Source organism: Schistosoma haematobium, chromosome 3 (assembly GCF_000699445.3).
Source record: "Schistosoma haematobium chromosome 3, whole genome shotgun sequence".
NCBI lineage: Eukaryota > Metazoa > Platyhelminthes > Trematoda > Strigeidida > Schistosomatidae > Schistosoma > Schistosoma haematobium.
Window position 1 is genome coordinate 28,446,483 of NC_067198.1, and position 144,179 is coordinate 28,590,661.

The 144,179-nt window shown below is 41.0% G+C and overlaps 2 protein-coding genes across 3 annotated transcripts; one reads left to right on the forward strand and one right to left on the reverse strand.

The window, feature by feature from the left end:
- The first annotated feature begins 11,672 nt into the window (after positions 1-11,672).
- Positions 11,673-23,593, forward strand: RIC8B_1 (Synembryn-B). 2 transcript variants are annotated; one of them, XM_051213505.1, is made up of 12 exons: positions 11,673-11,993; positions 12,033-12,080; positions 12,112-12,368; positions 12,401-12,526; positions 12,559-12,712; positions 12,745-12,836; positions 14,702-14,879; positions 19,319-19,444; positions 20,350-20,414; positions 21,312-21,394; positions 22,860-23,160; positions 23,291-23,593. In XM_051213505.1, exons 1-12 carry the CDS (start codon positions 11,952-11,954, stop codon positions 23,409-23,411), a joined length of 1,593 nt encoding a protein of 530 aa, XP_051069494.1. In that variant the 5' UTR covers positions 11,673-11,951; the 3' UTR covers positions 23,412-23,593. The 2 variants fall into 2 exon arrangements, with proteins under 2 accessions (XP_051069494.1, XP_051069495.1); XM_051213506.1 differs by having other exon boundaries at positions 11,838-11,993; positions 12,112-12,526; positions 12,559-12,836.
- A 121-nt stretch (positions 23,594-23,714) lies between these two features.
- Positions 23,715-68,056, reverse strand: NUP98 (Nuclear pore complex protein Nup98-Nup96; the record flags this gene model as incomplete). The annotated part of the gene is made up of 23 exons (XM_051219018.1): positions 23,715-23,967; positions 26,539-26,779; positions 27,224-27,569; positions 28,366-28,475; positions 29,040-29,373; positions 36,429-36,744; positions 37,510-38,024; positions 41,061-41,323; positions 42,103-42,319; positions 42,985-43,074; positions 44,947-45,175; positions 45,276-45,550; positions 47,191-47,625; positions 49,649-50,056; positions 51,621-52,013; positions 53,247-53,737; positions 59,018-59,249; positions 59,323-59,582; positions 63,912-64,022; positions 64,940-65,201; positions 67,640-67,923; positions 67,959-67,997; positions 68,038-68,056. The coding sequence occupies 23 exons, from the start codon at positions 68,054-68,056 to the stop codon at positions 23,715-23,717; spliced, it is 6,123 nt and encodes a 2,040-aa protein (XP_051069496.1).
- Positions 68,057-144,179: the final 76,123 nt, after the last annotated feature.

Consider the following 144,179-nt stretch of genomic DNA (forward strand, 5'->3'; position numbering starts at 1 on the left):
CTGCTGCTGCTGCTGCTGCTGCTGCTGCTGCTGCTGCTGCTGCTGCTGCTGCTGCTGCTGCTGCTGCTGCTGCTGCTGCTGCTGCTGCTGCTGCTGCTGCTGCTGCTGCTGCTGCTGCTGCTGCTGCTGCTGCTGCTGCTGCTGCTGCTGCTGCTGCTGCTGCTGCTGCTGCTGCTGCTGCTGCTGCTGCTGCTGCTGCTGCTGCTGCTGCTGCTGCTGCTGCTGCTGCTGCTGCTGCTGCTGCTGCTGCTGCTGCTGCTGCTGCTGCTGCTGCTGCTGCTGCTGCTGCTGCTGCTGCTGCTGCTGCTGCTGCTGCTGCTGCTGCTGCTGCTGCTGCTGCTGCTGCTGCTGCTGCTGCTGCTGCTGCTGCTGCTGCTGCTGCTGCTGCTGCTGCTGCTGCTGCTGCTGCTGCTGCTGCTGCTGCTGCTGCTGCTGCTGCTGCTGCTGCTGCTGCTGCTGCTGCTGCTGCTGCTGCTGCTGCTGCTGCTGCTGCTGCTGCTGCTGCTGCTGCTGCTGCTGCTGCTGCTGCTGCTGCTGCTGCTGCTGCTGCTGCTGCTGCTGCTGCTGCTGCTGCTGCTGCTGCTGCTGCTGCTGCTGCTGCTGCTGCTGCTGCTGCTGCTGCTGCTGCTGCTGCTGCTGCTGCTGCTGCTGCTGCTGCTGCTGCTGCTGCTGCTGCTGCTGCTGCTGCTGCTGCTGCTGCTGCTGCTGCTGCTGCTGCTGCTGCTGCTGCTGCTGCTGCTGCTGCTGCTGCTGCTGCTGCTGCTGCTGCTGCTGCTGCTGCTGCTGCTGCTGCTGCTGCTGCTGCTGCTGCTGCTGCTGCTGCTGCTGCTGCTGCTGCTGCTGCTGCTGCTGCTGCTGCTGCTGCTGCTGCTGCTGCTGCTGCTGCTGCTGCTGCTGCTGCTGCTGCTGCTGCTGCTGCTGCTGCTGCTGCTGCTGCTGCTGCTGCTGCTGCTGCTGCTGCTGCTGCTGCTGCTGCTGCTGCTGCTGCTGCTGCTGCTGCTGCTGCTGCTGCTGCTGCTGCTGCTGCTGCTGCTGCTGCTGCTGCTGCTGCTGCTGCTGCTGCTGCTGCTGCTGCTGCTGCTGCTGCTGCTGCTGCTGCTGCTGCTGCTGCTGCTGCTGCTGCTGCTGCTGCTGCTGCTGCTGCTGCTGCTGCTGCTGCTGCTGCTGCTGCTGCTGCTGCTGCTGCTGCTGCTGCTGCTGCTGCTGCTGCTGCTGCTGCTGCTGCTGCTGCTGCTGCTGCTGCTGCTGCTGCTGCTGCTGCTGCTGCTGCTGCTGCTGCTGCTGCTGCTGCTGCTGCTGCTGCTGCTGCTGCTGCTGCTGCTGCTGCTGCTGCTGCTGCTGCTGCTGCTCTCTCTCTCTCTCTCTCTCTCTCTCTCTCTTTATATCTGCTCTCTTTTCTCTCTCTCTCTAATAATAATACTATATAATAATAATAATAATAATAATAATAATAATAATAATAATAGTAATAATAGTAATAATAATAATAATAATAAGAATAATAATAATAATAATAAATGATAATAAGACTTTAACGTATCGTTGACCTTTGAGCGAAGCCACATTGACCTTGATGATGTCTACTTACTTACTGGGTAATAAATTAGTATGAGGAACCAGTATCCGGATTCACAGCTGTACGTTAGTATTAGGAGTTAGGTGCAGCGTTTTTAATCAAGAACTGATATCAGTTATAATGCCAAAATGCTACTTAGCCAAATGGATATATATATATATATACATATAGCGATACGATATACCATTTTTAACTTATTCCCAACTTATTAGTTACAGTATCCCATTCCCGCAACCACTTTTGGCATGATCTTTTATAACTGTTACTTTCTATTTCATGGTATGATGCGGTCTGATTTGCTTGTATATAAATTGTATATGTCTGATATATATGATTTATACGGTGGGAGTTGAGATTGTGTTGTAGACAGACAAGGCTAGGCACGAAGGACCGATAAGGATTCAAAGTTGACTCTGGGCTGCAGGTACTGGTTAACACGTTATTGGTTCAGCACACTGCTAAGGTCGTATAAGTCAGTGTGTCGACTGGCTATTTGATCACGTCATAATTAACAGCAAAATTCATAACAATATTCTAACTGTAATCCTGGCTGGCGAATCTGTATACCTGCCTTATGGATTTAAAAACAGATTTGTGTCAATTGTCTATTGGTTGCAAAATGTTCTGTATGCCATGCTTTTAGAAATGTGGAATGGAACTTTTAAATCCAAATATGAAGCTAGATTTAAGAGTCAATGGGTATACATGTATTTCCGGAACTAATTAGTGGCACAGATTGTTTAATGTACATTCATTGTTCAGTTTCAAAGTGAATCGATTTTTCCGAGCTCCACTTAAGTAGTAGTGTAAGATCCATTCTGAATCTTTTGTGTGTGAAAATCCCTCCATGTATACATTTGCAGTTTGTTCCTATTGATTCCTTTAGTTGTACATTGTTAGTCTTTTTATCCCATTTGAGTTGTTAATATTTGTATTTTATTATAGTTTTTATTTTTCTTACGCCTTCACTAAGTTTCCGTGTTTCTTCCTGAACTGCATTTATGTTGTTTTACTTGATACTTAGTCTTGGCGGCAGCCATATCGGTTTGTTCCTCCTTTTGATTGTGTTGCTTGTATTGACTGGAATTGTGCATTTTTTTTATTGTGAATTGTGGCACTCTTCCAGGATTGGAAATACTCTGTGTCATAAAGCAACCAAATATTATCTTTTGAACGAATCTGTGCGTGGTCTATCCAGACAGGATAGCACAACATTTATTTGTTGTGATTGGTAATTTTCTCGCATCCTTTATCATCTTCTTTATTTATTGTAGTTTAGATTTGATCAATTGAACAATTATTGGTTGGACAACTGGGTGGTCATATTTGTTTAGGTAACGATGTACATTTAAATTTATAATGAATATTAGAACCGTCATTTTACCCATTTACCTTATTTTGGTTTCAAACGGGCAGGGGCGCGTATCTAACCCACCTAGACAGCTATTCTTCAGTCCAAACTTTAGTTTGGATCTTACAAGTAGTTGATGCTAGAAGCTAGCACGATGAGGAAAATATCATTTTGACAGGTTTCTGCGTAATTATCACAATTGAATCCATTTTCACTTTAGTAGACTAGTAGCCGAACAAATTCTGAAGTGATTATATCAAGATCTTGATCGCTAGTTAATGTTTCGTTTGTTCTAATTGTTGATGGTGAGCACACAAACGATGGAGATCAGCGAGAAGGTACCATAATGACTGACCAATCCCAAGAAGTCACTTATATCGGAACAGACCGTTGTGCGTTCTGATCATTAGATCTTTGAGTTCATCAGATACAGGAATTTGTAAATATGAGTCTGATAAATCCAATTCCGCAAAATACCTACCACCGTTCACCGTGGTGAATAGATCTTCTGGTAGGGGTAAAGGATACTGGTGAGACTCTAGAGCTTCATTTGTTCCGGTAGAGTAACCTGCACATAGGCGAACGCTTCCATTTCACATACTGACCGCCACTATTGGTGCAACCCAATCTGAAACGTTCACAGGTTCAATAACACCCATTTTCTGAGGCCTTTCTAATTCCTGTTCAACTATTGGAATAGCAGTATAGGTATAGATCTTTTAGGTCGGAAGACGGTAGCAGCTCCGGGTTCAAGGGTTAATAATGCTTTGGTCTTCGTACATTCTCCCAATTCCTCTTCAAGCATGTCGTGGTGTGTTTTTAGCACGGCATTTTTCTGGCTCCATTATAAGGGGCTATCAGTTCTGATTCGTCTGCAGATGTTGTCAATAGGAAGGTCTGCTAGTTTAAGGGGAACAATAACATCTAACAACAATAAGTCAAGTGCTGGATTCTTTGTAAGGTAGAGTGTTGCTTTCGTTGTCACAGTACTTTTAGAAACAGTGCGAGGTACTTCTCCAAAAATATTTAATTTCCCACACGACGCACTGTGTGGTAGTTGTGTTGTTGGATGAACTGTGGGCCTCCCAATATCCCTCCACGTTTCTGGGCTGATTAGAGTAATCTCATATGCTGTATCAAGCTGAAGGCGAGTACGCTGTTTATCAATATCCAAGGTTACATACTTTCCGTGCTCGGTTTTGCGATATCAATATCTTCTTAGTTAATGCACCAGATCTGTATTTCTTGAAGAAGAACTTCGATGAATGTCGTTTATGGGTACTTTTTCTGCAGCTGGTTTCTGTATGGGCCTTACGATGACATTTATTGCAATAATGTTCTTTGTATGGGCAGGAACTTGTAATGCCAACATCTACATGACCAGCACGAATATGAGGGCTGGTTGTCCGTGAGCGATACTTTTCTTGAGTAAGAATCTTTCTTTCCGCCTACAATCGGAACGCATGGCAACCGGCTATTATTTTCAACCATGGAAGTATCGTTGTTGTGGATGCGGAGGAATAGACCAATAATTACCATGTTAAGTCCAATGGTGTCCTTGGACTTTAAATGGATATTTCCTATTGGTCGATATCTGTTCACTTGTTGAATATTGTACAAAATGTTGTTTTCTATTTTTACGGTACGATGTGGTATGCTTGATTGGTATATAAACAAAGTATGTTTGAAATATAATGATTCATATCTCAGAGGTTGTGACTTGTGTTCTGGACTCAACTGGCTGGGCTGGACAGGGAAGGAGGACCAATCAGAACTGTAGGCCGTTCGTTCGTGTTTACGTGTCACTGTAGTCGATCGATAAGTACGCTGCTCTCTAATTTTCCAGTCAAGGACACAACAATTAGCACAGGGTAAAAATCGACAGCAACCTAAAGTTATAACAATCGTATTTCAAGTTTACCAATCTCTGGCACTCCGTAGTTACTTCCTGTAGTGTATTCAGACATCTTTCAAGTTTATTCAAAATTATGGTTCTAATATCAGCACCTCCGGGAGATTGGAGGCTGCACACAAACACAAGACACTTAAACCGATCTTCTGTCATTACTGATGGTTTGAACCACTCACAGTCGCGGTTCACTAAACCCTCATGCTCCACCCAGTATCCATCACTTGCCTTTGTTATCTTGAGACAGTGATAACAAACATTAAACAAGGATGACTATTCAGCAAAGATTTGCGACAAAATATCAATCGTTGCATGAAAAGAAGAATCAATTGGATTCTTTGGAAGGATGAAGATACTGTAACATTCATGTTCAACCGTACCAAGCTTTCTTAAGTGTATTCTGACCTTGGCGGCGTCATCAAGGTTTCTGAGATCAGCCTTGAACAAACCTTCATATTTCTTGAACTAGGTTACAAAAGTAATGCCAGCCAAACCATCGAAACTAAATTCATGGAATCGGTATGAGAATTACATGAATCATCAGTATGTTTCTTGTGGCTAAGATTCATCTGTTGCGTTGGCTCCTCCAGTATCCGCACTTGAAACTGTCCATACCGTTTTCTTGACGTTTAAGCATGGATTCTATTTGTTCAAGGGTAATCAGCATTGTTATTGGCACACCCCGTCTCCAGTGTTATGTTCGCTACTTGATTGACGACTACAACACTCGAAAGTTGGAAATTCACCGTCTGAAATCAGAAGACAGGAGAAAAGCCGGAGAAGTGTTTATTTTGTAAGAATCGAAATGTACAGAAAATCACAGATATTTATAGATATTAGCATTTGTTAAATCAACATTATAATTCGGCCAATTCGCAACGAGACATATTATGCTACTGTCCAAGAGCAGCATGTCACGTTGATATTCTAGAAAGCTTCATCATACTCTGATTGGATGGAAACTCTTCAGCTCCCTTGGGGCCTCTGGAGGCTCCGTTGTAGCTCCCAAAATCCCACTCAACAGAGAGGTATATTTCATGAGCTGTGAAGTATAAAACCATGTGTGTACCATATCTTAGGGCAGGTTGAATGAAAATATCAGATGGTTGTGGTCGAGTGGAAACAGTTTTAGCTGAACTCATTGCGTTTGTAAGCCTGCTCGTGCAGGAGTTTTAATCCACATTCCTTGGAGAAGATGGAGGACCCACAAATTCCTGGATTTTCGCTCCATAAACGAGTTGAGCTGCTGTGTATCCAATGTCAGCCTTCACTGCAAGAGCGTCGGTCCACTTTGAGATGTTTGCAGCTGAAAGTGAAGCTTCAAGCTGCCGGAGAAAGAATCCTACAAACCTGTTTACTTGTGGGTGGTAGAGGGTCGTTCAGGATCGTGTGATTCCTAGTAGTGTACCAAGACGAAGAATAGTTCATAATCGGATCGGCATCCACGGCCTGTAGTGATAGATGAAGGGCAGTCGAAGTTTGCTACCTACCATTCGATGAAGGTGCTGGCCACCGCTTTAGCAGTAACGTCTTTGATAGGTGCTGTTTCTGATTATTGAGTGAAATGGTCTACATAAGTTAAGAGCTATGAGTATCCATTTGAATCTGGCGAAGATCCTACCAGATGAACATAGTCAAAACGAGCGTCGGAAGTTGTGAAAGAGCTTAAGGGACACTTGTTTTGTCTAATCCCCTTAGATTTTTGGCAGTTTAAAGAGGAGCTTGTTCACTTCCTTACATTTTTATTCATACCAGGCCAGCAAACTCGTTCCGCTATGAGCTTGACGGTTGCGCGAACACACGTATGAGAAGGTTTATGCAACGTATTGAAGACGTTGTGTCGATAATGTTTCGTCACGATTGAATGATCTCTATCTGTGAGTGTATCGCATAGTAAGGTTTCTTTACCTGTTCTCATAATTTCGGTCTGCACTTCCAGATTTGTCGAAGGTAACACCTACTAACAATGGGCATCTCCAGCACGTATTGTTGACGTGCACTTGGAAGCAGAAGAGATCTAAAACAACAATACGACAGTCAGGACTGGTGAATGCCTCAGGAGCAAGAACGTGAAATACTAGCACAACATATGTATTTTAGAAAATTAAAAGACGCAGTTCAAGTACGAATAGGGAAAACTTATTACAATATGATCCTACCCACCATTTTGCAGGTTCAGCTTACGTAGGGCTTGTTCCACTTCTTCAAGCGCGTTCGCTCTTTGCTGCCCTGCAATAAGAAAAACAGACTGTCGTTAGTAACGCCAAATGTAATGATTTTTAATACTGTTACGTATCTTCTTTTGAAGCTGTAAGATCCAAACTGCGTTTGGACTGCCGGACAGCTGTCTGGATGAGTTAGATACGCGCCCTCGCCCGTTTGAAACCAAAACAAAGTAATTGGGTAAGATAGCGGTTCTATAATTTATCATAAATTTAAGTGTACATTATTACCTAAACAAATATAACCACTCAGCTATCCAACCAATAATTGTTCAATTGATCAAATCTAAAATACAATAAATAAGAAAATTACCAATCACCACAAATACCACAAATAACTGTTGTTCTATCCTGTCTGGATAGATCACGTACAGATTCGTTCAAAAGGTAATAATTGATCGCTCTATAACACAGAGTGTTTTCAATTCTGGAAGAGTGCTTCAATTCACAACCAAAATGCACAATTCCAGTCAACACAGGTCAAGCAATCAAAAGCAGAAACAAACCAAAATGGCTGCCGCCCAGACTTAGTATAAAGTAAAACAACATAAGTGCAGTTCGGGAAGAAACATGGGGGATTAGTGAAGGTGTAGTAAAAACGAAAACTATAATAAAATACAAATATTAACAATTCAAATGTAGCCAAAAAGTTAACAATGTACAACTAAGAGGATCAATAGGAACAAAGTGCAAGTATATACATGGAGGGATTTTCACAAACACACAAAGCATTCAAAATGGATCTTACAGAAGCTATGCCAGTTTAAGGAGGACGACGCCTTGGAAACTGTTCAAGGAAGTTATACACGACGAAGTGTCTGCAACTGTACTGTTTGTCACAGAAAAAAGTTACATATCCGTGGAAAATTGACAAATTTAGTTGTAGTGTTTGTATGAAATAGTGATTCTTTTTTATTTGATTTCGAATACCAAATACAATTCGTTCGTTCGTGCTCACCTGCTTCTACCTGACCTAAACTGTGCTATTTCGGGAATTCCTAGTTTGTATAATATTTCAGATACTTGTATTCACCACAGTAGTCCGGTTGTCGAGACTCTCGGGAGGGGGAAACTTGTTTAAAATGAGCTAAGAGAGAAGACAGGGTGTACAAGATCGCTAGACAGAGCGAATTCTCGCGTTTCAACAGAGTGTTGAAACTGCCGTCCAGCACAATACGTGGCCTAGAGTTTTCTGACGAAAGTGCATTACCTCGACTCAATGTCTAGCAACCGTCTCGAGAAGAACGCCAAAGGTTGTCATGTGTGGTTAACCCATTGTTGTAAGACTCCTCAGTCGGCCGAGTGGTGTGCGTCTACTGTGATATTAATTGGTGCTTTGTTGTCCTGGTTTGCGAGCAATGTCACCTTGGCGATAAGATTCTTTACTGTGGAGAATGCTTCATTCGTGATATCGTCCAAATTGATGGATTTCGCATTTTCACGAAGTTGGTCTGTTAAAGGTCTCATAAGGAGCGAGCGATTTGGTATGAAATGTCTTCATAAACCTACTAGGCCGTTAAACGTGCGCAGTTACTTGATTGTGGTTGGTTCTGGGCAATCCAGAATAGCCGCCATTTTGCTTTTTAGAGGTCGCATGACTTGACCATCAGGTGTCCGAGAAATTCTATAGGGCCGGTGACGATTTGACATTTCTGAACGTCTTCAGTAATGCTATGTTTTCGTAGTCGTTCGGAGATAATGCTCAGATGCTGGAGATGAGATCCTTTACGGACTTGCAATCAAGCGGTCATCAACACTCATCGATGAAACTCTGGAAAGTTTGTGCAGCATTTCTTAAGCCAAAAGACATGCGTGAAAATTCGCAGGGACTGAAAGGCGCGATGCTAGAGGTTTTAGGAATATCGTCAGCAGCCATGGGAGTTTTGGTTATACTCCTCAACGAAGTCAATTTTTGAGGAAACATTTGTACATTTCAAGGTAGCTGTCAAACCATGAATGTGGGGCAACGATCAGGAATGGTTTTCTCACTTAGTTGGACGCCAGTCATTGCTGTCCTTTTTAGGGACCAAATGCAAGGGAGATGCACGTAGGCTGTTTGATGGCCGGATGATTCATGTGATCAACTTCCTTTTGGCCAACCTCAACTTTTCGAAGGCTGGTCAGAGAATACAGGTGGTCCAGTAGTCGTGAAGTGGCGCGGTAATTTTGGTTGTGTTTTGTATAGTTCGAGGTACTTGTCGAGTATCCGTTGAGTGTAGAGGTTGATTATGTGCTTGACAGCGACCGGGAACAATTTACAACCGGAAAGTGAAGTTACACAAACAGGTAAGTTAGTATTTCGGTCCACCAACTTCCGTTTACGCATGTCGTTGAGTAAATCATGATATTGTCGCATGTCTATACCAGTGATTGGCATAAAGGCATCTGCAACAATGAAAATCCAGTGGATGGATTTGTATATACCTACGTTAAGGTAACACACACGCACACCATGTGTGGCGATCGGTTTACTATTTGCCGCCTGTAAGGCGAAAACTGGTTTATGCTGTCGATAGTTGGGGTTTGTAGAAAGAAAGCTTAATTATGCATTAGTATTGATAAGATAGCGAACCTTCGTTATCACGTCAGTGACATCTGACAGATAGTTTGCTGGCTAGGGAAGCGATTAAAGTGTGCCAAATCGGGAGTTTCCTGAAAGACTTTTTGTGTCGGTCGGTTTGGAGTTCGGGAAATTGCGAGGTTTTCTGTGATTTCGAGATTTGCCGTAGTGATTATTACACTAGCATCAATGGAATTTATCTGTCTCTCATGGTATAGAAAAAGATCGTCGCCGTGAAGAGCTTAATTAGGGAGTTTAAAAGCGTCTATGATCACAATGATTATCCAGATAATAATTAAATGTGACAGAGGTCTGTGACTTTGTTTTGTGCTGTTTCAGGTTCTCCTCTGACAGAATAAACCTCGTTGTTCGGGGTTCTGGTTATATCCAGAATCTGATCAGTATATGCAGCTAGTTCGTCTACGGTGTTATTTTGAAATGGGACGAGGGCTGCCAGCACCTCTCGGGGAGCTTTGTCATGAAGAGCTGTTTAAACAAGCCCTCGTCAAAGGTCTGTCGACAAATGGACTTCTTGTGCCTGAGGGTAGCCCTTGTTATACTGATAGAAGAAACCAAACTAGTCGTGAATAGGTCTCTATTATGATCGTGCAACATTCACAGTGGAGCGGCAGGTTGCCTGTTCGAACACACAAAGCTTTCCAACATTCAATACCAGGTTATTAAAAATACAGTGTCTATACGAGGTAAGTAAGTGAATCAGTGCTTGAGCTCTATTGTTTTGACATATACTTAGTTATTGGTGGTCAATTCTTAATTAATCAACCTCAACTGTTACAAACTATTATTGGTAGCAGCATTTCTGTCTCTGGGCCATGTTGCAAATCAATGTTGTGGAAGAGCTTGTCTAATCTTCGTCCGTCGGTTAAGTGTCCATGTTTAAGTATAGCTCTTTTTAGAGTTTCATATGGTTTCACGAAATCACTAGTGATGTCACTAGTGGGAGTCAGCATCTGTGTAGTAGAACCAGGCTTCTATATTATTGGGGCGAAATGGCATTAGCTGGGGTGAGGGATGCGAATGAGGTTTAATCCTTAGTAACTTAGGTGTCCGTCCCATCAAGATGATGATATATTTGAAGGCTATCGACATTTTGGGGAGCGTTTAATCTAAGCTGGCTAACGGTTGTAAGAGGTGCGTAGCATTGCGTACTCACTCATGATCTGGTGCCGATGCTTAACCGAGTATGTCCAGTTAGATGTATCCATGAAAACTAACGAGGTCAGCATTAAATGTCAAAGACTTGCAGAGCTATTTACTTTGGGGATTTATTTACTAACACACTATTTTAGTAACATTCTTAACTTTTTGATAGCTAGTCAGTATGCGAGTGTTAATACATAACACTATACAGAAATCGAACTATCTGATAAGTCATTAACCTAATCGACCTGAGCGTTGCGGTGTGATTATCCTTTTCCTTTGACAGCGAAAAGACTAGGTAATGAAACGACAATACGTACAAGAGGCGGTCAGGTACACCATATAATAATGCTGAGCGTGATATATGAAGCAGTTCTATTCAGATTTGTGCAAAAAATACTTTAATGATCAGAAACAGACTGAGGCTCGAGTCAGAAAAGTTGAATACATATGGATGTATTATCTTGGATCTCTAATGGTGCACTCAATAATCCATAAAGTAATAACCATCTTCCAACACCAAATGGGACTATCACATTATTTTACATGGCACCAACTGGTCATTTTGCATTGGTCATCCTTGAGTCTAATGAAAGTTCCTTTATTTCATCGATACCATCAGCCGATTAACATTATACCATCACTGAAAACCTGGAAGCACTGGACGGTTGTTTCATTCTTGTATGGGACTCACTGGTTATGAGTACCCACGATTCCGCACACGGATTTCGAATGCGAAAACTTCGGTCTCACACAAACGCTAAACCCCTGGACGGTCGTCCAGGCTTTTAATATTGGTTTATATTGATCGGTTCATGATCCCAATGAAATTCAACAAATCCCACAACACCGAAATCAAAATTTTACTAGATAAATTATGCAAACCTTGGCATGTGTCGGCCAAGTGATAACAAAATAAGCTTTTTCACCATCCTGTCTACTGATTATTTCCGAATATTTTTGAAAAGTTACAGATCTAGAAATCTTGCTTTAAATAAATAATTACTGTGTCGAACGCACCAATAATTTGAGAGATGCTTGACCTTCAAGTGCAACCACCTCCATGAGGTCTTTTGGTAACAACAACAGCTGATTGCAGTAACATAGTTTTCAAGTCCCCATATACTCACAATCTTTTGTGTATAAAGTAGCATCTGAACAGCTCAGTCAAAATGAGCGATGATAATTCAGTTTTGGAAAAGTTTGTATCAGAGGTATGGTTTGCTATTGTTTCCTTAATGGTCATTACAAAGAACGATTGCAACTTTGATATCGACAATGTTGATTTTAAAACGAAGGAGGTAACTAGTGGATTTGTATTACTTTTTCTAGGAAATATTGCAAGAATGCCGTAAAAAGTTTGAGGCTCATACCGTTTCTGGATTGCATACTTGTCTTTGTTGTTTGCGAATATTGACGCGCGACAATATCCTGCGGAAGGAACTTACATCCGAGTTTTTTTTATCCCAACTCTTCAAATATGCCTTCGAATATAACTACAACCTTGAGTATTCTAAAACTAGTCTAGAAGCTCTAAAATCTCTTTCCAATATTGTATTTAAAGAGCCATGTGTCATAGGACCACTTAAGTCAGTTGTACCTCTGTATTTTAACTGTTTAGGACCATGGGTTTCATTAAAAATGTGCTAGAAAGTGTGGATATCCTCATTGAAACTGAAGATAATGAGAAGCTCCTGTTATGTCTTAAGCTTCTTTTTCTTGTTACCGCTCTGGATTCAGCTTCAAGGTATTGTAATATTTAAATCACATAGAATTTAGACAAGAACTAATGGAATCCAACGCTCTGCGAATGCTTGTGAGAGTCGTGAATATGAAAAGATCAAACATAACCGATTCGAATGTTTCAGCAGAAGCACTTAAAGTTGTATATAACGTACTCTACTCAACTAGAGACGAAGATATAACTAAAGAGGTTTCAAAATATTTTGCTAATTGATGTGCTAGTTAGGTGATGATATACAGAATCTGGTGGTAATGTTGAGGTGCATTTTACAAGATCCAGTATTGGATGAATTCACTAATTATGCTTTGGTCAGGTAAGTAGTTACGTATTTTACACATGTAGGCATTAAAAGTTAAAAGTGAGCAGTTACCATGTTTATTTTAACTGGGAGTTTTCGTCAGATAAGTTTGGAACTTCAAATCTTGAATAAGTTGGTAGTTAGGATACTTATTTTTGTAATGTTCTTGTGACCATTTCTAAACACTAGAGAACATACAAGCTCTCTTACGTCCTCGGTAATGCGAGTCAAATGTTGTCCATGTTAGACATATACAAATGCGCCCATCTGGATATCAGTATAGAAAATGATCTGGTGTGTAGTGTTTACCGTTCGTCTCACTTAAATCTGTCAAACAGGAAACTGCATACTTTTATGATACATATAGAAACCAATACCGATAAGCAACCTCAATTATAGTGAGTTTTTAAAATGTGTTTCTTACCTGCAAGGTGTCAAAGTTACTTTTTGACTTAAGTTACGTTGCTCTTGTTATTAATGCTAAGCATAGACGTGGGTAGTAGCTTTTCCTCAGATAGCTGTACGCGGTCTAATTGAAATGAAATAAAACTACTCAACTGAACGTTACAACCTATAAACTGTTATAGAAAACAAGTACAGCAGTTCACACATATTCTTCTGTTCACCTCGAGAATATTGTTGATAAATCTTTCGTTGAAGCTAATACAATATGATTATCGAGATTTCAACGCTAAAAAACCTTAAAATTTATTGTAGCTGCGCAGAACTATCAAAATTTTTTCTATATAACTGCAACTTCTTGTCTTTTGTTTCGGTGTTGTATTTTTAGCAATCGTATTCCTAAAAATATCTGATTTCTTATTTTGAACTTTGGTATATTTTTATGATCTGTAATCACATTGGTATCACTATCTTAAAAACACGAACTTTGATGATCTGAATACTTTCTACAGGCTTCCACATCGTGCACCGTTTGCAGACTCGGGAACTAGGTGGAAAGATCAGAGAGGAGTTCAGTTTATGACACAACTTCGTGACATACAAGATATCTAATGATATTTTTGGTTTATTACGACTCCCCCCACTTAGGATCGTAGACACTGGGTAATTCAGTGGCTGGAATTGTCATCAGAATAGAAGCCACTAGAGGCCCTGGCGTAGTTTCGTTACACTTAATTAAAATAAGCTTCTGTTACCAATGGAATCTTGGCTGACTCGTGCCTTGTATTAAATACTATCTGTTTATTGATTCTACCACTCCTCTTTGTCGCCACAATATTATCGCTTCATCTGTGTGGTGCATTTTCTGTTGACCAGTTGTACCATAATTTACGTGCTTATAATGAAAAAGAATTTACTCCTAGGATGGTAAGATTATTGTCTTACATAAAGTTTTCTTCTTGAAGACTGGTATTTCACACCGAACTAAAAAAGTGTGGTTTGTACGACATCTCTATAAGCATTATTAACCACATATATAAACCAAGTTATTTTATTTTGATATTCAGAGAGTGAAGTATCTTATCACTCAAGTAAAACATTTCAATTTTGTTTGTCTTCACATAACTGACCGGGATAAAACCATCTAGGTGTCGAGTTATGATTAATAAATGTTATTGGTTCTTATGGCTCCCAAAATGCCCTGGTATGGCCGGGAGTGGAGTGGGCCCGCCCTTCCTCTCGAAATGCGTATGAACCAATTTATGGTCACCGACTACCATGGGACTGAATCTCTTCGCGATGCCCCACTGCCTTGTGGGTCAGACCTTTAGGTCAAAGGCTCGGGGTGTGGCACCCTAAGAAAACCATTTGCTTTGGTTTGGGCACCCGGGCAGTATCACAGCCCTCTTGTACCAATATTTATGTGTTCAAATAAATAAAAAAATTGGTTCTTATTTTTGTTCTCGTCTTTCTTTCAGCCAGGTGGTCAACGTATTGAACATCATTCCGAAACATTTATACAAATACCTTTTAGATGAAAATTCTAGAGATCATGTCACTGATAGCTCAATCAAAGATTCGGCTTCAGAAAACAAAACAAATGGGATGTCTACAATTGAAATTTTGATAGCCTTTCTTCACTCACAGCTTAAGTTGGTACGTCTTCTCCCATACACTTTTTTACAACGTCCCCTCATAGTTATTCAGTTGGCTTCTTAAAGTGTTATATATCTACAAGTCTTGTTAATTTAAAATAACGTCCTTTAAGATTATGTCAGTCTCTTATATTCGTATATAAACGACAAGTGCTGAAAAGTAAAGTACTTTCAAAGGTAAAGGATAGAGGATTACTATGTTAATCGTTTCCCGACCGAAGCTGCTACCTTGACGCGGTGGTCGGGCTTGCATATCGTGATGACCCAACCGAGCTATATTGGTTGGAACATATGTTCCTGTAGGTTCTACCAGGCAGGTCGATTGGAGAACGGTAAGACTAAAAGCAGCAACTCAAGGTCTGAGGGCGAAGTCGTACTGCTGATTGTAGAGGGCTGTGACAGCAGTAAGGTGTTTCCCTCGGACAACCAGCATCTGCAGCGATGCTGTCTTCCCACAAGGAGGGGTGGGGTTAGAAAAGGTCGACCCTAAAAACGTCACACTTCACGGATTTCCGTCTCCGGCGGTAAGGCCCTTTGAAGAACGGAGCTAACACGTCAAAAACCTTCCACGAAAAGGCCGTGCGCGACCGGCCTCAAGCAGTTGTCCCTTGGGCTCTGCTGTCACGCTCCCACGTCGTCAAGACCAACACTGATCCAATTTCCTTTTCAGGTTCCTCAAGAAATACCCTTCCATGGTTTGGGCAGTCGAGAAGTGATATCAGCCCTCATACCCGTAACAGCACACGAGACCAAGTTGGTCACACTCAAATCCTTCCTACACCTTCTAATACCTCTCTTATCTCCATGACCAACCCTCCTCACGTCTCTTTATCACCTCGCACCGCTAGGGCAAACGATTCGAGTACGTGGAACGCTATTCCTGGTCTCCTGAAACCACGCTCTAAACTACACGTAGGAGCTTTTAACGTACGAACACTGCCAAATAGGACAGCAGGCTTCCTTAGCTAGGACTTTAGAATCTCGCGCCATCGATGTGTGCTGCGTCTCCGAAACGCGCATACAGGATCCGAGTGGCGTCATTCATTTGACCTCACCATGCCAAAATAAAGAACCGACTCGATTTACGCTTCGTGTATCTGGAAGCCCTGATTCTGCTTCCCGTGGCCTCGCCGGCGTAGGTATAGCATTGAGTCCTAGGGCAGAACTAGCTCTCTTAGAGTGGATCCCAGTAGACAGTCGTTTGTGCGCTGTCCGACTGAACGGAACAGTAAGGATCCGGAAAGATAGGGACACTCGTCGTTGCCTCTTCGTCGTCTCTGCCTATTCTCCCGCTGACTGCAGCTCAGATGATGTAAAAGATGAGTTTTACAGAAAGCTCTCCGACCTTCTCCGAAAAGCTAGGCGCTCGGATGTAGTAATAGTGGCCGGTGACTTTAATGCTCAAGTAGGTAAACTAAGCGATAGGGAAAGACACCTGGGTGGATCTTATAGCATTGTGGCTCAAAGAACAGATAATGGCGACCGTCTGTTGCAGCTATGCTCAGATAACCGCTTGTTCCTTGCAAACACTAACTTTAAGCATAAGGAAAAACATCTTTTAACATGGCGACCCCCTAATTCGTCCCAATGTTGGACCCAAATAGATCACATCGCTATCAACCACGGATGGAGGGGCTCGATAGAAGACTGTCGCTCATTCTGGAGCACATGCTTAGATTCAGATCATGCTCTAGTGCGAGCGCGTATTTGCTTGCGTCTTACGGGACGTAGGAAAGACGCTGCAAGGAAACCTCTTAGGGTCCTACTTAATGATAGTCAAGCTAAGAATATGTTATGTTTGGGGTTTCCCCGCGTGTGTTCGAATCCCATCCCCGTCGCCAAATTGTTGTGTTTGAAACTTCACGAGTTCACTTAAACTGCGAACGAGAACAATACTCAGTGACCAAAGACCAGTGATCTAACTATTGACGCTTCCCAGCCCCGCTATCTAGAAGAAGAAGTCCAGGCTTGGTATGGAAAATATATTCTGCAACAGCCAGAAGCGAGCAAGCAAGCCAAGTGTAACGCGAAACTACTGCCGGTCCCATGGTCACAGCCTGAGTATCCCTGGTCCAGGATACATGTCGATTTCGCAGGCCCAATTAATGGAATCACCTATCTAGTCGTTGTTGACGCCTTTTCGAAATGGCTAGAAATCGTCCCCAACAGAATATATATATATCGCACTGATAGATGCTCGGAAACTCATTCCACCTGACTCTGAACATAATGAAGAGCGGAGTCAGCTTAAGCGCAAGCTGACAAGAAGTCTACGCAATGATCGTGAACAGTGGTGGGTAGCGAAAGCAAGAGAGATGGAAAAGGCAGCGGCAATAGGTAATAGCAGACAATTGTTCAGACTCGTTAAGGAAACCGGAATTAGGAACCCGACTGTTAGCGAAACAATCTCAGAGAAAGATGGACATATTATACATTCTCAATCGAGGAGATTGGATCGATGGGCAGAACACTTTAGGGATCAGTTCAACTGGCCTTCAGCCACACTTCGGTTTCCCACGATCTCTAGTCAACCTGAATGGCAAGTTAATGTAGGTTCTCCGTCCGTTTACGAAGTTGAAAAAGCCATAGGAAATCTGAAGCGAGGGAGAGTAGCAGGCCCTGACAGGTTTACTCCTGAGATTTTTAAGGATGGTGGTTCAGTATTAGCAGTGAGATTAACTGAGGTCTTGGGTAGAATTTGGGAACTGGACGTAATCCCATCTGACTGGTCTCAATCACTGATTGTGCCGGTCTGTAAGAAAGGACAAAAGTCTTCTTGTGACAATCACAGAGGAATCAGTCTGACTAATATAGTGTCTAAAATATTAGCTTCAATAATACTTCGACGCCTAATCAAAGCTCGTGAAGAGCAGATTAGAGACAACCAGGCCGGTTTTCGACCTGGACGTGGTTGTATAGATCAGATATTCACACTACATTAGGTTCTAGAACACAGACACACGTTCAGACGCCCCACAATCGTAGTATTTCTCCACCTTAAAGCAGCATTCGACTCTGTTGATCGTGAGGTTATATGGCAGTGTTTGTCACTGAAAGGAGTACCAAAGAAGTACATTAACCTTATACAGGCTCTCTACTCGACAAACAACTGGTAGAGTGAGAGCTTATGGCGAACTGTCATCAGAATTGATTACCTCAAGTGGTGTTCATCAGGACTGTCTACTCAATTTTTGTTTAACTTTATCGTAGACGTGCCTTTAGAGATGACACTTTCCTCATTTAAATTCCCAGGGGTTGAACTTCTATCAGGAGGTTCACTTGTTGACTTAGAATATGCTGATGACATAGTTTTATTTGGTGAAGACGCTGACAAAATGCAGAGTCTTCTGACCACTCTAAGCAACAATGCAAGCATGTTCGGGATGCGATTCTCACCCTCGAAATGCAAAATGTTGCTTCAGGATTGGGTTACATTGACACCCGAACTAATGATAGAGAGTGAAGTAATTGAGCGTGTCGATCGCTTCACTTATCTTGGAAGTCCCATCAGCCCTTGTGATCTGGTGTGACGAAATCTCAGCACGGATACAGAAGCCTCGACTAGCTTTTGCCAACTTGCGTCATTTATGGCGTAGGCGAGATATCCGTCTATCAACCAAGGGACGTGTTTACTGCGCAGCAGTTCGTTCTGTCCTACTTTATGGCAGTGAAACATGGCCGGTAAGAGTAGAGGATATCCGTAGGTTACTAGTATTCGATCATAGGTGTCTTCGAAACATTGCTCGTATATCATGGGACCATCGAGTAAGTAACGCAGTTGTTAGGAAACGGGTACTAGGTGAGGATGGCAAATCAATTGATGAAGTAGTGAGACTTCATCAGTTGAGATGGCTGGGACACGTGTTACGTATGCCCAACGACCGACTTCCTCGACGTGCTATGTTCAGTGGTATAGGAGTAGGTTGGAAGAAAGGTAGGGGCGGCCAGACCAAAATATGGCACAAGTCCATGAAATCACTGACGAGTGGACTGAGTCATGTTGGTAGGTGTAGACTACCTGGTTGGGGACCGCGAGATGAAAGCAACCGATGGTTAGAGACCTTGAATGACATTGCTCAAAATCGTTTGCAATGGCGCAGGTGCATCCACTCTTTGTGTTCTCCCAAATTCTCATCTGATTTCTTCATGTCCCTTTCTTTTTTTCTCTTTCCAAATATATTTCACTGTATTATACTCTTTAAATAACATCTCCAAACACTAATTTTCCCGATTACTGCTTATACTCTTATTACCTCTACCATTACGGATTTGAATCGACCACTGCATCTGTGCTAATGTGGTGTGGCAACTCGAACTGATGTACGTACGTACGAAGTTCTACATTGGGACTGACTGATGTTAATCGTTTTGTATTACGTGAACTAAATAAATTATTCACACTTAGTATAACATTTCCAGTTCCTTGTAATTACATTTTAGGATGCTCGTAAGGAATCCGAAACTGCTAACGATATACGAACTGATGAAAGGATTTGTCCGATTTTGAACTGTCTTACGCGAGCAAGTAAATCAAATCGTCAGATCAGAAAATTTTGTCGCTTAAGGGTGAGTTGAAATTTGAGCCAAGTGATTAATGGATAACTGTTAATTATTTTTAACTTCCTTGATATGCGTTCTATAAATAAACAATCTGATCAATAAATATTTTTTTAAACAACTACCTTAAATACTATTATGTTTATGGAAATAGTTGTCTAAACCGAATTATAACAATTAATGGCAAAATGGGAGTTATAAACTACTGTTCACTAAGTTTTGTTCCTTCTATCAACCATAAATCATCTGTTTATTTGTGTACATAGATTTCACAACCCACTACCGTTGATAATTATTACATAAACCTCATATGTATGCGATCGAATACTTTGGATTATTTTTATCAGTTGGGTCGTACACTAATTGTGACTTTTTTCACTGTACATTGAAAATGATTTTAGTTCATATGAATATGATAAGCGCTTTAATAAATAAAGTGACTCAGTTGCCTTGTTCATTAGTGACCACCGGGGATGTTTAGATGATGAAACATCAGTTCGTTTATAATTCTCTAATATTGTATGGAATGACACTTAAAGTTGTTGTTGGGCAAATGAAATTGACGTTTTAAAAGGGATCATTTTGTTGATACATCAAATTACCATTCTACGAAACTTACACGTTGCTTTCATAAATTTGCGTTTGTCGCACTTAAAGTTAATATAAAATTCCTTAGTTAACATCTGTAAACAGCCTTCTATAAGCTTTTCGATAACTCAGAATCTCTGACAAATATACACGAATCATTGTCAGCATTTAGTTGAAACAAGAAAGCGAGTTGCAGTATTCGTATTTGGAAAATAAATGGCCCAAACGTTTGAAAAACGGACATTTCGGTTTTATGTAAAAATCGAAACTAAGTGCAATCAGTCTCACTAAATTTATAGCAATCCACCTTCATCTTTTTCATTTAGGTACTACCTTACCTGGGTAAGGATGTTAAACGCCTACCAGAAGATGGCGATAATATAAGAAATTAGTAAGTATCGAAATGCTTTATTTGTTCTGAACATGACGGCCATTATTATTTGCACTAGTATTTTAGAAATTTCGGCTTTCAAAGCTTTATGCATATAAAATGAAATATCCAGCGTGTATTTCGACCCGAACTCTTTTATTGGTTATTAATCTCCATACGTTTTTATCTGGACATTAACGTGTAGGTTTTTACAAAATAAGGTCTCCGAATAGTGGTATCGATTAGCATGTACACAAACAGAAATGAGTACCGCGTGATAATTCTGAAAAATATGCTAATGACAAACCCAATTATAAGTATAAAAACAAATTTTACCCAATAACGCTTTTTGTTGACCGCACATCATTTACCAAATGCGCAACATATTTAGCTGCTAATCTCACACTTTAGGTAGACAAAACCAGTTCATTACCTGCCTAGCTATACATCAACAAATTAAGTAATTAAATTCATTTCAAATTGTGTCAATACGTACGAGCTTATAACACAACACTATTAATTAAACAAGTAGGATCATGGAGATGTACTAGATTTTTGTAATACTCAGCATGAAAAATAAAAATGAAGTGATATGGTTTGCTGCTATATTAAAAAAATTTATTAACGAAGGTGGTTGCTACACCAAATAATACTGAGGTTTACTTCATTTCTTCTCCTAACGAAGAAGCGAACGTATTTTTAGTCCCGAATCCTTACTCATATGACAAACAACAGACTACTCTAAGTGACGTAATACTGAGGCCTGTCCTCAAGATATATGTAATAGAAATACATTCTGTATGAAAATACATTCGGAGTTGGTTACTTCATTCCGGTGCGCTAAAATACTGGTGACGATTTATTTTAATTTTAACGTATTCAACGAGAGCCAGTGAGACTAAGTTTTACTTTTTTTAGCCTTTGTAAATTGCTAACACATCCAGTTCAAATTGTCGGTGAATCAGCAGCCTTATTTATCTTTGTACTTTGCAAGGAAAACAGTAAGTAGAATTATTATGTTGTTAGCGATTTCACTTCAATAAATTATTATTCACTTTATATATCCTGTAACATTCCTTAACTAGCTATGTGATATGTGCATTCCGATGGTTTTGTTTTAACTTTCAGTGTAGATAACTTTAAAACAGATTTTTGACAAGGTTTAAGAAATGTTTAAAGGAACCATGAAAGCTGTTTCGCTACTATACCGCTGTGCTTTAAAAGACCAGAATACAAACAACAAGTATATTGCTAACGAAATCAGGATTTCACCTGAAGTTTAATTAAACATTGTCTTATTCTGTTATATATTCAGAAAATTTGCAAAATGGAATTAGTCATGTCGATTTTGGGATTTTTTGCATTATATACTTACGTCTGTTACTCCTCGAGGAGAAACAGACGTCGCAAACAGCATTCGCCATTCAACTCTGTCCTAGGCAGTATATTCCAGTTGCTATTCATCCTTTTGATGTCGGCATTCAATTCTCGGAACTAACTGTTTTGACGTTCACATTGAAGATTCTGACTTTGATATTGGTTGACAGTTGTTTTGAGTTCCATATGTTTTTCAACCGTAGGAATGCGACCCTTGCTTTGCCAATCCTCGCCTTTACGCCTGGATCAAACCCTCCTTGTTCATCGTTGATGCTGTTAAAGTTTTCACCTCTTCCAGAGTTTCTCCACCAAGTGTGATTGCATGGATGTTCTTCGTGTTGTATTCGAGGATCCTACATTTTCCTTGTGTATGTTGATGCCTACTGATGCAGAGACTGCTGCTACCTGCATTTGTTAGTGTGTATGGGATAGAAGATCTAGGTGGTCCGCGAAGTCCAAATCGTCTGGTTGGATCCAACCTGTCCATTTTATTCCGTGCTTCCTGTCAGATGTGGAGGTCTTCATAATCCAGTCAACCACCAGAAGAAAGAGAAAGGGAGAGAGTAAGCAGCCTTGTTTATCTCCAGTCCTCATCTGGAATGTGTCAGTTAGCTGTCCTCCGTGCATCTTTTTGCAGTGTAGTCTGTCGTATGAATGCCAGATGATAATATATTTTCAGTAAGAAGATATTCGATATTAATGAGCGGATAAATAAAATAACTAACCAGGGAAAATAAAGTAAACCAGCGGAGGAAATCCTAATCATGTATTTACTACTATCTGTAAAATAGTAGGCGGATAATTGTAGGGTTAGAAAGATTTTTTGAGTAGAACCTGAATAATCTTACTTCAGAAATCAAAGTACACTGGGAATTATTGAAAAAGAGAAATATTTCCAGGTCGAACAATTATGTAACTACAATATTTATTATGTACAGATTTCCATCGTGACTGTTTATCTCATCTGTTATATTGTTTTTCTTCGTTGCTGTGTTTAAAACGGATTTCTCAGCCAATCGATTGATATATTTAAATAATTTATAACAAGATATTCTGGGATTAATTATCATTATTATTTAACTTATTTAGTTGGACGAGCAGTGAAATACACGGGCTTTGGGAATTTCGCTGGATTTTTAGCACGTCATGCTTTACTTGGGAAAACATCAAAGGTTAATAGAGAATCTAATTGTAATGTCGAGTCAGATGGTGAATATTCTGCTACATCGACGGAATCAGAAACGGAAGAATATAAAAAGTTGAAGGAAGATGTGAACCCTGTAACAGGTCGATGGGAAATCCCACAACCGAACCCAATGGAAAACATGTCTGAAGAACAAAAGGAATATCTTGCTATGGACTTAGTACAGAAAATCGACAAACTTGAGAGGTGAGTTACTGTAAACGTGATGGGTCAAAGTAAGATAAACCTTATGAAATAACTTATAAACCCATAGTTCTAAAAACCAAAGACGCTTTTTGGATTGATTTATATCCTAAAATATTGGTCCCATTTTCAGATCTGGATTAATTCAACCAGGAACTATCGGTGAAGATGGTCGAGTGAGGCCTGTAAAACATGTACTTGAACTTATTCAGACAAAAGAAGATGATCAAAAGTCAGACGAATCTGTAAACTAGGGAAGGATAGGTTGAAGAGCTTTTGTGTGTGCAATAAGGTTAGTGTATCAAAAACCGAAGTCTGTTTTGGACATCCACAAAAAAAACAACTGAATAATACAGGCCGTTGTGCATTTGATTGTTTTTTGAACTGCTTTGATGACAACTGTTGAATACAAAAATCAAAATTTTAATTTTACAAATGTGCTTCATCTTGATTCTCTTTACATTATAAAAACAGTGGGAAGTTAGAATGTAAAGACGTAAAAAACGCATTGTTTTAAAAAACAGTTACAACCTGGAGATGGTCAGTTCACAACCTGCTTACACAACCCCTAAAGACAACTTAATTTCTGCAACTGCACGAAGTTCCTTCAATCGATAGTCCGCTGGCAAGCCTAATTTAGTCATACAAACAAGTTGATGCTCTAGATAATTTAACGTGCCTTGTTCCTGATTTTTAATCATTTCATTTGTCGACAAATTTTGCTCGTCGTTCATGTTTTCCAAACAGCTAGCTGCAAGAAAGGCAGAAGTTAAATGTATACAAACGGCAGCCATTTCTGTGCGTACAACTCTGAAATAATAAAAAAATGTAAATATTTAAAACCACAGGTCCCATCCACTAAACAAGAGGAACTGAACAGTCATATCATATTCCTTACCGAAAAGGAAAAGAATTTTAGCACTTAGTGCTTGTCAGATATGAAAGTCAATAGTCAATTAAGATTTCAATAATCACTTAATAAAAATGAACGTGGCTAAGCGTTTAAAATAAGTAGATAATGTTTATTAAATAAATGAACTATAGGAGGAAGATATTTACTCAACGCACGAGTCGCTTCAAGTGGTTAATAACATGTAGTAATAATGTATTGATTCGTTGTTGCGGGAAGAGTAACTTCTTATGGTATCACGTGTTTCATCAACCACAAGTTATTGTGAGTCGGAATATACTCGCAGTAATTGTTTACCTGCTTCCTTGATTTTCCTTGCAATAGTATAAAAGTATCGAATTGAGACATTAGTAGGCTTTTAATTCGCTACAATTGATCGATTGATAAATACGGGTAAAAAACAAATCAATTTTGTTCCTTATTGACTACACCAGATAATCAAAGCAAAACGGAATGACATCCAGTTAAGTACAGATAGGCATCTCTTCGACGTGACTTGATATGATTAACCCCCAGGTCAAGTGGGACTACATATAAAATCATGCTATTGACGCAGAACCATGAAACTATTCAGAGTTTTTCGAATTGGATAAAAAAAAATTAAAGTGCCAACATGAAAATGCGCAAATAATTGCAGAGAAGTGGTGATGTCTCTCCGCAGATCTAAACACTAATCACAACATACTTTACTACAGTGACAGATCATAGCCTTGCGCTTATATGACAGGAATACGAAAATTTTCAGATCTAGTCATCGCTTAAACAAGAAACTCTAAGTACTACGGCGTGCCTCAGAAGATAGTCAATATCATACGGAATTCCTATGATGGATTAAACTGCAAAATCGTGCATGGAGGACAATTGACAAACTCGTTCGAGAAAAAGACCGGTGTCAGGCAAGGTTGCTTACTCTCACCCTTCCTCTTTCTCCCGGTGATCGACTGGATCATGAAGACGTCAACATCTGAAGGGAAACGCGGGATACAATGGATACCTAGGATGCAGCTGGACGATCTAGATCTCGCAGATGATCTGGCCCTCCTATCACAATCGCAACAACAAATGCAGGAGAAAACGACCAGTGTAGCAGCAGCCTCAGCAGCAGTAGGTCTCAATATACACAAAGGGAAAAGCAAGATTCTCCGATACAACACACCATGCACCAATCCAGTCACAATTGACGGAGAAGATTTGGAAGATGTGAAAACTTCTACATATTTGGGCAGCATCATTGATGAATGCGGTGGATCTGATGCAGATGTGAAGGCGCGGATCGGTAAAGCAAGAGCAGCATATTTACAACCGAAGAACATCTGGAACTCAAAACAACTGTCAACCAACACCAAGGTCAGGATTTACAATACAAATGTCAAGACAGTTCTACTGTATGGGACGGAAACCTGGAGAACTACGAAAGCCATCATCCAGAAGATACAAGTAAATCTACCTGAAGACGTTTGTGGCAGTATCCCCCTATAACTAAGCACTTATTTGACATCTGTGCTGCTCAGGACAGACATTGAACTTTTTAAACTGACTAATTGAGTCATAACAAAAATAACAGTAACAAGCAATCTCAACAAAGTTACACTGTGTGAAACCATCATTATAATAATCAAATAACTAACCAGAATAGAAAAAATTAAACCAATAAAACTGCCTTCCGGGTTGAAGGCCCTTCTTTCAGAAGAACTATGACGCCTCATGATGAAAGCTAATATCCTTCGGAGGACACGGAGCTGATAGCCCTCCTAACAACCAGAGCAAGAATTAACATAGGTACATGGAATGTTCCAAGTATTAATCTCCTGATTTCTTGTCTCCTTTTTTCCTCTTTCCAAATTTATTTCACTAGATTATACTCCTTGAATAACATCTTCAAAACCTAATCTTTCCGATTACTGCTTATACCCTTACTACCTCTACGGGATTTGAATCGACAACTGCATTTCTGTGCTAATATGGTATGACAATTCGAACTGATGTACATACGTACGAAGTTCTACGTTGTTACTGACTGACTGAGATCACCACTTGGTTGTGGCCAAGATGAAACTGAAGCTAGCAAAGTAATGGACAACTGGAGAAACAGCATTACAAAGGTTCAATACAACATTCGTTCGATATACTGACAAACCCAACGAATTCAAGATTGCTCTCAACAACAGGTGGAAGCATTACAAGGTTTACTGAAAGAGGAAACTACTATGGAGGAAAATTAGAAAATGATAAAAGGAGCATTAACTTCGACATGACAGAAGGTTCTGAGACGCTAGAAGCATCGTCATAATGAAGGGTAACAGGTGTAAGTAAGTAAGCAACTTGCTACAGCTCCCGGTAGTATTTTTTCTTGCCGGAATTTTTAAAATTATTTGGTTACTCAAAATTGTACTGTAAAAACAAACGAACAATCAAATAACAGCTTAATAACATCCCTAGTTATTGTTTAATTTATTTAAATGACAACTCACTTTTCAATAAATGAATTGATCTTCATTAAATTAATCTCTTCTGTTACACTGGGGACTTTTGACTTTAATTTCGTTAGAATCGATGCTAAATTATCTAGTTTAGTTAAATCAGTATCTTCTTTCAATTTTTTCTTGCTAGGACTATACGATACACTATCTAGTAGTGATGATTCTTTGCAAAAATTTGTAAGTTCATCTACTAGGCAAAGTAATTCACCGAAAGATCGATAAACACCAACGCCTTCGAAAAAAGAGCATAAAATTGTCATGTATGCAATAATTAAGTATTTTTCATTGTAAAGATGGTTACAGGTAAAAAAACTACAGATATTTCTATTCAACGTGTTAATTTATCAAAACTGAACCAACTTTACAATCTGCGCTATTCTTTTTTACAAACAATATACATGAAGATGTAAAATGTTACTAAAAGTTATATCTAAAGACGCAGATAGTCATGTTTAGACATTATATATCTTGATGGTATGAACGTTTGGAAACAGATCGATTTTAATGAGAAATACTTTTTTAAAACTATTTCCCTTCTACTAACTTTGTCAGTATATCGTACAAACAGTTTCCTAATAAATTTAGTCAGAAAAACAAGTACGATAGTATGATTACGGCGCATAAAATAACTGAAGTTATTACATAACAATTAGCGAATAAATATTCAACTACTTACCTGAATGAAAATCACTTGGTAAACAATTTTCTGCTAAGGAATTATAGGGCTCAAGCAAGCGAGCAATACGATGACCTAGTGCAGAGTATACTGATTCGAATCTTAGCTGAAAAGCTGAGTAAGGTGAAATATTCGTATGTAAAATAAGCTCCGGTAGTATATACTTTGATAAAACTTCATCTGCAGCTTGAATACGTCCAGCAGCAAACCAATGACTTGCTTCAAGCATTGCAAATATACAAAACTGGCTACGATCTTCCGTAGAGTTTAAAGTACGTTGTTGTGAAACAGTATTGAAACCTGTTTTACGCAGGTAGGCTTTTAAGCGATGTCTTGCTAATATAGCCTGAAACGAAATATTTATGGTTGAAAATATATCTAATTTCTGATGAATAATACTACTATTAATAGGTTTCAATGTTGAAATGCATATACTCAGAATGTATTTAAAATTTACTTATGAAAGGTGGAAATCAAGCGTATATTTCATACAGAAAACAATCACCAATTAGAGATATTTGTTTCGGTTTCTACAAAAATATTTAATATTCCAGGTTTTTCATGGTGGTCTAGCTTCAATTGACTCATGATTTCAACCAGTGAAAAATATTCAAGTCAAGTTTGTAATAAAGCTGTGACCTGCTAATAAGATTTTTATTCGTTATTATACAACCACTGTAACATATGACTGTTGAAAATTGCTAACCTTAAAAGACTACAGGAGTTTATGTACACAGCCTAATACAACTGTATGTATATACATCCTGATAAAAGTGGATCTGAATGATAAAAAGATTTCTACTTGAATGTTGGATATGTTTACTATCTCTACACAACCTTTCTCAATTAAGGTATACATATCAATTACCATTAATTAAGTAATATAACCTCACTGTTTTGTGTCCTTAAAAAGTAATTTTTAGCTTATAGCTGTTAGCCTAATTTAACATAATTTCTTTATGGAAGTTTTGGGATTATGATGCAAGGAGCAAATTAAAACAACCGAGGCAGTTGTTTTCGTCGATTTTAACAATTCTTTAATTGGGATCAATTCGCATAGATGAATATCAATCGCATACAGCATGAATTTTATATATATATATATATATATATATATATAATATTTTAAACATCAAATCTACCTTTGCTTCGTGAATCCAATGAACGGGAACGCCCAAACGATTAACCACAAACGATTCAGGTTTAGTTAACGATGGTGTAGGTAGTAAAGAGATTTTATGTGACATGAAGTCTATATCCGACAAACAAGACGAAGAATTTTTATTGGAATTATTCAAAAGGCCTGAAGGCAAAACTAACGATACATGTCGACCGATGAGACATTTTACAGATGCTTCTCGAGTTTTCTCACAATCTATATGAAGCAGTACAAAAACTGACCATTCCCATAGACCTGCAGCTTCTAACTGTGTGGCGAATTCATTGCAAACACGAGTAGATATTTCAGAAAAGTCTTCATAGAAATCATCGTAAAAATGATGATATCCATAGGATACAAGAAAACGCCATAAATGCCACGACATAGCCCAATCCAGAAGATTGTCACGATCTAAAACACAAGATGATGAAGAACGTCGACTAAAGGAACAAGGATCCAATGTTTTTTGTAAAGAATGAAACTGTTTTCGACACAATTGTAGAAGATGATAAGCTGTGTCTCGAGGCCAATCTCGAAATTTGATTTCACGATTAGGACCTATGAATAATCCCACCAATAACAATAAGACATATTTAATAATTAGAAATAGAAGGACCAATTTACAATGCATCTGTGTGAAATTAGAGGTGAACATACCTTCCGTCTCTTCATTAATAGGATAGTCCTTGACTGACGAAACAGCAAGATTTGGATTGATAAGTTTGTCAACTGTTGGTGGACTTGGACGTGGTACTCCTTGTTTTGTATTAGGCTTTTGATCAGAATGCCAAGTGTCACTGTACACAGATAAAATCTCACCTAAATTTGCCTGGTAATCACATATATACCATATATGTGCACCGAATGCTTGAATCCAATCAAGTTCAGCAAGTACAGAAATATTTGAAGAATTTGAAGGATGTGGGAACTCTGTAATTCCAGCTAATAAACAATACACTCGAAGCATATTAATGGGGATATGCTGATCAAACTAAAAATAAATGAAATAAATAAATATATATATGGAAATTTGTGATGAATATTAACTAAATATTTCGAAGAATATTAGAAAAAACTACTTGTTAAGTTTTTATAAACATTTTCTATGAAAAAATATACCACTTTCAAACAGCAATCTGTACAAATCTCGATGATGAAAAAGTCTTCCTATACAAAGTAGAAGCTAATGGAAATTAAAAAGCTATCAGAATGTGAACAAAAGTCATTATAATCACGACCATACCCTTTTTTGGAAGAATAGTTAGAAAGACAATTTGATTAAAACGATAGGCAAATTACGTTTATTTATTTGAACACATAAATATTGGTACAATGTAGCACTGAATACATATGCGCCACACAAGTCACTTGATTTCTGTGGGTTATGATACTGCCCATGTGCCCAAACAGAAGCAGGCGGTCTTCTTAGGGGGCCACACCAGGAGCCTTCAACCTAAAGGTCTGATTCACAAAATAGTGGAGCAACGTAAGGAGATGCATTCCTATGGTAGTCAGTGACCAACAATTGGCTCATACCCCATTTGTTCCTTTAGGATTTTGAAACCCACGTGCACCATTGGTTTAGAATCACGGTTTTCCAACTCCTGTAGGTGAACCCTCTGTATCCACCAACCCGGTTAAAACGCCGGACATTCGTTATTCATCCTCTCAATTTAGTAAACAAGAGTAATGCCGCGAGAAGTTACTGAGTAGGACTTCCCTGGCAGTGGTTGTAGGCACGTGGCTATATGAGAGCTGACTCTCCTCACTTTCGACCGTACCAGGGCATTTGGCGGTCAAACAGGGATACATTCTAATAGTGATTGTTATGCCCTCGTACTTAGTGCTATGCCTACACCCACCTGTCCACGAAAATCAATCATCTGGTCGCCAGATAAACGGCGCTCCGTTCTGACAGATTGTGGTCACGAAAATAACCACACTAGGATCCTGTATGTGTGTTTCGGAAACATCAATGGTACGAGTTTCTAGGGTTTAGGCGAGGGATGCCTGTTGGGTGATTTGACATTGGGTGAGTATGTTGAAGGCTCCAATGTGTAGCTTGGAGCGAGGTTTCAGTAGACCTGGGACAATGTTTCGCGAACTTAAATCGCTCGCCGTGGTGACACTTGAGGAGGAAGTCAAAAGAGGAAATTAAGAGTTGAAAGCCGACCTAAGAGGAATAATAGGAGTCGAAGAGGGAGATTGATTGTGAATACTGTAATCTTGAGTGCTATTAGAGGTGGTCAGAGTGACCTCAGTGTCAAATAGAAAACTGCATGAAGCCAGTCACACATGATCTTTTTGTGAGTAGTTTCCGTGTTAGCTCCGTGGTTGTTGAGACCTTACTGCTGGAGACGGATATCCGTGGGATAAGGCGAAGTGTGCATTTTCAGGGTCGACCTTTTCTAACCCCACCCCTCTGTGTGGGAAGGTAGCATCGCTGTTATACCGGTTGTCTGAAAGAAAAACACCTTACTGCTGTCACACCTCTGTACAGTCAGCAGTACGACTTCGCCCTCAGACCATGGATTTGGTGCTTTTAGTCTTACCGCTCTTCAACCGACCTGTCTGCTCGACCAGCAACGGTCGGGGCTAGTCATTAGTGAGTACAAGATTATTATAATTATAGCGTTTAGTGAAATTCGATTGGTGAATTGAACTACGAATATTCTACAAAACACTATGCTGATTTTCCATTTATCTTGAAATTATTATTTCATGATTTTAAAGCATAAAATTAAGACTTTAAAGAATTTATAGTAATATAAACCACAATAAGTACGACAATGCCCCCCAAAAAATAAACCTTCTTTAAACAATGTAGAATTTTAGTAATAATCAAGATAAAAGACTTTGTAAGAGTAATGAAATTAATAAATGGATAATCACTTAACACAACAGTAAGTCAATTTTCGCCACTGCAAACCATTTTGAGATAAAAACGAAAAAAAGGGTTATGAGGAATTTAGAATCCCATAATTTGGGAAGGAAAAAACGGATGCAACTGCGCCATTGTAAACGATTTTGAGCCACTTCATTCAAAATCCCTAACCATTGGTTACGGTAATCACGTGGACTCCGACCAGTTAGTCTACACCGATTAACATGGTCAAGTTCATTCGTCAGTGGCTTCATCGACTGATGGCATATTTTGGTTTGGCCTGTCATAGTTTTATCCCAGTCTATTGTTACACCGTCCAGGTAGGCGGTGGTTGGGCATACGCAGCACATGTCCTAACTAACACAGTTGATGAAGATTTGCTACCTCATCTATCGACTTTCCATCCTTAACTAGTACTCTATTCCTAACCTAGACATTTCTTACCCAGTGCTCCCAAAACACACAAGCAATGTTTCGTAGACATCCATGATAGAATATCGGTAACCTACGAATATTCTCTACTCTTAACAACCAGGTTCCGCATCCATAAGCAGAACAGAACGAACTGTTGCACAGTAAACTCGTCCTTTGTTGGTAGACGGATATTTCACCAACACCACTAGTGACGCAAGTCGGCAAAAGCCAACCGAACCTTCTGAATTCCGGTGCAGATTTCGTCAGACACTGGACAGTCAGAAATGATGCGATTCCCAAAATAAGTAGCATGGTCAATTCATTCAACTACTTCACTCCGTATCATTAATTATTCAGGCGATGACGCCAACCAGTCATGAAATAGCATTCTACATTTGGAGGAAAAGAACTGCATCCCAAATATGTTTGCATTGCAACCGTGACGAATACCACTTGAAGTAACCAAGTCCGACAACATTTCGGCATAAGCTCTGACTCGACCAGTAGTGTTCGAGTAGAGAACCTGTACAAGGTTAATGTACTTCTTCGGCACGCCTTTCAGTGACGGACATTGCCAGAGGAATTTACGATCAACAAAGTCTAACGTTGCCTTAAGGTCAAGAAATACAACAGTAGTCAGCCGTCGAAAAGTATGTCAGTGTTCCAGAACCGGATGAAGAGTGAATATTTACTCCATACATCCACCTTCAGGTTTGAAACCAGCCTCTTTTTCTCGAGTGTGCTCTTCACGAGCTCCAGTCAGATGTCGAAGTATGATTGAGGCTAATATTTTAGACATTATATTAGTTAAACTGATTCCTCTGTGATTGATTGTCAAAAGAGGAGTTTTGTCCTTTCTTATAGATTGGGACGATCAGCGATCGAGATGAGTCAGATCAGATCACTTTTAGTGCCGGATTCTAGCTAAATTCTCAGTTGATCTGACTGCTCAAACTGGACCACCATCCTTAAAAATCTCAGGGGTTAGTCCGTCAAACCCTGTTGCCCTTCCTAGCCTTAGATTACTTATAACTTTTTCAACCTTACTAAAAGTTAGAGGATTCATATCAATTTGCTATTCAGGTTGCTTGGGTAACCGAAGGCCAGTTGAAATGTTCCCTAAAGTGTAATGTTTTCAAAATAAGTAACAGAGAAATATAACATCAATCTTATTGTTTTGAAGATGCAATCGATATCAAATATTTCCAGCCTGAACTATGGGTACAGAAGGAAAATATGATTGGCCTTTCACTACCACTTACTTACGCCTGTTACTCCCAATGGAGCATAGGCCGCTGACCAGCATTCTCCAACCCACTCTATCCTGGGCCTTCTTTTCTAGTTCCATCCAATTCTTGTTCATTTTTCTCATGTCTATCTCCATTTCCCGGCGTAATGTGTTCTTTGGTCTTCCTCTTTTCCTTTGACCTTCAGGATTCCATGTGAGAGCTTGTCTTGTGACACAGTTGGGTGCTTTCCTCAATGTGTGTCCTATCCACTTCCAGCGCTTCTTCTTGATTTCTTCCTCCACTGGGATCTGGTTTGTTCTCTCCCACAGTACGTTGTTGCTAATAGTGTCCGGCCAATGGATCTGAAGTATTTTGCGTAGACAATTGTTAATAAACACCTGTATTTTCTGGATGATGGCTTTTGTAGTTCTCCAGGTTTCTGCCCCATACAGTAGAACTGTCTTGACATTTGTATTGAAAATCCTGACCTTGGTGTTGGTTGACAGTTGCTTTGAGTTCCAGATGTTCCTCAGTTGTAAATATGCTGCTCTTGCTTTGCCGATCCGCGCCTTCACATCTGCATCATATCCACCCTGTTCATCAATGATGCTGCCCAAATACGTAAAGGTTTTTACATCTTCCAAATCTTCTCCGTCAATTTTGATTGGATTGGTGCATTCTGTGTTGTATCGGAGAATCCTGCTTTTCCCTTTGTGTATATTGAGACCTATTGCTGCTGAGACTGCTGCCACACTGTTCGTCTTCTCCTGCATCTGTTGTTGCGTTTGGGATAGAAGGGCCAGATCGTCTGCGAAGTCTAGATCATCCAACTGCATCTTAGATGTCCATTGTATCCCGCGCTTTCCTTCGGACGTTGACGTTTTCATGATCCAGTCGATCACCAGGAGAAAGAGAAAGGGTGAGAGTAAGCAACCTTGCCTAACACCGGTCTTCACTTTGAACGACTTTGTCAACTGTCCTCCATGCACGATTTTGCAGTGTAATCCATCATATGAGTTCTGTATGATATTGACTATCTTCTGAGGCACGCCGTAGTGTCGAAGAAGTTTCCATAGTGTTGTTCTGTCCACGCTATCAAATGCCTTTTCGTAGTCAATGAAGTTGATGTAGAGTGATGAATTCCATTCAATTGATTGTTCCACAATGATCCGTAGAGTTGCGATTTGGTCTGTACACGATCTATCCTTACGGAATCCTGCCTGTTGGTCCCGAAGTTGGGCGTCTACGCAGTCCTTCATCCTGTTTAACAATACCCTGTTGAAGACTTTTCCCGGTATTGAGAGAAGAGTGATGCCCCTGTAGTTATCACACTTGCTGAGATCGCCTTTCTTCGGTATTTTGATCAGTAGTCCTTCTTTCCAGTCTGTTGGTACTTGTTCCTCATCCCAAATCTTATTGAAGAGAATGTGGAGTATCCGTGCAGTTACCGCTACGTCTGCTTTTAGTGCCTCTGCTGGGATGTTGTCCGGTCCTGCTGCTTTGCCACTCTTGATTTGTCTGATGGCCATGCTGATTTCTTCAATTGTTGGTGGGACAACATTGATTGGGAGGTCCGTCGGTGCTGCTTCGATGTTGGGTGGGTTCAGTGGAGCTGGTCGATTCAAGAGTTCTTTGAAGTGTTCTACCCACCTGTTTTGTTGCTCTTCAATGTTGGTGATTACCTCACCTTCCTTGCTTTTCACTGGTCGTTCTGGTTTGTGGCGATTTCCAGAGAGTTTCTTTGTCGTGTCATACAGTTGTCTCATGTTTCCTTCTCTTGCAGCCTTTTCCGCCGTCGTTGCTAAATCTTCCACATATTTACGTTTGTCGGTTCTGATGCTCCTCTTCACTTGTTTGTTTATTTCCGTGTATTCAGCTTGTGCCTTGGCTTTTTCTGCTCTTGTTAGGCTGGTATTGATCGCTGCCTTCTTGTTCCTCCTTTCTTGAATCTTATCCAGTGTACCAACAGTGATCCATTCCTTGTGGTGGTGCTTCTTGTGACCCAGGACCTCATGACATGTTGAAGTGATTGCCTCTTTGATCCCCTTCCAGTTGCTCTCCACAGTAGTTCCTTCTCCATTGAGTAGATCATGAAAGGCCTGGAACTTATTGCTGAGGACTATCTTGAATTTGTTGAGTTTGTTAGTATCCTGGAGAAAGGCCGTATTGAACTTTTGTGATACTGTCTGCCCCGTTGTCCAGTGTTTCTTGAGTTTCACTTTCATCTTGGCGACCAGTAAGTGATGATCTGATGCTATATCAACTCCTCTCTTGGTTCTCACGTCCTCTATAGTCCTCCTGAACGTTTTGTTGATGCAAATATGGTCGATTTGGTTTTGTGTAGAGTGATCCGGTAAAGTCCATGTGGTTTTGTGTATGCGTTTATGTGGGAATATGGTGCCGCCTATGACCAGCTTATTGAAGGCACATAGGTTTGCAAATCTCTCACCATTTTCGTTTCTTTCTCCCAGTCCGTGTCGTCCCATGATGTCTTCATATCCAGTGTTGTCCGTTCCAACCTTGGCGTTGAAATCTCCCATCAGAATGGTCAGGTCCTTTGTTGGTCACTTCTCGACTATTGACTGCAGCCTATTGTAGAATTGATCTTTAGCGTCTTCATTGTAGTCGTTGGTAGGCGCATAGCATTGGATGATGTTCATTGAAATGCCCTCTTTCTTTTTTTTAAACGAGGCTTTGATGATCCTTGGTCCATGAGATTCCCATCCTATAAGTGCATTTTGCGCTTGTTTGGACAGCATCAATGCAACTCCTTGTGTATGTGGTGCATTTTCTTCTTCATGGCCGGAGTATAACAGGAGCTCTCCTGTAGTTAGTCGTTGTTGTCCAACTTGTGTCCAATGTGTTTCACTGATCCCAAGTACCTCTAGGTTGTATCTTCTCATTTCTGCAGCAATCTGGAAGGCTCTTCCGGTGTCCCACATTGTACGAACATTCCATGTACCTAAATAAATGGTCGCTCTGGTTGTCAGAAGGGGCATCGGCCTCGTAACTTCCGAAGGGATTCGGCTTTCATCATGAGGCGTCATAATTCTTCTAAATGAAGATCTTCTGACTCCCAGGGCAGAGTTTAAAAGGTTTGAATAATTTTTTTCTGGTTAGCGTTTTTTTAGCGAGTTAGTTTTCTACGGGATGCGGACGCTAACCCCATGCCCAACCCTCCTCCCTTATCCGGGCTTGGGACCGGCAGTAGCCCCCGGAGGGACTCCAGGCGGAGTTTTTTCACTACCACAGTGACTGTATATATATGAAATAACACTTTTTAGATTTTCCGTCTTTTGATATTTATCTCTCGAACGTCATCTTATGTTCAAATATTTATTTATGTTATTTCTTGTTATTTTGTGTGATTACCCGACCACTAATATATTTCATTACCTTTAAACTCTTTTGTCTTGATTAAGATTACTAGTAACTATAAGACCTACTCTGCATTACTACTACTTTCGAACATATAATTGTAGAATATATAGTTCGTTACTTTTAAAGTGAACAACTAACTTTTATCTCATGCCATTTATTCAACTGATGTTGTAAACCACGTCGAACGACTGGATCACCGGCAGTTAACTGTGCTAATAACGAAGCTAAAGCTGGCATGTTGGATACAATGGCCAGACGACACGCAGCACCCGATTCACCTGATACCAAACAAGCAAATATTCCTTGTGCTAAAATATCACTGTCATAATTGTTGGAATTGAGTTTAGATATGGAAAACGCTTCAAACGAATCAGATGCAGTTTCATTCAGACCACTTGCTTCTATTAAACGCAAAGATTCCAATTTGGATTTCAACCAGGGAAATGATTGTGTTCTAATTATTCGTAAAAAAAAGTATAAACAACAAAATAACAGGATAGAAATAAACATATGATGTAAACATTAAGGATGGAAAATAAAGATTAAGAAGTGGATATTATTACTATTTATCAAAACAACTATTGAAAAAAATAAGTAAAAGAAAATCCATATTTACTTATGATTACGATGTAACCGATGTAATAAAAATACGTCTACTTGTAACCTTTTCACACACAAATTATTTAACATCGATATATTCGTATATGTATTATTATTATTAGCTTTATTCAATATTATATTTTTGGTACAATATAGAATTCTCAGCGAAAAGTATTTTAACAAGTTTCCGTTTCTTTCTTCTTGGTCGGTCATGGCGATAAATATTGAGTGATCGCCAGTTAGATGTTAGCAGTTCAGTAAATGAACATCTGAATAATGTACATTCTTTTCGTTGTATATTGCCATCAACCACATTGTCTCTTATTGAGCTTTTTGTAACTTTGACAATGAAAGGTTGTACACTTTTCAGAAATGCACCAGGATAGCTTATGCGATTAATAGACATAATGATATATTAAAACAAACAAAAATAGATAACTTGTTAAAATGTCTAGATGGCAGGAAACAGGTAGCCCAGATGCTCAAGTAGGCCGCATAATATGAGAAGTTCAATAACCAAAAGATTTTAGTGAACACATGTTATTAATATTAATGAAAAGATTAAATTATGAAATAAACATTATCTGAAAAGTACGCGACAAAATAAGAACAAGCAAACCTAATCCATTCTGAAACAGCTTGCTTCCTGGCTAAAGAACGCATACCAGAAATTTCACGAAACATACTGATAGGATAATTCACCAAATTATAATTGCGATAAACTTCATTACTAATGCATTCACCATTATTCCAAAGTTGACTAGTGTCAGTTAAAATAGGAAAATCAGAATTGATTAATTTAGTATTGAAGATTTTATCAGTGGAGCTGTCAGTTTCAGCCATTGCTTCAGCGACAGCTTCTTGTGGATGACGTCCCCAAAGTGCTTGACAAAGACTGAATATTCGTTTAAAACCAGTTAGTCGAGCACTGAGTTTTTCATTTTCAACAGATTCATGAAAATTCACATTGATATTATTTAAAGGATCACAATTCAATATACGTGTATAAGACTCTAAAGCTGTTAAACCAATAATGGGACGCCATAAAGGACAATGATTACATGGTGGTTGTAATGAATTACTACCAGTTTGTATAACTCGCATAGATGTAGTCAAAGCTGAATTAAGCATATCCTAGAATAATTTTAAAAAAAAACATTATTGTTACGATTAACATATGAACGACACAACTGATTAACAAGATACCAGGATGGTTACTCCATAAACATTAATGATGAAAAAAATTGACCTCATTAAATTTTTTTAAAACAGTTGTATGAATAATTTTTATCATACCATTATAAATGTAACACAGAATGAAATTTATTCTTGTGATGTTTCAGACTCAAAATATGTAATGAATAATTAAAGTACAAACCAATTACATAACACTTGTCTGATTTTATGATTTAAATAAAAACTAAGACATTTGTAAAATCAAGTGTACAGTATATTTGATTATAATTTATATTTAGAAGATGATGGTTATTGAATAGAGATTGAATGGAGAGTGTATCACAACAACAAAAATTTAGCTAGAATTTATGGTAAGACGAATGAGAATAGTGACATGAAATGCAGACATTGGACGGCATCCGATAGCGTTAATGTCTAACTTCAACCAAAGCACGAAATTGCACCACTGTCCACCATTGTCTTCGGTGAGTTACTATTTCACAATAGACCAAGTTGAAATCTACAGGTAACTGCTTTTCACTAGAAATCCAGGAAATACTTCTTGAAGGCAGTCAAGAGGTTTAAATCGATCCCAAAACTAAATTCAGCAAAACAAATTTGATCACTATAGGTTATTTAGCTAAAGATTTAATGAACGGCACTCTGCATTAAACAATTGAAAACAACTATAAGAAATTACTTATTTGTAGTATTCAGAAAGCAGTATTTCGGACAGCTGCATATCTAAAGTTAAATATTGAACTTTTTCTAATTCATCTGTTTATCTTTATTTCATATATTCGAACACAGTAAAATTCGAACAAAGAGATATACTTACTTACACCTGTTACTCCTCGAGGAGAAACAGACGTCGCAAACAGCATTCGCCATTCAACTCTGTCCTAGGCAGTATATTCCAGTTGCTATTCATCCTTTTGATGTCTGCATTCAATTCTCGGAACAATGTATTCTTCGACATTCCTCTTTACCACTTTCCCTTCAGAATTTCAAGTTGGCGCTTGCCTCGTAACTCAATTTGATGACTTCCGCAATGTACGTCCTAACTGTTTTGACGTTCACATTGAAGATTCTGACTTTGATATTGGTTGACAGTTGTTTTGAGTTCCATATGTTTTTCAACCGTAGGAATGCGACCCTTGCTTTGCCAATCCTCGCCTTTACGCCTGGATCAAACCCTCCTTGTTCATCGTTGATGCTGTTAAAGTTTTCACCTCTTCCAGAGTTTCTCCACCAAGTGTGATTGCATGGATGTTCTTCGTGTTGTATTCGAGGATCCTACATTTTCCTTGTGTATGTTGATGCCTACTGATGCAGAGACTGCTGTCACCTGCATTTGTTAGTGTGTATGGGATAAAAGATCTAGGTGGTCCGCGAAGTCCAAATCGTCTGGTTGGATCCGACCTGTCCATTTTATTCCGTGCTTCCTGTCAGATGTGGAGGTCTTCATAATCCAGTCAACCACCAGAAGAAAGAGAAAGGGAGAGAGTAAGCAGCCTTGTTTATCTCCAGTCCTCATCTGGAATGTGTCAGTTAGCTGTCCTCCGTGCATCTTTTTGCAGTGTAGTCTGTCGTATGAATGCCAGATGTTGTTGGCGATCTTCTTAGGTATACCATAGTGTCGAGGAAGTTTCCACAAGCTTCTCCTATCCACATTGTTAAACGCCTTCTCATAGTCAAGGAAGTTTATGTATAGTGACGAGTTCCATTTGACTGATTGTTCAACGATGATCCATAGTGTCGCAATTCGGTCGATGCACTACAGATCCTTACGAGAACTGCCAATTTGCATCTCTCTATTTCCGTAACCATTCGATTGGTCCTCCCGGTCTCTCAAATAGTCCGGACATTCCATGTACCTATGTTAATTGTTGCTCTGGTTGTTAAGAGGGGTATCGGCCTCGTGACTTCCGAAGGATATCAGCTTTCACTATGAGGCATCATAGTTCTTCTGAAAGAAGGTCCTTCAACCCGGAGGGCAGAGTTTTAATGGTGTATTTTTCTTTATTCTGGTTAGTGCTTTTTGCAAGGTTGTTTTCTATGGATGGGGTTGTCGACCCCACGCCATACCCTCCTCCTTTACCCTTGCTTGGCGCCGGCAGTAGCTCTAGAAGAGCTACGGGCGAAGGCAGTGAAATATGAATACACCACGATGAAAATGAAATCGTGAAGTCACAGGTTTAATCTCCGCTTCCAATACTTCAGTTTAGGCAACTTTATAGTATTAGTAGAACTTATATTTAGAATGTGGCTCATCGATTATTATTTGGTAAATAAAGTGATGATGATTAAAAATTCGGCAACGTGTTCGGACTCATTGGTGACAATTCAGTGGGTGTTACTATCTTGAAACACCAACTTCGATGATTTGAACCAGGATTATGAATACAATCTCATATCGCGCATTAAATGACACTTGGTGGAAAAAACGGTGGTAGTCATATTATGATATGGCATAGGGTTATAAAAGAAATTTGTACAGAACTAACTTCTGTCGATTCATCGCGACTCCTTGGTTGGAGTCCCAAACTTTACGCAACTTTACACGATATGGCCTACAATAAAGGTGACCTTGTTTTTTACATTTTCTGCGTAAGGGATGAACTTTCTTAACTGGGACGAGTTCTTAGTTGTACTTATAACAGGACTCTCCTACTGTGTACTTTTCTTGCTCACTACTTTCTTTATCTCTTAGATTGCACTCTCTCGCTTTTATTTCTTCACACTGCTATCTCTCTATTTTATAGTGCATAAATTTTTAGTGCCCAGTTGTACCAGATTTTATGTCAATCTGCTACAATCGATTTAAACATGGTATCAATATGCACTGGCTCAATTTCATAAATTTTAAGTTTATTAAATAAATAAAGGTGACACATTCAAAATATTGTATTCACTAATTAAAAGGAAAATTACCAAAAACGGGATGAACAATACCAGTTAACGTGAAAAACCAAATGTTTCATTAATTCTAACCTCATCGAATAATTCGATCGGTGATGGTAATGTGAAGAATGTAATGGAATTGGTTAGATCAAAATTCACCTCATCATTGTACTGATTACCACGCGGTGATGGACAAACTAGTACCATAGAATGGAATTCAGGAAACCGTGAATAACTGAAAGATGGCCGCATACCATGACCATGCCAAAGACCAGCATCCATTATCCAATGTGAAACATGATTTAACAATGTCATATTATCATGATTTGTGCCAGGTTTCAGTGACACTGTATCTACAAATAATAATAATAATAATAATAATAATAATAATAATAATAATAATAATAATACAGTCGAAATTAATGGGAATAATTAGACCGAACTAATACTAGGACGAAACGGCCGTCTAGTCCTTCTGGGTTTTCTATAGTGGTCTAGGTTCGATTGACTCATGAATTCAACCATTAAATTACTATAATATCCACAAAACCCCTCTTTGGATTAAATGTGTCAATAATGAATGTTATCGATGAGACTGATCGGTAATAGGATATTAAAGAAATGTAGCAAATAAGAAATAAATAACGTGAGATTACTCTAATCTTTTAAAAACAGCATCTAGAAAACTAGATTTATTTTTCCTAACATAGGCATGTGATAGGGAGTGCCAATTAGAAGTAGTAAAAAGTCAAGCCATGACAACCAGAAGTGACCTAAAGGTCAAGTGCATTTCATTCGGTAGTCCAACACATTCACGCTCATACTTGTGTTCTCGTGCAAGTGGCCATTTGGAGGAGGAGGTTAGCGCGTAGTACACCGTACGCCACAACAGCAAGCAGACTATGTTCTCTGTAAAATTTTCCTTTTCTAATTATATATATAGCTTCGAGGTTTTTACGTACCGTTATCATATGGATTGCTGTGATGATCGAGACCTAAAACTCCACAATCAATAGAGATCAACGATGAAATGAGCTCACTCAACTAACACAAAAGGTTCAAGTTATAGAAAAAAATCTGAACTGTAAAACTGCATGCATTGTATGAGTAAACACTAAATGTATACACTTACCACATATTTTTGTTATATTTTCATACGGGTACAAATTCATTAAGAAGTTGTTACCATTAATCACATCCAAATTGTTTTTCATCTCCATAATTGACAACTGTAGACTTTGTGGTAGATCATTTCGTTGATCTAATTTATCATCCTCGTACAATGCAATACCATCGTAAATGGGACACGATGGTAAGGTGCGGAATATTTGGGGGATGTAAAAATCACTCTATGAAGTATCAAAAATAAAACAGAAACAAAATATTAGCGTGAAAGAATAACAACAAAAATAGGTTAGCTTATTACCAAGTACAGTTCTACGCACTTGACATTGAGCCACAACGTTTGTGTTGGAGAAAATTATACTCCACCCGGTTACCCAGACAAGAATGGGGATTTCAAATTTCCAATCTATATGTTGAAATCGAAGTACTCAAAATATTCATGTAACGCTCCCGTGTAAAAAGCAACTAAAACTTTTCCAGAACTACAGAATCGTTGTAAACAAATCAATTCACGAATCGACTAATTTTTGGGGAAAAAAATGGTTTGTTACAAATAGTGAATCGGAATACGAAATTACCGAAAACTATTAATTGTGTTGAGGAAACTAAAATTACTATCAATGAACTAAATTTATAGCTAAGGACTAAAATAAACTTTTTAATAAGTGATTTAATCAGACCATTATTCATTAAAAATAAAGTTTATCAATACAAATTAGAGTACTTGACAAATTTACAACTATGTAATACCCTCTTATGAGATTTAAGTTTTTGACTACAGTGAGAAAGGATACTGCGTTTACAATTGAACACAAAAAATTAATGAAACTAACAATTTTGCAGTCTAATTCAGCAGTATATAGTAATCATATAACTTCCAATAACTTACTTGCTGATCGAATTGAGGATCAATAACCTTCATACTCTTTAATTGGAAATCCTTGAGTGTTCCTTGGTCTGAATCAAAAGCTCCAATTTTCTAATAGCAATAAATGAAGAAGAGTAGAAGACCCTTCGATTTATAAGAATCACACATATAACTTAAGATTGAGTTATTTTATTTTTTTAATCTTGCATTTCTTATTTTTCTTTAATCTTGGTCGCAGTCTGATATGCTTTTTTATTGGTTTTTTATTCTACTAATATGCGATGCTGGTCATCATACGAATAGATTAGAAAAATGGTATTGACGATCAAACCATGAGGTTACTTATCACTAGTTGGAGTGACATCGAAGACTAAAGGCAATGTAATTCGGATACAAAAATTACCATAAGCCGTGATTAGACATATTTGAGTTCCAACATTATTTCGCTTTTTATTGTAAGGAAATATTTGGAATTGGTCAACAGGAAACTATGGGACAAAGTCCCGTGCTATTTGGCATTCATCAACAAGGTACATCTGTAGTTTTGAGGGAACTGATTATTTATTATTTATTTGAACACATAAATATTTGTACAAAGGAACACCAAATACATATGCGCCACACAAGTCACTTGATTTGTGTGTAGGCTATCATACTGCCCGGATGCCCAAACAAAAGTAGGGAGGGAACTGATACTCCCTGGAGTCACAATTAGAGACGCTACTAGCGAGATATTCGAGGCGCCACTGACCTTCTGTAGGACTGGGGTCGAGCTTGATCAGTAAGATCCAACCAACACTAAGAAGAACTTGATATATATAACAATGGTCACTACTCAGTGATTAATCAATTGTAAATAATTTCAATTCTTTCTTTTAAGCTACATGCAGTGACTCCTTTGCTTTTTACCAAGTTAATTTTGTTTCACTTTGCTGATGTGAAGTTTGGTAAGTGGATTTGATACAACAGTGTGCCTTGTGTGTGTGTGAATGGCCTCGGTTAAGAGGAACCAACATTATGTTACAAGCTGTGGTAAGGTGAAACAGTCAGCAATGTAAACAGAACACGAATGTGACTATCCAGATATATGATATCATGTCTAAATATTAATTTTATTACCTCACATGCACAAACTATGCATTATAATTTTTAAGTAAATCCCCAACACAGGAAGTTTATTCAGTACTGTTAATTTATTAAGTGTGACTTTGAAAGCCTTGATTTACTATGACATGTAGTTACTTAATAACTAAACAATGCGTACTAATAAATTTTATCACTATAGATACTCTCACCCTAAAGTAAATCAGACAAGCAAAACAATTTAAAATATAACAATGCATTCTCACTAAACCCTAGATTTATTAAGCCATGAAAACTAATGGATGGGAATGGAACCACTGTATTTCGTTCCTGGATTTAGTGCGTATGTTAATGTATAGCGAATCCGTTAACACTCAGTGAAATCGACACTAACACCGAACTGGTTACATTGCGATAGGTAGTTGACAAAAGTTCGTGTATTCACTGTTTATTCCGAATGTTTGTTGGTTCTATTTGTGACAAATTACATTAACAGATAGACAGAAAATCGACGAAATGAACGGACTTAAAACCTGGTCAGTCAGCTACAACGCAGGACCAGGCACATATATGCATCGGTCCAAGCTGCCATACCTCATTAGCACAACAAGATGAACACCAACTTCATAGTATTTACTTCAATGGTAGTAATATATAAAATAAAGATTGTGTATAAGGATATAACACGAGTAGAAAGAATTAGAAAGGTATAAAGTAATTTTAATCTCACTTAAAACTACTAACAAATGAAGTGAATATAGTCAAGGGAAAACAAACCGGGTTTCCTGTCGACTACTACAGACCACCTAATAAGATATTATAAAAAATAGTGATTTACGAGGATAAGGAATTAACCGAGTAATAAATACGTACATAGTATGAAAATTCATTAATATTTACCTCATTTCTATGAATGATATTGAATGCATCATCATTGATTGATTGGTCACTATCGAATAGACATTTTGCTTTGAAATCAGCGGCTTTCGAAACATTTTGTGATTTGTTCAGTGAGTCTGAATCACAATTTTTATCTTCAGCTTCACCATCTGAATCATCTAACCGATACTTGGAAAAGTGTTTGACCTCAAAAACCCAAGAACCAGATTCTGGTCGATATTCAATGAATCTAAATCCGTTAGAATAATATAATATGATGAAATAGTTAGTAAAATGAGAAACTAAAGTGTAGATTACAATTAAACATTTATCGCATAACTCAAGAATACCTGGCATCCATTCTTCTAGTAGCCTTCTCCAGACGTTCTTCAAAATGCATTAAAGCTAGTCGTTCAGGCGATTTGATCGGTTCTCTTGTAGATTTATCTGTAGGCCAAATAGACTCCAAACAAACTTCGGCTCGTTTATTCAAACTAGTACCAACAGGAGGTTTCTTTTCATCATCCGGATAAACAACAACTTCACGTCGACGAATATGAACAATATTATCCAAATTAAGTCCATAAACATCAGTAAACCCCGGAAATAGTATATGTCCATAAAGCTGAATTTTAAGAGTACATACAAGAACAAGTAAAACATCGATATAACAGTATGATGGCTTTTAAAAAAGACAATGCGAATAGTAATACAAAGTCAAATGTTAAAGTGGAGATGTGGCTTAGTAATTAAGGCATTCGACTGTTAACCACTAAGTCATAAGTTTGACTACCACTACACCGAGTTCGGTTCGGGAAACTGAATAGTACTATTAGTCCTCACACATAAAGCGTGAGTGAAAATCCACTACACATATCTGTACTCAGTAATCAAGTCACATCGCCATCAAAAATTTTAAAAAAACGGACTGATTAAAATGAACAATCTCAGACAAAATGGCATGGGTTCAAGTTGCTATACAATACAGAAAACAAGACAAAAATACGAATATACTGAAACGAATTATAAAGACATGGTTCTCGAATAGAAAATTACTAAGAATTAAGAAAATGTGACTACAAATGTAAAATGATGCTTAATTTTCGACATGTCATCTAGGATTAAACAGCTGCTAGCCTAATAAAATGTCACCGTGTATTGGTTTGACCACTTATAACTTTTTCCAAAACTGGTATTATCAACCAACAAAATATATCAGGGTGAATGTTTACTTCATTAATACAACAAACAAATGGACCAGTACACCTTGTATGTATAAGATTTTGCATCTCTATATTATTTAACTGGTGGTACTATTGTAGATTGTGCTACGTAGACGGAAAGATATAAGTTGTATGTATCAAGATGTGGAAGTAGGATCCTTACTGAAAGAAGAGGAATATGAGGAGAAGAGGAAGAAAAACAGAAGTCGGAGTTGCAACAAGAATGGAAGAACGATTAAGTTTGTAAGAGACATTTCGAGGAAGATGTGCAAGTGGTGTATTCAACGTATAGTTTCCATATTTAAAAAATGCGGTGTGTGATTTTGCATAATACAATAAATTAATTTATCCCACCCAAGTACTCGTTTATTACACTATCATAGAGGCAAACAAATTTGAGAAGATACCTATAATGCATCTACTTATTAAAGCCCAAAAATTTAATGTATCAGTTTAAATCACTGCAAAAATTTATAGTGACATGCTAGTCAAAGTAAGCCGTGATCGGGCAGAGTGAGGAGGTAGACATATTTGTCTACACTGAAACCACACTAAACATGTTCATAAGTTCAAGTTGGCATACCACATGTGCACAACGAGATGAAATTATTAGGACAAATGGCAGTTGTATAAATATAAAAAGTACCAATGTTAGTAGAAAAATATTAGAGATGGACAATATAATACGATACAGAATTCTTTGAATAAAAAGGTACAAGATAGTCCTAAAACTTATGATCTAAGTGAAAACAAAGAGTGAACAGATCCGCGCAATTGCGGACTATTGGAAGTAATATTACATAACGTCTCCAACCTCCGGTTATGATGATCTTGCAGACTCCGACCTGCTAGTTTGTACCCATCAACACGGTTCAATTCAGCTGTCAATGAGTTCATGGAATGATGTCAGGTTTTGGATTTGACGCCCTTTAGATAAATTAATATTCCGCAAATCAGATTTCATTTTTAGCTGGACAAAGAAAAATCATAGTTAAAAAATAAATTAAAAACGGCTACAGAACAAAACAAAAAACGAACTTACACGACGACCAATTACAAAGTCTTCTACTAAGCATTTTTCATCAATTACCATTTCAGATAATTCATCTAACGTAGGTAAAGTATAATAACCAGGTTTTGTTAAAATTACACCAGAAGCATTCAATGTAGTGATGGTATTAGGTTTACAATAGCTTAGTTGATCCCAATCTGATGTATCACCATCACCATGTACTTGTTCTGAATTAGGTGATCTGAGTATAGAAATATCATCATAAGTAATATTTGATGGACTGGACAATATAGAATCAGTGTTATTTTCATGTATACTTCCTTGCAAAGTATCACGTACTCGTATTGTATTATCAATTTTATTCTGTTGAAGAATATGATTATTCAATGGAGAATTAATAGTTTTTCTATTGATATTATTATTTAATAAATTTCTCGATGATTCACTTGTTGTAACAGGAGTCAACTAATTTTTTTCAGAAAAATAAAGACAAAATACGATTGAAATAAAATGTACACAATTATTAAGTATTTGATGTATTACTTATTTATTTATTTTTAATACAAACACGAATTGATATATGTAAACTTTTAGAAACACAACAATTCCAAGTGCGCAGTCAACGATAACTATATAATTTTAATGTGGTATTAATTGGGAATTGAAATGTTTAAATTAGAAGGCTTCGTTTATTGACCAATCATAATATGATATTAGAAATATGATGATAACAATTACACACTGCAGGTATGAGTAGTTCGATAAAGGTAATGATAATTAACAGAACATGATTCTGATTCATTTTTGTATTGTTCGTTTGAATTTTCTCATTGATGTTTGGGACTGTGATTGATCAGTCTCTTATCATAATATGAGCATCCTGTGCGGATTGCCTCGATATTGCTACCTTGACGTAGTGGTCGGGCTTGTCTATCGTGATGAACCGACCGAGCTATACTGGCTGGAACAATCGTTCTCAAGGTCCTACCATGCCAGACAGGTCGGTTGAAGAGCGGTAAGACTAAAAGCATCAAATCCATGGTCTGAGGGCGAAGTCGTACTGCTGACTGTACAGAGGTGTGACAGCAGTAAGGTGTTTCCTTCAGACAACCGGTATAACAGCGATGCTGCCTTCCCACACGGAGGGGTGGGGTTAGAAAAGGTCGACCCTGAAAATGCACACCTCGCCTTATCCCACGGATATCCGTCTCCAGCAGTAAGGTCTCAACAACTACGGAGCTAACACGGAAACTACTCACAAAAAGATCATGTGTGACTGGCTTCATGCAGTCTTCTATTTGACACTGAGGTCCCTATGACCATCTCTAACCCAATTCCCTTTTCCGGTACCTCTAGAAGAACCCTTCCACAGTGTGGGAAACGGGGAAGTGATAGCCGCCCTCATACCTCTAACAGCGCTCAAGACAAGCATTATGAGCAAAGATGGATGGTGGCTAGCAGTGCAACTCAGGAGGCGCTTAAAATGAAATAAGATTGTTCACGATCGACTCTAAATTGTATGAACTAATAACTTATTTATGCCATATTATATAATTATCGTCTTCTTTATTCAATCGATCATTATCAACATAGGATTAATATTATGTCGCGATCTTCCTACTTAAAACTTTGTTTCAACCTACTATATTAACCCGCATTGCATATTAGGGTACAGGACATGTTTATTTAAACACGTAAATATTCGTAGAACGGGGCATCATAATATATATGCCACATAATAAAAATGAGGCTGTGAAAAGACAGAGAAGTGATTAGATATAAGTGACATATATCCTAACTACTTTAGTTGACGAAGGTTCGTAGCCTCATCAACGGACATATTCACTTCCCATAGTAAACTGTGCTTAACCTAAAAAAGTACTTACTCTGGTTCAATCATACTCGAGTAATCTTGTTGTTATATCCTAATGAAGAATAAATGAATGGCAACTGTTAGGAATTATTTGTGGACCATTATAACATATATTCTTATTGGATAACTATTAAGTAACTACATTGTATGCATACTCATATTCCTTTTACTATAGGCTTCGATTTGACCTGTTGGCTACTATTATACGACTTACTATTCTTAAGTTACCCCCAATGTATTAGCTACAGTATCTCACACTCAGCCACTTTTGGCTTGATCTTTTATAATTGTTATCTTCTATTTTATGGTATGATGCGTTCTGAATTACATGTATATAAACTTCGTATGTCTGAAATTCATGATTCATACAGTGGAGGCTGAGATTGCTTGCTGAACTCAACAGACAGGTCTAGATGAGAAGTATAAATAAGGACTCAGAGTTGACTCTTGGCTGTTCGTATTGGTTTATGCGTCATTTTTTTTGGCACAGTACTGAGGTTATGTAAGTCAGTGTCCTATTGGCTGTTTAGTCACTTGATAGTTAACAGGGCATAAGAACACAACACTCGTCATACTTTGTTAGGGCATAATTATTAAGTATTAGATAAAACTTACTTTCTTATCCACGGTACTACTAACAACAGATTGATCTAGTGACGACAAATTAGATTTATTTACTTCTTTCAGTGAAATATCACCAGAGGAAGCAGAGATTTGTTTATTTGATGTATTAGTATTTACTGTCAAATCAGAATGTACTGTATTATTATCTAAAGATGATTCAGCCAATTGATTTAATTCATTTGTTATAGCATTTGACCGTTCCAATATTGAATTTCTTACATTTTCAGGAAGATGTAAATGTTTCCATTCTCCTCGTTTAACAAAGAAATTAGTGTTATTATTATTTACAGGGCTTAAAACGGCTGTCGGTCCTAATGAAGCGGTACGTCGAAGACCTGATGACAAAGGAGAATTGTGATTACTAGTTAAAGCATCTTCTTCATAAAAACCTGAAAACAACTGATAAAAGTAAAAGAAAGAGACAATGAATTTATGAAATGAATATATTGAGTACGCTTATTCAAAAAGTATTTAGTTAATAATAAGCATATTGGTTGAGTCAATGTAATTATGATATTATTGTTTGAAATGAACATGAAAAGTAAACGATTATCCAATCACTAATCTATCTACAGGAAGGAAAATATACGAGCATTCTACAGTGATCTACACATTAACCTGTTCACTAGTATGTTGGTCACAATTATTACCTATCAATTAAGGATGACGAAATTTTGTTTAGATGGAATCAGGAAAAACCATACTCCTATTGAGTCAGTCAACTATTCAGACAACCAACAAGTGTGCAATAGGGCAATATAAATTTTATGACAGTATGCAATTAATAAATATTAAGAGATTTGTGGTAACTGAATTTCCAGTAATTTAAAAACAAAATAAAAGAAAGAAAATTTACCATGGGAATGATTGTGAAGGACTACGAGCCGATTGTACATACTAAACAGATAAGCAGAATCACCTATATACTTTTTTAGTGATAAAAAGTATTAAATTTGTGACGTGATTTGGATTTTGATACAATTAGTTGAAGAAGCCTTAAGGAAATTTAGCCTTTGTGTATTTTTAAGACATTTCTTTAAAATATCAAGCCTAAAATTATCTGCTATTCCCTATAGGCTGCTGATTAACTTGAAACTCAGTTTGACTAGATATTTAATGGGAATGCTGGACATAGTCAAATTTCTGAAGTCTTTGTCTAATTTGCTCGGTTGATGACGTCAAGTTGGTGATATGAAAATTTCTGACTTCATCAGTATTGCAATCCGTCGAATTATTAGATAAAAACAATAAAAGACATTTCTCAGATAACTAAACTTTCGAAAAAAATAACGAAAGGTGTAACTACATTTTTTAGGTTTAAGGTCAGTTTGCCAGGCTTTGACTTTAAAAACTTTAAATCACAAGACATTAGCTAAGCAGATTAACTGACTGAAACAAAGTTTTATCATGCCAAGTGTTTCGAATATTGGTAAACAATCCGACAAATTGAAACGAAGTACACTCATTAGTAGGTTGTCAGTTAACTGAAGTGAACTACTAAGAAGATATGTCGAGACCTCATTTTAACCACTCCTTTTGTAAACGTTTAAGCAGACGAAGAACCAATAGACTACCTTATTTCTCATCATTTGGTACCATTATCAGAGTAAAAAATGTAACTCATTTAACCAGTAAAGTCTTGGGCATACAATTTTAAGCCACACCACCCAGAATGCAACAATGAAGGAGCTGAAGTGGAGTTTAAACGAGCCGAGTAAGTGGAATTTGAATGCTTTAACCAATAAACCAACGTTAAACTATCATCTCAGCAAGCACAAATTTAACGATTCAGACATTTCTTAGGGCCACTAATTAGGAATTCAAATTTAATTTATCGTGGCATTATGCACAATCAGTAAATAAACTAATATTTATTTACTGTATATTGCTTTTGCAATAACGAATTCCAGATTATCTAATGCACATAAAATACTGTCAAACTTTGCCGGTAAACTCTATTTACCTTGTTGCGATTCGCTACCTGCAGGAGGCGAGTATTAGAATTAGCAGGACGACGAAAACCAGAAACACGACTACCATTCAAACCAGAACTGGTTGGACTAGATCCAACTAAGAGTCCTGCAGCTCTATTACGCTCAGCAAACATCGTGGCCACATATTTAGCTGGTACAATAACACTTCCAGAAGTAGAAGTGTTGGGCGTTATAGCTCCAGGAACTTGAGCTTTTGAATCTGCATTAGAAGCAGGATTTGTGGGTAAGTTTAAGTAACGAAATAGTGAAGATTGACCATATGGCATACTACGAACAACTTCTAGAACTTGTTGTTGAGCTTTTATAGACTGAGCAACTTGATCATTGGAACCCAGGCCGAAAGCAGAACCTGTTGCATTGATCTAGGAAACAATATTCAGAAAGTGCATAAAACAGAAAATTAAGAAGAGTGAAAGTCAAGAATAAATATGAGAATCATACCAGTATAAATTTTAAAAAGTGCATAAAATGACTGACAGCAATCTCTTCACAAAATAATATAAATATAATGTGTACATTGGAAATCGAAAATTAAGAAACATTTAAGACCTCAAGAATTTAGCTAGTTTCACAGTACACGTTTTTAGCTGTTACTAAGAACGAGCAGAAAATTTCCGCCAAAACCCAGTTAAAACGTTATTACTACATTTTAGAAGAGAAATGATTGTCTTACAGTTAGAGTACAGTAAGCATAAAACTATATGGAACATTAACAAGTTGGTCATCAGATATACATAGTTTGTGACAGTTAGAGAAATCGAAATAGGTTAGGACCTTGGACATGATATTTGAAGGTTATACACACAAACTACAGAATCACAAGTCTGATTAGATGGATAACTAGAGACTGTATGTCCAGATTTAATACAACTTGATATTAAATTGTATATAAATACGAGCATCATATTCCATACCGCATTTTGATATGCTTGTATGTAAGAGAATTTCAGTAAGACTTATATATGAATTATAACGTTATAATGACTCTTGTCTAGTCAAATTACATTAATGATGTACTGATAGATAAAGATGTCACACATTATCATAACCAAGTTGAAGAGTTCAAAGTGACACTAATAATTAATAAAATAATTGTCAGACAATCGACAAATGGATGTTGTGGCTCAACTTTTAAAAGCGAAAATTCCATCTACCAATTCTAATGTACAAATACTGAAAAAATAATGTTAATATCATAATATACAACATGAGTTGGATCTCATTCTGTCAAAAATATCCACCGAAACGTAAGATCAACAATAAATAGAATTTACGGTAGACAAGATGAAACAGATTTTTAACGTCGCACAATTATACGATAACTTAAGCTACACGTAATCACATAATTAGTGGTCAATTGCATTGAATGAATTTTAAATGAATTAAAATCGTCTAGAACTATATTTCTAAAAAGAATCCAGTATCAAAGGCAACAATGAATGATTACATTTCTGTACTTTATGCCGTACTATTCACCGTATTCACAGATAATCAGGAATTAATTTCATTAGTACCCCAGAGACAAGTACATTTTACCGTATGACGATAATAAATTAAACGATAATTTCCAAGGAAAAACAAAAAACTCAACTTACAGTGCCAAATCCAGTTAATGATGAGCCAATGGGTTGAACTCCAGTAGAGCCTAAACCTTGAGTACCAACATTAGTGCCAAAAAGATTATTTCCCAAACTTCCAATAGTTGGTGCCGTACTTGCTCCCAAACCAAAGCCACCACCAAATGCACTACCTGCAGGAACGTTCTGCAATGGCTTTTGGCCAAGACCAAAACCTGTACTAGTTTGACCAAACAAAGGTCCTGAAGTAGCCCCAGTTCCTAAACTGAAACCTGTAGCTGCGGCTGGTGCACCGAACAAACTAGTTCCAGTATTAGGTTGATTAAAACCGAACGATCCAATGCCAGTAGCATTAGCTGTTCCAAAACCGAAAGGCTTTTTAGCTGTTAGGCTACTAGTAGCAGGTTGACCAAATAGTGTTGTTCCAGCTGAAGATGTTGTGCCAAGATTACCAAACGCGGTGGGTTGATTATTTAAACCAGTCCCAAAACCAAAACCAGTGGACGTACCTGATGAACATTTAAAGTATTTAAAAAGACCCTAATGACAGATACATGTTATCTTTTCAACAGGTGTGGACAAAAACACCCTAGGTATCATTCTCAATTTTCGATGAAAATACTTAAAGGATATGTATAAGCTTAGGTAACTCCACCTGGAGCCCTTCTAGAGTTACTTCCGCCCCCAAGCACGAGTAAAGGAGAGTTTGGCGTGGGGTCGGAAACTCCATCCCGTAGAAAACAATCTTGCTGCGGAAGTCACGAGGTCGACACCCCTCCTAACAATCAGAGCAACAATTAACGTAGGTACATGGAATGTCTGGGCAATGTGAGAGACCGGGAGGACCAATCGAATGGTTACGGAAATGGAGAGATACAAAATGGCAGTGCTCGAAATAAGCTAAACACACTGGACCCAAGGTGGATAGAAAAGGACAGGTTCGGCAAAGATACTATTGTACTATGGTCACGAAGAAGAAAATGCTTCACACACTCAGGCAGTTGCTCTGATGCTGTCCAAATAAGAATCTCATGGACCAAGGATCACCAAAGCATACCTCAAAGCAAAGGAGGGAATCACAATGAATGCTATCCAATATTACCTACAATATCTACAGGAAGAAATTACTGTGGAAAACAACTGGAAAGGGATGAAAAAACGCACGAGCTCCGACGTGTCAGAAAGTTCTTGACCGCAAGAAGCATCATCATAAGGAATGAATTTCTGTCGAAACCCTGGACTGGATTCATAAATGGAAGAACAAGAAGACAGCAATTAACAACAGCCGAACGAGAGCAGAGAAAGTCAAAACACAGGCTGAATATATTGAAACAAACAAGCATTAGAGCTGACAAGCAGAAATGCGTGGAAGACCTAGCAACGACAGTGGAAAAAGCTGCAACAGAAGGAAATATGAAACAACTATGTGACACGACGAAGAAACTGACAGGGAAATATAGTAAACCAGAGTGACTGATCAAGGAGAAAGAAGGAGAGCCAATCAGTGAAATTCGAGGACAGAGGAACAGATGGGTGAAACACTTCGAGGAACTTTCGAATAGACCAGCTCCACTGAATTCACCTGACATCGAAGCAACACACAGACCTTCCTACAGATGTCACTTCACCAACAATCGAAGAAATCAGGATGATCATCAGACAAATCAAGAGTGAGAAAGCAGCAAGACCTGATAATATACCAGCTGAAACACTGAAGTTAGACATAAAAGTAACTGCAAGTATACTTCATGTCCTATTCAGGAAGATTTGGAAGGAATAATACAGGACGACAGATTGGAAAGAAAGATACCTCATCAAGATACCAAAGAAACGAGATCTGAGCAAATGTGAGAACCACAGAGGTATCACACTAATATCGGTACCAGAAAATGTTTTTAAGAGAATGTTACTAAACCGGATGAAACATTTAGCAGACGCTCGACTTCTAGATAAACAGACTGGATTCCGTAAGGATCTGTAGTGCATCGACCGAATTGCGACACTATGGATCATCGTTGAACAATCAGTCGAATGGAACTCGTCACTATACATAAACTTCCTTGACTATGAGAAGGCGTTTAACAATGTGGATAGGAGAAGCTTGTGGAAACTTCCTCGACACTATGGTATACCTAAGAAGATCGCCAACAACATCTGGCATTCATACGACAGACTACACTGCAAAAAGATGCACGGAGGACAGCTAACCGACACATTCCAGATGAGGACTGGAGACAAACAAGGCTGCTTACTCTCTCCCTTTCTCTTTCTTCTGGTGGTTGACTGGATTATGAAGACCTCCACATCTGACAGGAAGCACGGAATAAAATGGACAGGTCGGATCCAACCAGACGATTTGGACTTCGCGGACCACCTAGATCTTTTATCCCATACACACTAACAAATGCAGGTAGCAGCAGTCTCTGCATCAGTAGGCATCAGCATCTACCCTCCATTCCCAGACAGTGTGAATGGAACATTGAAGTAGGTCCCCCAACTCTTGCTGAAGTTCAAAAGGCTATAGTTAATCTGAAATGAGGAAGGGCAGCTGGTCCAGATGGATTGGCTCCAGAGGTCTTTAAGGATGGTGGTCCAATTTTAGCGATTAGGTTGACTAATATTTTAGCTAAAATCTGGGAGTTAGACGTTATTCCATCTAACTGGTCACAATCACTTGTCGTCCCAATATATAAGAAAGGGTTAAAATCATCCTGTGACAACCACAGAGGCATTAGTTTAACTAATATAATATCTAAAATACTAGCCTCGATAATTATCAGACGCCTAACTAAGACTCGTGAACTGCAAACACGAGAGAATCAAGCTGGCTTTAGACCTGGTCGTGGCTGCATCGACCACATATTCACCATTCGTCAGATTCTAGAACACAGGCATACTTATCGGCATCCGACAATGGTGGTCTTTCTCGACTTAAAAGCAGCATTTGACTCGGTAGACCGTGAGATTCTGTGGCAGTGTCTGTCATTGAAAGGCGTACCCCAGAAGTACATAAACCTTGTGAAGGCTCTTTACTCGAACACTACTAGTCGAGTCAGAGCTTATGGCGAACTGTCATCTACTTTTGCAACCTCAAGTGGTGTCCGTCAAGGCTGTCCACTTTCTCCATTTTTGTTTAACTTCATCATAGACCTACTGATGGAAATAACTTTCTCGTCGACTGAATTCTCGGGTATTGATCTCCTTCCAGGAGGTCCACTTATCGACTTAGAATATGTAGATGATATAGTCCTGTTTGGTGAAGACGCTGATAAAATGCAGTCTTCTGGTAGCACTAAACAACAATGCCAGGATGTTTGGAATGCGCTTCTCTCCCTCTAAATGCAAGTTGTTGCTTCAGGACTGGTCTGCGTTAACACCTGAACTAAGGATAGGGAGTGAAGTAGTCGAACGCGTTGACAACTTCACTTATCTCGGAAGTCTGGTCAGCCCTAATGGGTTGGTATCGGACGAAATCTCAGCACGGATTCGAAAAGCTGGATTGGCTTTTGCCAACTTGCGTCACCTATGGCGAAGGCGAGATATCCGTCTATCAATAAAAGGACGAGTATACTGCGCGGCAGTCCGTTCTGTTTTAATTTACGGCAGCGAAACATGGCCATTAAGAATAGAAGACACTCGTAAGTTACTAGTATTTGACCACAGATGCCTTAGAAATATTGCTGGTGTCTACTGGGATCACCGGGTAATTAATAGTGAGGTTAGACGCAGGGTATTAGGAAATGATGGCAAATCAGTTGATGAGGTTATGAATCTTCATCGACTGAGATGGTTGGGCCACATGCTACGTATGCCTGAACACCGATTACCACGACGTGCAATGCTATCCGGTATTGGAGATGGTTGGAAGAAAGTTAGGGGCGGCCAAACCAAAACGTGGCATCAGTGCTTGAAGTCACTAACTTCTAGTCTGAGCCATGTTGGTAGATGCAGACTACTTGGTTGGGGTACGCGTGACTATCGTAACCAATGGTTGGAGACTCTTGGTGACATGGCTCAGAATCGATCACAATGGCATCGGTGTATACACTCTCTGTCTTCCCTTAAACTAAGAGATTAAAATCGCTTCATATCTTTCTTTCTACGAACCAATTCTTTCTTCTTGTACTATATCTCTATATGCAATCTTTCTCCTACATATTACTACCTTTGACCTAACCACTGCTATGAATCCGGTGTTCATCTTGTTGTGCTGATGCGGTATGGCAACCTGGACCGATGCACATATGTGCCTGGTCCTACGTTGTAGCTGACTGAGGTATCAGCATACACAAGGAAAATGTAGGATCCTCGAATACAACACGAAGAACATCCATGCAATCACACTTGGTGGAGAAACTCTGGAAGAGGTGAAAACTTTAACAGCATCAACGATGAACAAGGAGGGTTTGATCCAGGCGTAAAGGCGAGGATTGGCAAAGCAAGGGTCGCATTCCTACGGTTGAAAAACATATGGAACTCAAAACAACTGTCAACCAATATCAAAGTCAGAATCTTCAATGTGGACGTCAAAACAGTTCTATTGTATGGAGGTGGAATTTAGAGAACTACTACAACCACCATCAAAAGGGTACAAGCATTTATAAACACTTGTCTACGTAGGATACTGAATATCCGTTGACTGGATACCATCAGCAACAGCCTACTATGGGCGAGAGCAAACCAGCTTCCAGCTGAAGAGGAGGATAGGACGTACACTGAGGAAATCATGAAAATGCATCACGAGGCAAGCGCCAACTTGGAATCCTGAAAAGAAACGGAGAAGAGGAAGACCAAAGAACACACTGCATCGAGAATTAGAAGCAGACACCAAAAGGATGAATAGCAACTGGAAAGTACTGACCGGGACAGAGTTCGATGTAGAATGCTGGTGGGCGGCCTCTGCTTATCCATGACGGGTAACAGGCGTAAGTAAGTAATAAATTTAAGTGGCGCAAAGCATATCGCTTTCACATAAAATAAAAAAGAGACACTTTGCTAAGATACTTTTCTAAATTTGTCACATGTTCTCAAATAGTAGGGACCCATTCCAGTAAAGTGTCATAAAAATAACCTTGTATGGTGACTAGCGCTGACAGATGATTTAAGTTAAATGTCTAATACTTTGGTGCGACGTTACTAATAGGATCATATATGCACGTATGATTAACTGACGATTAAAAAACGTATGAGAATATTTAGTGCTAATAACTGAGAAATACAAAAATATGTTTTTAGAAAGCACAAGACCAAACAGTCATATATATACAAGAGCTAATCTGTGATAAATAAGCAATTTCGTAAGAACTGGGATCGTACAGATAGCTATAAAGTTAATAACATAAGAAATGCAAAAACAGAGTCAACCAAACCGTGATAAGTTTATTACACTTTATTATTTATTATACTCAATATACACACCACGTAATTTCAACGTAACAATTCTTGATATAGTACAGATACTGAGTAATTATGCTGATTATAACCGACCTTATTGAAAACAAGTTGGTCAGCTATAACAAGAGTAGGATGATGAATCCACACTCCTTTGTCTTTAGGTATTAAATAAAGATAATCAATCGGTTTGGATAATCGTGGGTAACGATAGTGAAGAACATCACATCACAATAAACGACCAGAGTAGATAAAGCTGCTTATAAGTTACAACAACAGCTAACACTTTGATAAGGAACCAAATCAATATACTATAAAAAACATGATTATTTAGTGGGCTAAATGTTCTAATGACGTTAAGCTTACTGAACGATAAAAGAAATTACTTAATGACGTACCAGATCCAAATAAACCACCAGGTTTAAGGGCAGTGGAAGTTGTAGCCGCTGTATTCGCTCCGAATAAACCTGTCGTGCCGGCAGGTCGCAATCCACCAGCTGTGCCCAATGGAGAGCCAAATGTAAATCCAGTTTGCTGTTGAGTCCCTTGCAAACCTGTTAATCCAGTTGCGGGAGCACCAAATACTGATGTTGCTCCCGCAGGTTTAGCTCCTCCAAAAATGCCGGTAGACTGGAAGGTAGAGAATGAGGTTTAGAAAATTGGAAAACGAAAGATTTAGAAATTTAAGAACTTTTATACATACCGGTGATCCGAACATAAGACCAGTACCGGTTGTTGGCTGAGTCCCAAAAAGCGAAGGCTTGGCAGCAGATGCTGCCTGATTTGACTGACCGAAAAAGCTAGTGGAAGTGCCTAATCCAGTGGCCTGTTGCTGTGGTTGACCAAATGAAAATCCAGTATTTCCAAGTTGTGTTGTGGCTTGCGCGGTTCCAAAAAGAGAAGTACCAGTACCAGCTGCTGAAGTGGTGCCAAACAAGGGTTTCGCACCAAAGACAGATGTTGCTGTAGAAATAAATTTTAACAAAAATACTTAATAATATGATATAAATATAGAGAAGGGTAATTGCAGTGACTTAGAAACACAAAGTCATGATCATAATTAGATTTACTGAAATCGCTACAACCCAGTTAGAAAGTTGTATTAGGATTGGAACTTGTAGTTGTTATACAAGGAAGATACTGATATCTTTGTGGCATGAATTAGATTTACAATCAGATTTCATTTAATCTACAGTCAACCACTTTCTTTAAATCTCGGAAGTGGTTTAGTAGTTTTTCTTAATCAGATTTAGTTGAAGACGAAATCTGTGTAGACTGAATTTGACTTGATTTGATTACACGAATCGACGATCGTGTTCGATGTTAAAACCATCGAATTAGATACTTTCGTTGTATCGAACAGTAAACTTTGACTCCAAGATCTCCTATTGATTAATTTATAAAATGTATTCGCATACATTTCCTAAGAATAAGCCTGGTCACACAGGTGTTGATTCTTCACAAAACGAAGTCCGATTTATTGTTTTCAACTGAATCTCAATTTTTATCCACTGCCAGGATCTCTAGAGGTAGCAGACTGTCCCTGTAGTTTCATAAAATTTACAGACTACATTCCGAAACCGTTTGAAAGAGTAATCCTAAATGTCTTACAAAAAACTACAAATATATATATATATATATATATATATATATATATATATGAGATGAATGCTTAACTATGCCAGGACAATTATATTCACATATCAGGTAAAAATGTCCAATTAATTTTTATATCTCTTATTTGTTTATTTGAACACATAAATATTGGTACAAGAGAGCGCCAATATATATGCGCCACACAAAACAATGAGAATTCGAAGAGAAAGAAAAAAAAGGTAAGGAGCGTGAAAAAAAGAGAACAATAACGAAGAGGTTGGTGTAAGGTAGTATGGTAATAATAATAGTAATAATGAGGGAACGGAAAGGTACAATCACAAGAAATCTTTCAGTTAAGGGAGACACAACCACTTTTTATGAAGAAAGTAAATGAAGGTTACAGCAGGATCGCCACTGGCTTCTATTTTGAGCCATATCTGATAACGTCTCTAGCCACTGTGTAGTACCATCTCTCGGACCCCAACCAGGGAGTCGTGAAGGACCAACAGAATCAAGCCCTTTGAAGATTTCTTTCATATCACGACACCATGTCATACACTGACTACCTCTTCGCCTTTTCCAACCAGTCCCACCGTCGGCAAATAATGCACGACGTGGAATTCTCTGGGACGACATTCGCAGAACATGTCCAAGCCACCGAAGTCGGTGTTTCAAGATGGTAACATCGATTGCTTTATCGTCTCTGCGCCCGAACACACGATGCCGAACCTATGCATTACTAACATGGTGTTGCCACTGGATGTCAGCAATCCTTCAGAGACAGTGATGATCGAACACAGAGAGTCGTCTAACATCCTCAACTCGGAGAGGCCAGGTTTCACAAGCATAGAGCAAAACTGCTCTCACCGACGCGTTGTAGATCCGACCTTTTACAGCCAGACTAACATCACGAAGGCGCCAAAGATGGCCCAGATTGGCATAAGTCGCTCTGGCTTTCACTGTACGTGCATTGATCTTATCACTCACGCCACCATCAGCACTTATGCAGCTACCCAGATACACGAACTTCTCGACTACTTCTATCTGCTCACCATCCAGAGTGAGTACAGGATTAGGATCCTGCCAGTCTTGTAGAAGTACTTCGCACTTCGAAGGTGCAAAGCACATACCATACCTACGGACATTGATTGCCAACTGATTAAATGCGGATTGCATGCCTTGGGCATTATCGCACAGTAAGACAATATCGTCCGCATACTCAAAGTCGAGAAGTCTTTCTCCAGGCAATAGATTCACACCGTCATTACTCATTATCTCTTACCATTTCCTTAAGTGGATTAATCATATAAAACAAGTGTTCCTATGATGTAATTCTGCATTACAGGAAGATCAAAAATAATATATATTATATTTACTCGAATTAGAGAGAGAGAATTCTCACTAATTGTAAAGCATCAAGTAAAATAGCTGACGGACTACATGACGTGAAGAAACATTTTAAATACGTGGGAAACGAGCAGTTTATCTGAGTTCTGTTGCACTTTACTAAACTGTCAGTGTCAATGAAGTCTCCATAAACGATTGAAAGTTAGAAATAAATATACGTAGAAAAGCTTAAGTAAAAGATGGCTGTAAGTGGACATTTTTCATAACTCTACTTTTATCAATAGGGATATTATACAAGATTCAATGGAAAATGACAATGTTTACTTTAATTTACTGGTCGTCAGGGCTTATGCCGAAATGCTGTCGGACTTGATTACTTCAAGTGGTGTTCGTCAAGGTTGCAATGCAAACATATTTGAGGTGCGGTTCTCTTCCTCCAAATGTAGAATGCTATTTCAGGACTGTCTTAGTTTTATTAATAGAAATACTATACAAGACAATGTTTACTTTAATTTATGAGGAGTGGTAGGTAGTGAAATCAGAAGAGATGAAAAAGGCACCAGCGATTGATAACAGTGGACATCTGTTCAGATTTATCAAGGAAACACGTATTAAAAATCCGGCTGTTAATGAAACTACCTCGGAAAAAAACGGGACTATTATTCACTCTCGATCCAGGAAACTGGATCGATGGGCAGAACACTTTACAGGACAGTTCAACTGGCCTTCAGTAACCCACCATGTCCAAGCAACCTGAATAGCAAATTGCTGTAAATGAAGTTGAAAAAGCTATAAGTAATCTAAGGCTAGGAAGGGCAACAGGGTTTGACGGACTAACCCCTGAGATTTTTAAGGATGGTGGTCCAGTTTGAGCAGTCAGATCAACTGAGAATTTAGCTAGAATCCGGCACTAAAAGTGATCTGATCTGACTCATCTCGATCGCTGATCGTCCCAATCTATAAGAAAGGACAAAACTCCTCTTTTGACAATCAATCACAGAGGAATCAGTTTAACTAATATAATGTCTAAAATATTAGCCTCAATCATACTTCGACATCTGACTGGAGCTCGTGAAGAGCACACTCGAGAAAAAGAGGCTGGTTTCAAACCTGAAGGTGGATGTATGGAGTAAATATTCACTCTTCGTCCGGTTCTGGAACACTGACATACTTTTCGACGGCTGACTACTGTTGTATTTCTTGACCTTAAGGCAACGTTAGACTTTGTTGATCGTAAATTCCTCTGGCAATGTCCGTCACTGAAAGGCGTGCCGAAGAAGTACATTAACCTTGTACAGGTTCTCTACTCGAACACTACTGGTCGAGTCAGAGCTTATGCCGAAATGTTGTCGGACTTGGTTACTTCAAGTGGTATTCGTCACGGTTGCAATGCAAACATATTTGGGATGCAGTTCTTTTCCTCCAAATGTAGAATGCTATTTCATGACTGGTTGGCGTCATCGCCTGAATAATTAATGATACGGAGTGAAGTAGTTGAATGAATTGACCATGCTACTTATTTTGGGAATCGCATCATTTCTGACTGTCCAGTGTCTGACGAAATCTGCACCGGAATTCAGAAGGTTCGGTTGGCTTTTGCCGACTTGCGTCACTAGTGGTGTTGGTGAAATATCCGTCTACCAACAAAAGGACGAGTTTACTGTGCAACAGTTCGTTCTGTTCTGCTTATGGATGCGGAACCTGGTTGTTAAGAGTAGAGAATATTCGTAGGTTACCGATATTCTATCATGGATGTCTACGAAACATTGCTTGTGTGTTTTGGGAGCACTGGGTAAGAAATGTCTAGGTTAGGAATAGAGTACTAGTTAAGGATGGAAAGTCGATAGATGAGGTAGCAAATCTTCATCAACTGTGTTAGTTAGGACATGTGCTGCGTATGCCCAACCACCGCCTACCTGGACGGTGTAACAATAGACTGGGATAAAACTATGACAGGCCAAACCAAAATATGCCATTAGTCTATGAAGCCACTGACGAATGAACTTGACCATGTTAATCGGTGTAGACTAACTGGTCGGAGTCCACGTGATTACCGTAACCAATGGTTAGGGATTTTGAATGAAGTGGCTCAAAATCGTTTACAATGGCGCAGTTGCATCCGTTTTTTCCTTCCCAAATTATGGGATTCTAAATTCCTCATAACCCTTTTTGATGTTTATCCCACTAATTTATATTTTCTCAAATTGTATTTTCGATGCCTAATCTGTCCTATCATTACTGATACTGTTACTATCTCTACTATTTGGCCTACAATTTTGATGACGGGGTATGTCAAATTGAACAGATGTTCATAAGTACTGGGTTCTACATTGTGACTGACTAACTTACTTTGATTTGTTTGACCAAAGGCAAACCCAGTTGATTGAGATGCGGGAGTCGAACCAAATATACTTGGAGCAGTTGCAGCGCCGAATTGAGGTTTCAAACCCAAAAGACCTCCTAGAGTAACAATATAAATTTATATCAGTAAAATTAACTTGCTATAATAATAGATTTTTAAAGAGATAAAAAACAAGGGAGAATGCTTATGCATCAATAGAACCTAAAGTATAACTAAAATGATACCATATAATAGTTAGTCCTGGCTGGACTTATTCCTTGTGATAAATTGTAGTTACTAATAGAGAGCAACATCATACTTTGGTATAATGATAGCTAATGTTTAAAAATTTGCAATTAATAGCCGTAATTCAAAAAAAAGCCAATTCACGTTATAACTTTAGGGGAAAGATACTTTACGTAACTATATGAAAGTCAGAAAAAGAGTAACATACATTAGTCTAAAAAACGAGTATATAGAATCAGATTAAGATCCAATGACTAAAGGCAAGTAAGCATGCATACTATTATTTTGATTATGACTGACGGACATTATTGTTGTCAGTAGAATCAACCATACTTTTGTCATGTAGATACCACACAATACTCAATGTAATTATTCTATACACATGTGCTTGTGAAGCAAATGAAAAAGTGACAATTAAAGTGATTAGAAAATTGATGGGGTCACAGAAAATCTGAAGCAACAACTTTACGACAATCATTAAACATGAGTCGGTGTTAACTAAGTCACGCTTTTTGTGACAATTACAAAACTAATTGTGTAGTTAGGTTATAAATGGTTGAATTGAAAGTATTAGTTCCGCTGGAATATTATCCTCTTATTGGAGAAACTAACTCTAGTTCAAGGGGGATATCATTAAGGAGGTTTGCATAAACAAAAAACAAATGCACATAAAACACATAAGTGATAATAGAGCACAGGATATGTTTAAAACTAAGTCAATAACCACTTTACATTTGAAATTGCTACTAGAAAAAAACGGTACTTGTCAAGTAACAATAATTCGTAGTACCTTGGGAAGTTTGTCCAAAGGCTGATTGAGTCCCTGTACCTCCAAAAAACATACTATTGCTGCTACTAACACCACTGGCTGAAGCACCAAACAAAGTATTTGCAGGTTTACTAGTCTGACCAAAAATAGATGTTGTTGTATTCATTTGAGGTGATCCGAATTGAAACGGTTTCGCAGTGGATGAGGTGGCAAAGATTGAAGTCCCACCCGCTGATGTTGATGGACCACGGCGATTCAAAGAATAATCCTCTAGGCGAAGTTCCTACAAATAAAAAAACACACACTACTTATTAAAATATACATTACTACTGTTACAATTGCACCAAAATAAGTATGCACCATATAAGTAAGAAAATCAAATTTTAAAAAGACAGAAGTAGAGAAGGAAATTCTCGCAGTTAATATACATGAGCAAAATCAGAACTAGTACCATTACTAATAATAGGTTGTTTGAGAAATGGAACCTTCTAATTCTTGCTTAGCATAAAGAATCGACAGTGCAGTGTAACACTCTAAAGTTTATGTAACTGACTGCCTCCATGACTAATTTATTTTACAGTAATAGAACCTATGGTAGGAATTTTCCTCAACTTACTTTCATTTCATTTGTGCTGTTTACTGCACACAAATACTGGTACAAATGGACACCAAAGCAAAATGCGCTGTACAAATAAGGAAGTCGAATTGTGAAAAGTTGATCAAGAAAAATAAATGAATAACAAGTGAATGAGAGTAGTTAACAACAAAAGATGCAGTTCACTTAGAAATACAGCCAAGAAAGACCAATTTCAGTCAAACAAGCTCATCTGGCCTTTATGAAGAATATAAAAGACAATCACAAGAGGGTCTCTATCCGTTTGTTTCGAGCCATTTCTAGTAACATCCCAAGACATCGAGTTGCATAACCTTTAGGATCCCAACTACGGAGTTGCGATGGAATGCTAGATACCAGTACTGCAGAGTTTTGATTCATACCAATGCACCGGGTCAAAAACTAGCCACCTCCGCATTTTATTTAGCTAGTCAGCGTCAGCAATATGAAATTCTCTAGGATTATATTCAAAACACATGTCCAAGTCAATGAAATAGCTGTTTCAAGATGGTAGAGCTAAATGGATTATCATCAGTGAATCCGAAAACATGTTGCCAAACCTCTTTATTACTAACATAGTGCTGCCACTGAATGTAACCAATCCCTCGGAGACAACGATGGTCAATCAAAGTCGTCAAACATTCTCAACTCGGAAGCCACGTTTCCTGAAAATCGATTAAAACTGCTTTCATCTGATTTCTCAGAGCCATATAAATATCATGACGGACCCAACGAGCCATATCTGATAACGTCTCTAGCCACTGTGTAGTACCATCTCTCGGACCCCAACCAGGGAGTCGTGAAGGACCAACAGAATCAAGCCCTTTGAAGATTTCTTTCATATCACGACACCATGTCATACACTGACTACCTCTTCGCCTTTTCCAACCAGTCCCACCGTCGGCAAATAATGCACGACGTGGAATTCTCTGGGACGACATTCGCAGAACATGTCCAAGCCACCGAAGTCGGTGTTTCAAGATGGTAACATCGATTGCTTTATCGTCTCTGCGCCCGAACACACGATGCCGAACCTATGCATTACTAACATGGTGTTGCCACTGGATGTCAGCAATCCTTCAGAGACAGTGATGATCGAACACAGAGAGTCGTCTAACATCCTCAACTCGGAGAGGCCAGGTTTCACAAGCATAGAGCAAAACTGCTCTCACCGACGCGTTGTAGATCCGACCTTTTACAGCCAGACTAACATCACGAAGGCGCCAAAGATGGCCCAGATTGGCATAAGTCGCTCTGGCTTTCACTGTACGTGCATTGATCTTATCACTCACGCCACCATCAGCACTTATGCAGCTACCCAGATACACGAACTTCTCGACTACTTCTATCTGCTCACCATCCAGAGTGAGTACAGGATTAGGATCCTGCCAGTCTTGTAGAAGTACTTCGCACTTCGAAGGTGCAAAGCACATACCATACCTACGGACATTGATTGCCAACTGATTAAATGCGGATTGCATGCCTTGGGCATTATCGCACAGTAAGACAATATCGTCCGCATACTCAAGGTCGAGAAGTCTTTCTCCAGGCAACAGATCCACACCGTCACCCGGAGTAGACCGACGTGCTTCGATGAGTTGTAAGGAGCCTGAAGAAACCCAGTGCTTATAAGTGGGACGTTTCGCGATTTTCGTGGCGTCATGAAGTTGCAACCAACTTGCTGACATCAATCCTTTGTTGGTGGTCACTTCATTGGCCATTGAAAAGTAAGGTAAGATTGGCGCAGGCCAGAGCATGATCAGAGTCCAGATAGGTACTCCAAAAGGAGCGACAGTCTTGTACACAACCACGCCAGCGGTAGCTGATCGCGATATGATCGAAACAACTAAAGCAAAGACACTTATAAATTGCAAGTTGTGAAATTCATTCCTCGTTATTCAAATACATATATGATAGTTTGAAAATATGAAGCAGAAATGATGGTTTTAAATGTTGATTCATTAAATAAACTTGTAGTGACGTTCAATTAATATTGCTCGAAAATCACGTAGACCAATAAATAATATACATTGAGATTAAAATAACCAACTAGGCTTAAACGGTGCAGACCTTTTATAAACCCATTTACTAATTTTTCATTTAATTACCTCTAGGCTTTTATCCTGATACTCTTTCATAGCGGTGATGCACATATGTTTTGCATTTACTTGGGAGGACTGACCACCCCGTTGCATTATTTCGGTTGTAATGGGTGGATTAAATGCAAGTGACGTCCCATTGGAGGTCATACTTGTGGAACCCCACGACAACGCATTCATCTGGTTCCCAGTGAAAAGTTTATTTGTTCCACCGAGACCACCTGACTGTTGACCAAACAGGTTTGAAGTAGGCTGTGTTTGAGGATTCGACGTGGCTCCAAACAGCGAAGAACCTATGAAGAATTAATAATAACTATAAGGTACTTACTTTGTCCAAAAGCAGAGCTGGAAGTGGCACCAAAGGCAGCTATAGAGATAATGTCAAGTAGATTAATTACAAAACTTACGCTTATTTGCTCCGAACATTGTTACGGGTTGATTTTCACGCAATCAGAAAAAATAAAGTCTGAAAAGAGAAAAAAATATTTGGTAATAAGTTGGAAAAGACCGAGGAAAAACTATGTAAGTTAAACCATGGGTTATTTGACCTTTGTAATTGACAGCTTGTTGACAAGTTAATCAAAAACTAGTAACTGAACTACACAGCCTCTCAAAGAATTTTCGCTGAGACTATAATTTTTAGACGGACTCTGAGAGACGCCAAAGTAACCCTTACTAAACCTGCCTACTTACTCGCGTCCAAAGAGGATTACAGACTAGGATGTAAAGTCAGTCGGGGTTCAGAGTAAGAAGTGAGATTCAGGGTTTTCATCACAAAATGACATAAACATAATACCAAGATGCGACTTAATCATATGGATGAATAAAGTTCGCGCCGATACCCTAGAATCGGTATTTTAAGTTTGATTGGCTCATCCATAGATTGTGGTCTCGCAGACTTATTATACTTTCAAACCGAAGCCTAAATAATGCCGTTTATTGACAACAAGAGGACCAAAGTCGATCATTTATAAACAACAGAGGCATTAAGTCAATGTTAATTCGACGTCTAACAAAATGAATCCTTCGGTTCAACCGCTACCTTTAATAGGTGTTGACCGGGGAAAAATATTATAAAGTCGATCTGTTTCTGAATTTTATCAACAGAATAATCACAAATCCATCCAGGGAAAAATACTAAGTCATGTCGTACTGCACCAACCTCGCCCCGTTTAACTTAATCAACGCCACTTGGTTTTTATTCCGGGTGTCTATATTACACATCAACCAAGCACAATCAAATACTGACTGAATGCTATTTAGGTAGACTGAAAATGAAATAAGCTAACTCTAGTTATACGCCAAAAGGAAATTTTCATTGCAACTAAATGAGGTTTTACTCGTCCCCATGAGCCCTCAAACTATTTCTGAAGATAAAACTTCAACAGTATGTATGATCTCGCCATCCGTAGTCTAGATATAGAAGAGGCAACAAATAATAATGGGGACATCAGGAACACCTGCCCACCAGTTATCAAAACTCAAACCACCCGCGGCAGCAGCGCATGTCTCAGGGTCGGATATTTAGAATAGAAGTTTTGCAAGTTTCATTGAAGGACTTTAACTACGGTACTAAGCGTGTAGTAAAAGCATTTTATCTCAAAATACATGAGCTTAGAAACTTGAGGGTAATCTAAGTGCAATACAACCCTTGATAGTGCTATTTCAACGAATCACAAGTTTACAGATAAGCCACTTATGGAACAAATTTCAAGCAACAGACCTATCCGAATTTCACTATCGTACATTGGATCAAAATCGAGATTACTTATTCCCTGTTAAGAATAGTGAGTAGGTTATTTAGTACTAATTTAAACTCTTATACACCTTACTTAGTACTCATTCCAGCCAAGTATTTTCTCTCCAAAAGCGGCAGGGTAAGTTTATCTACCCTGACGAACAAAAGAAAAGGCGATGTCTCATAGGTGGGAAAGGTATCTGATCAGTCGTTTATATGCATCCAGCTTTGTATTCAAGGACTGTCTATTAGCAAAATTAACTGTTAAGCTTAATTGTTGTCTATCGAGGACCGAAAATATTTATGATGTAGCGGTAAATAAATCCCCAAAATAAATAGCTCTGTAGGTTTTCGACATTGGATGTTGACCATATGTTTTAGTGGACTCACCTAGCTGAAGGCGCTCGGTCATGCATCCACACCAGATCACGTGTGGTGACGCTGTGCTCAACATCTATCGCAATCGCTAGCCAGATTAGATCAGAGAATTCCGATATATTCGTTATCGCAAAATACGCTCTCCCGATCTCTTCGATTCTGTCTTTTGATTTCTCTCGGTGGGTACGAATTATATTAGGTGTTACTGTTAGAAGCGTTGTCAAACACTGAATACCTGTGACATCATCATTGGTGAGACCGACGTGATCTGGTACACCTAATTGCAACTGAGTCTGTTCCTTTTTGGGATTTTTATATATTATTGCCTTATTTTTTAATTTTTATACATTGTGATATTTTTCCCCCCGTGTCTCAGGATATCTATATTTTTCCCTCGTATTCTCGTACTTAACTTTCCCCTATGACCGAGCGAACCCCCAAGATATTTAAGGTTAAGACCATGTCCCCACCCTCGTTCCAACTCATGTCCTTCTGGCCCGACAATATCGAAGCCTGGTTCTGCTACGCAGAAGCCAGCTTCCACGAGCACGGCGTGAACGACACACGTGCACAATTCCTCGCAGTAGTCAAGGCACTACCGCGCGAATTCAACAGGTACGTACCACCTAGTATGTTTACTAGTGATGTTTCTGAACCGTACGAAACCTTAAAACGTTCGATTCATAAACGAGGAGATCTAACCGATCGACAAAGGTTAGATCAACTCTTTAATAACATAGACCTGCAGCACGGTTCTGCGACGGACATGTTGCAAAGGATGAGAGAAATTATAGGCCTAAGAACTTTCGACAAAGGTCTATTCAAACAACTTTTCTTATCTAAACTTCCCCAACAGGTGCAAGCGGTTCTGGTCTCGTTTCAGAACAACGTCTTAGACGAACTGGCTGCATCTGCCGATCGTATCTTAGAAATTACGAAATCTACTACCGAGGTATTTTCAGTCAAAGAAAAGCCTCAAACGACTCAGAATGACATAACGGAGTTATGTCATACACTCACGCGTTATCTTAATCTTCGTAACGACCGTAATCGCTCGCACACCCCACGTAGAAGCATTTCACTCAAGTGATCTGTCTCTAGACCACGTGAGACAGATAACCCCGACTGGTGCTGGTATCACAACCAACATGGAAAGTCTTCCAGAAATTGCAGAAAGCCCTGCAATTTTCCCAACTCCAAACCGACCGACTCGAAAAACAACTCGGGAAACTTCCAAGCCGGCACGCGTTAACGGCAACCGTAGCCGGCGAACATAGCCGTCTGTTATACGTCACAGATGTGACAACGAGAGTTCGCTACCTCGTCGACACTGGCGCAGAAGTAAGCGTTCTCCCAGCGAATCCCAACGACCAGCTCAACGAATCGGCTCTAAACTTACAGGTGGCAAACGGAAAACCTATCGCTACGTATGGCAAAAGGTACGTTTACCTTAAAGTGGGTTTACGCAAACCCATTCACTGGATCTTCGTTGTTGCAGATGTTTCTATGCCAATCATTGGTATGGACCTTCTACAACACCATAATCTATTCATCGATACTCGCAAACGGAGGCTAGTAGACGGAAACACTAATTTGTCCGTTTGTGTAACTTCTTTTTCTGGTTGCAGATTATCCCCAGTCACAATTAAATATACGATAGACCCATTTTATCAACCGCTACTCGATAAGTATCCTGGGATTCAGCAAACGCAACTGAAACTAACGTGTGTAACCAGCAACGTTACACATCGCATCACGACTACAGGACCACCTGTATTATCTAAAGCACGACGACTAGCTCCTGAAAAGCTAAGGTTAGCGAAAAACGAGTTCGATCACATGATAGACCTAGGAGTCATACGACCGTCAAGTAGCCCATATGCATCTCCGTTGCACATGGTCCCTAACAAGGACAGCAACGATTGGCGTCCAACTGGTGACTATCGGCGATTGAATGCAAAAACCATTCCCGATCGTTACCCGTTGCCTCACATTCACGATTTAACAGCTACCTTGAAAGGTACAACTGTCTTTTCGAAAATCGATTTGGTTAAAGCGTATAACCAAATCCCCATGGCCACCGACGACATACCGAAAACCGCCATCATTACTCTCTTCGGACTCTATGAATTTTTGCGAATACCTTTCGGTCTAAGAAACGCTGCTCAAACATTCCAAAGATTCATAGACGACGTTTTTCAAGGTCTCAACTTCGTACATGCGTATGTTGACGACTGCCTAATCGCAAGTCCGGACAGAGAAACACATCTCAAGCATCTGGATCTTGTTTTCGACCGACTACAAAAACATGGCATTACTGTAAATGTTCAGAAATGCCAAATCGGAGCTGACTCATCAGACTTCCTAGGACACACTATAGATGCTCAAGGCATTCGACCCCTTAGGACCAAAGTGGCGGCAATTCTGAATTACCCAGAACCGACCAAGATCAAGCAACTAAGAACGTTTAATGGCCTTGTAAGTTTCTATAGACGATTCGTATCTAAATGCGCTTTACTCATGAAACCTCTAACCCACCAACTTCGTGGAAACGCGAAATCCATTAATTTGGACGGCACCGCACGAAAAGCACTCCCCACACTTAAGGAACTTATCGCTAAAGCAACAATGCTCGCACATCAGGACACCCGAGCACCCATTAGCATCGCAGTAGACGCATCCGACTCAGCAATCGGAGGAGTCTTACAACAATGGGTTAACAACTCCTGGCAACCCTTGGCATTTTTCTCTAGAAGGTTGCTAGACACCGAATCCAGGTACAGCACATTCGGTAGGGAACTCCTAGCTATGTATTGTGCTGTACGGCATTTTCAACACTACATCGAAGGTCGTGAATTCACTCTTTTCACGGACCATAAACCGCTCACTTTCTCGTTAAGCTCTCCTTCTGACAAGTACTCTCCCCGTGAGTCTCGACAACTGGACTACATTTCGCAGTTTACTTCAGATATTCAACACATCTCTGGAGCAAACAATGTAGTTGCAGACGCTTTATCTCGTATAACTTCCTTGAACAGTTTCAAAGGAATCGACCTTCTTAAACTCACCCAGCTTCAAAAAGAAGACAGTGATCTTCAGTACGAGTTATCGTCTACAACACTCAAGCTTTGCATCAAACATATGGGAACAGGTAAGGAAACCTTACTGTGTGACACACCTACAGGTAGGGATCGCCCAATCGTGCCTAAACATTATCGACGCAATGTTTTCAACACATTGCACAAACTTTCTCATCCAGGTGTTCGTGCAACCATCAAGCTTATAGCAGAACGGTTTTGCTGGCCTAACATGAATAAAGACGTGAGGGAGTGGGCACGCTCCTGTGTAAGCTGCCAAAAATCTAAGGTCATCAGACACAATAAATATCCCTTAGGCTCATTTAAAACTCCCGATGCTCGTTTCGACCATGTTCATCTGGATTTGGTAGGACCTTTACCGGATTCAAATGGATACTCTTACCTCTTAACCTGCGTGGACCGTTTCACTCGATGGCCAGAAGCAGTACCTATCAAGGACATTACTGCCGAAACAGTGGCCCCCGCCTTCGTCGAACGGTGGGTAGCAAACTTCGGCTGCCCTTCAACAATCACTACAGATCGCGGACGTCAGTTTGAATCTGAAATTTTCCGTCGTCTGACCACACTTTTAAGAGTCACTCGATTCGGAACGACCGCCTACCACCCACAGGCAAACGGGTTGGTAGAAAGTTTTCGCTGACAACTAAAGGCTTCACTATCAGCTGCAAACGTTTTACAGTGGACCAACGCTCTTCCACTCGTCTAACTAGGTATTCGCAATGCAGTGAAAGCTGACATTGGATACATCGCGGTTCAACTCGTTTATGGAACGACACTTCGACTTCCAGGAGAATTCGTGGATCCTCCATACTCTTCAATGAGCATGGATCTAACCTCCCGCACGAACAGGCTTACAAACGCAATGCGTTCAGTTAAACCTGCTTCCACTCGACCACAATCAACCGGTGTCTTCGTTCAACCTGACTTACGATATAGTACACACGTTTTCGTTCGTCAAAACTCGCATCGACAACCTCTCGAATCAGCATACGAAGGACCTTTCAAAGTTTTTCAACGTGAATCTAATTACTATATAGTCGATAAGAACGGAACAAACGATAGCATCAGCATCAATCGCTTAAGACCAGCGTATTTCGAAGGAAATCCTATTCACGTCGATTTCTCTTCGGTACAGTCTCACAACACGACTTCTACGCCTATAATACCCCAACCGACAGGCAACACACACGATGATACTTCAATAGTATCAGAAAATAAACTTAAGACGAAGCGTTCTGGAAGAAGAGTAAGATTTCCAGAACATTTAAACGATTATTGCACGTAAGGCACTACTTGACATTTTATATTATCTTGACTTTTTTACCATATGTAATATTTTATAAAAAAAACAATTTTAATATGCTTATATATTTTTATTTCAAAAAAACAAAAAAAACATTTAAAAAAATCCTTTTTTTAACGATATTACGTGTATATGAGTTTATTTTCCATTTTTTTCGCCGGCATTGTGTTTTTACGCGCGTACGAATGTATTTCGACATGCACTTACATTTTCTTCTTTCTTTTCCAGGACGGCTGAAAAAGACGATAAAAAGAACGATGAGGTTTACGAGGAACCAAAATTTTCATTGTACATTATTTTAATACTATACTGTATTTCATGGTCCCTTATAGTAAGGAAAGACGACCAGACGCTGCTAAACTTAGCAAGCTATCAGAAGAGTGTTTAACAACGGCGAACTCGTTGGGTGTACACTTCTGGCTGGCCACGTCTTAGGGTCATCACTACCCCACTAGGGGGGGGGAGTGATCTGTAGCGGTAAATAAATCCCCAAAATAAATAGCTCTGTAGGTTTTCGACATTGGATGCTGACGACATGTTTCAATGGACTCACCTAGCTGAAGGCGCTCGGTCATGCATCCTCATCAAATCACGAGTGGGAGCGCCGTGCTCAACATCTACTGCAATCGCTAGCCAGACTAGATCAGATAATTCCGACATATTGGCAATCGTCAAATACAACTTCTGATCTCCTCGATTCTGTCTTTTGATTTCTCTCGGTGGGTACGAGTTTTATTAGGTGTTACTAGTAGAAGCGTTGTCAAACACTGAATACCTGTGACATCTGCAATGAAATCCCCAAAACTCCCCACTCTTTGATGAACTAAACATAAACAAACAACAATAGCTGGAGCATTCGCATTGCTTTGCTGTCTGAATATAACTAGATAATATGTAGTGGTATTGGTTTTCAATCACACGATCCTTGAAGCGGTACATATGATAACTAAGAAGATTCACATTCAAGATTTAGCACACTGAGGTGGCAAATGGTGGGTTCTGGAACACCTATCCTTGACATATAGGTAGGACCTAGCATATAATAATAATTTTACAGTGCTTCTGATCGTAAGGATAAAATATGTACCCTGAGAGGACACTAGAAAAAAGCTATCGAGAGTAAATTTGTTTGTGGATGACATCCTACCCAATTCACCAACAGGTACTGGGTTCGGGATGTGTGCAGTATGAAATGTGATCGGCCTTGCATTATTCCCACTGGTGACGACTATGATGAACGAGTGATTCCTAGGCATGTTTAGTCGGTCAATCAAATTAATAGAGGTTAGGCACAAAATTCGGACATCAAATGTGTTTCGGATACATAATGACGGACAGTCAATAGGTACGAATGAGAATACGAGAGGCATTTCAGCTTATTCAAACTGTTTCACTATGGTCGTCACAAAAATAGACAACACATCCCACTTAGTTAAGTAGAAGGGATAGATACAGTCGTACACGTACATTCATGAAAACGTCCGCAAACAACAGTGAATAAGTGGCAATAAAAAATAACTATGTTACAAATTGTGGATTGCAAAATACTTCAGAACGAAATGATATTACTGTGCAATAGCTGAAATTAACTAACTTAGTCAATATAAGGAGTCGTTCATAGTCCATGCAGGTATTATTTACAACATCCCCCAAGATAATAGATTACGTCTCTCCACCACCAAACAGCACCTAAGCGAATGTCACTTGTGCACACTCATTTGGAAGTCGGACAAAGGATGTGTTTAAACTTTGAGATCGGTGGGTCTTTAATCTGCGAAATTTATTTCCGGTTACATCCTGACGCTTGAATCTGCTGAGTGTTTTAAAAGTAGATTGAGATTTCATTTTTAAAAATATAACTGGAGTTACTCACTTGAAAGACCTGATGATCTCCCCTGGTAGATTAACATAAGAAGTCGCTTTTATTAGTAGGCAGTAGTAGGAAGTTCGCAACCTAGATGATAAGCTTGAAGTTCATGAGCAGCTGACTCGATGCTAAAGTTGCTCAGAGCACGACGGGTTTTCCATCAGCACTTCAATTTGTAAAGTAATCCATCTGATATATGTTGCAGACTTCACGTTCAACTTAAATATTCTCACTCTAGAGGTACCTGAAGTTGAAAAGGATCTAGGAGTGTTGGTATCCTAGGACTAAGAGTTTTACGCAGTGTGACAAAAATGACTTTCGGAAAATTCATGCATTGGTATCGTTGGGTAACATTTTGGCCAATTAAATAGTAGGACTTTTCACTTATTCTTTAATGATTTTATCCGACCCCATCATGAACAAAGAAACATTTTATTTTCTCTCTTACTCCGAAGGGATAGGAATAAACTGGAATGTATCCAAAGGAGACTAACAAAATCAGTTGGGGGGCTCAAATTCACACCTTATAAAAAGCGTCTAAATTGACTGAATCTTTGCTCATTGGATTACAGGTGTCTCCGGACTAATCTTCAGATGAAATACAGGATTCTGAGTACGCCTGAAAACCACCTAATATACATACTTAGACACAGTCCCAACACAGATCTTGAGTGTGACACAGCAGAGAGAACTGTTGGCACACCTTTTACTGTTTACATTTAGTCGAGTTCTCGAATCTGCTGACGGCCTAAGAGACTTTTCACGTGTCCTTCAAGAGAAAACGTGATATACAATTTAGGGCTCAGGACAGTGTTTCATCATAATGTACTGGTATTTCTCTTTTTATCTCTAAATATATTGAGGTTCCTACTTGGAGGCATCGGTGATCCACGTTGAACGAAATCTACTTTTATTCTGTCCAGAAACGTCTAAACCATTTGAAAGGTTTTTTAGAGCAAATAGTCAAATGGACGTGAAATAAAATCAAACCAGACTGTTTAAATTGGTATTTGAATCTCACAATGAAAGAAACGTAATTCTACAGAATGAACGTAAACTAAAGAGGTCAGGAGTTTTTGTCTTGAAACGTCTGCCGTTCGCGGATCGTATAAAAAGACGAGAAGCTGAAAAATCTCAAATTAAGGTTAGACGCTGGCGAGATGGACCTTAAATTGTAAGTATTTGGGTGGTGAGGCCTCAACAGAGGATAATACCTGAGTCAGTTTGGGTACTTAAGACAGCCATTTAAATTGTATTCGGGTCTGCTTCACATATGCATAAAGCGTTTTCAATAAACAAACGGAGCTAGGTGTGCAAATAGACTGCACCAAGCCGGATGTAGTCGAAGTCACAGAAACGTATCTGACATAGTCCATGAACAGTAGGAGACTTGATTTTAAATGCTCGACATTGGTAAGAGCCGACAGAATCCAAAATTGTAAAGGAGGAGTAGCTCTGTTAATCAGAAATACTATCTTATTTACTGTTAATAATAATATATTTCTGCATGTGCAGGTACACACCGTTTTTACAGGCATGATCTATAAATTACAACATTCGTTGGTTCGCAAAATGCTTCCCAACTTATTAAGTTTATAGTTGTTATAAAGTAAAATCGTAGAGCGGTTGCTGTAAACTATGACCTTGAGAGGACGCGTACGTCAAGTTTGCTCCAAACGTCAGAAGTTTCATAGCTGTGCTCTCAGAGCAAGATTCTGAAAACGAAAAAAAGAGAAACAGAAGAGCAGCAAGGCACTTGGATATGAACGCCAAACGTTGCTTAACATTCTGTAGTAGTACGGACAGAGGTAGAATAAATTAGAATAAATTCATATTATGTCTTGTTAGAGTGAAGTGAAGTCAGAGGCTCCATATTAGAGAATGTACTAATAAAGAACAATGAGTTGTGATGTTGAACAAGTTGGAGTAAGCTCACATGAAGGAAAGGAAGTCAAGGTTGGTACAAGGGAAGCGGTTTATTAGAAGGGTGTGTATATAGAGGGTGTCGTGTTAAGAATACTAGTGACTATATCTTTTATTGTCTTTTTTCTTTTTTTGTCCATCCGATGTCGGCCACGCAATCCTAGTGTAAAAGTCCGAGTTAGCATGTTATAGGTTGTCTTAGTAGAATAGCTAATCCAGCATAATATTGGAAACATGAGTCTGAGTGGTGAGCGTAGGAAGACAATCTATATCTCAGATTGACTGTCTTATTCTCAATTATAAAGAGCCTGGTACATACAAAGTGCTCTGCCCCCACAAACACGGGTGGATTGAAGTTATCGCCCTCACCACCAATGCTTGATGGTCAGTAACTCCCCCCTCCCCCCCTTTTGTGATGTTAGGCTCATTTAGGCTTATTTTTTGTATATACGTCATACCTCACACAATCCTCTGTTTCACAACCTGTTGGAAAGCACTATTTCTATAAGTACCATTTTACAAGCTTATCAGGCAGTTACAAGCTATGGACTGCGGGTAAAGCATCGATGCAGTGCCTCTGTTGACTATAGTATAATGTATAGTTTGCCAATCAGAGTGTAAGCGTTAAGAAGGGTAGTTGTTTATTTAAGCAGGCGGAAAAAGTATAGAAGTATGAGTTGTGGATAAGGGAACGAGTGGAGAAATAATATTAATTGCTAATCAACATAGTGTACAGAAGAGTAAAATGTTAATACAGGATAAACAGGAAGGAACTCACAGTAACTTGGTGCTGATGTTATTTTCTGTTGTCTTAATCAGTTGATTGGTAACAGGTTCCATAGATGCAAGACCACTGGTAGTAGGCAGCCGATTGTGCGGTCCTCTTGACTTTTTAGGGTGGTAAAGAGTGTCCCTTATCGACCGAGTTTAGTTTAACAGTAATGATAGGTCCAGTGAGTTACCTGTCTACTTCAAGTGAAGAAATAGGGTGGAAAAAGTAATTAATACATATCTAATGGAAAGGACACGAGAGGTAGTTAGATGCCGTTTCAAATGCAGAGAAAAAGAGCTGCTAACTGGTCTAGCACGGTCTAAACTGTGAGGTGGATGAGGTCTTGTTAGACTGTTTAAAACACTTGGTCATCAAATGGTCGGTGCTTAGTCATAAGGGAATTCAGTGCAACTACAATAGACTGGAAAATGTGATGACCGAATTGTCAGAATGTTCCTTCGATCAGAAACTAGTTAACATGGTTATCACATATGCCCTAGCGCAACATGTGAACGATGTAACTAGGTACGATCCGGACTCTGCATCATCTTCACTAGATCAAATATTGACTCATTATGAAGATGACGTTACAAATCTCTATTATATGACACCCCTAGGCGAAAGCGACTATGCCGTTATATACTCGGCATCCTCAGCATATTGAATTATGGAATCCGAATAGCCTATTGAAGCGGGCTGAGAAGTATTCCGAAATTTGTACATGAAAGTCACCGCATCTTACATACCTTGTACTACACCAAGCGACCCAATAAATCCCCCACGGTGTTTCAGCAAAATGGTTCTCATTCATCTCCGTAAGAGAGGAATGTGGGAGAGATTAAGATTACTAGGAGCTGACGAGGCATAGTCTCAATTTCGAAAAGAATGAAATACTTGTGCCCGAGCCCTCCGCAAGTCTAAAAGGTTGTGCGAAGAACTTGTTGCGGAATATATAGAGTACTTTAAACGCTTATACTCGTACATAAACCAGGGAACTAAGAGAAGAGGAAGCATAAGAGTATTGTGAGGAGGCAATAGTACTGCATCATTAGTGGGCAACTATGGTGAAGCTTAGGCACTCTCAAATAACATTTATAATGTACGCACCTTTAAAATGCCCATTTTTTAAGTTAAAACAAACATCCCCACACACTGAACACAATGTTCACTAAAGAACTCTATGTCTTTGGTATGTTAAGTGAGCTCGATATGAGAAAATTCATCTGACCCGGTGAATTGCATTCTATTACCAAAAGAATAAGTAAGTTTCATCGCAAATCCTTCGAGCATTTGTTTTAATCTATCTGAAAACCGTGATCGATTAACCGAATGACTAGAAGCAAGTCTTTTCTTCAAAGCAGGTACAAAACATTAACCTAATAACTGTCAATCTGTAGGCCTAACCAGTGCGGTTATTAGAACTTTAGAAAAGATTATTCGGAAGGATCCGTTTAAATATCTTGAAGAAAACCGGATTATTTCTGAAATGCATCATAACTTTGAAACAGATTATTCTTATCTTACAAACTAATTAGCAGCCCGTAAAAGTTGTTGCATCTTTAAGGACCAAAGTTACTTATTGATGCAGCCTACATTAACTTCAGCAAACCTTTTAACAAAATTTCCCACAACTGGCTCAAATATAAGATAAATAACATCGGGGTTTGAGGCAGTTTATTAATGAGAATAAACGACTGTAGTAGTATTTTTCCTCAAAACTGAATATGAGATAACTGGGAAAGTAGATATTCAACATTTAACATGGAGTAAAGGCCAGAAACGGTGAAGGCGGGAGGAATGAACTCAATTCAATCGGATGACATGACTCAGTCTTGCAGGCGTAGCCATTCTCGTGTAACTTGTCTTTTCGATTCATATTAAGTATATTATCCTATCTCCAGTCTAAATGTGTTCTCCATCATATATTGATGATTACTACGGTAGGATGAGTCAGTATATACAATGATGTGACTTCTACATAAGACCTTATACATTAGGTAGTCATATAATGACAAATCTGCAAATTTAGGATTAGGTCTATTATTAGAGCAGTACTAATGTTGAAGCAGAGCATAATCCAACGGGACGTCTTAGTTAAGAGTCATCAAAGAGTGTGGATTAGCTCAAGATTGTCTAACTAGGATACCATGCTTAGCGAACCACCTCAGAGTACAGTTTTGGGGCGTGTTGTTCCTCCTGTATAAATGATCTCTGCAGTCTCCTAGCATCATCGGTCTTGTTGTATGCTAACGATGTCAGGATATAGAAGGCGATAAAAATTAAACGTGATAGTTTAGAACTTCAAAATGACCTGCAGAAATTATCTGATTGTTCTAAAATTTGGCAGTTGCCAACGAATGTTTTCAAGTGAGTTTTTGCATATCGGTCACCAAGGTACAAGTACATACACAGTGAATGACAGTGAGCTACCCGCTGTCCAGACACATGGTGACTTGATATTTATTATTACCGAAGACTTAAAAACTGCTCCATACTGCTAGGTGATAGTCGTCAAATGTTTTAGAGCTCTATTGTCAATATGTAGAACCTTTAGTCATGTTATTGCTAAAACCTTTTTGACTTTGTATGCAGTATTCGTTCTTCTTAAACTTGAGTATCGTATTCAAGAGGCTAGCCTCTGGCTAAAAAAGACTATGAGCTGCTGAAAAATATTCAAAGGACCGTAACTGCGCTCATTTCCGGGATAGAAAAGTCCCTGTATAACGCTTAACTGGTTAAACTAAACGTATTTTCTTTGTCATAGAAAAACCAGAAGCGGTTTGATCAAAGTTTTTAAACTACTTGATGATAATTTTGCACCTGATGTGTACTCATTTTTTTGTTTTCTGAAACAAAGTTTACGAGGACACACGTGATGACTGGAAGTATTAAAATTGCTATACGAACCAGGGACCCTCGAAATAGAGTAATCTAGAAAGACAAAACTAGGTAAGCACACAGAAACGTATTGTGACTGGAATTCGAAATCGAGCAGACATCAAGTACAAGGGAAACATCACGTCATGCAAACACCACATCCGCCACAGCATAAATGAGAATTCAAATTTCTTCAATAAAGTGTACCTCTTTCCCCTAGGTCCATCATGTGCCTGTCCGATTGTGTGTTATGATACAGACTCGCTCTGATCTAGAATATGCTCATAGTGAACAAAATGCCAATATTCGGTTTGAAAGTAAAACTAACGAACTAAAATTTATTCTATTAGACCAAACTACGCTCTTCTGTATAGCGTACAAGGCGTTTCTGAGTTACTCGTATTAAATTATATCAACAAACAAAATCTGTGCTCAGTTTAAACTGTTCTAATTCAAGAAAGAAAACAAGTTACATCAAAAATATAAAATATCTCAAACGGTACAGCCTGTGCTATACAGCCAAGTGTTTCTCCAATACAAGGCAGAGGGCTAAACAACAAAAGAAATAGTTAATGCAAAATAGTTCAATACCAAAGAATCAGTAAAAATATTCCCAACAAAACGAGATCAGGTATTTATCTGAAGAGATTCCAGCAATCCTCTCAAGCAGATAGTCAAAAATTGAACCATGCTGTGGCCCTGAGCTTAGTTAAATAAGACCTTATTGTCAATGGTCCAGTAACATGCCATGAAGAAAATTAAGTAACATAAAGTAAGTCTTTAACGAAAGTCACAAAATAAAAGCCCAGACGAGGAAGACTGAAGAACGTAAAGTGCAGTTTAAAGATATCCGAATAAAGGTTAAAATACACAACAGGGAGAATAAACGAATGAATAACTCTGTGGAGGCATTTTCAGAATCTTGTTTCGCTACAATAATCGTTAGTATTAGAATTAGCAACTGAAATCAAAACGGATTCACCTAGGTCCTGGAAAAGTACATGATCAACATGTCGGTTGTGTAATGCAATAACTAGTATCTAGAATTTGAACCACAGACTTTACATTACTATCATCACCAATGAAAAAACGCTGGATTCTTATGTCGCAATGTCATGACCTATTTGACGTTCCCAATTCGTATTATCTTCTCATATCTCACACTTCGCTTATTATCTGTGCTTATTTGAGGCCGATGGTAGATGACACTCACACCTTTCATAATAAGAACAGTTTCACCACGCGGACGAAGCAAACAGTATTTACAAATTCAAGGAAGCCAATTTTTGCTTACGAATAATCAGTAAGTAGGTAAAGCTGCTGTTTCTCTAACGCTTGTCTTTGGTTGTATTCTTTAGATGGATAATATGGATCGGAATACAACAGCGTGGAGACGTGACAGGACCTGCTAACTACAGGAGGTTTTTTGTGGTAATATTTTTAACTCAGCTATATATCCAACTTATAAACTGATTTTCCTGTATCCAATGCTGCTCTTTCTGTACCAATAGTAATGACGCATCAATAAACTTTTGCCCAGCTTTTATTTTTGCCTTTTTAATTTCATGGGTAGATAAACCGATAATCTTGACGGGTAGCTGTTTGTGAAAATCAAAGACAACAACGACTTGCGCGCGTTTTTGAAGGTTACAACTTTTTTCACGTGGTATTATTTTACTTTCCTATCGGTTTTTCTTTCTAATTTAACATTTATTAGCGATGAATAATTCGTCACTAATAGGGTTCTATCAACTTGACACCTCATTCTGGAACTCAACGTCATACATTAATTTTGCTAGTTTCCACGCTGTCCATCTCTTTTCACTAATTAACGTAAGTATATATTTGCTCTTAACTAATACTGGATTTGATCCTAATGTAGAACTTTACACGTCTATTAAGTTAAATTATAATTGTCGCTGTTCACTTAATTAAACTTTATATTTACATTATTTCCAATAATGTTCAGGCCATCTGAAAAACATATAATCTCTCCTGATGCCTATAGCACCTGCGAATGATCTAAATCAGTCACTAAAGCGAATAATGTGAAACCTTATAAACAGACTGGTCAGTCTGCATCCTACTTTGATCTTCCTTCAGCCACACTAAACGTGCACCGTTTACTTGGGCATGACATCACTACCTTGTATCTCGCTTGTAGATATAAATAAAAGCAGTCACATACCGTTAAAGTCAACATCATTTGTCAGTCCAAACAAAGGCATCACATGTTGTGAACAGTATTTAGACAGTGCGGCTGACCCCAAACACCCAACAGTTTTACGATCCGCCATCCTGATTAGCTGCCCATGGAGTAAATGTAAGCCAGCCTACAATAGCCAGCCCGATGAAGTAGATCTTGAGTACTCATCCAGACATATGCTCCATCCCGCAACTAAGTATGCACAAGGTGGCCACCCGGTAGACTCTTGAAACAGGTCTGTATGTAACCATGTCGGCGTTATAAGCTTTGTTATAAATTCCAGTGGTCTCGCCACTGGTAGATCTAAAAGCAGCCAAACAGAATTTAGCCTCACCCAAACTATCCAAGACTTATTACCGTACAAATATTTAATCAATGTTCCAGAAAATACCGATCTTGAAATTGTAAAAAATACTGAAAAAGTAATTGACCATATATCATCCGAAGTGTCAAAAAGACTTCAGTGTATGCAGAACGTCATTGTGTATAATTTACCTGATAGTGCGAACGTAAAGATTGCTAAAAATACCCTACTACAAGAATGTGGGTTGTCGCAATCTTGGTGTGTAAGAAGATTACGTAAAGCACACACTAAAGCCTCCTGTCCCATTCTATTTCACTTTGGTAGTACCACTGAAGCTAATCACGTTCTCAATAGTCAGTCATTACTGAGGCGTATTCCAACATTTAAAAAGATTAGAATCTTCCATGATAGGGCTGCTATCCAGCGTCAAACCTTCATTGGAACACAAACTAATCAACCCAGCCTACGTAGCCGCGGCTTCTACAGCGTTTGTCACTGCACAAATCCTAAAACACCATACACTACCCCTCCCAAAAACGGAGGCACGTCGGATGCTTCCATTAGTCCTAAGAATAAGGCAGCACATAAAGCAGCTGCAACCACTCATCCTCAGCCCCAACACTCAGCTACCCCAAAATGCCAATCCACTTATGCCTCAATAGTGCCCCAGTATTGCCCTAGCAGCCCCGATAAAAAGCCTAAAAATGATCGCCCAGGAATTGCGCTAAACTACAGACGCTCAGACACCGCTGTACGAAATAATACTAGGCTCTCTGTAAAAACCCACCGGTACTACAGCATGCCTTACCCAAAACATGCAACTTTTCATAGCAATAGAATGCCCTACAGTAAACACAGTGAACTGGAAGTACCCACTCATCCTAACGTGAAATGACACTCGACAAGAACCACACCTACACATGTTACCCGTAAGTCATATAGTGGGAACCTTGCAAGCTTCATGAACCAGCACACAACTACACACAACAGTAACGCTTCTCTTGGCAAAAATATCAGACAATCCTTCATTCCTTACCAGAAACATACAACCTCCCCAACTACTCGTAATAGACCAAAATTGTTCACCGCACACAAGGAGGCCATAACGTTGGCCTACTTGGGAAACCAACTGCTGATTCGAGATACTATCTAAGTCAAGCCACCCTATACAACTCTTTGACCCCCTCTAATTCGACATGTACACCATCTCATCCTTTTTTATTTCTCCCCCACTCAACAGTGCTGCTATGGGGTCTCCAAATGTTGAGGGCGACAATCCTACTATCCTGAGGCCATCTATATACTCCGACCTAATGAGGAGAGGCACACTTTTCTCAACGTCGGTAACTGTCTCTAGTCTTAAAAACTCCTTGACGGAATCTCCTGACCACTCCCCGAACACACTACCTAACCATTCAACTCTACCTTTCACTCTTAAACATATTTCTTTCACCAAACTAACCTCCAACTACCTTTCTCGCATTAACCCTATTAGTAATAGACTAAACGCTCATCAATATGAAGTCAACACTCTCAATTCTTCCTTTTCACATGGCAAAACAGACAATCCACTTGATTTACATCATACCCTTTTATCAGAAAGACACCCACCGTACCTGACACTTATGTTAATCAACTCTCGATCTGTACGAAGTAAGGTGACTCACCTACACACCCTATTACTTTTAAACAACCCCTCACTTGTTTCGATAACAGAAAGCTCGCTGTCCTCCGATACCACAGATACATATATACGAATAGACACCTATGAGCTCTTCCGCTGTGATCGAGTCATCAAGAAGGATGGTGGTTGCCTTGTTTATGTATCAAAAAAATTGAGAGCGGAAATCTATAGCAACCACGTCTTCAGCAGACTTCCTAATTCGATTTGGCTTACTGTGCACGCTGATGAATATAAAATACTAGTCGGATGCATATATCGAGCTCCTAACACTTCTAGTTCGACTGAAACTATTATAAGCAAGTCATTTGCTCAGGCTGTCTCGCTTGACTTCACTTACTAAATTGTATTTAGTGATTTCGACTTTCCCACCATCAACTGGACTACACATCCTGGCCCATTGTGCTTTGAAAGCATACTTAGGTCCTTAGACATACACGGTTGGCAACAACATGTACACCTGCCTACACGAAATCACAACATTCTTGACTTGATATTCTGTCATAATGTCACAATAACATCAATGGTGGTTGGCGAAAAGTTTCACAACAGCGATCATAAAATAGTCCTCTGCACCCTTCCGATTCTTGCCATATGCAACAAATTAAAGACATTAAATACGCGATTCCAATACAGAGACTATGCAAACGCTGACTGGGAAAACTTTCGATTTCTAATAAAGCACTCTGACTGGAGCTTTTTCTTTACCAGTGATAACCTCTTAGAAACAATAGAAACATTCAATACCGCCACCAAATCTGCACTAGACACTACCATGCCCTCTAAAATTGCTTTTAAAACAATTACTCCCTATATAAACCAAAAGACTAGGTCTAAACTGCGAAAACTGAAAAGGACGTGCTATATATCAAAAGACTTCAGTGCCCTGCACCAGATATACTCTGTACTTGACGGAGTACAAAGTCAACACAACAAGCATAAACAGGCAGAGCAACGTACTGCTCTCACTGCTGCATCTAAAGCCAAAGCCTTATGTCGTCTCCTCGCAAAACGTATAAGAAAGAACGCAGACCACAAAATTCACTCCTTACTGCTCGATGGAGTGACGTATAACGAACAAACCGTCATATGTGAACTATTAAGTGAATAGTTTTCGTACAATGGGAATACACCTCATGCCTAAGATATCAACATGAAGTGCATCAGCAAAAATTATTTTAGTACCATAAACTTCGAGATTAGGAGTGAAGATGGCACAGGTATTCAGTGTTTGACAACGCTTCTACTAGTAACACCTAATAAAACTCGTACCCACCGAGAGAAATCAAAAGACAGAATCGAGGAGATCAGAAGTTGTATTTGACGATTGCCAATATGTCGGAATTATCTGATCTAGTCTGGCTAGCGATTGCAGTAGATGTTGAGCACGGCGCTCCCACTCGTGATTTGATGAGGATGCATGACCGAGCGCCTTCAGCTAGGTGAGTCCATTGAAACATGTCGTCAGCATCCAATGTCGAAAACCTACAGAGCTATTTATTTTGGGGATTTATTTACCGCCACAGGAGTATATGTCAGACAATGTGCGCGTGCTACGGATTGGACGTTACTTTCAGGCCGAGGTTTTTAGTTTTATTTTTCTAGGATTCTCGCAGAGCTGGATGAATTATTTTTTCTTGGAATTATGGAAGTTCACTCTATTCTTAACTATTAACATATAAACTGTGAATTTCATGCCATATGATAAGTTCTGAGTTTAACTTACGGTATTTATGAGCATATTCATACAATAATTCATAATCATATAATTACATATATTCATTCTGACTATACGATCAAACTATACTTTGTCACTTTGAAACCATATATAATCATATTTGGCGAAGATTTGCATTCCATATCTGTATTCTATTTCTTAAGGAATATATGGTTATATCGTATTTGAATGCCTTAATCCACGTACTTTATGTATCTACAGGATCTATTCAAACCTCTACCTAATATCAAGAAATATATATAACCGTGTATGTTAAAGGACTGTATTCACTTAATTATGAACTATCATTTAAATCCTATTTGGATACTATAAATTATTTCATTTTCAAAATTACCTGTCCAATTCGGTGAGTCTGTCATAGTTTTTTTGGCAGTTTTTTTCCAAAAAGCTGTTTCATTTATTTGTTCAAGAAGCAACATAATAATCTTAGACGGTAATAATCTCCTAAACTACTTGTCTCTGCACCTCCCAATTTCTACTAATACGGACTTTCAGTTTATATATGTATCACGTACTGTACTTTTTGGATTGTTTGATACTAATTAAAGACATTTCTAAATTACTTTACTATATAAGGCTATCTTTCGTGTCATATATATGTCGAAATTTATACAACTTGCTCCTTTATATTCTATTTTACCTCCACACAGATACTGACATAAATACTTCATCTCCACCACTATCTTCCTGCCATTGTCATCTTTTGTTTTTAACACCACTAATCCTCACGATACATTCACTCTTAGTTAAAACATAGATTTTGATTTTTAGATTAACTTGAGCCCTCGGAACTGATTTTTTCACCCCTTTCTATTTCCAACATTCTGTTCAAACCACTTGCTATACGTCACTTTATTATCATGCCACAAAAGAAAATGAAGAGCCCTGCTCCTAGGCGTTCAGCCAAACGTAGGAAAACGACACAATTTAACACCACTACTGACACGATTTCCAACAGTTTCAACGAGACGAGCCACTCCGTTCATCCGGAAGCAGACAAGCTTTTACCAGTTGTCTCCATTCCAGACATGTTGAAAACTCTGATGGTAAACAGTGATGATAATCGCAACTGCAACCATATGGATGCTATAGAAAAGTTGCAAGTAGACATGAACATTCTCAATCCGCTTAAATATCCCCAACCTCACAGAGACTCCAGATCAAATGAATGACATAAATATTTTCCTAGATCGTGTTGCATCAGAGGTATTTGAAAGAATAAGACGATCTAGCAATGCAATTGTGTTTAATATACCGGATGCACATGCCCTTAAAAATATCAAATCTAGTCTGCTTAGAGCCAGCAATATGACACACGTACCATGTGTATGCACAAGATTAAAAAGAAGTCATCCTGGTATGCACTCACTGATCTTGTTCAAATTCAACTCATCTGTAGACGCCAGTGAATTTTTAAATTCCTCCAATTCATTGAGATAAAAACAGATTTTCAAGGATATTAAGACTCTTCCGGATAAAACACCATGCCAGCGAAAAGCAGGAGGAAATAACTACAGACCATCAGCGTCAAACTCTCAAACGCATCATAATCCTAATGGTTGTAAAGTTAAGTCCGATTCTAAGAGGATATCTAGCTTAACAACTTTGCCGCCACCGAAAAACTATTCTGAATCTCATAAAGTTCAAAACACAGAAGAAAGTAATCCCGATGTAGGTGGTGTCCATCCTCTTAAAAATGTTGACTTAGATTCAACCCGAAGTAGTTGTGCTGATGAAGAATGGGATAACACAATCCAAACCACTGTTAGTGCAACACCCAGTTACGGTAACTGTGCAACGAACAACAGGAAAACTAATCATAACATTCATATAACTGACCACGCACTTAACGTTGATATATTCGAACCTCGCAAACCATCGCAAGTATGTTTAACAGTACACAATCCTCTCCAACTTATGAAGAAGCCGAAATCAACCACAAACCTTGGAAATAAACGTCTTAAACACGTTACCCATACGTCAGGTATAAATAGTTATCCGATTTGTAATTGGCCACTTGGTCACAACCATAGACTTGATAGCCTTCTTGGTCCGGCTCCCAATATGTACAGTATGCCCTTATCAGATGTTATATCCAATAGCAATGAGAAAACATTTTTGTAATTCCGCCGGCTTTCCTGCCGGCAACGGTAAACCTATTTCACATGATGACAAAGTGGTTGAATCTATTTCCCCTTGCAACACGACTCTTACCTTAGCTAATCCTATGAGTATTCATGGAACTGCCAATTGCGATTTGTACTCTAACCTGCTTCACTATGATGACTCTGAGTTTCTTATTCTTTCGTTCAATGCCCGCTCTCTGTCTAATAAAATTATTCATCTTAAAACTCTTTTATTCCTTGTAAATCCAACCATTGTACTTATTACGGAAACGTGGTGTAATTCATCTATATCCGATCATTCCTTGAATGTAGATAACTACGTTTTCTTTAGAACCGATAGATGTCATGGAATAGGAGGCGGTACAATTATCTATGTCCGTTCACACATTCAAGCGTGCAAATTTGAGGATAAATCCCTTGATGCTATAGACGACTCCACTTGGTTTACTGTAAACTGTGGATCCCAAAATCATTTACTGGTGGGATGCATATATAGACCACCTCATGCGGATACTAAGTTTGACAGATTACTAACAAACATCTTTTCCATTGCTTCGCACCAACCGCATACTTTTAAAATCATCGGAGGTGATTTTAATCCGCCAAAAATTACATGGGGCTTGACTCCGGTACCAGGTCGATATAACAAGCTAGTTGAAACATTAGAAATTTGTGGATGGGTTCAACAGGTCCGAAAACCAACCAGGGGGAATAATACACTTGATTTAATGTTCACAATCAACATAGATTCTATCTCAGTGCATACCAGTCACGAGTTTTTTATGAGTGACCATAGAATTGTATTAAGTATTATTCACTCTTTAAACGCCATACAATTGAACTCTAAAGCTCCAATGACGTACCAGAGCAGACATTTTGATCAACAAACATGGAAACGGACTGAAACTCTTGTAGGGCCAGTGAAATGTCACTGAGCCCTAGCCAAATCATCCGACAGTTGGATCACTGAATGTCGAACAGATCATCGCTCCCTGCCAAGGTCATGTACAAGCAACGCGCATTAGTTAATCATACGCCATGGACTGGCCCATGCGGCAGTGGTCTTACTTTCGCTTGTATCTACTTTAACTAATATATTTCTGTAATAACGTCCTTTGTGTTGTACAGTCTTCAAAGCATCTATAGTACCTTGTTACGTCAATGGGGGTAGTCCACGTAAGGTGTTGACCACGAGGTGTGACTTCGACGTTAGTTGGTTCGTCACACCATTCACGTCTAACTCGAGTCGGCCTCCAATCATTTCGACATAGATCATCTACGTTGGTGATTTACACTGGTGAGCAAGACTTCGAATAACGCAACCTATCACTATAATCTTTATTATTGTATTCTATACTTATTCTTTTTCATTTTTATCATCGCCTATGTTAATCTGTTACTGTGAACTTTCGTTGCTTCATGTCAATGTTGATTAGCATTTAAACCTAGATAATTCGTTCAATCGACAGAACTAACCAATCAACTACGATTATAATCGGCTATCGTGGTTCTTTAACAAGCATTAGGAGCATGTAAATGCTCCTGTGTAATATGTCTGTTAAAATATCAACCACTCGTGAGTATAGCCACAAGGCAACACGAACGCATATCTCTTTGTACCTTATCCACTGGTATAAATAAGACAAGATTAACTATCGACTATAAATTCATCTTTCTGCTTAACCACTATCCACTAGAATGTTCTGCTTTTTTACCACTGCCTGCCTAATTTCCAATTGCTGAGTTCCATGGCCAAACAGAGGATACGAATGCTAGAAATTCACGGTGAGTTTGAACTATAAATTTCCTGCGATCTTAGATCTCGTTTAGACTGTTCGTCAGTCTACAACGCTGTGTTAATCGAAAAATTTAATCAACAGTACCTCGTACATAATCCAGATTCAAACTACTGCCTACTTCATTACTTAAAGGCAAGAGTAACCCAGGCGAGTTTCATAATTTCATTAGATTATTTCGTACTATATTTATGATGCGTGATAACATTTCGTAGTTGCTTTCACGTAAACTAGTCATATATTCTGTCACTGCCGTCAAGTTTTAGTCGAAATCATGTACATTTATGATTCGTTAGTCGACATACTGTGGTAAAACATATTGCATGTACACGAGCACGCTTAGTCCATGTCCCAAGTACACATGTTGTCGTACTTAATATGTCACTTAACGCTAGGTAATAAGCTCTTTGTGTCAGCCTTTTACGAAATGGCCACGTTACCTGGACCCTCTAAACCTTAGTTACATTGGTGGTCACCATTTTAATTAATGTTTATTATACCCCTTGTATTTGCTATTAATTCACACGGTAAATCATGGCTCGATTTCCTTATTACACGACAGTCATTTTAATTCTATTTTCGGTTTATTTACATGCGATACGGGTTTGGAAAATATCTAAACGTCCTCGAAAATTCTCCACGAACCCAACCATAGTTTTCGTATATGTTTTTATTCACACATCCAACTGTTACGCTAATCATACCTAAGCGAACGTTCAGTGCAACTGTCAGTATACGTAAGAACGATGTTATTTAGACTTGACATTGTAACACATCTGAACTATTGTAGTTGTTCTACTTCGATGTCGTACTTCATTTTATGAAGTATTGTTTCCTCGTGGCTGTTATCTCACCGATGATTTCGGTACATCAATCGGTTGTTCAACTACTCGACGATTTACAACCTGTCCAGTTCAATTGGTGGTCTGACGACATTATCATTCGCGCGAATCATCAGTTTATGCAGTCGAGCGAATCTCCTACAAACTGAAAACGATATTGTCGCCTCTATCCCAACACTGACAGCGTTTTTAAGGGTATCATTGACATGAGTCCAGAGTGACACTTTTGTTTTCTTATGTTCTTTTCGATATTTTTCTGTTTACTAACCGAACAAACACGCAGCACTCACCGTTTATCATCTTTTAGAGACTTCATCGTGCCACCTTTGCTGTCGATTTGTAGCCTTCAACCCTTACTAACTGTAGCAGCAGTCATCGACTTTTCAAACTGTGACTACAAGTTGGCCAATAGATTCGCACAATGAAATCACGACCACTCTTCACGGTTATACTTCTGTACTTACGGTTAGTCTGTTAGATATAGATATAACTAGAATTTGACACTAATTAATAGCTGTCAACGACACTGTCCGACTTACAACTTTAAACTAATGACAGTACAAACAAAGACATCGATTGATAATACACTTATCCTACTATCGCTATAGCATCATTACTCTTGCGACAGACTTAACGTTTGTCATCGGAGGAACTGAATTACTTGTCAAGGCTATATATTTCAGCGCGACTTGATAGAACAATAAAACGTTTTGTTCTTTTCATTATTTCTATGGTTAATCGCTTTACGTTTAACCAACGTCCTAATAACATATTATGACTCGCTGTTTCGCGACCAGTTTCTGCCGCCTCCTTTCCATTTCTTTTACAGATAAGCAATACCTGGAGGATTTATAATATTCGTCTAGCACTCTCCGGCGCGCGACTGCTCCCAACATGTTTGGTACCGATTCAAACGGCCGCTGAATCTGGTGGGGGAGTATTGTAGGGCCAGTGAAATGTCACTGAGCCCTAGCCAAATCATCCGACAGTTGGATCACTGAATGTCGAACAGATCATCGCTCCCTGCCAAGGTCATGTACAAGCAACGCGCATTAGTTAATCATACGCCATGGACTGGCCCATGCGGCAGTGGTCTTACTTTCGCTTGTATCTACTTTAACTAATATATTTCTGTAATAACGTCCTTTGTGTTGTACAGTCTTCAAAGCATCTATAGTACCTTGTTACGTCAATGGGGGTAGTCCACGTAAGGTGTTGACCACGAGGTGTGACTTCGACGTTAGTTGGTTCGTCACACCATTCACGTCTAACTCGAGTCGGCCTCCAATCATTTCGACATAGATCATCTACGTTGGTGATCAACACTCTCATTCAATGTTTACCATGGGAAACTTATTTTACCACAAATAATGTTGACATTGCGCTTTCCAATATATACCACAACCTGATATATTGTCTCGACTGCACTGCTCCAGTTATTGACCGTGTGGCTTATAATGCTAATAGGGGCCAAAATACTTTTAAAAGAAAGCTGAGGAAATTAAAATACCGCTACTATGAGCAGAATGATGTGTAAGCACTTCAGAATATACTTAAATTAATCGACAGAAATGCTTCATCTAAACGTAAGTATTTCATGAATATAGAAAATAAAGCTCTACGTAGTAAAAGCCTAGAATTATCAATACTTCGACTTTTAAAATCACGTGTAAAGTCAAATTCCTTTGGCACGACTAAATTCTTCATAGTTAACGGAAGCATTGTTAACGACCCGAATACTATATGCGAACAATTCAGCAAGCACTTCTCGCAGTGCTATAAAACTGGGACTGAAAACTCCACCATTACATTTCCAATGCTGACATCCAGACATCTGTCGAAAATTGATTTTACACCCTCCAACATCAAGCAGGCCATAGCTGCCCTGAAAAAGTCTTATGATGGTGGACCTGACGGGATAACTTAATCATTTGTGAAATATGGAAGTAGAGAATTTCCACTATTTTGTTTGAATCTTTTCAATCTATCTATGGAATATGGGACCTATCCATCTGTATGGAAAACATCCCTTATCACCCCTAGATTCAAAACAGGACCACGTAGTGATATTATTAACTATAGGCCAATTAATTTGACATCCGTGCTCTCAAGAACCATGGAAAAAATCATCCACAAACAGCTACTATCATTTTTACTTTCGGCTAGTCTGATTAGCTCATGTTTCACATCGCACATGGAGCTTTTTGATCAAATTACCCAGAGAAGAGATGTTGGTCAGTCAGTGATAATTCTTTACTTCGATTTTAGTAAGGCTTCCGACAGTGTCTCACACAAACTTCTTCTTTTAAAACTCTCTTCATTTGGCATACAGAATCCCCTTTTATCTTGGCTCAAATCTTTTTTAGAACGTAGCCAAATCGTTCGCTTTGGATCTTGCTGCTCTAAACCTGTGAATGTAACCAGTGGGGTTATACAAGGAAGTGTGGTTGGTCCATTACTCTTTCTCCTTTTTATCAATGATGTGTGTTCCCTCTTTCAGTATGGTAAGCCTTTCCTTTTTGCTGATGACCTGAAAGTAGTTTATTCATTCTCTTCTCCCACGAAAGAAAGCTATATTTCAGCGGTAATTCAAGAGGAAATAAACAAGTTGTACGAATGGACTATTTCATGGAATATGCCAGTTAATGTTGACAAAAGTGGATTTATTCACATTGATCGCTGTCTTAACTTAAATCTGACTGTACAGACACATACACTCAAACTTCTCAACACTGTTCGTGACCTGGGTTTAAGATATAGCAATAGTCTGAACTTTTCTGAACACATTATATCTCAAGTATCCAAAGATAGAAAGCTCATCGGATTGATAATAATAAACTTCAATAATATCGAATCGAGATTGTTACTATACAGAAAATGCATCTTACCCATTCTTGAATATGGTATTTTAGTTTACAGTAATTGTAGACATAATGACCTGATTAGAATTGAAGGTGTTCAAAGAAAGTTCACCAAAGCTGTTCTGGGGTATTCCGATAACAAAGACTATTACCAAAGATGTCAACAACTCAACTTAGAACCTCTTTGGATCAGACGTATCAAATTAAATCTTGCCTTTATCTACCGGCTTATTAACGGTATTTCCTACTCCTCCGTATCCACCCCTTCATACCTTATGATATCATCCCACAATCTACGCAATAAGGAGAATATTCTAGCGATTCCAAGGACCCACACAAACTTACGTCAGAATTTTTTCCTTATTCGCTACTCAACCATGTGGAACAGACTGCCAGTGAACCTCCGTTGCAGTGAAACTACAACCCGGTTCAAAAGTCTCCTCGACGATTTTCTTTCCGAAAGTGGATTATGTCACCTATTATAATATCAATGTATTCAATAATGATTTATACAAACAAGGTCCGTCATCCATTTAATTGCTCGAAAAGCAAAATAAAACCTTTAGATCTTTCCATGTCTATTTTATTTTATTTCTATTTATCTTAATATATGAAATCTGCTTATGTTCGTGTTTATCATTATTACCGTTATTAATATTATTATTAGTTCCCCGACATATTAGATATTCTTTTTGTATCTTCTTATCCTTCTAAACATATTTAACTCCGGATTGTCCTTTAAAATCAATTTTGACTTTCATAGCATCATTCTTAATTATTATTGCACAAATATTTATACTAATGTCCGGTTTCACTCTGTATACTATTACATAAATCTAAATGTATTCATCCGAGTGCTTTAGAGAATTTTTATTTTATTTTTTCAATTGCTGGTTTCCTTCTGAGGTTGATATTCATTACGCAATTATTATTCTTATCATGGATGAACCTTTTCACTAGGTATCCACTTTTCTTGTCTCTCTTCCCTTCTATATAAATATTATTCTTAAGATTACGAAGTTTGTAATTAAGACAATAACTTGTGTTATACTTACATTAACTTCTCAGACCTGTTTTATATTCACTATGCATATATGTCTCATACATATTGATATTTTATTATCCTTTTCACTCAATTGAGACTTTCATCGCATCACTCCAAACTATAACTGCACAAACATTTATTCTAGCGTCATATCTTACTGCAATTATGTTATTTTTTCTTAATTACTTTTGTTACTAATTTAACGATACACACATAGTCGTTTATTCTTGCTCTGTGTTCATAAACACGCCTATTAGACTGTTTGCGTATTTCACGTCTCCTTTACTTCTATTCCCTTATTTTCTCCATTTCCTTCTTTAAACTCAATTCAATATTCTTCTCAATTGCACAGACCCGATTTATTATTATTAATATTCTACTATTATTGCTCTAAATTTTTTTTAAAATGGCAAGTATAATGCTGACATTATTGAAAATTGTGTATTATTGCATTTTTTGAAGAAACCCGAAATGGTTTCTTCACAACACTTATGTACCCATAAGATGTTTGTGAACAATAATAATAATAATAATAATACCGCTAACAACCCTTAAGACAAATGCGAGTCCTGGTGCCGATAACATCCCTTCAATCTTTTACAAAATGTCAGGACCGAAAATACAGACGCCATTACTCAAAATACACATATTGTCTTTAGAGACAGGTACATGTCCCAAAACCTGGAACATAACGTATGTTCTTCCCAAACACAAATCCGGACCGAGAAACCTGGTCGAAACTACAGACCCATAAATATCACCCCAGCCATATCACGCATAATGGAAAAAGTGATACAAAATCAACTATGTGATCACATACTTAAGGAAGATCTAATAGACCCGTCACAACACGGCTTCATTAGGAGAAGGTCGTGCAGTTCATGTCTGATAGACTTCTTTGACGAGGTTACCCGCATACGTGACCAGAAGAAATTAGTGGTTATACTATATTTCGATATTAAGAAAGCCTTTGATAAAGTACCTCATAGTCTTCTAATCAACAGACTTAAGTCAGTTGGAATTATAAATTCCCTTTTGTAATGGACCAAGTCTTTTCTTACGAACTGATATCAAATAACCAAGATTAACTCTACAACCTCTACACGTCGACCAATAACCAGTGGTGTTGTGCAGGGTAGTATCTTGTGTCCATTGCTCTTTATGATCTACATCATTAATATATGCAAATGCATTAGCTCAGGTAAGACCTACCTCTATGCCGATGACTTAAAAGTCATCTATAAAACTGACATTTGCGATGTACATAGCACTATGCAAACAATCCAACATGAACTCAACATGGTAGACGACTGGTGCAAATACTGGAGATTAGAGCTCAACACAGAGAAGTGAGGCTGTTTATGTATAGGAAACACGTCTCTGAAAATAAAAATAACATTTAACAACAACACACTGCCCAGACTGGCATCAGTAACTGACCTATGGGTACATTACTCACAAAGTCTTAAGTTCTCTGAACGCGTCTCAGCCAAAGCATCTAAAATGTGCAAATTCCTTGGATTTATTCTCTGTAATTTCTATCAAAATGAATCTAAAATCCTTCTTTATAAAGTTTGTGTAGGACCTATCGTTGAATACTGCTCGTTCTTATTTTCCAACCTACACCTATCTGATATACTAAAGGTGGAAGGAATACAACGAGACTTAACCTGCAAAGTACTTAAGACTGACTCAGTCATTGACTACAGTACCCGATGCCAAATCTTAGGAATAGCACCCCTTTGGGAGAGAAGGCTTAGGTCTAATTTGATTCTCTACTTTAAACTACTCAAAAACCTTACTTATTGAACATATAAGATAGTTCTTGCCCGAGATTCACATGAATACGAACTTCGAAACAAAGTATCTACGGTCAAAATTGAGACATACAGATCAAAAACTCAGAAAAACTTCTTCATCATCAAGTATGCAATAATATGGGACAGTCTTCCCTCCGAAATACGCATGGCAGATGAATTACATGCGTTCGTAAAACTGCCTGATCAAGCCCTCGCTTGCACTGATCTAGCACGTACGAATACATCTGCGCCCCACTCAGACATCATAGACTCTCTCCATGTCTAGACTAAAATGGAATTCAAGTCCAGTTTGCCCTATATTTTTCCTACTTTGCAGTTGTATTAGTTACTTTTTCTTCACTTGAAGTCGACAGGTTACTCAATGGATCTATCGATACTACTCAAGTAAACTCGGTCGCTAAGGGACACTCACTAATAACTTAAAAAGCCAAGAGAACTGCACAGTCGACTGCCTACTACCAGTGGTCTTGCATCTATGGAGCCTGTTACCCATCAACTGGTTAGGACAACACAAAATAACGTCAGCACCAAGTTAGTGTGAGTTTCTCCTTGTTTATTCTTTATTCGATTTTTACTCTTCTGTACACTATGTTGACTAGCAATTAATATTATTTCTCCACTCGTTACCTTATCTACAACTCATATACTTCTATACTTTTCCACCTGTTTTATTAAACAACTCTCTGACATTATACCGTTCTTAATGCTTATGCTCTAATTGGCAAACTATACATTATACTATAGTCAATTAAAGCACTGCATCGATGCATTGCCCACAGTCCATAATCTGTAACTGCCTGATAAGCTTGTAAAATGGTACTTATAGAAATAGTGTTTTCCAACAAGACGTGAAACACAGAGGATTATGTGAGGTATGACATATATACAAAAATAAGCTTAAATGAGCCTAACATCACAAAAGGGGGGGAGGGGGGAGTTACTGACCAGCAAGCATTGATGGTGAGGGCGATGACTTAAATCCACCCGTGTTTGTGGGGCAGAACATTTTGTGTGTATCGGGCTCGTTATGATTGAAGATAAGCCAATCAATCTGTGATATAGATTGTCTGCTTACACTCACCACTCAGACTCATGTTTCCAATCCTATTCTGGACTAGCTATTCTATTAAGACAGTCTATAAAATGCTAACTCGGACTTTTACACTAGGATAGTAGGGCTGGCATCGGATGGACAAAAAAAGAAAAGAAGGAAACAATTAGACGATGAAAGATATAATTATCAGCATTCTTAACACTTCACCCTCTATATGCACACTCCCTTCTAATAAAGCGCTTTCGCTGTGACAACATTGACTTCCCTTCCTTCATGTGAGCTTACTCCAACTTGTTAAACGCCACAACTCATTGTTCTTTATTACTACATTCTCTTATATGGAGCCTCTGATTTCATTTCACTCTAACAAGAGATAATATGAATTTAATCTAATTTATTATACCTCTTTCTGTTCTACTACAAAATGTTAAGCAACGTTTGGCGTTCATATCAAAGTGCATTGCTGCTCTTCCGTTCCTCTTTTTTCTTCAGAATCTTGCTCTGAGGGCACAGCTATGGAACTTCTGATGTCTGGAACAAACTCGACGTACGCGTCTCCACAAGGCCATGGTTTGCAGCAAGCGCTCTACGATTCTACTTTATAGTAACTATAAACTTAATAAGTTAAGAAGCATGCTGTGCGCCAGCAAATGTTATTTGTATATCATGCCTGTAAAAATGGCGTGTACCTGCTCATGCAAAAATATATTATTATTAAGTATTTGCCTTATAAGTACTCATTTCGTCACGAAAACTTGTAGTACTGCATCGGTTTAGGAGTTTCGTTAGAATGTTACGTCGTATATATAAGTTTATTCGCTTCAATATATTCGGATGGATACTTGTAGCGGCATTGTTTCCTAACCACATGGTCTTGGAAGCCAGGCATATGATGACTGGAAAGATATATATTCGTCATGTAACTGTAGTGACCTACATTTATCAAGGGAACGCGATTGGTGTGATGAAAATAATAATTATTATAACCAGTTGTACCAGGAATTGTTTTACCGTACTTGTTTGATTCACTGTACCAAAACACATACATTCTTCCGTTGCTTGTGACCTTGCACGAATTCGGTTACGCTCAGTAACCACACTTGGAAAAGGTCATGGATGTGGAGACATTCATTCAATCGGATGTCATGGCTCAGCCTTGAAGACTCGCTCAATATGTGTAACTTATTACTATTCACGTTAAATATATTATCCTATCCTCAGCACAAATGTGCTCTCTAGAAGTTTTATGTATCATTGTTAATTATCACGATACGATGAGTCAGTGTAGACAGTGATGCGACTTCTACGTAAGATCTTACAGATTAGGCAATCACATGGCAAATTTACCTTTTTGGGATAAGGCCTATTATCAAAGTAGTATCAGTACCAAACTAGACTATAATTATACATATTAACAGGATTTTTAATGCAAAAGACTGTGTATAGTTGTTGTATCATTATTTAAATAATTCATTAGATGAATGAACGTTGCAGTTGGCAATATAAAAGACAGTTATCGTCAACTTGTAAATTGTTTCTCCTGTAGCGGTAGATAAATCCCCAAAATCATTAGCTCTGTATGTCTTCGACATTGGATGTTGACCATATTAGTTTTAATGGGCTCACGTAGCTGAAGGCGCACGGTTATGCACTTGCACCAGATCACGAGTGGGAACGCTGTGTCCAAGATCCTCTGCAATCGCCAGCCAGCCTAGATCAGTCGATCCTCGATATATTGATAGCCTATCAAATATATATTCGAACCTCCTTGCTTCTGTCTTTTGATTTCACTTGGTGGGTACGATTCATGTTAGGTGTTACTGGTTAAAGTGTTGGAAAACTCCAAAAACCTGTGGTATCTTCACTCCACATAATGTTCCATATTCAGAAGTTCGCTAAGTTGTGTCACGGGCATAGGCATGACTATTAGAAAGGTTTGAGCCTTTTAATTAGTTGACAGAAGTCGTAAGTTGCATGTCAGAAGACGTATGAGAACGTTTTCAGCCTCATGCAATTCTGAAAAAAGAATCAATCGTGAGACAAATGATTACACTTTGCTATCTGTAACAACTTCAATAAGTAAATGGTATAGCAGCTAACAGAATGTACCTATAAGTGTATTACGTTTAAATACTGATGTTTATTTCCTAAACCTCCTAGGATTTCACTTAGTCATTTGGTATTAACAAAGAAACTGCAGGCACCAAATAAACGGATTCAAAAACTTCAATTGGTAATATGAAATCTGAGAAAAATCCAATTACAATGTTCATAATAGTATTGGCGATTCACTGGTTACATACAACAAGGACATCACTGGTGGGCAATATTTACATAGTACTAACCAATATTCATTAGGAAATTGTTAGTAATTTACCAGTGATTGCGGATTCTGTTTACGGAAGTTCATACCTATAACAGGCAATTCATAAATTAGTATTAACTATGACATGGTTTAGTTACCATGCTCAAAACAAGCTAGCATCGCTCGACTGAGTAATGTAGCACTTACAGAAATGTTATACACAGTTCCTGTATATGTTCATAAAGCGGGTAGAAAAGGCTGTGGTCGGATTGGGATTACCAATTGTAGCGTGGCGTCGAGTTGAGATTAACTATGAACACCGCTACCAAGAAACACGTGCCAAATAGATCAGAAGGCGTAAGAAGCTCGTTCCAAATGACTCCATAAAATCCCCGAGAAGCCAAATATCAGAAGGCAATTAATGGACCAAGTCGATGTTTATTTGCTGGCGATCTCGTGGCATCGAAAGGATACCGAGATCGTGCCAGGATACAACCTTGGTTACAGAAGGTAACCGAATTCGCGCGAAGTTACAATCGAAGTGTCAGTAAAAGAATGGAAGCACAAAATAGCTGTCATTAGCACAGTCAAACAAAAGCACGTTGAAACAAACACTGGTACAGTTGGTTATAATAATAATAATTGTTTTTATTAAACCAGTCGTGTTCTCGTGATAAACGTGAGTCACTACAGGAGCCCCCGCTAGAAAGGGTTTACACTTTCGATAAAAAGCGGTTTAAATCGTGGGACTGATCGGCTGACGAGCGATTGTAGGACGGAAGAATTGGCGAACAGGAAAGCGATCGTTGATCGTCGAGTTGCCAACGAAGGTCGTTTTCAGAGAACGGTACCAGGAGCGATGTGCTGTATTTGTTGCTTGAGTTGGCATGCTACACGAGAGTGGTTTGTATCCAGAATCTGAAGAGGGCGTTCGTAGGGAATGCGGACCAGAAACGCTGCAGACGAAGGACGAAACCACGTTGAGCCAAAAGACCAGAAGCGACCATAACGACCATGTTCGAGACCAAGCGTATGCCAAGCATTCGAAACCAAAATATCGACTGAGTGCGTTGACAAGAGCATGGGTGGCCAGTCCAGCTATCGCCAAAGTTGACTGAAGTCGACGGAACCAAACGGAGATGGTCGAAGGCGTGGGCTCAGGAAACAAAAAGAAAATCAAAAAAGAGAAGAGTGTAGCATGCGTGTAGTATAGGAATAATCCTACACCGTATCGGTTGTTGACTGTGCGACTATTCGCGGAAGCGTACGGGCAACCGTACTCGGCGACCGGAACGTGAGACGGCAGTCTCGTTCGTATCGCGTGAGCCTGCAATCTCATCCGAGGTCAGAGGCGGCGTGGTCTGCTGATCTGGACGTGGGACTATCGTCCCGTCCGTAGACGGTGCAGATGACGCGTGCTGTTGACCGGGACGTGAGAATGAGGTCTCAGATGTATCTAGCGTGGGACCTGAAGAAGATTTAAGGATCCCGCTAGGTTTAATAGGTCTAGCATTGAATCTCAGGTTACCAGATAGGGCACTGTCATCGACGTGTGCTGGTTTGAGACGATCAATGCTGACGATCTCGACGCGTCCATATCGATCAACCTTGAAGGTGTTTTCGTGACGAGCGATCACGTGAAAAGGGCCTTCGTAAGGTTGTTGCCAAGGTTTGCGTACCGAATCTACTCGTACAAAAACATGTGAACAGGTAGATAACTCTCGAGAGAGAGCGACCTGTCGATGTTGTATTCGAGTTGACACCGGAGACAGCGTTCACATAAATGCAGACAGTCGACGGACGTTGTCTGATTTACCGAAATTAGGTCTGCTCCGTGGTGTGAAGAATTCTCCGGGCAGACGCAATGTCGTGCCGTATACCATTTCAGCGGCGGAACATTGTATATCTGCCATCAGGCTCGTTTGAATACCTTAGAGGACGACCGATAAGGTTTCGTACCAGTTGTCGTTCTCGTGTGCTCGTAGAGCACTTTTAAGTTGGCAGTGAAACCGTTCAACTTAACCATTTGATGCTGGGAGGTAGACGTTAATGCTTATTCGAATGCATTCCGTACCAAACAGCCGGGTCAGCGAGGAGAATAGTTAATAGGGGGAAATTTCTCGAATAAAGCGTGGAATTCATCGTCATGCGAATAAAGTGACAAGGATTCGGTACACATACATGTGAGTCTATTATATTAATACTATTCTTATCGTTATCCGTCATGTCGAGTATATTATATATTAAATATGAAAATATACGACAGACGTGGATAGATAAATCATAGACTCACCGAATTGGCTTCTTTGGAAGATTTGACCAGAAGCAGAGGCGTGTTCCAAAATACGGGTCATCAATTGTGGTCGGATTGGGATTACCAATTGTAGCGTGGCGTCGAGTTGAGATTAACTATGAACACCGCTACCAAGAAACACGTGCCAAATAGATCAGAAGGCGTAAGAAGCTCGTTCCAAATGACTCCATAAAATCCCCGAGAAGCCAAATATCAGAAGGCAATTAATGGACCAAGTCGATGTTTATTTGCTGGCGATCTCGTGGCATCGAAAGGATACCGAGACCGTGGCAGGATACAACCTTGGTTACAGAAGGTAACCGAATTCGCGCGAAGTTACAATCGAAGTGTCAGTAAAAGAATGGAAGCACAAAATAGCTGTCATTAGCACAGTCAAACAAAAGCACGTTGAAACAAACACTGGTACAGTTGGTTATAATAATAATAATTGTTTTTATTAAACCAGTCGTGTTCTCGTGATAAACGTGAGTCACTACAGGAGCCCCCGCTAGAAAGGGTTTACACTTTCGATAAAAAGCGGTTTAAATCGTGGGACTGATCGGCTGACGAGCGATTGTAGGACGGAAGAATTGGCGAACAGGAAAGCGATCGTTGATCGTCGAGTTGCCAACGAAGGTCGTTTTCAGAGAACGGTACCAGGAGCGATGTGCTGTATTTGTTGCTTGAGTTGGCATGCTACACGAGAGTGGTTTGTATCCAGAATCTGAAGAGGGCGTTCGTAGGGAATGCGGACCAGAAACGCTGCAGACGAAGGACGAAACCACGTTGAGCCAAAAGACCAGAAGCGACCATAACGACCATGTTCGAGACCAAGCGTATGCCAAGCATTCGAAACCAAAATATCGACTGAGTGCGTTGACAAGAGCATGGGTGGCCAGTCCAGCTTTCGCCAAAGTTGACTGAAGTCGACGGAACCAAACGGAGATGGTCGAAGGCGTGGGCTCAGGAAACAAAAAGAAAATCAAAAAAGAGAAGAGTGTAGCATGCGTGTAGTATAGGAATAATCCTACACCGTATCGGTTGTTGACTGTGCGACTATTCGCGGAAGCGTACGGGCAACCGTACTCGGCGACCGGAACGTGAGACGGCAGTCTCGTTCGTATCGCGTGAGCCTGCAATCTCATCCGAGGTCAGAGGCGGCGTGGTCTGCTGATCTGGACGTGGACTATCGTCCCGTCCGTAGACGGTGCAGATGACGCGTGCTGTTGACCGGGACGTGAGAATGAGGTCTCAGATGTATCTAGCGTGGGACCTGAAGAAGATTTAAGGATCCCGCTAGGTTTAATAGGTCTAGCATTGAATCTCAGGTTACCAGATAGGGCACTGTCATCGACGTGTGCTGGTTTGAGACGATCAATGCTGACGATCTCGACGCGTCCATATCGATCAACCTTGAAGGTGTTTTCGTGACGAGCGATCACGTGAAAAGGGCCTTCGTAAGGTTGTTGCCAAGGTTTGCGTACCGAATCTACTCGTACAAAAACATGTGAACAGGTAGATAACTCTCGAGAGAGAGCGACCTGTCGATGTTGTATTCGAGTTGACACCGGAGACAGCGTTCACATAAATGCAGACAGTCGACGGACGTTGTCTGATTTACCGAAATTAGGTCTGCTCCGTGGTGTGAAGAATTCTCCGGGCAGACGCAATGTCGTGCCGTATACCATTTCAGCGGCGGAACATTGTATATCTGCCATCAGGCTCGTTTGAATACCTTAGAGGACGACCGATAAGGTTTCGTACCAGTTGTCGTTCTCGTGTGCTCGTAGAGCACTTTTAAGTTGGCAGTGAAACCGTTCAACTTAACCATTTGATGCTGGGAGGTAGACGTTAATGCTTATTCGAATGCATTCCGTACCAAACAGCCGGGTCAGCGAGGAGAATAGTTAATAGGGGAAATTTCTCGAATAAAGCGTGGAATTCATCGTCACGCGAATAAAGTGACAAGGATTCGGTACACATACATGTGAGTCTATTATATTAATACTATTCTTATCGTTATCCGTCATGTCGAGTATATTATATATTAAATATGAAAATATACGACAGACGTGGATAGATAAATCATAGACTCACCGAATTGGCTTCTTTGGAAGATTTGACCAGAAGCAGAGGCGTGTTCCAAAATACGGGTCATCAATTGTGGTCGGATTGGGATTACCAATTGTAGCGTAGCGTCGAGTTGAGATTAACTATGAACACCGCTACCAAGAAACACGTGCCAAATAGATCAGAAGGCGTAAGAAGCTCGTTCCAAATGACTCCATAAAATCCCCGAGAAGCCAAATATCAGAAGGCAATTAATGGACCAAGTCGATGTTTATTTGCTGGCGATCTCGTGGCATCGAAAGGATACCGAGATCGTGCCAGGATACAACCTTGGTTACAGAAGGTAACCGAATTCGCGCGAAGTTACAATCGAAGTGTCAGTAAAAGAATGGAAGCACAAAATAGCTGTCATTAGCACAGTCAAACAAAAGCACGTTAAAACAAACACTGGTACAGTTGGTTTAATAATAATAATTGTTTTTATTAAACCAGTCGTGTTCTCGTGATAAACGTGAGTCACTACAGGAGCCCCCGCTAGAAAGGGTTTACACTTTCGATAAAAAGCGGTTTAAATCGTGGGACTGATCGGCTGACGAGCGATTGTAGGACGGAAGAATTGGCGAACAGGAAAGCGATCGTTGATCGTCGAGTTGCCAACGAAGGTCGTTTTCAGAGAACGGTACCAGGAGCGATGTGCTGTATTTGTTGCTTGAGTTGGCATGCTACACGAGAGTGGTTTGTATCCAGAATCTGAAGAGGGCGTTCGTAGGGAATGCGGACCAGAAACGCTGCAGACGAAGGACGAAACCACGTTGAGCCAAAAGACCAGAAGCGACCATAACGACCATGTTCGAGACCAAGCGTATGCCAAGCATTCGAAACCAAAATATCGACTGAGTGCGTTGACAAGAGCATGGGTGGCCAGTCCAGCTTTCGCCAAAGTTGACTGAAGTCGACGGAACCAAACGGAGATGGTCGAAGGCGTGGGCTCAGGAAACAAAAAGAAAATCAAAAAAGAGAAGAGTGTAGCATGCGTGTAGTATAGGAATAATCCTACACCGTATCGGTTGTTGACTGTGCGACTATTCGCGGAAGCGTACGGGCAACCGTACTCGGCGACCGGAACGTGAGACGGCAGTCTCGTTCGTATCGCGTGAGCCTGCAATCTCATCCGAGGTCAGAGGCGGCGTGGTCTGCTGATCTGGACGTGGACTATCGTCCCGTCCGTAGACGGTGCAGATGACGCGTGCTGTTGACCGGGACGTGAGAATGAGGTCTCAGATGTATCTAGCGTGGGACCTGAAGAAGATTTAAGGATCCCGCTAGGTTTAATAGGTCTAGCATTGAATCTCAGGTTACCAGATAGGGCACTGTCATCGACGTGTGCTGGTTTGAGACGATCAATGCTGACGATCTCGACGCGTCCATATCGATCAACCTTGAAGGTGTTTTCGTGACGAGCGATCACGTGAAAAGGGCCTTCGTAAGGTTGTTGCCAAGGTTTGCGTACCGAATCTACTCGTACAAAAACATGTGAACAGGTAGATAACTCTCGAGAGAGAGCGACCTGTCGATGTTGTATTCGAGTTGACACCGGAGACAGCGTTCACATAAATGCAGACAGTCGACGGACGTTGTCTGATTTACCGAAATTAGGTCTGCTCCGTGGTGTGAAGAATTCTCCGGGCAGACGCAATGTCGTGCCGTATACCATTTCAGCGGCGGAACATTGTATATCTGCCATCAGGCTCGTTTGAATACCTTAGAGGACGACCGATAAGGTTTCGTACCAGTTGTCGTTCTCGTGTGCTCGTAGAGCACTTTTAAGTTGGCAGTGAAACCGTTCAACTTAACCATTTGATGCTGGGAGGTAGACGTTAATGCTTATTCGAATGCATTCCGTACCAAACAGCCGGGTCAGCGAGGAGAATAGTTAATAGGGGGAAATTTCTCGAATAAAGCGTGGAATTCATCGTCACGCGAATAAAGTGACAAGGATTCGGTACACATACATGTGAGTCTATTATATTAATACTATTCTTATCGTTATCCGTCATGTCGAGTATATTATATATTAAATATGAAAATATACGACAGACGTGGATAGATAAATCATAGACTCACCGAATTGGCTTCTTTGGAAGATTTGACCAGAAGCAGAGGCGTGTTCCAAAATACGGGTCATCAATTGTGGTCGGATTGGGATTACCAATTGTAGCGTGGCGTCGAGTTGAGATTAACTATGAACACCGCTACCAAGAAACACGTGCCAAATAGATCAGAAGGCGTAAGAAGCTCGTTCCAAATGACTCCATAAAATCCCCGAGAAGCCAAATATCAGAAGGCAATTAATGGACCAAGTCGATGTTTATTTGCTGGCGATCTCGTGGCATCGAAAGGATACCGAGATCGTGCCAGGATACAACCTTGGTTACAGAAGGTAACCGAATTCGCGCGAAGTTACAATCGAAGTGTCAGTAAAAGAATGGAAGCACAAAATAGCTGTCATTAGCACAGTCAAACAAAAGCACGTTAAAACAAACACTGGTACAGTTGGTTATAATAATAATTGTTTTTATTAAACCAGTCGTGTTCTCGTGATAAACGTGAGTCACTACAGGAGCCCCCGCTAGAAAGGGTTTACACTTTCGATAAAAAGCGGTTTAAATCGTGGGACTGATCGGCTGACGAGCGATTGTAGGACGGAAGAATTGGCGAACAGGAAAGCGATCGTTGATCGTCGAGTTGCCAACGAAGGTCGTTTTCGGAGAACGGTACCAGGAGCGATGTGCTGTATTTGTTGCTTGAGTTGGCATGCTACACGAGAGTGGTTTGTATCCAGAATCTGAAGAGGGCGTTCGTAGGGAATGCGGACCAGAAACGCTGCAGACGAAGGACGAAACCACGTTGAGCCAAAAGACCAGAAGCGACCATAACGACCATGTTCGAGACCAAGCGTATGCCAAGCATTCGAAACCAAAATATCGACTGAGTGCGTTGACAAGAGCATGGGTGGCCAGTCCAGCTTTCGCCAAAGTTGACTGAAGTCGACGGAACCAAACGGAGATGGTCGAAGGCGTGGGCTCAGGAAACAAAAAGAAAATCAAAAAAGAGAAGAGTGTAGCATGCGTGTAGTATAGGAATAATCCTACACCGTATCGGTTGTTGACTGTGCGACTATTCGCGGAAGCGTACGGGCAACCGTACTCGGCGACCGGAACGTGAGACGGCAGTCTCGTTCGTATCGCGTGAGCCTGCAATCTCATCCGAGGTCAGAGGCGGCGTGGTCTGCTGATCTGGACGTGGGACTATCGTCTCGTCCGTAGACGGTGCAGATGACGCGTGCTGTTGACCGGGACGTGAGAATGAGGTCTCAGATGTATCTAGCGTGGGACCTGAAGAAGATTTAAGGATCCCGCTAGGTTTAATAGGTCTAGCATTGAATCTCAGGTTACCAGATAGGGCACTGTCATCGACGTGTGCTGGTTTGAGACGATCAATGCTGACGATCTCGACGCGTCCATATCGATCAACCTTGAAGGTGTTTTCGTGACGAGCGATCACGTGAAAAGGGCCTTCGTAAGGTTGTTGCCAAGGTTTGCGTACCGAATCTACTCGTACAAAAACATGTGAACAGGTAGATAACTCTCGAGAGAGAGCGACCTGTCGATGTTGTATTCGAGTTGACACCGGAGACAGCGTTCACATAAATGCAGACAGTCGATGGACGTTGTCTGATTTACCGAAATTAGGTCTGCTCCGTGGTGTGAAGAATTCTCCGGGCAGACGCAATGTCGTGCCGTATACCATTTCAGCGGCGGAACATTGTATATCTGCCATCAAGCTCGTTTGAATACCTTAGAGGACGACCGATAAGGTTTCGTACCAGTTGTCGTTCTCGTGTGCTCGTAGAGCACTTTTAAGTTGGCAGTGAAACCGTTCAACTTAACCATTTGATGCTGGGAGGTAGACGTTAATGCTTATGCGAATGCATTCCGTACCAAACAGCCGGGTCAGCGAGGAGAATAGTTAATAGGGGAAATTTCTCGAATAAAGCGTGGAATTCATCGTCACGCGAATAAAGTGACAAGGATTCGGTACACATACATGTGAGTCTATTATATTAATACTATTCTTATCGTTATCCGTCATGTCGAGTATATTATATATTAAATATGAAAATATACGACAGACGTGGATAGATAAATCATAGACTCACCGAATTGGCTTCTTTGGAAGATTTGACCAGAAGCAGAGGCGTGTTCCAAAATACGGGTCATCAATTGTGGTCGGATTGGGATTACCAATTGTAGCGTGGCGTCGAGTTGAGATTAACTATGAACACCGCTACCAAGAAACACGTGCCAAATAGATCAGAAGGCGTAAGAAGCTCGTTCCAAATGACTCCATAAAATCCCCGAGAAGCCAAATATCAGAAGGCAATTAATGGACCAAGTCGATGTTTATTTGCTGGCGATCTCGTGGCATCGAAAGGATACCGAGATCGTGCCAGGATACAACCTTGGTTACAGAAGGTAACCGAATTCGCGCGAAGTTACAATCGAAGTGTCAGTAAAAGAATGGAAGCACAAAATAGCTGTCATTAGCACAGTCAAACAAAAGCACGTTAAAACAAACACTGGTACAGTTGGTTATAATAATAATAATTGTTTTTATTAAACCAGTCGTGTTCTCGTGATAAACGTGAGTCACTACAGGAGCCCCCGCTAGAAAGGGTTTACACTTTCGATAAATAGCGGTTTAAATCGTGGGACTGATCGGCTGACGAGCGATTGTAGGACGGAAGAATTGGCGAACAGGAAAGCGATCGTTGATCGTCGAGTTGCCAACGAAGGTCGTTTTCGGAGAACGGTACCAGGAGCGATGTGCTGTATTTGTTGCTTGAGTTGGCATGCTACACGAGAGTGGTTTGTATCCAGAATCTGAAGAGGGCGTTCGTAGGGAATGCGGACCAGAAACGCTGCAGACGAAGGACGAAACCACGTTGAGCCAAAAGACCAGAAGCGACCATAACGACCATGTTCGAGACCAAGCGTATGCCAAGCATTCGAAACCAAAATATCGACTGAGTGCGTTGACAAGAGCATGGGTGGCCAGTCCAGCTTTCGCCAAAGTTGACTGAAGTCGACGGAACCAAACGGAGATGGTCGAAGGCGTGGGCTCAGGAAACAAAAAGAAAATCAAAAAGAGAAGAGTGTAGCATGCGTGTAGTATAGGAATAATCCTACACCGTATCGGTTGTTGACTGTGCGACTATTCGCGGAAGCGTACGGGCAACCGTACTCGGCGACCGGAACGTGAGACGGCAGTCTCGTTCGTATCGCGTGAGCCTGCAATCTCATCCGAGGTCAGAGGCGGCGTGGTCTGCTGATCTGGACGTGAGACTATCGTCTCGTCCGTAGACGGTGCAGATGACGCGTGCTGTTGACCGGGACGTGAGAATGAGGTCTCAGATGTATCTAGCGTGGGACCTGAAGAAGATTTAAGGATCCCGCTAGGTTTAATAGGTCTAGCATTGAATCTCAGGTTACCAGATAGGGCACTGTCATCGACGTGTGCTGGTTTGAGACGATCAATGCTGACGATCTCGACGCGTCCATATCGATCAACCTTGAAGGTCTTTTCGTGACGAGCGATCACGTGAAAAGGGCCTTCGTAAGGTTGTTGCCAAGGTTTGCGTACCGAATCTACTCGTACAAAAACATGTGAACAGGTAGATAACTCTCGAGAGAGAGCGACCTGTCGATGTTGTATTCGAGTTGACACCGGAGACAGCGTTCACATAAATGCAGACAGTCGATGGACGTTGTCTGATTTACCGAAATTAGGTCTGCTCCGTGGTGTGAAGAATTCTCCGGGCAGACGCAATGTCGTGCCGTATACCATTTCAGCGGCGGAACATTGTATATCTGCCTTCAAGCTCGTTCGAATACCTTAGAGGACGAGCGATAAGGTTTCGTACCAGTTGTCGTTCTCGTGTGCTCGTAGAGCACTTTTAAGTTGGCAGTGAAACCGTTCAACTTAACCATTTGATGCTGGGAGGTAGACGTTAATGCTTATGCGAATGCATTCCGTACCAAACAGCCGGGTCAGCGAGGAGAATAGTTAATAGGGGAAATTTCTCGAATAAAGCGTGGAATTCATCGTCACGCGAATAAAGTGACAAGGATTCGGTACACATACATGTGAGTCTATTATATTAATACTATTCTTATCGTTATCCGTCATGTCGAGTATATTATATATTAAATATGAAAATATACGACAGACGTGGATAGATAAATCATAGACTCACCGAATTGGCTTCTTTGGAAGATTTGACCAGAAGCAGAGGCGTGTTCCAAAATACGGGTCATCAATTGTGGTCGGATTGGGATTACCAATTGTAGCGTGGCGTCGAGTTGAGATTAACTATGAACACCGCTACCAAGAAACACGTGCCAAATAGATCAGAAGGCGTAAGAAGCTCGTTCCAAATGACTCCATAAAATCCCCGAGAAGCCAAATATCAGAAGGCAATTAATGGACCAAGTCGATGTTTATTTGCTGGCGATCTCGTGGCATCGAAAGGATACCGAGATCGTGCCAGGATACAACCTTGGTTACAGAAGGTAACCGAATTCGCGCGAAGTTACAATCGAAGTGTCAGTAAAAGAATGGAAGCACAAAATAGCTGTCATTAGCACAGTCAAACAAAAGCACGTTAAAACAAACACTGGTACAGTTGGTTATAATAATAATTGTTTTTATTAAACCAGTCGTGTTCTCGTGATAAACGTGAGTCACTACAGGAGCCCCCGCTAGAAAGGGTTTACACTTTCGATAAAAGCGGTTTAAATCGTGGGACTGATCGGCTGACGAGCGATTGTAGGACGGAAGAATTGGCGAACAGGAAAGCGATCGTTGATCGTCGAGTTGCCAACGAAGGTCGTTTTCGGAGAACGGTACCAGGAGCGATGTGCTGTATTTGTTGCTTGAGTTGGCATGCTACACGAGAGTGGTTTGTATCCAGAATCTGAAGAGGGCGTTCGTAGGGAATGCGGACCAGAAACGCTGCAGACGAAGGACGAAACCACGTTGAGCCAAAAGACCAGAAGCGACCATAACGACCATGTTCGAGACCAAGCGTATGCCAAGCATTCGAAACCAAAATATCGACTGAGTGCGTTGACAAGAGCATGGGTGGCCAGTCCAGCTTTCGCCAAAGTTGACTGAAGTCGACGGAACCAAACGGAGATGGTCGAAGGCGTGGGCTCAGGAAACAAAAAGAAAATCAAAAAGAGAAGAGTGTAGCATGCGTGTAGTATAGGAATAATCCTACACCGTATCGGTTGTTGACTGTGCGACTATTCGCGGAAGCGTACGGGCAACCGTACTCGGCGACCGGAACGTGAGACGGCAGTCTCGTTCGTATCGCGTGAGCCTGCAATCTCATCCGAGGTCAGAGGCGGCGTGGTCTGCTGATCTGGACGTGAGACTATCGTCTCGTCCGTAGACGGTGCAGATGACGCGTGCTGTTGACCGGGACGTGAGAATGAGGTCTCAGATGTATCTAGCGTGGGACCTGAAGAAGATTTAAGGATCCCGCTAGGTTTAATAGGTCTAGCATTGAATCTCAGGTTACCAGATAGGGCACTGTCATCGACGTGTGCTGGTTTGAGACGATCAATGCTGACGATCTCGACGCGTCCATATCGATCAACCTTGAAGGTCTTTTCGTGACGAGCGATCACGTGAAAAGGGCCTTCGTAAGGTTGTTGCCAAGGTTTGCGTACCGAATCTACTCGTACAAAAACATGTGAACAGGTAGATAACTCTCGAGAGAGAGCGACCTGTCGATGTTGTATTCGAGTTGACACCGGAGACAGCGTTCACATAAATGCAGACAGTCGACGGACGTTGTCTGATTTACCGAAATTAGGTCTGCTCCGTGGTGTGAAGAATTCTCCGGGCAGACGCAATGTCGTGCCGTATACCATTTCAGCGGCGGAACATTGTATATCTGCCTTCAAGCTCGTTCGAATACCTTAGAGGACGAGCGATAAGGTTTCGTACCAGTTGTCGTTCTCGTGTGCTCGTAGAGCACTTTTAAGTTGGCAGTGAAACCGTTCAACTTAACCATTTGATGCTGGGAGGTAGACGTTAATGCTTATGCGAATGCATTCCGTACCAAACAGCCGGGTCAGCGAGGAGAATAGTTAATAGGGGAAATTTCTCGAATAAAGCGTGGAATTCATCGTCACGCGAATAAAGTGACAAGGATTCGGTACACATACATGTGAGTCTATTATATTAATACTATTCTTATCGTTATCCGTCATGTCGAGTATATTATATATTAAATATGAAAATATACGACAGACGTGGATAGATAAATCATAGACTCACCGAATTGGCTTCTTTGGAAGATTTGACCAGAAGCAGAGGCGTGTTCCAAAATACGGGTCATCAATTGTGGTCGGATTGGGATTACCAATTGTAGCGTGGCGTCGAGTTGAGATTAACTATGAACACCGCTACCAAGAAACACGTGCCAAATAGATCAGAAGGCGTAAGAAGCTCGTTCCAAATGACTCCATAAAATCCCCGAGAAGCCAAATATCAGAAGGCAATTAATGGACCAAGTCGATGTTTATTTGCTGGCGATCTCGTGGCATCGAAAGGATACCGAGATCGTGCCAGGATACAACCTTGGTTACAGAAGGTAACCGAATTCGCGCGAAGTTACAATCGAAGTGTCAGTAAAAGAATGGAAGCACAAAATAGCTGTCATTAGCACAGTCAAACAAAAGCACGTTAAAACAAACACTGGTACAGTTGGTTATAATAATAATTGTTTTTATTAAACCAGTCGTGTTCTCGTGATAAACGTGAGTCACTACAGGAGCCCCCGCTAGAAAGGGTTTACACTTTCGATAAAAGCGGTTTAAATCGTGGGACTGATCGGCTGACGAGCGATTGTAGGACGGAAGAATTGGCGAACAGGAAAGCGATCGTTGATCGTCGAGTTGCCAACGAAGGTCGTTTTCGGAGAACGGTACCAGGAGCGATGTGCTGTATTTGTTGCTTGAGTTGGCATGCTACACGAGAGTGGTTTGTATCCAGAATCTGAAGAGGGCGTTCGTAGGGAATGCGGACCAGAAACGCTGCAGACGAAGGACGAAACCACGTTGAGCCAAAAGACCAGAAGCGACCATAACGACCATGTTCGAGACCAAGCGTATGCCAAGCATTCGAAACCAAAATATCGACTGAGTGCGTTGACAAGAGCATGGGTGGCCAGTCCAGCTTTCGCCAAAGTTGACTGAAGTCGACGGAACCAAACGGAGATGGTCGAAGGCGTGGGCTCAGGAAACAAAAAGAAAATCAAAAAAGAGAAGAGTGTAGCATGCGTGTAGTATAGGAATAATCCTACACCGTATCGGTTGTTGACTGTGCGACTATTCGCGGAAGCGTACGGGCAACCGTACTCGGCGACCGGAACGTGAGACGGCAGTCTCGTTCGTATCGCGTGAGCCTGCAATCTCATCCGAGGTCAGAGGCGGCGTGGTCTGCTGATCTGGACGTGAGACTATCGTCTCGTCCGTAGACGGTGCAGATGACGCGTGCTGTTGACCGGGACGTGAGAATGAGGTCTCAGATGTATCTAGCGTGGGACCTGAAGAAGATTTAAGGATCCCGCTAGGTTTAATAGGTCTAGCATTGAATCTCAGGTTACCAGATAGGGCACTGTCATCGACGTGTGCTGGTTTGAGACGATCAATGCTGACGATCTCGACGCGTCCATATCGATCAACCTTGAAGGTGTTTTCGTGACGAGCGATCACGTGAAAAGGGCCTTCGTAAGGTTGTTGCCAAGGTTTGCGTACCGAATCTACTCGTACAAAAACATGTGAACAGGTAGATAACTCTCGAGAGAGAGCGACCTGTCGATGTTGTATTCGAGTTGACACCGGAGACAGCGTTCACATAAATGCAGACAGTCGATGGACGTTGTCTGATTTACCGAAATTAGGTCTGCTCCGTGGTGTGAAGAATTCTCCGGGCAGACGCAATGTCGTGCCGTATACCATTTCAGCGGCGGAACATTGTATATCTGCCTTCAAGCTCGTTTGAATACCTTAGAGGACGAGCGATAAGGTTTCGTACCAGTTGTCGTTCTCGTGTGCTCGTAGAGCACTTTTAAGTTGGCAGTGAAACCGTTCAACTTAACCATTTGATGCTGGGAGGTAGACGTTAATGCTTATGCGAATGCATTCCGTACCAAACAGCCGGGTCAGCGAGGAGAATAGTTAATAGGGGGAAATTTCTCGAATAAAGCGTGGAATTCATCGTCACGCGAATAAAGTGACAAGGATTCGGTACACATACATGTGAGTCTATTATATTAATACTATTCTTATCGTTATCCGTCATGTCGAGTATATTATATATTAAATATGAAAATATACGACAGACGTGGATAGATAAATCATAGACTCACCGAATTGGCTTCTTTGGAAGATTTGACCAGAAGCAGAGGCGTGTTCCAAAATACGGGTCATCAATTGTGGTCGGATTGGGATTACCAATTGTAGCGTGGCGTCGAGTTGAGATTAACTATGAACACCGCTACCAAGAAACACGTGCCAAATAGATCAGAAGGCGTAAGAAGCTCGTTCCAAATGACTCCATAAAATCCCCGAGAAGCCAAATATCAGAAGGCAATTAATGGACCAAGTCGATGTTTATTTGCTGGCGATCTCGTGGCATCGAAAGGATACCGAGATCGTGCCAGGATACAACCTTGGTTACAGAAGGTAACCGAATTCGCGCGAAGTTACAATCGAAGTGTCAGTAAAAGAATGGAAGCACAAAATAGCTGTCATTAGCACAGTCAAACAAAAGCACGTTAAAACAAACACTGGTACAGTTGGTTATAATAATAATAATTGTTTTTATTAAACCAGTCGTGTTCTCGTGATAAACGTGAGTCACTACAGGAGCCCCCGCTAGAAAGGGTTTACACTTTCGATAAATAGCGGTTTAAATCGTGGGACTGATCGGCTGACGAGCGATTGTAGGACGGAAGAATTGGCGAACAGGAAAGCGATCGTTGATCGTCGAGTTGCCAACGAAGGTCGTTTTCGGAGAACGGTACCAGGAGCGATGTGCTGTATTTGTTGCTTGAGTTGGCATGCTACACGAGAGTGGTTTGTATCCAGAATCTGAAGAGGGCGTTCGTAGGGAATGCGGACCAGAAACGCTGCAGACGAAGGACGAAACCACGTTGAGCCAAAAGACCAGAAGCGACCATAACGACCATGTTCGAGACCAAGCGTATGCCAAGCATTCGAAACCAAAATATCGACTGAGTGCGTTGACAAGAGCATGGGTGGCCAGTCCAGCTTTCGCCAAAGTTGACTGAAGTCGACGGAACCAAACGGAGATGGTCGAAGGCGTGGGCTCAGGAAACAAAAAGAAAATCAAAAAGAGAAGAGTGTAGCATGCGTGTAGTATAGGAATAATCCTACACCGTATCGGTTGTTGACTGTGCGACTATTCGCGGAAGCGTACGGGCAACCGTACTCGGCGACCGGAACGTGAGACGGCAGTCTCGTTCGTATCGCGTGAGCCTGCAATCTCATCCGAGGTCAGAGGCGGCGTGGTCTGCTGATCTGGACGTGAGACTATCGTCTCGTCCGTAGACGGTGCAGATGACGCGTGCTGTTGACCGGGACGTGAGAATGAGGTCTCAGATGTATCTAGCGTGGGACCTGAAGAAGATTTAAGGATCCCGCTAGGTTTAATAGGTCTAGCATTGAATCTCAGGTTACCAGATAGGGCACTGTCATCGACGTGTGCTGGTTTGAGACGATCAATGCTGACGATCTCGACGCGTCCATATCGATCAACCTTGAAGGTCTTTTCGTGACGAGCGATCACGTGAAAAGGGCCTTCGTAAGGTTGTTGCCAAGGTTTGCGTACCGAATCTACTCGTACAAAAACATGTGAACAGGTAGATAACTCTCGAGAGAGAGCGACCTGTCGATGTTGTATTCGAGTTGACACCGGAGACAGCGTTCACATAAATGCAGACAGTCGATGGACGTTGTCTGATTTACCGAAATTAGGTCTGCTCCGTGGTGTGAAGAATTCTCCGGGCAGACGCAATGTCGTGCCGTATACCATTTCAGCGGCGGAACATTGTATATCTGCCTTCAAGCTCGTTCGAATACCTTAGAGGACGAGCGATAAGGTTTCGTACCAGTTGTCGTTCTCGTGTGCTCGTAGAGCACTTTTAAGTTGGCAGTGAAACCGTTCAACTTAACCATTTGATGCTGGGAGGTAGACGTTAATGCTTATGCGAATGCATTCCGTACCAAACAGCCGGGTCAGCGAGGAGAATAGTTAATAGGGGAAATTTCTCGAATAAAGCGTGGAATTCATCGTCACGCGAATAAAGTGACAAGGATTCGGTACACATACATGTGAGTCTATTATATTAATACTATTCTTATCGTTATCCGTCATGTCGAGTATATTATATATTAAATATGAAAATATACGACAGACGTGGATAGATAAATCATAGACTCACCGAATTGGCTTCTTTGGAAGATTTGACCAGAAGCAGAGGCGTGTTCCAAAATACGGGTCATCAATTGTGGTCGGATTGGGATTACCAATTGTAGCGTGGCGTCGAGTTGAGATTAACTATGAACACCGCTACCAAGAAACACGTGCCAAATAGATCAGAAGGCGTAAGAAGCTCGTTCCAAATGACTCCATAAAATCCCCGAGAAGCCAAATATCAGAAGGCAATTAATGGACCAAGTCGATGTTTATTTGCTGGCGATCTCGTGGCATCGAAAGGATACCGAGATCGTGCCAGGATACAACCTTGGTTACAGAAGGTAACCGAATTCGCGCGAAGTTACAATCGAAGTGTCAGTAAAAGAATGGAAGCACAAAATAGCTGTCATTAGCACAGTCAAACAAAAGCACGTTAAAACAAACACTGGTACAGTTGGTTATAATAATAATTGTTTTTATTAAACCAGTCGTGTTCTCGTGATAAACGTGAGTCACTACAGGAGCCCCCGCTAGAAAGGGTTTACACTTTCGATAAAAAGCGGTTTAAATCGTGGGACTGATCGGCTGACGAGCGATTGTAGGACGGAAGAATTGGCGAACAGGAAAGCGATCGTTGATCGTCGAGTTGCCAACGAAGGTCGTTTTCGGAGAACGGTACCAGGAGCGATGTGCTGTATTTGTTGCTTGAGTTGGCATGCTACACGAGAGTGGTTTGTATCCAGAATCTGAAGAGGGCGTTCGTAGGGAATGCGGACCAGAAACGCTGCAGACGAAGGACGAAACCACGTTGAGCCAAAAGACCAGAAGCGACCATAACGACCATGTTCGAGACCAAGCGTATGCCAAGCATTCGAAACCAAAATATCGACTGAGTGCGTTGACAAGAGCATGGGTGGCCAGTCCAGCTTTCGCCAAAGTTGACTGAAGTCGACGGAACCAAACGGAGATGGTCGAAGGCGTGGGCTCAGGAAACAAAAAGAAAATCAAAAAAGAGAAGAGTGTAGCATGCGTGTAGTATAGGAATAATCCTACACCGTATCGGTTGTTGACTGTGCGACTATTCGCGGAAGCGTACGGGCAACCGTACTCGGCGACCGGAACGTGAGACGGCAGTCTCGTTCGTATCGCGTGAGCCTGCAATCTCATCCGAGGTCAGAGGCGGCGTGGTCTGCTGATCTGGACGTGAGACTATCGTCTCGTCCGTAGACGGTGCAGATGACGCGTGCTGTTGACCGGGACGTGAGAATGAGGTCTCAGATGTATCTAGCGTGGGACCTGAAGAAGATTTAAGGATCCCGCTAGGTTTAATAGGTCTAGCATTGAATCTCAGGTTACCAGATAGGGCACTGTCATCGACGTGTGCTGGTTTGAGACGATCAATGCTGACGATCTCGACGCGTCCATATCGATCAACCTTGAAGGTCTTTTCGTGACGAGCGATCACGTGAAAAGGGCCTTCGTAAGGTTGTTGCCAAGGTTTGCGTACCGAATCTACTCGTACAAAAACATGTGAACAGGTAGATAACTCTCGAGAGAGAGCGACCTGTCGATGTTGTATTCGAGTTGACACCGGAGACAGCGTTCGCATAAATGCAGACAGTCGACGGACGTTGTCTGATTTACCGAAATTAGGTCTGCTCCGTGGTGTGAAGAATTCTCCGGGCAGACGCAATGTCGTGCCGTATACCATTTCAGCGGCGGAACATTGTATATCTGCCTTCAAGCTCGTTTGAATACCTTAGAGGACGACCGATAAGGTTTCGTACCAGTTGTCGTTCTCGTGTGCTCGTAGAGCACTTTTAAGTTGGCAGTGAAACCGTTCAACTTAACCATTTGATGCTGGGAGGTAGACGTTAATGCTTATGCGAATGCATTCCGTACCAAACAGCCGGGTCAGCGAGGAGAATAGTTAATAGGGGAAATTTCTCGAATAAAGCGTGGAATTCATCGTCACGCGAATAAAGTGACAAGGATTCGGTACACATACATGTGAGTCTATTATATTAATACTATTCTTATCGTTATCCGTCATGTCGAGTATATTATATATTAAATATGAAAATATACGACAGACGTGGATAGATAAATCATAGACTCACCGAATTGGCTTCTTTGGAAGATTTGACCAGAAGCAGAGGCGTGTTCCAAAATACGGGTCATCAATTGTGGTCGGATTGGGATTACCAATTGTAGCGTGGCGTCGAGTTGAGATTAACTATGAACACCGCTACCAAGAAACACGTGCCAAATAGATCAGAAGGCGTAAGAAGCTCGTTCCAAATGACTCCATAAAATCCCCGAGAAGCCAAATATCAGAAGGCAATTAATGGACCAAGTCGATGTTTATTTGCTGGCGATCTCGTGGCATCGAAAGGATACCGAGATCGTGCCAGGATACAACCTTGGTTACAGAAGGTAACCGAATTCGCGCGAAGTTACAATCGAAGTGTCAGTAAAAGAATGGAAGCACAAAATAGCTGTCATTAGCACAGTCAAACAAAAGCACGTTAAAACAAACACTGGTACAGTTGGTTATAATAATAATTGTTTTTATTAAACCAGTCGTGTTCTCGTGATAAACGTGAGTCACTACAGGAGCCCCCGCTAGAAAGGGTTTACACTTTCGATAAAAAGCGGTTTAAATCGTGGGACTGATCGGCTGACGAGCGATTGTAGGACGGAAGAATTGGCGAACAGGAAAGCGATCGTTGATCGTCGAGTTGCCAACGAAGGTCGTTTTCGGAGAACGGTACCAGGAGCGATGTGCTGTATTTGTTGCTTGAGTTGGCATGCTACACGAGAGTGGTTTGTATCCAGAATCTGAAGAGGGCGTTCGTAGGGAATGCGGACCAGAAACGCTGCAGACGAAGGACGAAACCACGTTGAGCCAAAAGACCAGAAGCGACCATAACGACCATGTTCGAGACCAAGCGTATGCCAAGCATTCGAAACCAAAATATCGACTGAGTGCGTTGACAAGAGCATGGGTGGCCAGTCCAGCTTTCGCCAAAGTTGACTGAAGTCGACGGAACCAAACGGAGATGGTCGAAGGCGTGGGCTCAGGAAACAAAAAGAAAATCAAAAAAGAGAAGAGTGTAGCATGCGTGTAGTATAGGAATAATCCTACACCGTATCGGTTGTTGACTGTGCGACTATTCGCGGAAGCGTACGGGCAACCGTACTCGGCGACCGGAACGTGAGACGGCAGTCTCGTTCGTATCGCGTGAGCCTGCAATCTCATCCGAGGTCAGAGGCGGCGTGGTCTGCTGATCTGGACGTGAGACTATCGTCTCGTCCGTAGACGGTGCAGATGACGCGTGCTGTTGACCGGGACGTGAGAATGAGGTCTCAGATGTATCTAGCGTGGGACCTGAAGAAGATTTAAGGATCCCGCTAGGTTTAATAGGTCTAGCATTGAATCTCAGGTTACCAGATAGGGCACTGTCATCGACGTGTGCTGGTTTGAGACGATCAATGCTGACGATCTCGACGCGTCCATATCGATCAACCTTGAAGGTCTTTTCGTGACGAGCGATCACGTGAAAAGGGCCTTCGTAAGGTTGTTGCCAAGGTTTGCGTACCGAATCTACTCGTACAAAAACATGTGAACAGGTAGATAACTCTCGAGAGAGAGCGACCTGTCGATGTTGTATTCGAGTTGACACCGGAGACAGCGTTCACATAAATGCAGACAGTCGACGGACGTTGTCTGATTTACCGAAATTAGGTCTGCTCCGTGGTGTGAAGAATTCTCCGGGCAGACGCAATGTCGTGCCGTATACCATTTCAGCGGCGGAACATTGTATATCTGCCATCAAGCTCGTTTGAATACCTTAGAGGACGAGCGATAAGGTTTCGTACCAGTTGTCGTTCTCGTGTGCTCGTAGAGCACTTTTAAGTTGGCAGTGAAACCGTTCAACTTAACCATTTGATGCTGGGAGGTAGACGTTAATGCTTATGCGAATGCATTCCGTACCAAACAGCCGGGTCAGCGAGGAGAATAGTTAATAGGGGGAAATTTCTCGAATAAAGCGTGGAATTCATCGTCACGCGAATAAAGTGACAAGGATTCGGTACACATACATGTGAGTCTATTATATTAATACTATTCTTATCGTTATCCGTCATGTCGAGTATATTATATATTAAATATGAAAATATACGACAGACGTGGATAGATAAATCATAGACTCACCGAATTGGCTTCTTTGGAAGATTTGACCAGAAGCAGAGGCGTGTTCCAAAATACGGGTCATCAATTGTGGTCGGATTGGGATTACCAATTGTAGCGTGGCGTCGAGTTGAGATTAACTATGAACACCGCTACCAAGAAACACGTGCCAAATAGATCAGAAGGCGTAAGAAGCTCGTTCCAAATGACTCCATAAAATCCCCGAGAAGCCAAATATCAGAAGGCAATTAATGGACCAAGTCGATGTTTATTTGCTGGCGATCTCGTGGCATCGAAAGGATACCGAGATCGTGCCAGGATACAACCTTGGTTACAGAAGGTAACCGAATTCGCGCGAAGTTACAATCGAAGTGTCAGTAAAAGAATGGAAGCACAAAATAGCTGTCATTAGCACAGTCAAACAAAAGCACGTTAAAACAAACACTGGTACAGTTGGTTTATAATAATAATTGTTTTTATTAAACCAGTCGTGTTCTCGTGATAAACGTGAGTCACTACAGGAGCCCCCGCTAGAAAGGGTTTACACTTTCGATAAAAAGCGGTTTAAATCGTGGGACTGATCGGCTGACGAGCGATTGTAGGACGGAAGAATTGGCGAACAGGAAAGCGATCGTTGATCGTCGAGTTGCCAACGAAGGTCGTTTTCGGAGAACGGTACCAGGAGCGATGTGCTGTATTTGTTGCTTGAGTTGGCATGCTACACGAGAGTGGTTTGTATCCAGAATCTGAAGAGGGCGTTCGTAGGGAATGCGGACCAGAAACGCTGCAGACGAAGGACGAAACCACGTTGAGCCAAAAGACCAGAAGCGACCATAACGACCATGTTCGAGACCAAGCGTATGCCAAGCATTCGAAACCAAAATATCGACTGAGTGCGTTGACAAGAGCATGGGTGGCCAGTCCAGCTTTCGCCAAAGTTGACTGAAGTCGACGGAACCAAACGGAGATGGTCGAAGGCGTGGGCTCAGGAAACAAAAAGAAAATCAAAAAAGAGAAGAGTGTAGCATGCGTGTAGTATAGGAATAATCCTACACCGTATCGGTTGTTGACTGTGCGACTATTCGCGGAAGCGTACGGGCAACCGTACTCGGCGACCGGAACGTGAGACGGCAGTCTCGTTCGTATCGCGTGAGCCTGCAATCTCATCCGAGGTCAGAGGCGGCGTGGTCTGCTGATCTGGACGTGAGACTATCGTCTCGTCCGTAGACGGTGCAGATGACGCGTGCTGTTGACCGGGACGTGAGAATGAGGTCTCAGATGTATCTAGCGTGGGACCTGAAGAAGATTTAAGGATCCCGCTAGGTTTAATAGGTCTAGCATTGAATCTCAGGTTACCAGATAGGGCACTGTCATCGACGTGTGCTGGTTTGAGACGATCAATGCTGACGATCTCGACGCGTCCATATCGATCAACCTTGAAGGTCTTTTCGTGACGAGCGATCACGTGAAAAGGGCCTTCGTAAGGTTGTTGCCAAGGTTTGCGTACCGAATCTACTCGTACAAAAACATGTGAACAGGTAGATAACTCTCGAGAGAGAGCGACCTGTCGATGTTGTATTCGAGTTGACACCGGAGACAGCGTTCGCATAAATGCAGACAGTCGACGGACGTTGTCTGATTTACCGAAATTAGGTCTGCTCCGTGGTGTGAAGAATTCTCCGGGCAGACGCAATGTCGTGCCGTATACCATTTCAGCGGCGGAACATTGTATATCTGCCATCAGGCTCGTTTGAATACCTTAGAGGACGAGCGATAAGGTTTCGTACCAGTTGTCGTTCTCGTGTGCTCGTAGAGCACTTTTAAGTTGGCAGTGAAACCGTTCAACTTAACCATTTGATGCTGGGAGGTAGACGTTAATGCTTATGCGAATGCATTCCGTACCAAACAGCCGGGTCAGCGAGGAGAATAGTTAATAGGGGGAAATTTCTCGAATAAAGCGTGGAATTCATCGTCACGCGAATAAAGTGACAAGGATTCGGTACACATACATGTGAGTCTATTATATTAATACTATTCTTATCGTTATCCGTCATGTCGAGTATATTATATATTAAATATGAAAATATACGACAGACGTGGATAGATAAATCATAGACTCACCGAATTGGCTTCTTTGGAAGATTTGACCAGAAGCAGAGGCGTGTTCCAAAATACGGGTCATCAATTGTGGTCGGATTGGGATTACCAATTGTAGCGTGGCGTCGAGTTGAGATTAACTATGAACACCGCTACCAAGAAACACGTGCCAAATAGATCAGAAGGCGTAAGAAGCTCGTTCCAAATGACTCCATAAAATCCCCGAGAAGCCAAATATCAGAAGGCAATTAATGGACCAAGTCGATGTTTATTTGCTGGCGATCTCGTGGCATCGAAAGGATACCGAGATCGTGCCAGGATACAACCTTGGTTACAGAAGGTAACCGAATTCGCGCGAAGTTACAATCGAAGTGTCAGTAAAAGAATGGAAGCACAAAATAGCTGTCATTAGCACAGTCAAACAAAAGCACGTTAAAACAAACACTGGTACAGTTGGTATATAATAATAATTGTTTTTATTAAACCAGTCGTGTTCTCGTGATAAACGTGAGTCACTACAGGAGCCCCCCGCTAGAAAGGGTTTACACTTTCGATAAAAAGCGGTTTAAATCGTGGGACTGATCGGCTGACGAGCGATTGTAGGACGGAAGAATTGGCGAACAGGAAAGCGATCGTTGATCGTCGAGTTGCCAACGAAGGTCGTTTTCGGAGAACGGTACCAGGAGCGATGTGCTGTATTTGTTGCTTGAGTTGGCATGCTACACGAGAGTGGTTTGTATCCAGAATCTGAAGAGGGCGTTCGTAGGGAATGCGGACCAGAAACGCTGCAGACGAAGGACGAAACCACGTTGAGCCAAAAGACCAGAAGCGACCATAACGACCATGTTCGAGACCAAGCGTATGCCAAGCATTCGAAACCAAAATATCGACTGAGTGCGTTGACAAGAGCATGGGTGGCCAGTCTAGCTTTCGCCAAAGTTGACTGAAGTCGACGGAACCAAACGGAGATGGTCGAAGGCGTGGGCTCAGGAAACAAAAAGAAAATCAAAAAGAGAAGAGTGTAGCATGCGTGTAGTATAGGAATAATCCTACACCGTATCGGTTGTTGACTGTGCGACTATTCGCGGAAGCGTACGGGCAACCGTATTCGGCGACCGGAACGTGAGACGGCAGTCTCGTTCGTATCGCGTGAGCCTGCAATCTCATCCGAGGTCAGAGGCGGCGTGGTCTGCTGATCTGGACGTGGGACTATCGTCTCGTCCGTAGACGGTGCAGATGACGCGTGCTGTTGACCGGGACGTGAGAATGAGGTCTCAGATGTATCTAGCGTGGGACCTGAAGAAGATTTAAGGATCCCGCTAGGTTTAATAGGTCTAGCATTGAATCTCAGGTTACCAGATAGGGCACTGTCATCGACGTGTGCTGGTTTGAGACGATCAATGCTGACGATCTCGACGCGTCCATATCGATCAACCTTGAAGGTGTTTTCGTGACGAGCGATCACGTGAAAAGGGCCTTCGTAAGGTTGTTGCCAAGGTTTGCGTACCGAATCTACTCGTACAAAAACATGTGAACAGGTAGATAACTCTCGAGAGAGAGCGACCTGTCGATGTTGTATTCGAGTTGACACCGGAGACAGCGTTCACATAAATGCAGACAGTCGACGGACGTTGTCTGATTTACCGAAATTAGGTCTGCTCCGTGGTGTGAAGAATTCTCCGGGCAGACGCAATGTCGTGCCGTATACCATTTCAGCGGCGGAACATTGTATATCTGCCATCAGGCTCGTTTGAATACCTTAGAGGACGAGCGATAAGGTTTCGTACCAGTTGTCGTTCTCGTGTGCTCGTAGAGCACTTTTAAGTTGGCAGTGAAACCGTTCAACTTAACCATTTGATGCTGGGAGGTAGACGTTAATGCTTATTCGAATGCATTCCGTACCAAACAGCCGGGTCAGCGAGGAGAATAGTTAATAGGGAAATTTCTCGAATAAAGCGTGGAATTCATCGTCACGCGAATAAAGTGACAAGGATTCGGTACACATACATGTGAGTCTATTATATTAATACTATTCTTATCGTTATCCGTCATGTCGAGTATATTATATATTAAATATGAAAATATACGACAGACGTGGATAGATAAATCATAGACTCACCGAATTGGCTTCTTTGGAAGATTTGACCAGAAGCAGAGGCGTGTTCCAAAATACGGGTCATCAATTGTGGTCGGATTGGGATTACCAATTGTAGCGTGGCGTCGAGTTGAGATTAACTATGAACACCGCTACCAAGAAACACGTGCCAAATAGATCAGAAGGCGTAAGAAGCTCGTTCCAAATGACTCCATAAAATCCCCGAGAAGCCAAATATCAGAAGGCAATTAATGGACCAAGTCGATGTTTATTTGCTGGCGATCTCGTGGCATCGAAAGGATACCGAGATCGTGCCAGGATACAACCTTGGTTACAGAAGGTAACCGAATTCGCGCGAAGTTACAATCGAAGTGTCAGTAAAAGAATGGAAGCACAAAATAGCTGTCATTAGCACAGTCAAACAAAAGCACGTTAAAACAAACACTGGTACAGTTGGTTATAATAATAATTGTTTTTATTAAACCAGTCGTGTTCTCGTGATAAACGTGAGTCACTACAGGAGCCCCCGCTAGAAAGGGTTTACACTTTCGATAAAAAGCGGTTTAAATCGTGGGACTGATCGGCTGACGAGCGATTGTAGGACGGAAGAATTGGCGAACAGGAAAGCGATCGTTGATCGTCGAGTTGCCAACGAAGGTCGTTTTCAGAGAACGGTACCAGGAGCGATGTGCTGTATTTGTTGCTTGAGTTGGCATGCTACACGAGAGTGGTTTGTATCCAGAATCTGAAGAGGGCGTTCGTAGGGAATGCGGACCAGAAACGCTGCAGACGAAGGACGAAACCACGTTGAGCCAAAAGACCAGAAGCGACCATAACGACCATGTTCGAGACCAAGCGTATGCCAAGCATTCGAAACCAAAATATCGACTGAGTGCGTTGACAAGAGCATGGGTGGCCAGTCCAGCTTTCGCCAAAGTTGACTGAAGTCGACGGAACCAAACGGAGATGGTCGAAGGCGTGGGCTCAGGAAACAAAAAGAAAATCAAAAAAGAGAAGAGTGTAGCATGCGTGTAGTATAGGAATAATCCTACACCGTATCGGTTGTTGACTGTGCGACTATTCGCGGAAGCGTACGGGCAACCGTACTCGGCGACCGGAACGTGAGACGGCAGTCTCGTTCGTATCGCGTGAGCCTGCAATCTCATCCGAGGTCAGAGGCGGCGTGGTCTGCTGATCTGGACGTGAGACTATCGTCTCGTCCGTAGACGGTGCAGATGACGCGTGCTGTTGACCGGGACGTGAGAATGAGGTCTCAGATGTATCTAGCGTGGGACCTGAAGAAGATTTAAGGATCCCGCTAGGTTTAATAGGTCTAGCATTGAATCTCAGGTTACCAGATAGGGCACTGTCATCGACGTGTGCTGGTTTGAGACGATCAATGCTGACGATCTCGACGCGTCCATATCGATCAACCTTGAAGGTCTTTTCGTGACGAGCGATCACGTGAAAAGGGCCTTCGTAAGGTTGTTGCCAAGGTTTGCGTACCGAATCTACTCGTACAAAAACATGTGAACAGGTAGATAACTCTCGAGAGAGAGCGACCTGTCGATGTTGTATTCGAGTTGACACCGGAGACAGCGTTCACATAAATGCAGACAGTCGACGGACGTTGTCTGATTTACCGAAATTAGGTCTGCTCCGTGGTGTGAAGAATTCTCCGGGCAGACGCAATGTCGTGCCGTATACCATTTCAGCGGCGGAACATTGTATATCTGCCATCAGGCTCGTTTGAATACCTTAGAGGACGAGCGATAAGGTTTCGTACCAGTTGTCGTTCTCGTGTGCTCGTAGAGCACTTTTAAGTTGGCAGTGAAACCGTTCAACTTAACCATTTGATGCTGGGAGGTAGACGTTAATGCTTATGCGAATGCATTCCGTACCAAACAGCCGGGTCAGCGAGGAGAATAGTTAATAGGGGAAATTTCTCGAATAAAGCGTGGAATTCATCGTCACGCGAATAAAGTGACAAGGATTCGGTACACATACATGTGAGTCTATTATATTAATACTATTCTTATCGTTATCCGTCATGTCGAGTATATTATATATTAAATATGAAAATATACGACAGACGTGGATAGATAAATCATAGACTCACCGAATTGGCTTCTTTGGAAGATTTGACCAGAAGCAGAGGCGTGTTCCAAAATACGGGTCATCAATTGTGGTCGGATTGGGATTACCAATTGTAGCGTGGCGTCGAGTTGAGATTAACTATGAACACCGCTACCAAGAAACACGTGCCAAATAGATCAGAAGGCGTAAGAAGCTCGTTCCAAATGACTCCATAAAATCCCCGAGAAGCCAAATATCAGAAGGCAATTAATGGACCAAGTCGATGTTTATTTGCTGGCGATCTCGTGGCATCGAAAGGATACCGAGATCGTGCCAGGATACAACCTTGGTTACAGAAGGTAACCGAATTCGCGCGAAGTTACAATCGAAGTGTCAGTAAAAGAATGGAAGCACAAAATAGCTGTCATTAGCACAGTCAAACAAAAGCACGTTAAAACAAACACTGGTACAGTTGGTTATAATAATAATTGTTTTTATTAAACCAGTCGTGTTCTCGTGATAAACGTGAGTCACTACAGGAGCCCCCGCTAGAAAGGGTTTACACTTTCGATAAAAAGCGGTTTAAATCGTGGGACTGATCGGCTGACGAGCGATTGTAGGACGGAAGAATTGGCGAACAGGAAAGCGATCGTTGATCGTCGAGTTGCCAACGAAGGTCGTTTTCGGAGAACGGTACCAGGAGCGATGTGCTGTATTTGTTGCTTGAGTTGGCATGCTACACGAGAGTGGTTTGTATCCAGAATCTGAAGAGGGCGTTCGTAGGGAATGCGGACCAGAAACGCTGCAGACGAAGGACGAAACCACGTTGAGCCAAAAGACCAGAAGCGACCATAACGACCATGTTCGAGACCAAGCGTATGCCAAGCATTCGAAACCAAAATATCGACTGAGTGCGTTGACAAGAGCATGGGTGGCCAGTCCAGCTTTCGCCAAAGTTGACTGAAGTCGACGGAACCAAACGGAGATGGTCGAAGGCGTGGGCTCAGGAAACAAAAAGAAAATCAAAAAAGAGAAGAGTGTAGCATGCGTGTAGTATAGGAATAATCCTACACCGTATCGGTTGTTGACTGTGCGACTATTCGCGGAAGCGTACGGGCAACCGTACTCGGCGACCGGAACGTGAGACGGCAGTCTCGTTCGTATCGCGTGAGCCTGCAATCTCATCCGAGGTCAGAGGCGGCGTGGTCTGCTGATCTGGACGTGAGACTATCGTCTCGTCCGTAGACGGTGCAGATGACGCGTGCTGTTGACCGGGACGTGAGAATGAGGTCTCAGATGTATCTAGCGTGGGACCTGAAGAAGATTTAAGGATCCCGCTAGGTTTAATAGGTCTAGCATTGAATCTCAGGTTACCAGATAGGGCACTGTCATCGACGTGTGCTGGTTTGAGACGATCAATGCTGACGATCTCGACGCGTCCATATCGATCAACCTTGAAGGTGTTTTCGTGACGAGCGATCACGTGAAAAGGGCCTTCGTAAGGTTGTTGCCAAGGTTTGCGTACCGAATCTACTCGTACAAAAACATGTGAACAGGTAGATAACTCTCGAGAGAGAGCGACCTGTCGATGTTGTATTCGAGTTGACACCGGAGACAGCGTTCACATAAATGCAGACAGTCGACGGACGTTGTCTGATTTACCGAAATTAGGTCTGCTCCGTGGTGTGAAGAATTCTCCGGGCAGACGCAATGTCGTGCCGTATACCATTTCAGCGGCGGAACATTGTATATCTGCCATCAGGCTCGTTTGAATACCTTAGAGGACGAGCGATAAGGTTTCGTACCAGTTGTCGTTCTCGTGTGCTCGTAGAGCACTTTTAAGTTGGCAGTGAAACCGTTCAACTTAACCATTTGATGCTGGGAGGTAGACGTTAATGCTTATGCGAATGCATTCCGTACCAAACAGCCGGGTCAGCGAGGAGAATAGTTAATAGGGGGAAATTTCTCGAATAAAGCGTGGAATTCATCGTCACGCGAATAAAGTGACAAGGATTCGGTACACATACATGTGAGTCTATTATATTAATACTATTCTTATCGTTATCCGTCATGTCGAGTATATTATATATTAAATATGAAAATATACGACAGACGTGGATAGATAAATCATAGACTCACCGAATTGGCTTCTTTGGAAGATTTGACCAGAAGCAGAGGCGTGTTCCAAAATACGGGTCATCAATTGTGGTCGGATTGGGATTACCAATTGTAGCGTGGCGTCGAGTTGAGATTAACTATGAACACCGCTACCAAGAAACACGTGCCAAATAGATCAGAAGGCGTAAGAAGCTCGTTCCAAATGACTCCATAAAATCCCCGAGAAGCCAAATATCAGAAGGCAATTAATGGACCAAGTCGATGTTTATTTGCTGGCGATCTCGTGGCATCGAAAGGATACCGAGATCGTGCCAGGATACAACCTTGGTTACAGAAGGTAACCGAATTCGCGCGAAGTTACAATCGAAGTGTCAGTAAAAGAATGGAAGCACAAAATAGCTGTCATTAGCACAGTCAAACAAAAGCACGTTAAAACAAACACTGGTACAGTTGGTTATAATAATAATAATTGTTTTTATTAAACCAGTCGTGTTCTCGTGATAAACGTGAGTCACTACAGGAGCCCCCGCTAGAAAGGGTTTACACTTTCGATAAAAAGCGGTTTAAATCGTGGGACTGATCGGCTGACGAGCGATTGTAGGACGGAAGAATTGGCGAACAGGAAAGCGATCGTTGATCGTCGAGTTGCCAACGAAGGTCGTTTTCAGAGAACGGTACCAGGAGCGATGTGCTGTATTTGTTGCTTGAGTTGGCATGCTACACGAGAGTGGTTTGTATCCAGAATCTGAAGAGGGCGTTCGTAGGGAATGCGGACCAGAAACGCTGCAGACGAAGGACGAAACCACGTTGAGCCAAAAGACCAGAAGCGACCATAACGACCATGTTCGAGACCAAGCGTATGCCAAGCATTCGAAACCAAAATATCGACTGAGTGCGTTGACAAGAGCATGGGTGGCCAGTCCAGCTTTCGCCAAAGTTGACTGAAGTCGACGGAACCAAACGGAGATGGTCGAAGGCGTGGGCTCAGGAAACAAAAAGAAAATCAAAAAAGAGAAGAGTGTAGCATGCGTGTAGTATAGGAATAATCCTACACCGTATCGGTTGTTGACTGTGCGACTATTCGCGGAAGCGTACGGGCAACCGTACTCGGCGACCGGAACGTGAGACGGCAGTCTCGTTCGTATCGCGTGAGCCTGCAATCTCATCCGAGGTCAGAGGCGGCGTGGTCTGCTGATCTGGACGTGGACTATCGTCTCGTCCGTAGACGGTGCAGATGACGCGTGCTGTTGACCGGGACGTGAGAATGGGGTCTCAGATGTATCTAGCGTGGGACCTGAAGAAGATTTAAGGATCCCGCTAGGTTTAATAGGTCTAGCATTGAATCTCAGGTTACCAGATAGGGCACTGTCATCGACGTGTGCTGGTTTGAGACGATCAATGCTGACGATCTCGACGCGTCCATATCGATCAACCTTGAAGGTGTTTTCGTGACGAGCGATCACGTGAAAAGGGCCTTCGTAAGGTTGTTGCCAAGGTTTGCGTACCGAATCTACTCGTACAAAAACATGTGAACAGGTAGATAACTCTCGAGAGAGAGCGACCTGTCGATGTTGTATTCGAGTTGACACCGGAGACAGCGTTCACATAAATGCAGACAGTCGACGGACGTTGTCTGATTTACCGAAATTAGGTCTGCTCCGTGGTGTGAAGAATTCTCCGGGCAGACGCAATGTCGTGCCGTATACCATTTCAGCGGCGGAACATTGTATATCTGCCATCAGGCTCGTTTGAATACCTTAGAGGACGACCGATAAGGTTTCGTACCAGTTGTCGTTCTCGTGTGCTCGTAGAGCACTTTTAAGTTGGCAGTGAAACCGTTCAACTTAACCATTTGATGCTGGGAGGTAGACGTTAATGCTTATTCGAATGCATTCCGTACCAAACAGCCGGGTCAGCGAGGAGAATAGTTAATAGGGGAAATTTCTCGAATAAAGCGTAGAATTCATCGTCACGCGAATAAAGTGACAAGGATTCGGTACACATACATGTGAGTCTATTATATTAATACTATTCTTATCGTTATCCGTCATGTCAAGTATATTATATATTAAATATGAAAATATACGACAGACGTGGATAGATAAATCATAGACTCACCGAATTGGCTTCTTTGGAAGATTTGACCAGAAGCAGAGGCGTGTTCCAAAATACGGGTCATCAATTGTGGTCGGATTGGGATTACCAATTGTAGCGTGGCGTCGAGTTGAGATTAACTATGAACACCGCTACCAAGAAACACGTGCCAAATAGATCAGAAGGCGTAAGAAGCTCGTTCCAAATGACTCCATAAAATCCCCGAGAAGCCAAATATCAGAAGGCAATTAATGGACCAAGTCGATGTTTATTTGCTGGCGATCTCGTGGCATCGAAAGGATACCGAGATCGTGCCAGGATACAACCTTGGTTACAGAAGGTAACCGAATTCGCGCGAAGTTACAATCGAAGTGTCAGTAAAAGAATGGAAGCACAAAATAGCTGTCATTAGCACAGTCAAACAAAAGCACGTTGAAACAAACACTGGTACAGTTGGTTATAATAATAATTGTTTTTATTAAACCAGTCGTGTTCTCGTGATAAACGTGAGTCACTACAGGAGCCCCCGCTAGAAAGGGTTTACACTTTCGATAAAAAGCGGTTTAAATCGTGGGACTGATCGGCTGACGAGCGATTGTAGGACGGAAGAATTGGCGAACAGGAAAGCGATCGTTGATCGTCGAGTTGCCAACGAAGGTCGTTTTCAGAGAACGGTACCAGGAGCGATGTGCTGTATTCGTTGCTTGAGTTGGCATGCTACACGAGAGTGGTTGGTATCCAGAATCTGAAGAGGGCGTTCGTAGGGAATGCGGACCAGAAACGCTGCAGACGAAGGACGAAACCACGTTGAGCCAAAAGACCAGAAGCGACCATAACGACCATGTTCGAGACCAAGCGTATGCCAAGCATTCGAAACCAAAATATCGACTGAGTGCGTTGACAAGAGCATGGGTGGCCAGTCCAGCTTTCGCCAAAGTTGACTGAAGTCGACGGAACCAAACGGAGATGGTCGAAGGCGTGGGCTCAGGAAACAAAAAGAAAATCAAAAAAGAGAAGAGTGTAGCATGCGTGTAGTATAGGAATAATCCTACACCGTATCGGTTGTTGACTGTGCGACTATTCGCGGAAGCGTACGGGCAACCGTACTCGGCGACCGGAACGTGAGACGGCAGTCTCGTTCGTATCGCGTGAGCCTGCAATCTCATCCGAGGTCAGAGGCGGCGTGGTCTGCTGATCTGGACGTGGGACTATCGTCCCGTCCGTAGACGGTGCAGATGACGCGTGCTGTTGACCGGGACGTGAGAATGAGGTCTCAGATGTATCTAGCGTGGGACCTGAAGAAGATTTAAGGATCCCGCTAGGTTTAATAGGTCTAGCATTGAATCTCAGGTTACCAGATAGGGCACTGTCATCGACGTGTGCTGGTTTGAGACGATCAATGCTGACGATCTCGACGCGTCCATATCGATCAACCTTGAAGGTGTTTTCGTGACGAGCGATCACGTGAAAAGGGCCTTCGTAAGGTTGTTGCCAAGGTTTGCGTACCGAATCTACTCGTACAAAAACATGTGAACAGGTAGATAACTCTCGAGAGAGAGCGACCTGTCGATGTTGTATTCGAGTTGACACCGGAGACAGCGTTCACATAAATGCAGACAGTCGACGGACGTTGTCTGATTTACCGAAATTAGGTCTGCTCCGTGGTGTGAAGAATTCTCCGGGCAGACGCAATGTCGTGCCGTATACCATTTCAGCGGCGGAACATTGTATATCTGCCATCAGGCTCGTTTGAATACCTTAGAGGACGACCGATAAGGTTTCGTACCAGTTGTCGTTCTCGTGTGCTCGTAGAGCACTTTTAAGTTGGCAGTGAAACCGTTCAACTTAACCATTTGATGCTGGGAGGTAGACGTTAATGCTTATTCGAATGCATTCCGTACCAAACAGCCGGGTCAGCGAGGAGAATAGTTAATAGGGGAAATTTCTCGAATAAAGCGTGGAATTCATCGTCACGCGAATAAAGTGACAAGGATTCGGTACACATACATGTGAGTCTATTATATTAATACTATTCTTATCGTTATCCGTCATGTCGAGTATATTATATATTAAATATGAAAATATACGACAGACGTGGATAGATAAATCATAGACTCACCGAATTGGCTTCTTTGGAAGATTTGACCAGAAGCAGAGGCGTGTTCCAAAATACGGGTCATCAATTGTGGTCGGATTGGGATTACCAATTGTAGCGTGGCGTCGAGTTGAGATTAACTATGAACACCGCTACCAAGAAACACGTGCCAAATAGATCAGAAGGCGTAAGAAGCTCGTTCCAAATGACTCCATAAAATCCCCGAGAAGCCAAATATCAGAAGGCAATTAATGGACCAAGTCGATGTTTATTTGCTGGCGATCTCGTGGCATCGAAAGGATACCGAGATCGTGCCAGGATACAACCTTGGTTACAGAAGGTAACCGAATTCGCGCGAAGTTACAATCGAAGTGTCAGTAAAAGAATGGAAGCACAAAATAGCTGTCATTAGCACAGTCAAACAAAAGCACGTTGAAACAAACACTGGTACAGTTGGTTATAATAATAATAATTGTTTTTATTAAACCAGTCGTGTTCTCGTGATAAACGTGAGTCACTACAGGAGCCCCCGCTAGAAAGGGTTTACACTTTCGATAAAAAGCGGTTTAAATCGTGGGACTGATCGGCTGACGAGCGATTGTAGGACGGAAGAATTGGCGAACAGGAAAGCGATCGTTGATCGTCGAGTTGCCAACGAAGGTCGTTTTCAGAGAACGGTACCAGGAGCGATGTGCTGTATTTGTTGCTTGAGTTGGCATGCTACACGAGAGTGGTTTGTATCCAGAATCTGAAGAGGGCGTTCGTAGGGAATGCGGACCAGAAACGCTGCAGACGAAGGACGAAACCACGTTGAGCCAAAAGACCAGAAGCGACCATAACGACCATGTTCGAGACCAAGCGTATGCCAAGCATTCGAAACCAAAATATCGACTGAGTGCGTTGACAAGAGCATGGGTGGCCAGTCCAGCTTTCGCCAAAGTTGACTGAAGTCGACGGAACCAAACGGAGATGGTCGAAGGCGTGGGCTCAGGAAACAAAAAGAAAATCAAAAAGAGAAGAGTGTAGCATGCGTGTAGTATAGGAATAATCCTACACCGTATCGGTTGTTGACTGTGCGACTATTCGCGGAAGCGTACGGGCAACCGTACTCGGCGACCGGAACGTGAGACGGCAGTCTCGTTCGTATCGCGTGAGCCTGCAATCTCATCCGAGGTCAGAGGCGGCGTGGTCTGCTGATCTGGACGTGGGACTATCGTCCCGTCCGTAGACGGTGCAGATGACGCGTGCTGTTGACCGGGACGTGAGAATGAGGTCTCAGATGTATCTAGCGTGGGACCTGAAGAAGATTTTAGGATCCCGCTAGGTTTAATAGGTCTAGCATTGAATCTCAGGTTACCAGATAGGGCACTGTCATCGACGTGTGCTGGTTTGAGACGATCAATGCTGACGATCTCGACGCGTCCATATCGATCAACCTTGAAGGTGTTTTCGTGACGAGCGATCACGTGAAAAGGGCCTTCGTAAGGTTGTTGCCAAGGTTTGCGTACCGAATCTACTCGTACAAAAACATGTGAACAGGTAGATAACTCTCGAGAGAGAGCGACCTGTCGATGTTGTATTCGAGTTGACACCGGAGACAGCGTTCACATAAATGCAGACAGTCGACGGACGTTGTCTGATTTACCGAAATTAGGTCTGCTCCGTGGTGTGAAGAATTCTCCGGGCAGACGCAATGTCGTGCCGTATACCATTTCAGCGGCGGAACATTGTATATCTGCCATCAGGCTCGTTTGAATACCTTAGAGGACGACCGATAAGGTTTCGTACCAGTTGTCGTTCTCGTGTGCTCGTAGAGCACTTTTAAGTTGGCAGTGAAACCGTTCAACTTAACCATTTGATGCTGGGAGGTAGACGTTAATGCTTATTCGAATGCATTCCGTACCAAACAGCCGGGTCAGCGAGGAGAATAGTTAATAGGGGGAAATTTCTCGAATAAAGCGTGGAATTCATCGTCACGCGAATAAAGTGACAAGGATTCGGTACACATACATGTGAGTCTATTATATTAATACTATTCTTATCGTTATCCGTCATGTCGAGTATATTATATATTAAATATGAAAATATACGACAGACGTGGATAGATAAATTATAGACTCACCGAATTGGCTTCTTTGGAAGATTTGACCAGAAGCAGAGGCGTGTTCCAAAATACGGGTCATCAATTGTGGTCGGATTGGGATTACCAATTGTAGCGTGGCGTCGAGTTGAGATTAACTATGAACACCGCTACCAAGAAACACGTGCCAAATAGATCAGAAGGCGTAAGAAGCTCGTTCCAAATGACTCCATAAAATCCCCGAGAAGCCAAATATCAGAAGGCAATTAATGGACCAAGTCGATGTTTATTTGCTGGCGATCTCGTGGCATCGAAAGGATACCGAGATCGTGCCAGGATACAACCTTGGTTACAGAAGGTAACCGAATTCGCGCGAAGTTACAATCGAAGTGTCAGTAAAAGAATGGAAGCACAAAATAGCTGTCATTAGCACAGTCAAACAAAAGCACGTTGAAACAAACACTGGTACAGTTGGTTATAATAATAATAATTGTTTTTATTAAACCAGTCGTGTTCTCGTGATAAACGTGAGTCACTACAGGAGCCCCCGCTAGAAAGGGTTTACACTTTCGATAAAAAGCGGTTTAAATCGTGGGACTGATCGGCTGACGAGCGATTGTAGGACGGAAGAATTGGCGAACAGGAAAGCGATCGTTGATCGTCGAGTTGCCAACGAAGGTCGTTTTCAGAGAACGGTACCAGGAGCGATGTGCTGTATTTGTTGCTTGAGTTGGCATGCTACACGAGAGTGGTTGGTATCCAGAATCTGAAGAGGGCGTTCGTAGGGAATGCGGACCAGAAACGCTGCAGACGAAGGACGAAACCACGTTGAGCCAAAAGACCAGAAGCGACCATAACGACCATGTTCGAGACCAAGCGTATGCCAAGCATTCGAAACCAAAATATCGACTGAGTGCGTTGACAAGAGCATGGGTGGCCAGTCCAGCTTTCGCCAAAGTTGACTGAAGTCGACGGAACCAAACGGAGATGGTCGAAGGCGTGGGCTCAGGAAACAAAAAGAAAATCAAAAAAGAGAAGAGTGTAGCATGCGTGTAGTATAGGAATAATCCTACACCGTATCGGTTGTTGACTGTGCGACTATTCGCGGAAGCGTACGGGCAACCGTATTCGGCGACCGGAACGTGAGACGGCAGTCTCGTTCGTATCGCGTGAGCCTGCAATCTCATCCGAGGTCAGAGGCGGCGTGGTCTGCTGATCTGGACGTGGGACTATCGTCCCGTCCGTAGACGGTGCAGATGACGCGTGCTGTTGACCGGGACGTGAGAATGGGGTCTCAGATGTATCTAGCGTGGGACCTGAAGAAGATTTAAGGATCCCGCTAGGTTTAATAGGTCTAGCATTGAATCTCAGGTTACCAGATAGGGCACTGTCATCGACGTGTGCTGGTTTGAGACGATCAATGCTGACGATCTCGACGCGTCCATATCGATCAACCTTGAAGGTGTTTTCGTGACGAGCGATCACGTGAAAAGGGCCTTCGTAAGGTTGTTGCCAAGGTTTGCGTACCGAATCTACTCGTACAAAAACATGTGAACAGGTAGATAACTCTCGAGAGAGAGCGACCTGTCGATGTTGTATTCGAGTTGACACCGGAGACAGCGTTCACATAAATGCAGACAGTCGACGGACGTTGTCTGATTTACCGAAATTAGGTCTGCTCCGTGGTGTGAAGAATTCTCCGGGCAGACGCAATGTCGTGCCGTATACCATTTCAGCGGCGGAACATTGTATATCTGCCATCAGGCTCGTTTGAATACCTTAGAGGACGACCGATAAGGTTTCGTACCAGTTGTCGTTCTCGTGTGCTCGTAGAGCACTTTTAAGTTGGCAGTGAAACCGTTCAACTTAACCATTTGATGCTGGGAGGTAGACGTTAATGCTTATTCGAATGCATTCCGTACCAAACAGCCGGGTCAGCGAGGAGAATAGTTAATAGGGGGAAATTTCTCGAATAAAGCGTGGAATTCATCGTCACGCGAATAAAGTGACAAGGATTCGGTACACATACATGTGAGTCTATTATATTAATACTATTCTTATCGTTATCCGTCATGTCGAGTATATTATATATTAAATATGAAAATATACGACAGACGTGGATAGATAAATCATAGACTCACCGAATTGGCTTCTTTGGAAGATTTGACCAGAAGCAGAGGCGTGTTCCAAAATACGGGTCATCAATTGTGGTCGGATTGGGATTACCAATTGTAGCGTGGCGTCGAGTTGAGATTAACTATGAACACCGCTACCAAGAAACACGTGCCAAATAGATCAGAAGGCGTAAGAAGCTCGTTCCAAATGACTCCATAAAATCCCCGAGAAGCCAAATATCAGAAGGCAATTAATGGACCAAGTCGATGTTTATTTGCTGGCGATCTCGTGGCATCGAAAGGATACCGAGATCGTGCCAGGATACAACCTTGGTTACAGAAGGTAACCGAATTCGCGCGAAGTTACAATCGAAGTGTCAGTAAAAGAATGGAAGCACAAAATAGCTGTCATTAGCACAGTCAAACAAAAGCACGTTGAAACAAACACTGGTACAGTTGGTTATAATAATAATAATTGTTTTTATTAAACCAGTCGTGTTCTCGTGATAAACGTGAGTCACTACAGGAGCCCCCGCTAGAAAGGGTTTACACTTTCGATAAAAAGCGGTTTAAATCGTGGGACTGATCGGCTGACGAGCGATTGTAGGACGGAAGAATTGGCGAACAGGAAAGCGATCGTTGATCGTCGAGTTGCCAACGAAGGTCGTTTTCAGAGAACGGTACCAGGAGCGATGTGCTGTATTTGTTGCTTGAGTTGGCATGCTACACGAGAGTGGTTTGTATCCAGAATCTGAAGAGGGCGTTCGTAGGGAATGCGGACCAGAAACGCTGCAGACGAAGGACGAAACCACGTTGAGCCAAAAGACCAGAAGCGACCATAACGACCATGTTCGAGACCAAGCGTATGCCAAGCATTCGAAACCAAAATATCGACTGAGTGCGTTGACAAGAGCATGGGTGGCCAGTCCAGCTTTCGCCAAAGTTGACTGAAGTCGACGGAACCAAACGGAGATGGTCGAAGGCGTGGGCTCAGGAAACAAAAAGAAAATCAAAAAGAGAAGAGTGTAGCATGCGTGTAGTATAGGAATAATCCTACACCGTATCGGTTGTTGACTGTGCGACTATTCGCGGAAGCGTACGGGCAACCGTACTCGGCGACCGGAACGTGAGACGGCAGTCTCGTTCGTATCGCGTGAGCCTGCAATCTCATCCGAGGTCAGAGGCGGCGTGGTCTGCTGATCTGGACGTGGGACTATCGTCTCGTCCGTAGACGGTGCAGATGACGCGTGCTGTTGACCGGGACGTGAGAATGAGGTCTCAGATGTATCTAGCGTGGGACCTGAAGAAGATTTAAGGATCCCGCTAGGTTTAATAGGTCTAGCATTGAATCTCAGGTTACCAGATAGGGCACTGTCATCGACGTGTGCTGGTTTGAGACGATCAATGCTGACGATCTCGACGCGTCCATATCGATCAACCTTGAAGGTGTTTTCGTGACGAGCGATCACGTGAAAAGGGCCTTCGTAAGGTTGTTGCCAAGGTTTGCGTACCGAATCTACTCGTACAAAAACATGTGAACAGGTAGATAACTCTCGAGAGAGAGCGACCTGTCGATGTTGTATTCGAGTTGACACCGGAGACAGCGTTCACATAAATGCAGACAGTCGACGGACGTTGTCTGATTTACCGAAATTAGGTCTGCTCCGTGGTGTGAAGAATTCTCCGGGCAGACGCAATGTCGTGCCGTATACCATTTCAGCGGCGGAACATTGTATATCTGCCATCAGGCTCGTTTGAATACCTTAGAGGACGACCGATAAGGTTTCGTACCAGTTGTCGTTCTCGTGTGCTCGTAGAGCACTTTTAAGTTGGCAGTGAAACCGTTCAACTTAACCATTTGATGCTGGGAGGTAGACGTTAATGCTTATTCGAATGCATTCCGTACCAAACAGCCGGGTCAGCGAGGAGAATAGTTAATAGGGGAAATTTCTCGAATAAAGCGTAGAATTCATCGTCACGCGAATAAAGTGACAAGGATTCGGTACACATACATGTGAGTCTATTATATTAATACTATTCTTATCGTTATCCGTCATGTCGAGTATATTATATATTAAATATGAAAATATACGACAGACGTGGATAGATAAATCATAGACTCACCGAATTGGCTTCTTTGGAAGATTTGACCAGAAGCAGAGGCGTGTTCCAAAATACGGGTCATCAATTGTGGTCGGATTGGGATTACCAATTGTAGCGTGGCGTCGAGTTGAGATTAACTATGAACACCGCTACCAAGAAACACGTGCCAAATAGATCAGAAGGCGTAAGAAGCTCGTTCCAAATGACTCCATAAAATCCCCGAGAAGCCAAATATCAGAAGGCAATTAATGGACCAAGTCGATGTTTATTTGCTGGCGATCTCGTGGCATCGAAAGGATACCGAGATCGTGCCAGGATACAACCTTGGTTACAGAAGGTAACCGAATTCGCGCGAAGTTACAATCGAAGTGTCAGTAAAAGAATGGAAGCACAAAATAGCTGTCATTAGCACAGTCAAACAAAAGCACGTTGAAACAAACACTGGTACAGTTGGTTATAATAATAATAATTGTTTTTATTAAACCAGTCGTGTTCTCGTGATAAACGTGAGTCACTACAGGAGCCCCCGCTAGAAAGGGTTTACACTTTCGATAAAAAGCGGTTTAAATCGTGGGACTGATCGGCTGACGAGCGATTGTAGGACGGAAGAATTGGCGAACAGGAAAGCGATCGTTGATCGTCGAGTTGCCAACGAAGGTCGTTTTCAGAGAACGGTACCAGGAGCGATGTGCTGTATTTGTTGCTTGAGTTGGCATGCTACACGAGAGTGGTTTGTATCCAGAATCTGAAGAGGGCGTTCGTAGGGAATGCGGACCAGAAACGCTGCAGACGAAGGACGAAACCACGTTGAGCCAAAAGACCAGAAGCGACCATAACGACCATGTTCGAGACCAAGCGTATGCCAAGCATTCGAAACCAAAATATCGACTGAGTGCGTTGACAAGAGCATGGGTGGCCAGTCCAGCTTTCGCCAAAGTTGACTGAAGTCGACGGAACCAAACGGAGATGGTCGAAGGCGTGGGCTCAGGAAACAAAAAGAAAATCAAAAAAGAGAAGAGTGTAGCATGCGTGTAGTATAGGAATAATCCTACACCGTATCGGTTGTTGACTGTGCGACTATTCGCGGAAGCGTACGGGCAACCGTACTCGGCGACCGGAACGTGAGACGGCAGTCTCGTTCGTATCGCGTGAGCCTGCAATCTCATCCGAGGTCAGAGGCGGCGTGGTCTGCTGATCTGGACGTGGGACTATCGTCTCGTCCGTAGACTGTGCAGATGACGCGTGCTGTTGACCGGGACGTGAGAATGAGGTCTCAGATGTATCTAGCGTGGGACCTGAAGAAGATTTAAGGATCCCGCTAGGTTTAATAGGTCTAGCATTGAATCTCAGGTTACCAGATAGGGCACTGTCATCGACGTGTGCTGGTTTGAGACGATCAATGCTGACGATCTCGACGCGTCCATATCGATCAACCTTGAAGGTGTTTTCGTGACGAGCGATCACGTGAAAAGGGCCTTCGTAAGGTTGTTGCCAAGGTTTGCGTACCGAATCTACTCGTACAAAAACATGTGAACAGGTAGATAACTCTCGAGAGAGAGCGACCTGTCGATGTTGTATTCGAGTTGACACCGGAGACAGCGTTCACATAAATGCAGACAGTCGACGGACGTTGTCTGATTTACCGAAATTAGGTCTGCTCCGTGGTGTGAAGAATTCTCCGGGCAGACGCAATGTCGTGCCGTATACCATTTCAGCGGCGGAACATTGTATATCTGCCATCAGGCTCGTTTGAATACCTTAGAGGACGACCGATAAGGTTTCGTACCAGTTGTCGTTCTCGTGTGCTCGTAGAGCACTTTTAAGTTGGCAGTGAAACCGTTCAACTTAACCATTTGATGCTGGGAGGTAGACGTTAATGCTTATTCGAATGCATTCCGTACCAAACAGCCGGGTCAGCGAGGAGAATAGTTAATAGGGGGAAATTTCTCGAATAAAGCGTAGAATTCATCGTCACGCGAATAAAGTGACAAGGATTCGGTACACATACATGTGAGTCTATTATATTAATACTATTCTTATCGTTATCCGTCATGTCGAGTATATTATATATTAAATATGAAAATATACGACAGACGTGGATAGATAAATCATAGACTCACCGAATTGGCTTCTTTGGAAGATTTGACCAGAAGCAGAGGCGTGTTCCAAAATACGGGTCATCAATTGTGGTCGGATTGGGATTACCAATTGTAGCGTGGCGTCGAGTTGAGATTAACTATGAACACCGCTACCAAGAAACACGTGCCAAATAGATCAGAAGGCGTAAGAAGCTCGTTCCAAATGACTCCATAAAATCCCCGAGAAGCCAAATATCAGAAGGCAATTAATGGACCAAGTCGATGTTTATTTGCTGGCGATCTCGTGGCATCGAAAGGATACCGAGATCGTGCCAGGATACAACCTTGGTTACAGAAGGTAACCGAATTCGCGCGAAGTTACAATCGAAGTGTCAGTAAAAGAATGGAAGCACAAAATAGCTGTCATTAGCACAGTCAAACAAAAGCACGTTGAAACAAACACTGGTACAGTTGGTTATAATAATAATAATTGTTTTTATTAAACCAGTCGTGTTCTCGTGATAAACGTGAGTCACTACAAGGCTATCAACGTTAATTTTTACTCAGATTATTTTTCTCAGATAAGTTACATAATAATGTGTCAGTTCAGTCGAAAATGAAGATAATTATAATGGATAATACTGTTTATGGTTGTATATTAGCAAGTTATACAATATTCATAAATAGTTTAATGCCAAATTGCTTCAACCTGTTTTAGAAACAACTACCAACAC

Excerpts from the sequence above, each read along its gene's own strand:
- RIC8B_1 (XM_051213505.1), top strand. The coding sequence starts at position 11,952 with ATGAGCGATGATAATTCAGTTTTGGAAAAGTTTGTATCAGAG. Across the intron at positions 11,994-12,032 it reads TGGAAAAGTTTGTATCAGAG|AACGATTGCAACTTTGATAT; the intron begins GTATGGTTTGCT and ends GTCATTACAAAG. Across the intron at positions 20,415-21,311 it reads GGCGATAATATAAGAAATTA|CCTTTGTAAATTGCTAACAC; the intron begins GTAAGTATCGAA and ends TACTTTTTTTAG.